General features: G+C 39.8%; 1 protein-coding gene and 1 long non-coding RNA gene across 8 annotated transcripts; one reads left to right on the top strand and one right to left on the bottom strand.

Annotated features, from left to right (window-relative positions):
* Positions 1 to 9: 9 nt before the first annotated feature.
* Positions 10 to 37167, bottom strand: RBBP8 (RB binding protein 8, endonuclease). 7 transcript variants are annotated; one of them, XM_039379063.1, is made up of 21 exons: positions 37128 to 37167; positions 35282 to 35573; positions 34895 to 35179; positions 34042 to 34266; positions 28957 to 28999; positions 25702 to 25797; positions 23700 to 23812; positions 21893 to 21968; positions 18744 to 18907; positions 17215 to 17316; positions 16423 to 16520; positions 15619 to 15746; positions 13791 to 14673; positions 13580 to 13706; positions 10016 to 10116; positions 9113 to 9227; positions 8442 to 8588; positions 7676 to 7745; positions 6610 to 6706; positions 2272 to 2413; positions 10 to 384 (listed from the first exon to the last, which is right to left on the bottom strand). In XM_039379063.1, exons 4-21 carry the CDS (start codon positions 34151 to 34153, stop codon positions 287 to 289), a joined length of 2712 nt encoding a protein of 903 aa, XP_039234997.1. In that variant the 5' UTR covers positions 34154 to 34266; positions 34895 to 35179; positions 35282 to 35573; positions 37128 to 37167; the 3' UTR covers positions 10 to 286. The 7 variants fall into 7 exon arrangements, with proteins under 7 accessions (XP_039234997.1, XP_039234999.1, XP_039234995.1 ...); XM_039379065.1 differs by having other exon boundaries at positions 35452 to 35573; positions 36898 to 37167; XM_039379061.1 differs by having other exon boundaries at positions 36898 to 37167.
* Positions 37168 to 37867: 700 nt separating this feature from the next.
* LOC120322790 lies at positions 37868 to 66887 on the top strand. The gene is made up of 3 exons (XR_005562709.1): positions 37868 to 38198; positions 54798 to 55703; positions 57534 to 66887. It is a non-coding gene; the product is annotated as an uncharacterized LOC120322790 (long non-coding RNA).
* Positions 66888 to 144179: the final 77292 nt, after the last annotated feature.

The raw sequence follows: 144179 nt of genomic DNA on the forward strand, positions 1-144179 counted from the left end.
GCTGTTGACTTCAAAGGAAAAAAAAAAGTGGGAGACTCATTGTCCGACAGGTGCAAAAATTAATACAAAATGTATTAACACAATATGAAACAAACATACATTAAATAGTTTTTGTATCCTGCTAAATCAGACTTTCAAATGAATTCTATAAAATTTACATATTCAATTAAACAATTTATCTATCATTGTGGAAAACATAGTCCTTTATTTCAAGTTTATATTAACTATAAATATCTATGGGCAGGAAAGATACGCTTCAAGTTGGCAGGCCTTACTTCCCCATCCTTTATGTCTTTTGCTCTTTGCCTTTTGGAGAAAACATCACAGCATAAGGCTGCCGTCTTTTTGGACGCTGACAGGGAGCAAGATCCTCTTTAATGTATCCTTAAAAGAATAAGAATAAATCTGAAGTAAGAAATATAATACAAAACTGGGCATAACTTTAGCTTAAATTTGTGTTTACCCTCAAAAAATAACTTGTGATTTTTATTTCCTTTTGTGGCAACTGGTTCTCACTTCACAAAAAGTTATGAGATCTCAGGGTGCAATATCATTCATTAAAACACTTCTCTGCTTTCTAGTAGATGAGTGCATAGTAATGCACTGCAGACAGTCAACACTGAAGAGAATGGTAACTATGAATTGTTCAACTGTCAAAAAACAAAACTGCACTTTTCATTTTCTTTTCTACAGAAGATTTTACGTAAGTAACAAAGTATGCAAGCACTGCTAATTCAGTTGACTAATAAAAACCACTTTCAAAAATGTAAATCCTAGTCAGGCAGAGAAATGGCACTTTAGGCACATGTGCTCTGTGAGTCTAAACAGTACATCCCTCTGTTTTAAGGGCACCCTTATTTATTGAAGACTTATCCACCTGGAAAAAGCCAAACATGAACCTACAGATCAAACACACCTTGAAAGCTTCCTGATAAGAAAAGTGTATAGCAAATTTCTATAACACACTCAACTTAGCTAACACTGACAGTGAGCAGACATTTTATGCAAGTCGATTACAGCACCTGGCTTTTGTCAAACCCTTACTGTTTATCAGGAACAACATCCACCGCAGCGAGAGTAGTAGATTCCTTCTTCACAGTTGAAAAATGCTGTCTATGTAACTCAGTTATTTAAAAAAAACCAACACAAACCACAATTGGTTCAAGATACCAATAAGAAGTAGAAAATACATCTGTACCCCACTACTTTGGAGCAATGGCTGCAATTGCTCATTGTGGGAACTCTGGTGTTTTGGAGTTCTTGATGCACTGTTACATAATTATTTGTTTTTCCAAGGGAGGGCTGATCTTAAGTCTGCCTCTGATATGCTTTTGAGGACCACTAACAACTGAACAGCTCTTATTCTAGCATAACAAGGAGACAGCCAAGAATTTTTAAAGAGTCTGTAAGCAGATTCCGAATGGGTAGTAACAAGTTATGTAAAAATCAAAGCTCCCTGTTCTGAAAGATTAAGGATAATACTGCAACACTACCACACAAGAACACATCTCTGGCTACATTTTCCTATGCCTGACCTGACACTGTTGTTAGAAGATTAATTCTTCACAGCTAATAACAAATGCACAAGTAAAGATATCAGTAACTCAGAGAGTTCATATAGGGCTCCTCACCACTTCTGAAGAAATGTATATAGAGTGTACTACAAACTCACCGTGTTTTAATATAAGTAGAAAAACCTATTTTTTATACCAAGCTCTAGGATTTCGAAAAATTATTTAGGAAAGAACAAACCCCTGTGTAAAGAGAAGTCAAAAAATCCCCAAAACCCAAACAGCACAGTTTTTTATTGTCACTAACAAGCAGGGTATATGTATTAAAAACTATTTAATCACACCCTACCTGCAACATACCCATTATCATGTGGTGTTACGAAGCTCTAAAAATACTGACAAAGGACATCAACAGTGCTGCCTGTCTCTCCTCAGTAAGTAAAATCTCTCAGCCTTTGCCTCTGAAAACCCAGTTCTTGCTTTGATTCAAAGACATGTAGGGTTTTAATTAAGTTCTAGGAAAATCCCAATTATTTTTGCCTTCTCTATCTAGGGTCTAAGAAAGTTTTTATATATTCCTTTCTTAGTAGTACAGGAGCTGCTAAAAATAGACAATATTTATTTAAAATAATGGCTGCTGATAAGTAAACAGACCTCAACAGGACTGGGTGAGAAAGGCTACAGATAATTTCAGGGAACCATTTCTGGTAAACAAAATCAGCTTTGAAAAGTGCTTTGTAAGATTTTTTTTTGCACAAACCTCTTTCCATGCAGGTTTGGGTGGAAGGAAATCCAACCTCCCAGAAATTTTCAGGAGTATTTGGAGGAATGTAGCGAAATCTGTGTCTGGAACAGGAAGCTAGTTTCTTCTCTCTCTCTTCTTCTGGAATGTCTGCATAATACTAAATATTAGGGGAAAAAAGAATCCATGTTAACAAATTCATAAATATACAGCAACTGCTTTACACAATGACATTGTCAATCACTGTGTTTATTAACACAGTTATCTAAAAATAATGGTGAGGATAGCCAAGAGTAGAGATTTATTATCCAAGTGACAAACACCTGGCAATTATCCTAAAAGCTTACTGAACTTACAGATTATTTATGGTGGCAAATTTGTTAGCTTCCTATCTTTTAACATACCATAGGTACGAGGTTTATGCATGTGTATAATTGCTTATGTCAACCATTTTACTGACTGATTTTACAAATATAAGTAGCACAGGTGTTGAAATAGATGGGAATTTTTAAAATTTATTAAGTTTCAGCTTGCATTTACAAATAAAATTAAAAAAATGAAGAAACACACTACGAAAGCCCCACTGCAGAATTATTCCATGTCTACATTTATATCAGCAACAAAACTTAAGTAAAAATTCTTCCTTCTTAATAACCTTCTAATTAGGAGTAAATAAAGAGCTAGTTTAACCAGCTGTCACTGAGACTCCACAAACTGTCTGCCAACCACACATTCTCTACAGTAAATTGGTTACTTTTTTATTCCTGTCAGCTGTACTGGAGGTTGCAAAGACTTCAAACCTTTTTGCTGCATGGTCCCATGAGTAGCATCTAAGAAAGTTAGGGGTTTTTTTTCCATGCAGTTTTGTACTGTTTCAATTTGTAATTCTAGTTGTGTTTCCTAAAAATATGAATCTGGCACTTTGATATCAGAGAGTGCCAAAATATTTTCAAAGCGAATTCACCATGTGATTCAAGTGGTAAGCCAACAGTCACAGCAACACAAGAAACCTGACCCTTGTAGAAGTGGTAATACAATTCTACTGAAATGACAGTGTTACAATTCAAAAAGGCAAACTAAAGTTTAAAGCTCATTCAAACAACTGCAAAGTGATCTAGACTGGTGAAATCAGAAAAGGAAAAGGAGCCAACAGAGATTACTTCCTTTCCCCAACTACTAGTAGGATATTGCATAAAAATCCTCCTTCAAAAAATCATGAGATATAAATATTGATGATTGTATAGAAAAGAGTAATCACAGCTCTGAATATGTCAGTGTCAAAACTGCATGAAATAGGAAAAGCAGACTTGTTTCATTTTGTGATTCTGTAGTCCATGGGAACTGCAACCTAAAACAGGTACATTTCTCCCCTCCCCAAATCAATTCAGACTTTGTGCCATTTTACAAAGTGTGAGACCAGAACATACTCTGCTCTCTCCCTTATTAGTACATGCATCTGTAACATGTGGATCTCCCAGTCAAGAACACAGATTTAGGTTGTTAGCAGGTTGTAACCAAAATTCAGGTTATGGTCTGTCTACTATGAAGTCCGGGAATGTGGGACAGAATAAACAGCCCATTCCATAGATAATATTCAGGAATTGTTATGAGCCACTAGTAGAAAGTTCTTCAAAACTTTTTGAGTCTAAGTCCAGGATCAGTCACTGAATTTGTAGACACTTCATTTGACAATGTTTGCCACTGTCTTATAAAACGTTCCCTTAAAGCAGAACTTAAGTGGGTATCATCAGTATCTTGGGGATTGAGTCAGATAGATTAAGGTTACTTTTCCAGCTAGACTTCAGAGATCCATCTGGAAAGATGTTTGTGTCACTCAGTTAAATATCTAGAAACTAATGAAAGAGGAGGAACAAGTAATTGTCATCTGGAACACATCAATTTTCCCTGCAAAAGGTAAGAACATGGTGTAAAGTCAGCAAAATTAATATAAGAATTCTACAATATCTGTATAAGCCAAATAATACTAAGTCTTATTTAGGGATAATTAGCAGTGCTCCATATTTTTGTCCTGTAAATAGCCTAAAAATTTAGAAATTGACCTACTAAAAGTTTGTAATGTGCTGCATTTTTTTTAATTAAAACATTTAGATTGGTAAGGAATATTTATAGATCCAACAATGAAAAATACAGTACAGTTCAGTGGCAACAGAAAATAAAACGACCAATAAAAATTAAGACAAGTATGTTTTAAATAGAAATTAGAAAGTAACTTTTTTTCTTTGGCTTGTTTAGAAATCTATTAGGGTTGACAGAGAATGAGAGAGTTATGTATGTCAGCTAAACAGCAATAAGAACTCTCAGCAGTTTTCTAGATTGATTTCCCTGTCCACAGCGTTTTCAGTCCGCACAAAACATTCGAGCTAGGGTTTTCCATGGTGAAGATAGGTAATATCTCATCCTACAGTGTCTTCTCTGTAAAATAACTGTTTACAGAACTCTACAATTTCAAGTCTCAGAAAGGGAACTCCCATTGTTTAACATAAAGTTACTTACAGAATCATTTCTGTAATCTAAATGCACATAAAAACATCTGACTGATTCTCCTACTCATCCAAAGTGTAGCTAGACTTTATAGTCACACTAACAAATGTTACTTTTACAAGCTACCAGTAACTCCTGCCTACAATCTTCTCTGATAGCATTGCAAAGTCATAACAATACAAGATGTCTTATCAAAAGTTCTACACTGTAAAGTGAATGAGATGCTTCCACAATTTTAAGATAAGCACTTATAAAGGACTGTAATATCAGTCTGCTGCGGCATGTGCAGAAATTAAATCTGTCAGGTCTTCTCAGTGACAGGTAACTCACCCTACTCACATCACTTGCAGCACACAGCCAGAAACAACTGACTGATATCTACCCACTCCCAAAATATTTCCTTAGACTTTGGCGACTTTTCAAACCCACATGGCTAATCAGTAAACCAAAACTTTTTAAAAGCATCATTTATGCTTTATCCAATACTCCCTTCTTCCATAGGCATTTAATTCAAAGCTAGTTTTATTACTGTGCAATGACAGAGCCAAGCATTCCCTACATTTCAAGACATTCATCTTGAATGGTGTAGACTAAAAAAAAAAACCTCAGAAAACCAAAATCAACAACAAAACCACACTTTCCTGACACTTAATGTAAAAACCTACTATTACGAAAGTGGAGCTGTGAATGTTTTCAGACACCACAGTTACCACTCTAACTTGACAGAAAGTAATAAGAACTGCATTTGCAGAGAGAAGATCTGCAGGTTACAGAAACAGGAAATTAAAACACTAACCACATGGCTCTTGGACCAAGAAATAGACGGAAGGTTTGGGGGTTTTTTTGGTTTTGTTATTTTCCAATATCTTGTTTTCTTTCAAACTCTTTAAATTAAACATATTTTTGAAAATGGTGTTTATAGGTATAAAACTTAAATATTTGTATTTAATGAGTTTCATCAAAACTATTTTTCAGGAATGTGTTTTAATTAAAAATATAGTCTTATAAATTTCTTCAACTAAGTAAATGGGACTTGACTGCAAACTGAATAGCAGAAGATTCAATGAAAAATGTTGATTCTATATGGGTGTGGAAATTAGGTCAAAATATTCCAGAAAATCCATCATTATTCAGTCACCAATCCACATTTCTAGTGAGTCATAATTTATTAGATAATCACCAATGATTAAGTTCAGCCTGAAAGCCAAATTAAATATGTCCTTATTACACATGTAATTACTTCAATATTTTATCTCTACACCAAGTATGTGAAAGCAGTTTACTAAATTGAAAGGGAGGAAAAAATGTGATCATGAAACCTGAAATGTAATACCTTTTATCCTGCTAATGTAAACATTTTTGCATGCATTTGCACATATAAAAACATTGCCACCTATGCTGGTGCAATTATTTGAAAAACTTATCACAGAAAACAAGGGAAAAAAACAAGCAAATCAAACAGAGATAGATATATCTATTTATAAACAGGAACAACAGGACATAGAACTTACTGAATCCAGTACCTGTAAATTTCAGTAGAGCTTTTGAGCTGAAATTTAAAACTTTTAATAGTTCTTTGACTTACTGATCTTACTGGAAAACCATGATGTTAGAAGCTTCTATAATACATATACACAAAAAACCCCCAAGACTTTATATGCAGTTACTACAGCTGAAAACAAACAAACCAACCGCAAACTTGGTAAAACAGCTTTGGTAAATACTTACTCCTCTGCTACTGTAGGTAATGACAATGATGCAACCAGATTCATGATTTCAACAGCACTTTAGCACTTAAATACTGTCAGAGTTAGGGGAATGGAAGACTGACCAAACTTTTAAAGCATTACTTACTATTTCACATTCCTTACAAGTATGGCCAAGTAATTTTCTTCTTTCTTCTTTTTTTCGAATAACCTCAATATGAGGAAAATCTAACACAGTATTCTTTCTGAAAAATAGAAACATTTTCACATATGATAGTACTTTCATTTCTTCTACATAACCGGAAATTTCTGTTTTTTAGAACATAATGATGGAGAATCAAGGGAAAAAAAATATCAGATAATGCCTGCAAAACCCAAATCAGACTGTATTTCATAGCTGAATAGGACTATTTTTATAAATAAAAGTTTTTAAATGTAATATGATCTTTTACATAACCAGAGATGTATGTCTCATTATTATGGCTTTTCATTGAGTGAAAGTAATTATTAGATAGAAATTGTTCAAATATAAATCTTCTGTAGAGTATTTATTTTTGTCTGAGTTGTGCTTGCACTGATTTCCATGAGAGGAACATATGTGGGGGTTCAAGACCAGAACAGATTCTTTTCAACTTCTCTGCTCACAAAACACTAAACAAGTTTTCCTCTACAAAGAAAACATACACCAAAATGAAAAAAAAAAACCAACAAGCTAACTGAAGGGCTTGGTATCATTATAAAATAAAGATACAGACTTCCAGTGATGATTATAGAGACAGCAAATAGAGGAGGCACTAAGAGGCACAGTTGTTGAACATTATTCATTTATTGCGTAGAGCAAGGGGCGAAAATATCAGAGAAGGAAAGATTTTTATTTGTACAAGCAACCTATAGGTTCTTGGCTCTTAAACTCATACATGACCACATGCCTGTAAGAAATCACATGGATTACAAAACACTGCGTTCCATAAATTATAAAAAGCAGAACAGGCAATACCTTCTCTTCAGCAAATATGATAGGCATCTCAACATGGTTACTTTTTTTCCCCTACCCCAACTTTTATCTAAGGTTTTTATCTAATTTAGTAGATCCTTTGCCTGTGGATCTTCAACTGCTAATATATAACAAACATGTTGATTTTATGGAGGAACAAGCTCCCTACAGGGAGAATATAAAGAGCCTTAGAATGTCTATACAGAACAAATTAAATTACCTTTCATCACTTTTGAAATATGGCTCCACAAAAGCTTTCTGTTTGGCTTTATCTTGTTTATCCTCATGCTCTGTACATATACATGCAAAACAAAAAGTTACATATCATATAAGGTGAACAGACTGCCTGGGAAAACTTCTGTAAAATTATTAACCAACTAAAACCAATAAAAACCCGTCATGTACATTCAGTCTGAGATAACATATTCAAGTATGTACTAAAAACAATATAGAATTGATTGAACTGACAATCAAAAAGCATTCCTGGAGTAGCAGGAAAACAGTAGCAAGACAAGTAAAAAAGACAAGCAGAATATTAAAGGAAAGGTTGCTTAAAATACAAAATACTGTAAAATCTTTGATAGAACCTAGGATAGGGAGAAGAAAGGAAGTAATTAATCTGTAGCCAAAAACTAGTATGACTCTTGGGGATGATCTTGTGCAGGGCTAATTTGGATTGATGATCCTTGTGGGTCCCTTCCAACTCAGCATATTCTGTGATTGTTTGCTCTAAGAGTCACTTTGCTGTTCTGCCAACTTCCATTACACATCCCACATTTGGGTGGTGACTGTATAAATGAACTAGTAAAATAATTATCATATTGGTTTATGTTATGTCCTTACAATTAATCAATTTTCACATGAATTTATGAAAAAAGAACCGATGGTTTACTTGGCATATTTGTTCCTAGAGAACAGAGACTGATTTCAAATCAACTTTTGCAGTTTAACCTGTCTAATAAAGACAAATTCGAATCATATCGCACTCTTTAGTTTCTTGCTTGTTATTCCCTTATCCCGCTCTTCATCATGAAGAGTTTCTTTTTCATCACATGCAGAAGGACTATCTTCTGGTAGGCAGGATTCATATTCTTCATGGGTTGTCCGATCAAACATCTCTGTTATTTCTCCTCCTATTATAAAAAGTACAATGAACATCCAAATCAGCCTCTCCCCGATTTTAGTCAAGAAAGTGCATTTTGATTGAATGTGTATCAAAAGAAGTAACATTTAGTCTTTCCATAGAAAGTCTAGTATGATGACATAGTAAACTTTCAAAGCTGCTTCTTACAAGAGTGATTGTTGCAGGTGAGATCAGAGCTGTCACATGGCTAAGTATTTAACTCTTTGAGCACTACAAATGAACTGGCTCTCTTGGCATAAATTCTATCATTTTCTTAATCTTAAAAAAACCCCACTCAAAATCCACAACCAGACTGATCTGTGCAACCTATAAAAATACATCAGCAGCTTTTTACTGTAAAACATTTTTTATGATATAGTCATACAGGGAAAAAATGCCATTCACTCTTCCCTTCTCAAAAAAACCCTCCAAACAACAACCCAACAAAAGCACCCCAAAACCCAACCAAAAAAAAAATCAACTCCCCACACACCACAAAAAGCAGCAAACCAAAGGGGAAGAAAAAAGTCTTACTTGGACTGCTTTCCTGATTTTGCTCTTGATTTTTCATTTTTAATAGCACACTATCACTAACATATGTGTAATCCATATCAACAACTTCCCCTCCGACTTTGCTCTGAGAATCACCCTAAAAAAAGCAAAAATGACAATTGCCCTCAGATGCAACTGGTGTAGTCAGTGTCACTTCTGTGTATTCTGAAACACTTTCATAGCAATTACTGGCTTCTTTTTGGACACTCTTTTTTTCCCCCCACAGTAATGTCTGCATGATAAAGATAGAAAATCTACATAAAGAATAGCATGTTTTGAAATTCAAGTGTGAAGCATTTATTTGATGGGCAAGAAATGCCTTAAAAAAATTTCACGTTAAACTCTCCAAAGATAAAAAGTAACAATGAAACATACAGAAATGAAAGACTGGACAAATTAATAGATTTTAAGACAGTCTTTAAGTGAGAGAGACAAAACAAGCAGACTTCATGAAAATTCTCAGAGATCTTAATAACCAAGCTGCACCCAACTCAGAGAAAGATAACAGTCATTATTGGCACATTTTCTATCACTTAACATAAAGAGATATCACAGATGTATCACACTGAACATTTTCACAGGAAAAATAATGAGATTTAGAATATTTTTTGTCTTAAAAGAAACTCAAAACCACCTCCAAAAGCATCAGTTTCATATGGAGTATATGTCTGCTGAGTTTATCAACTAGACAGTGGAAATGTTTTAGGATAACTGTAGTGTACTACACAAAACCAAACATTTCAGGTGTGCAAACAAATATTAAATGAGATGAATTTAGAACTTTGTTAGAAAATGGGTTTGGTCTACCCAGAACAATGTTCGTGATAGTAGTTTTTCAGGCTTTTTCAACATCACAGAACATGCAGGCTTGTTATAAAAGTTTACCTTTGTATCAATCACAGTAATGTCCATTTTGTACTGTGAAAGGTCAGCTCCTGGGTCTACGCTCCACTGTAGGTTTTCTAAAGAGGGTTTATCTTTCAGGTCTGGATGCAGAGAATATGAGGGAAAAAAAAAGACAATCAGAATCAAACTCTGCCAGCAGCACCCTACAGTGTGTAATTTACATCAGTTTCCCTTTCATCAATTTATCTATGGGTTTAGGGATTATTTTTCTCCAACAGGCTCATTTGGTGTAAATCGTATTTTGTCTGAAGAGTTAGAAATAGATCTTTTTTTTGTTGTATTCAGGAAGCACACTACACCTTTGGGTTTGTATGAGGCATATAATACATAAAATACACTTGCAGGTAAATCCTCTGTCAGGTAGTATTGATAATGCATAGAAAACATTCATAGGCTCATGGAATTGTTTAGGTTGGAAAAGACCTTGAAGATCATTGAGTCCAACCATTAAGCCAGCACTGCCAAGTCCACCAGTAAACCAAGTTCTTAAGTACCAAATCCACAAGTTTTTTGAACACTTCCAGAGATGGTGAATTCACCAATTCCCCGGGCAACCCATTGCAATGCCTGACAACCCTTTCAGTGAAGAAATTACTCCTAATATCCAATTCAAACCACCCCTCGTACAAATTGAGGTCATTTCCTCTTGTCCTATCTGGTTACATGGGAGAAGCGGGTGACCTCCACCTGTCTACAACCTCCTTACAAGTAGTTGTAGAGAGCGACAAGGTCTGTCCAAAGCCTCCTTTTCTCCAGGTCAAACAATCCCTGTTCCCTCAGCTGCTCCTCATAAGACTTGTGCTCCATCCCCTTCACCAGCTCCACTGCCTTCTCTGGACATGCTCCAGCACCTCAATGTCTTTCTTTTAGTGAGTGGTCCAAAACTGAATACAGGATTCGAGGTGCAGCTTCATCAGTGCAGAGTGACAGAGTGATAGCCACCAGTGCAGAGTGACAGCCCTGGTCCTGCTGGCCACCGTATTTCTGACAAAGACCTTTTTGGCCACCTGGGCACACTGCCACCTCATTGTTCAGATGGCTGTTGACCAGCACCCCAGGTCCTTTTCCACTAGGCAGCTTTCCAGCCACCCTTCCCCCAGCCTGTAGCAATGTTACATGGGGCTGTTGTGACCCAAGTGGAGAACCTGGCACTTGGCCTTCACAGAATCACAGAATATGCTGAGTTGGAAGGGACCCACAAGGATCATCGAGTCTAGCTCCTGGCCCTGCGCAGGACCATCCCCAAGAGTCACAACATGTGTCTGAGAGTATCATCCAAATGCTTCTTGAACTCTGTCAGGCTTGGTGCTGTGACCACTTCCTGGGGAGCCCAACCACCCTCTAGGCTAATATCCAACCTAAACCTCCCATGACACAACTTCAGGCCATTCCCTCAGGTCTTGTCACTGGTCACCACAGAGAAGAGATCAGTGCCTGCCCCTCCTCCTCCTCTCATGAAGAAGTTGTAGACTACGATGAGGTCTCCCCTCAGTCTCCTCTTCTCCAGGTTGAACAGACCAAGCGGCTTATACCATTGGCCTCAGCCCATCCATCCAGATCCCTCTGCAGATCCTTCCTACTCTCCAGCAGATCAACACTTCCACACAATTCGAGCTGTCTGTAAACTGACTCAGGCTGCACTTGATCCCCTCATCCAGGCCATTGATAAAGACATTAAACAGGACTGGCCCCAACACTGAGTCCTGGGGAACATCACTGGTGACCGGCCACCAGCTGGATGTAACTCCATTTGCCACCACCCTCTGGGCCTGGCTATCCAGAGTTTTTTATGCAGTTAAGAGTACACCTGTCCAAGCCATAAGCACTCAGTTTCTCTAGGAGAATGCTGTGGGAAACAACATCAAAGGCTTTGCTGAAGTCCAGGTAAACATCCTCAGTCTTTCCCTCATCCACTAAGCAGATGTGGATCCTTCAGTGGATCCCCACCCAGCCTCATAGACTTGTGTGTCTAAGTAATGCAGCAGGTTGCTGACCATTTCTCCTTGGATTATGGGGGCTTCATTCTGCTCCCTTTCCCTGTCTTCCAATGCAGGGGACTGGGTACCCTGAGAACAACTCATCTTACTATTAAAGACAGAGGCAAAGATGGCATTAAGTAACTCAGACCCCCTTCTTCAACCTTTGCCACTATGATTCCCCCTGCATCCAATAAAGAATGGAGATTCTCCTTAGCCCTCCTTTTGTTGCTGATGGATTTCTAGAAACATTTTTTATTGTCTTTTACGGCAGTAGCCAGATTAAGCTCTAGCTGGCTTTGGTCATTCTAATTTTCTTCCTGTGTAACCTCACAACATCCTTGTAGTCCTCCTGTGTCCTCCTGAGTTGCCTGCCCCTTCTTCCAAAGGCTCATAAACTCTCTTTTTTGGATCCCTGAGTTCCAGGCAATGTTCAGTCCGGTTGGTCTTCCTTCCCACCAGCTCATCTTTCAGCACATCGGGACAGCCTGCTCCTTAAAGATTTCCTTCTTGAAGAATGTCCAGACTTCCTGGGCTACTCTGCCCTTCAGGACTCCCTCCCAAGGGAAAACTGTCAACCAGTATCCTAAACAGGCCAAAGTCTCCCCTCCAAAAGTCAAAGGTGGCAGTTCTGCTACCCCCTCACTCTTTACTTCTCTGAGAATTGAAAACTCTTATCATTTTGTGACTGTTGTGCTCAAGATGGCCCCAACCATCACTTCACCCACCAGTCCTTCTGTCCACAAACAACACGTCCAGGGGGTGCCTTCCCTAATTGGCTTGTTATTTACATTAGATCAATGAGTCAGGTCTAAGAAAAGAGCATAGAAGTGTAAGAAAAGAGTACAGAAGTGTCTGGGCATTGTTCCAAAGATGTCTCTTGATTTGTCTGTGAAGAGAATATTTAGATTCCAAGCTACTGAGCCACACCAACTAGTGACAGATATGTTTTAAACTCATAATACAAGTATTTCTAAATAAAATGTAATAGTTCACCTAGGGAGTACAGAAGCCTTGATTTTACAATCCTAGTTCAAAAAATTAGTTTTCAGACTGAGAACACTTAATAGGAAAGAAGATACAAGGAAGAGTATATATACAGGAAGAGTATATGGCAGCCTATGTTTATTATCACTAAAGGCAAAAATTTCCTTAAGAAATCATTAGGAATAATGAAAAATATTAACTAAATAGCTTATCCTTACACTTAAGTACAGTTTTCAAGCATTTGAAAAAAGTTTAAACTCAAACTTGCTGAGATTTTTATTATTACACTGCTAAACAATAGCAATGCTAAACAAACAAGAAAGAACAAGATTCCTAGCCTGTTGAGTATACACCTGAATACCAACAATATATTTATTAAACAGTGGCAAAAGAATGCCAGGAAGATACAGATTGTAAATGTGGGGGGTGATCTTAAGAAGTCCTGAGTAGAATGAGTCTGAGTTAGAAGCACAACGAAGTGATTAAAGTGGAAGAAAGTAACATATGAAACATTCTATTCAACCATAGCGCAGGCTGAGGCGGTAGAGCAGCAATAAAAGGAACATTTTCATCAAGTTACCTTGCTCATTTTGCAGTGCTTTACTTTTTGATACTCTGCAAGGGTTTGGTTGAAGCACAGATGCTGGTTCAGACTCTCCATGTCCTGTCCTTGTTTTCCTTCTATTTGGTACATGGCCACCGGCAACCTAACAACATATTGCAATTTTACTATTTCCCAAAACTTAAATATAGTATTTCAAAGGAGCAGAAAAGAAGTCAGAAAAGTGTACCTGTACATCACCAAAAAGTTCCTCTGTCTCTGCAGAACTTGGCAATGGTGCAAATTTGAAGGGAGGAACTTCTTCTTTCATTTGGATCTGTTTTTTCTTATCTGGAAATGTTTTTCCCAGCATTGCCTCCTGTACATACGATTCCTCTTGTAAATCTCTACCAAACAAACAGCTCTCGTTGGCATTTTGAATGGACGATAAACCTTCAGGAATGGGCTTCCCCAGGTGTGAAAAAATGTCATTCAGAGTCACCTGTTTCAGTCTATTTTTACATGTCTCCTCACTTCCTTGTTTTTTCTCTTGACAACGGACTCCAGAGAAGCGATCGGACAGATCCAAGGGCTTATCAACTGTATGTTCCCCATTAATATGCTGAACATCTGATCGAAAGGGCACAGAGTTCTCTTTGTTGAAAGATGTTTTTTCACAGTTAACTGCATGATCGTCTTCAGTTTTCTTTCTCTTAGCACACCTGCCTTCTAGCTGCTTCTGGTGCATGAGAAGGAAATCGCTCTTGATCACCTCATTTTTAGCTGTGCAAGTGTTTCCAACACAGGTTACAGCCTCACTAGTATTCTTTTTCACAACCATTTGCCTACTGATAGACGCCTGGCTGATAACTGAGTTGATTTCTGTTCCAAGATTCAGTGGTGAAACAAAAGCAACATCTTCAGATTTTGATTTACTTTTATGAGATCTGGAACTGGATGGATTGTTGAAGAGGTTGGTTTTGAGACTAGCCTTCAATCCTGAATCTAAAATACAAGGAGCATGACCTATACTTGAGTTGTTCTTCATACTGCTAGAAGCTCCAAAAACAGGAGAAGCTACCTGAGAATCCCAGTCAACATGTGGTGGAGTGTTCTGAGATGGATCTGAAATACTGAATACAATGTGAGATGAGAGATTTTTCTGGTGTACACAGGCTGGGAGGAGAGAAAGGGATATACAGAAATTCTAAGTTTCCTGTTACTGATCTGCTATAAAGCTGTGCAGATTGCTAGTATTAACTGAAAACAGAAAGAAAAACCAAAGGGAACTTATTCTAGGAGTAAGTACTGTTGCAATTAAAGAGCTGGAAAAGGCAAACAAAACACAGATCTTGCCCTTCATTTTGGTATGGTGTGAAAATCTGTTCCACATTCAACTGAAAACAGTGGACAGACCTAAGCCTGCCTAAGAATCTCTTCTATCCAAGGACTCCCTACCTTTCAGTGCAGTGAAAAGGAAGAAAAAGAGAAAGACTGCTATTGCAACCAATCTAGGATCTTGTATAGATCTTAAAACCAAGACAACATATTCTCAAAGCTTCTCCAAGTGAAGGAAAAAAGTGCAAGCTTCTTTCAGGTACTCTGTTTCTTACCCGTCATCAATAAAACATACATTTGAGATGACAAATAGGGCCAAAAAATTTCAGTTTAGACCACAACACCCTTAGGAGAATGGGAAGGGCAACATTAAATCAGTATGACACCTAATCAGCAGAAAAGTTTAATGATCATTTTCCTATTCCAGCTTTAGGCCCATTATCCCCAGGGTTATGAGCCTCACACGATGCCTTGCAATAATGAGAAGCTGGGAAGGCAGGGACTGTGTACACAAAAAGCCCAAATCAGAAGTTTGTGAATGAAGTAAAAGTCCTCAGTTTTGCATTCTATCAGTTTCTTTGCTTCCAATGTTATTTACTTGAAAGAAACACCTATGATATGAAAACACTTATTTCCATGTGTTTAAAGCAAAATGCTGTTAAGGTTTTAAATTCTACTAAAACCAGAACTTCATATAAGCCTGCTTAAAACAGTATTATTATAACTGTGTGGAAACACACCCTAAATTGCTGTCATCATTTCTTGATTCAGAAGCTGGATGCTTTCTTGAGTCTTCAGTCTGCATGCTCTCTGGGGCCTGGCTCATAACTGTATTAGTGTGGGGAAGATTCAGTACACTCTGGGATTCCTATAGATGGTGAAGGAAAACAAAGAAAGGAAGCGTGAGAAGGTATTGGAATTAAAAATTAGAAATATCAGAATTAAAAATTAGAAATGTGCTAGATTTGCACACAAATACTCAGAGGACCAATTCAAATTGAAACATTCAAAACTTCATGAAAAATAATAAAAGCTAGGAGATGAACTTTTGGCCAGCAACTTTAAAGAAATCTTATGGAAACTGAAAATAATTCATCATTCAAATGCTCACACAGAGAAATAGTCTGCATACTATAATTTTCATGGTAGTTTCCAAGCAAAAACATCAAGTAATCTGACCTGGAATCACCAAACAGTCTCATCACCTAATACTCTATTTCAGTGTCTTAGACTTGATTACTGCACAAAGAGAGTTTGGCAGCAGACCCAAGGGTTTAGATCACTGTATTAATAAAACTTGCAAGTTCTATACAAAGTGGGAACCATGTCCCAACCCTTCTCTCCAGCCCCCAGATAGGTCAGCTGAGTTGTATCTCCTCTTGCTAGAGCCATTCAGTAATGAGTAAGCAAAAGCAAACCAAAGTGAGTTTACTGGAACTCAGAATACCTTTGCAGAATCTTAATGCAAAAGAGGAAAAACACTGGTTTTGAAAACAACTGGCCCAAAAAGCTGGTTATGTAAGAAATTTGGGAATACTACTTACAGATTCCTCTTGAACACCAAGTCCAATAGTTTCTGCGACAACTGCAGCCAAGTTAAAAGATGGCTTTGGAATGGGATAGCCTCCTACTCTTGGTTTATCTTTGTGAGAAGATCACAGTAAGTTACATATATATTATAGTCTCTTACTCCACTCACACAGATGGTACAAACACAGAACTAAAAAGTACACAAATTAAAACTGGCATTTATGGAAATAGTTTGACCTGTATCAGATAAAAATCATATCTGAAAGTGCTAAGTGGAAGAGGGGGGCAGAAGAAGAATTTCTGATGAGAGTAAACTGCTGTATCAGCATAGAGAAATATGCTTCCAATCTGAATATAGCTTCCAAAAATGAGCATACAAAGACAAGTCAGTGTAAAAGTTGCTTTTCAATCTCCCAGTCCAGGGCAGGAATAGTCTGAGAAAAGCACATAGAACAGTGGTAACGTATATTTATAGTAAAATGCTTCTCTTGCATATTTCCTTGGTGACAGTCACCATTATTTTTCCTATGTTTTTATTAGAAAAACAAATAGATGAGTTTCCCTTTGAGGGGTTTAACATTACACAGTTCATTAAGCTGGTGCAAGTTAATAAGATTGGAAAGTACAAGAACTACAACCACCACAACCATGACCTGCACGAATGATTCCATGCTAATTCTCACAGTCATTAGTTAAAAAGGTTTGCACCTTTTTACATTTCTTTGTTAAAGAGATGAACCCTCAGTTTTACAATATTTTTGCCTTATTTTGAATGGAATTAGAACTAAATCTATTAACACACTTACTTGGTACAGGGGACAGTTGTGGATCACAGGTGTCTGCCACTAGTATCTCTTCTCTGTGGTTACTGCTCACTTGTGTGGAAAAGAGTGGAATTTTTCCAAACTCTAGGAGATGTAGAAACATTTTCACTCGGTGAAATTAGGTATCCTGTTGTGATAATTTTGTGTAGATACAGACAATGATCCTGACCTTAAAAGGTCCTGAATATGAGTTTTGATATGTCAGTAGATCCAGTAATCTAAGCACACCTGATAATTTGTCATAATGATACCTCAGAATAAAGCCACAAATATTTCATATTAATCCTTTTTCTCACAAATATGATCCCAGCCGGTCAGCCCTAAAACAATAACTAACAAAGAATTACACCACTGTCTATACTGACCACATAAATATATGTATTCAAGCTCTATTTTACCTGTTAATATGGCAACAAAACAATTAGAGAGTAAACCATCCAAGGGACTAATGTTCTGCATCAGCTAACGTAATAAAGTGAAAAGGTGAAAACCTGAGATCTGAATTATGGTCAACTCTGCCCCGTAGTCTTTTCCGTCCAGATGACCAACAGCTTTCCATAGGCATTAACTGTGACAGGTATTTACACCATTTCTTACATATTATACTTTGGATTCATTTAGTAGCTCCATTTTTTTATTCAGAAAGTGGAGAGGTATAGCTATGCTTAGAAAGGAGAAATTATTCACAGTACTAAAAATTTCAAATGCAAACTAAAGGCCACGAATAACCAGCTCACCCTTTTTACCCCACTGTTGTCCTATTTTTCTTCTTCGAAAGAGGCTTTTACTCAAGACTCCTATTTAAATATACTCATATATTATTTAAAATATCTTTTTTTATGCCAGAAGATAGATTAACAAAATAAGAGCACCTGGATTATCGTATTTCCTGTGTATCATTAAAACACAAGCACAAAGACCCTTATTTCACAAAAATATTTCTCATAGTTAAAATACATTAGAACTTACAGAACAAAGTCAGGAAATAAACTGTGGACAATACTCCTAGACTTAAGACAGAAAAAAAATGCAAATGGTGTATCAGTACTAGAAGAAGAAAGATCATGTAGGTATCTACCAGTTTCAGTAAAATTACTTTAATTTGCATATTCTGCAGAAGAATTGCAGAATGTGGCAAAACATTTGTTTCCCTCTCCGCTAGGTGGTGGCATCGCTGCATGCACAAGGCAAACCAGAACAGATTTTTTTTAGCTAATTTGTACTTACGGAAGGAATACAGGTTGAAAAACTGTTACATTTGCACATGGATGAAGAGAAGGTTGAGATAAGTTCTGAGCATACTGCTGACATAACAGTTACTGTCAAAGACATTTTCCCCTGAGTCACGTATTATTGCACAAAAAGGAAAAAGGCAAACCAAAAAAAGGCATAAGATTATTTTTTTTTTTTAGTTTTTGCCCTTTGCAATCAAATTTATACATCATCTTTCTCTATAGCCCTTAAGATAATTTTTAAGTTAATAAAAAAAAAATCAAAAACAGTACTCTTACCACTGTTGCTAAGTTCCAAATCTGAGTGTGCATGTTCTGTGTATCGAATATGCCTATTCTCTTTTTTTCTCCTCATACGATTAACCACAGAAAATGAAGAGGTCAGAACTGGAGAATCTGGAATGATTCCTTCTTCTAATTCCACTGCTTGCTGCTTTTGCTCCCTGGAGACCAAATCAAGTGGTCAAATAAAAATCCCAAGTCAGCAAGAAGAGTTTACATTTCAGCAAGCAGGACAATTATATGGTCCAAGAAAGCAACAATTAGGAAATGCAGCCACCTCAATAGCATCACAGTGTAAAAAAGTAATACTACAAGCCAGGTTTTAGATATATCGAAAACCAAATTCACCATTGCTTCTTCAAGCCAAGGAACAGCATAAAACCCTAGCTCTTCACACTTGAAGTCAACATATAACTACTGCACGGTGGAAGACTTTTTCCCTGGAAGAACCTAGGCATTGGAGAGTTTACAGTTTGCTCTCTGAAGCATGTGCTACTTTAACAAAAGAATGCTGAAACAGATGGATTAGTGTCTCTTCCAGTACATCCCAAGAATACTAACTGTCTTAAATACAAAACATCTGATGTTACCTCCAATTCACAAGGTCTTCAGAGATTAATGTAAAAAGCATGTAAAGCAGGTAATTTAAAACAGAAAATGAGTTGCAGCGTTTATCTTCTCTCACACTGTCAGCTCTAACAGCCTGTTGCAGAGTCAGTATATAAAAATTAGCATTAAAAATAGCTGTATTTTCTTTCATAAAACTGTATCTAGACATAACAAGGAAATAACAACAAAAAAAGCGTTAATTTTGGATCTTCTAACTTAAATACACTTTGTTTAGTACTTAATAAGAGGCTACCTGCTCTGTGGTGGTGGCAGTGAGAAATGGAAGAGGCAGTAAAAGAAAACTACACAGAAATCTAACTCGGCCTGCTTGGTCATCTTTCTGCAGTTGCACTTTTCTTTATGATTCTCAAGAGAAAACACAGGCCAAAAGATCATTTCCTAACTATAAAAAGAGAAGGATATAAGGTTTTGATCTAAGGGAAGAAGAGGAAATGCAGATATATTTCTGCTTAGATTGAAGTGAACCACAAGATCTTATATAAAATAAGGTAATGAAAAACCGTAAAAAGCTGTCTGGCTTAAGACAAAAAGCATTTTTGCACTTAGGCTTTTTACTATGATTAACTCTGAACACTTAATAACAAACATTGACGCACTTGATGCTCCGAAGCCTTGACGAATCCTATTGTGTGATTTTGTAATTCCTCTTTTCTAGCAGATTTACAAAAAAAAAAAGCACTGGAAAACTGTATCATCTACTAGCAATATCTTAAGAAACAAATCAAAACAAACAGCAAAACAATACATTCATCTATTTACTTTGCAAATTTAAGTTGGCTGTTAAAGTTCTCTTCAAATTTACTGGCGTGTGTGGCCTTGTATTACAAATTAACCTACTATAAATGTATTTTTCAGTATGTTAGTTCTGTGGAAACTAAGAGGTAGTTCCTACATACCATCACATAACAATGCCACCAACTGAAGAAGCTGCTACATACATAACTACAATAAATTCTGAACCATGGAATTATCTGACACCTCAGAAAAGGTTTTCACAGAAATTTCCTTGCTGTTTCCATCCACACATAATGAAATCCTAATCTGTTAAAGGATCAGATAATACAATTCTTCTACAATTTCATTGATTTCACTTTTATGGAGAATTCTTAGATTTTTTTCCCTAATATTGCACCTTGGTAACAAAATACAGAAGACTTCAAAAATCTGATTTCATGTCATGGACCAGAAACGACTTGCTATTTTACACCTACACATTGATAGTATATTGATCTAAGTTATTAATTCTAAATAAAGTAACGACTATAGTTAAACCAAAACATCCAAATGCAGTGACTATATTAAAAACAGAAGGGCCATCCTTGTTAATTACTGTTTATTCACTCAACTCTGCACTCATTTACATGACCACCTAACACGAAGAGTAAGTAACTTAGTGTTACATTGGTCATTCTCAACTTTCCCACGTTGGCTGGAGATTTTTACAGGAAGCTAAACCACAAGATTGGAGATCAAACTAAATGAATTAGGATGGATCTGCCTGGTGCTAATTTTTTTCAAGTCATCTCCTCACTGCATAGAAGAACTGCTGCTGAGCAGCAATTACACATTGCGAAGGATATAGAAATTTGTTCCTACTTGGTACTAAAAGGTAATACTCCTATGGTCATGAAGTACGTTACTCCAAGAAGATTAAATGCATACAGAAAAAGAAATTACAATTAAGGTGCAAAAGGATGGGAGACAAACCAAGAAATACAAAGTAATAGGACCACAGTAACTCTGAATAGAAATCTAGTTGTTTTACTTCTCTATCGAAGCTATCTTCTGACAAAGACAAGAAAAAATTAGGTGCATAAAAAGGCTGACATATCACGTCCACACATCCTGCCCCACTTCCCCCGTGCATGTACACAACTTATTCACAGATATGCAAAAGTGAGATAAGTTTCAGATGATGTCAAACCATAACAAGAACGGAACACTACCTCTGACTTGCACAGTGCAGCATATCTGCATATTAGCCACATTACATGGCACATTCTTGCTATTTCAAATTAAAATTTGACGGTCACTTCGTAGCTTCCCATTTTCATGGTTTTCTTTCAAAATTTACTATGGTCTTTTTTCTTTTAAAATTGTAACATTATCGTAAGTTTATTTTAAAAATTTATTGTAAGATCCTGGGATTTTCTAAGAAACTACTATTCTAAAGTTTTAACCTAGAAGGAAAGAATTGATAAAGAGTCGACTGAGGAATAAAAGTATGAGACATAAGGCTTTGCTATATACCATGACCAGAGGTCAAAAAAATTCCTATGACAGATTTACCTCTCTCGGTTTAAAAAAAGACGTGCTCATTTAAAAGAAAACAAAAAATCTGCACAACAGAAAGAGGCTAGGCTTATGTTGCTATAGTGGCAGTATGCTATCTTTTCACAATCTATCAAAATAAGGAAACAAGTTTTAAACACTTAAAAGCTGATGTTTATATTCCCAGGCATTTCTACTGGGGAATAGGGGAAAGGGGGAAATATCTAAAACAACTCAAAACTTACTCCAGCTCCTTCTGTAATTGCTGGAACTGTTCGGTTATCTTTTTATTTTCATCCTGTAAGTTGTTTTTTTCATTCACTGCAGTTTATACAAAAAAAGAGAAAAAGAAAACCAAACATATGTTAATATCATAATTTTGCCAGGTCCTTTAATTGTAATTGTAACTAATTACAAAATGTAAAATTGTAAAATGTGAAACCCTCTCTATGGTTTACAAAAATGAAGTTTCAAGCTAATCATTAAAAAGGTTGCAAATGATGTGTTAGAAAAGGGAAAGGTGTCACAATTACTGGATCATAGTATTTGTTTTACACATTCATTAATTACTTTTCTCCATGTAGATACAAGCGAGACTGTGCTGTAAATATGAATGAATTGCTCACTTGAATTCTTGGACGAAATTGCTTCCTTAGACTGAGGATAACCCATGAAGTATAAAACAATTAGAATTTGGTTTTAGCCACTGAAGCAACCAGATAGTTGAAGAGAATGAAAAAAATCCTCCACCAAGAATTTCTTTAAAATCAGTTAAATATTTTGGAAATTAAGAGAGACTAATCAGAACTTTTTGATTTTACTTTTCTTAATTTCCAATTCATTCTGTCTGTGCTTCACGCAAGCTTATGGCATCACCCTTCAGCCTTTTTTCCATGCTGTCTCAAACTAACATAGTGATTAGCTCCCAACTTCTCTGTTTGCTTTAATTTTTGTATTCTTGTTCTTATTTTGTTGTTGTTGTATATTTTACCACTGGATTACTTTTGACTGACCTTTTCCACTGGTTGTCATATAGATCTCAACCCAAATCCACAGAATCCTACTGTTCTGTCAGACAGTGTTCCAGAAGGTTTGCACCTAATAGGTCTCACCTCGATTTTTAAGGTTCAGAGCTTTATTTAAAGATTAACAGGGTTCAGCCAATCATTAAACACAGAATTCAGAATATTTTTACACAAATGTCCAATAATAAAAATCCTTCAAAAATTGATGTATTTTGTATTAGCGTGGAACATAATATTTCCATAACTTAATTAAGCATTGAAAAGCTACTTTTTGTATTTGGAATTTCTCATGTTTTAAATCTCATTGAAAGTCTGCTTGCTCTTGATCAAGTAAGACAACTAAATAATACAAAATAATTAATGGTAAAGATACAACTAACATTTTAGTATCCTGTCCTGTATTATTTAGCACTTCATACAACCAATCTTTCCAAACTCTCTTTATGAATGCATTTGTGTCCTGCTTGAATGTCACCTAGAAGAGTTTATTTTGCCCCACATGTACTACTTCCTGATTTCAAAGTGTGCTGCCTACAAGCTGCCTGGTGTAGATTCTTTTGTGGTTTCCGTGGGTCATGTGAAAGTTATGGGTTTACTGCAGTTAAAGTTCAAGTTCAGCTAACTACAGGACACAAGCTGGACCCAGGGCACTTAGTCTGAACCTGCTACTTTGCGATCACCAGTTCCTTTGAAGTCATGGTTTCTTTAGGAAAGCTGGCAATCAGTCATTCTAGCTGCAGGAATAAACAGAAGCAGCCACATTTTATCTAAAGTAGCTACTTTACACAGTAAGATTTTCCACGTCAGTTCACTTTCAGTATCAGCACTTCAATCTAAGAAGGTGGGTCAAATGACTAGTAATTGGTATGTTACATATTTTCAGACTGTAAAGTTAAAGTATCCCCCGACTGAACTTTTTGGGCTTACTAAGCACACCACATATAAATTATATCAAGTTACAGGAATTCATGAAGAGCTAGTCTACAAAATAGTATGTTTTGCCTTCAGACTTGTGGATAAAACTCACTAAGCTCAGTAATAAGTTTGAGATTCTGCTGCCGGATGTTTTCAAACTCTTGCTGCTTCTTTCTCATGTGTTCTTCGGTTACAGCACATCGATCACATAATCCTGCTCTTAATCTACAATAAAATTGAGAAAAAAATGCCCTCTGTTAAGAAAATATTGCCATACATGAAGCAGATATCCACGTTAACAGATCTTTTGAACAATGAATACCAGAAAACTGTGCAGAATGCCACTAAGTACTGTGGGTTTATATGTTGACATAGCAATATTTTAAGATTTCCAAATGACCTAATACTACATGAACTAACATTTGCATAAATGATTGTAAATATTTGATACTTCTAAAGTAACATGCATTACTTTATTAAATAAAGTAGAGCATGCTACACTTTGCCACTGAAAGCCTTTGTGAGATGTTCTACTAAGGATAATGTCAGACATAAATTACCAGTCATTGTAGGTAAAGTTCATTCAAGAAAATACAAATAAGCAAACAATTTCAGTAAGTATTTAGTAAGTGTTTCAGAAAGTATTCAGTATTATTACTTTATCTAAGAAGGATATATTACTGTCATTAAGTAAAACAATCAAATAAAAAGGACAAAGTTCACTCCATAACAAATGCCATGCAAATGTGAAATCTTTTATGTAGACACCAATAACTAAAGTGGATCCAAAAGTTTGTCATGTGAGGCATTGACTTCACTGTCTCTAATGGTTTAGATCAGCTGTTTAAAGCACATCTGCGACCAGAAAGTACTTGTTACAATCACTCCACCTTACCTGGTACATTCATTCATGCAGTGAAATATATGTTCATTTTATAGGTGATAACTGAAGTATATTTCTTTCTGGTACACAATAAAAAGCTAACAGTATTACCAAAGCGAAAAGCAGACTCTCTTTTGCCTGCTAAATAAGAAACCAGTCAGTCAACAGTTCTGCACTGCTGCTGCTACCACATGAAGTATTTAAAAAACCCAAACAAATGAAGTTTCCAATTTTAATTTCCAATTTCCAAACAGTTGAATATTGGAAGTAAAAGCCATACTGGTTTATTGGTACTCTAATATTGTGGAATTATGGAAAGAATAAATACCGAAATGCCTCTTCATATTATCTAATTGTATAATAGACAATATATTATAATCTCGTTGTATTAAATCATTTTAAGTACTCTTTTAGTTTTCCGCAATGTAAACTCTTCATCTGCTAAAGGATTAGAAAAGTCCGTCCACACTATGAGTGTCTCTTTACTTACATGGTATGAAAGTTTATTACCTGCATGGTTACAAGTTTATTCCTAAAGCCTTTCACAGAGAAACAGAGTTGAAATCAAAATTTGAGTATCACAGTTCTAAAATTTGAAGTAACAGGGAATGTTGGAAAATAATTTACTATGTAATCATGTCCTGTTCCCAGAAAGCTTCTGAGAGCCTATTAACAGCAAATTTAACATACATGTTCCAAAACAGGTATAACTTTTAAAGATGAAAAAATGCACTGTAATTTCATGTCTGTTGGTTTTGTTCTGCTATACCAGATTAAACAGGAACAAATAAGGGAAAGGCAGAACGGGTCAAAAGGCAATGAGAACAACTAAGTCCAAAAGAAAGCAAAGGACAGAACCTGTAATTAAATTTAGGTAAAACAGACAACTGGCAAAAAAGATTTCCTCAAATTTGAAAGATTTCCTAATGAGTTATTTAATGAGCTTCACAATATATTATAGCCTTTGGGTTTTGTACTTGTATTATGTCTTGGTTGATATGTAAATTTACCTCTACAAAACTGGATGTAAGAGAATGCACCCAAAAATGTCTGTTTGCCTCCCAAGCTGCTCTATTTTATTTATCTTAACTGAACTAAGCAAACTAAGCACTTCAAAAATAACAATATAACAAACCCACCAAAACATAATAAATTCAACTGGCAAAGTATCCAGAGCTACTCTGTAAGAGCAAAACACAGCAAACTCAAAAGCTAGAAAACACTACTTCACCTGTCCTCTAAAACCTTGATGGTGTCATGAAGTGCTTTTTGCTGTTCTCTGAGCTGTTGGTTCTTGGTATAGAACTCTTCAAGCCTCTCTGCATCCCTGAAAACAAACAGAGAAAAATTAGTTCTACCTTTAAATTACAGTTATTAATTTTTCAATAGAGAATTCTCTCTGGGATGTTTCTTTCATATTCTTGGGAAAATCTTATTATTTTCAGCACAAATATTAAGTTGAAGACAAATGAAGCAAGTGTTTGTGATGAACGATAATTTAGAAATGACTGAATTAGGAAATATGCAGCTAGTTTCTAATTTGTATTACAGTTGATCTTCTGTTGATAAATCTAATTTTTGCTCAGGTAAAAGTTAAGAGTTGACAGTCAAAGCACAAAAGCTAATAACATTCAAGCAACAATCTCAGAGAATATAAGCACAAACACTTCTCTTACACTTCACTGTGTTGTGGAGCTGTTGGGAATCTAATGGGGGCTTTCACAATCAGGTCATTTTGGTCTTTTCTTAGCAGGCAGTGAATCTTGCAGTGTGGCAAACCACATTAGGTTTAGAAATGTCTGAAAGATCTTTAGGTCCATTAGAGGTTTACTTTCTCAAGAAACAATTTGCAGAGTCTATAAAGCATGTATTCCTGTAATATGAATACAGCGAAAAGAACTCTCTTTCCAAACCCCTCAGAAACAGAAGATCTTGAGAAAAATACCTTCCCTAAAAGCCAGAGTTAATTAATTAGCAAAGAGTATCTCCTCCTTAAAAGAGGTAAGGAAAAGCAGTAACATTAACTTCCCAGTTTTAGCTCCCCTTCACTTTTATTATAGGATCACCCCACCTCCTCAAGATGTAAAGTACAAGGTAGAAGAACAATTTTTTTTCTACAAGGCAATTAACATTCAGTAAAAGCTAAGCAACTGAATCTATGTAACATGACAATGACTAACTTCAAAGAATTCATTTCCAGCTCTTCTTTTTACCACGGAATCCTTTGTATATATCCATGAAAGTGGTTGTTTGTTTTCAGTGTGCCTGAGATGGATTATTTGAGGAAGCCATGAAATTGGCTCATGAAAAGCTGTTAAGCTCACACACAACAGGAAATGAAAACATATTTACTAACTTGTTGATACAGCTCTTTTACACAAACATACTTTTATATTGGCACTATCCCTTTAACACATGTTTAGTCAAACACATTTTCATATTGCTGGCATTCCAGTAATACAAGAAATTAGAAATCATGGGGCACAGAGTGGGACTGCTAGAAGCTTCTACAGTGTACAATCACAGACATGTTTTATTAATCCTGAATTTTAAATACAGACGCTTTATCTTTCTGTACTACCATTGAGACCAATTTAGGCCTTTTCAATTGCATATTCAACCTACAAAACAGTTACATGCAAACAGCACGAGGGACCGTTTAAGACTTGTACTTCCACTTGGGGAGGACAATGCGTATAAGTTCTGTTACATCAGTTCATTAACCAAGTACAGCCAGGTCATGGCAAAATTTGAATTGAGAAAAGCAATCTGTATTTTTCTGGTGTTTAGGCATTAAAAAAACCAAAAATCTATTTTTTTTCAATTTATGCAACTTACAGGAGGACTAAAGTAGCAAATTTTAAAATCATTTCTCTAGCTAACTTTAAGTCATTCTATGGCCTTAAGTTATTTTTAATAAATAAATAAGACAATAACATACACTAATATACATGCTTTCCACCTAAACCCTATAAAATGTTCCATGAAGGTAATAATATGACAGAAGGAACTAGGTTGTTGTTTTGTTTTTTTTTTTTTCCCTTAAAATTCCAGTGCAGCTGATAAACGTCACAGACATTTTTGGCTATGAAGGTACCCTGCATAATGGCTGGTCTCTGACCTAGAGTTTACAAGTCATTAGCCTCAATGCTGGAGTGGGATACAAAATAAGGCACTCATTGTCAGCTGATTACCAAGTCTGAAATACTAAACCTCAGGTATTCAGATGCACTAAGGAGAACAAGACCTCCTATGTAACAGTACTGTATCTACACTGTGGGAGTTGAAGAGAGATTCCAACAAATAATGATTAAACCATTTGGTATGTGTCACTCCACTGATAATATTCATCATCTAGAAAACTGACTGATCATTTAAGATTTTAGAACATGAAAGCAACTTATGATACACCAGACTAACAATATCAGCAAGAGATAATTTCATTCTTTTAGACTAAAAAATTAATAACTACTTAATTTATAAATTATACTTAAGAAATAACAAGATGTTAAATTGATTTTTTCCAGGAGCGTAAGTGTAGTCTCTAAGAATAATACATAGCACCACATATTGGCTAATTGAAAGCTGTATAATAACCTAATATAATATTATGTACTAACATAAATATATTCCTTGTGATTCTTCAGTATATGTCTTTGACTGCAGATGGCAATTCAAATCTGGAGCATTTTTGCTACTTCTCAGAAGAGTTTAATTTCTTTAATATATCTAATATAATTATATTGTTTTCCACAATGGAAAAAGATCAAGTAATTTATTCCTATTCCTCCTACACAGCCACTTTATAAAGTGCAACTCATAATACAGATCATATGTAATAATACCATAATATTAATGTAATCAAATCTGAAGTGAAAATTTAAATAAACAGTCACATATGCATAACTGTTATCATTTAATTAAATATGGCTGTAGTCAGCAGAAGGAAAAGAAATGCTAATTTAATGCTGTAAATACATATTATAATATTAAAATATAAGAATTGAGTGAAAATTAGCAAGACTATTAGCAGAATCTTTACTGAATTGACTGAAAGCTGAGTTGATGCACAATACCTGGTATTAAAGGCAAACGTAGCCAAAAAGAAAAAATCTAAATAAAGTTGGCTTCTTGTCTTGTCCCTTACTTCGCTTTACAGATTTGACCTCAACTTTAAAATGTCTCCTTAATTATCTTTTGTATTAGCAATGCCAACATCTTGACTGGCATCCTAGAAATACTATAGATAAGAATACTGTAGGAGTCACTTTTTCAAAGAAGGCAAATGCAGTGTTCAGGGTACATACCCTATAAACAGTTACGTACATCTTCAGATGACTTCAGCTGAATTACTGAAGTGAGTAGAGTTTTGTACACAACTGAAGGAAGATTCCATGAAATCTGAATTGATCTTACAAAAATTACAGCTCATTAATGGCAGTCTGACTCTCCTTTAATAAATTAGATCATTGGGATGAGTACTTACAAGCATCTTTCCTTTTTTAACTTAGATATTTTCAGCTGTAAGCCTGAAAAGTAGAAAGAAGAAAATACATGTTATAGAATTCTGATTTTAAAAAATTAGTGAAACAATAAATTAACTTTCCTTTTGCCAATGACATCTGCAAAGAGACAAAAAAAATGTCACTAATCTGGAGAGAAGATCACAGAAATCACAGAATATTCTGAGTTGGAAGGGACCCAAAAGTATCATCGAGTCCAACTCGTAAGTGAATGGCCCCTATGGGGATCAAACCGACAACCTTGGCATTATTAGGACTGTGCTCTAACCAGCTAAGTTAATGGTTCATTCTGGACTTTTCAAGTATGTTCTACAGGATCTTGGAAACAAATATAGTTATTATAATCTCTAGGAAAGAGGGACTTAAACAAACACTCAGATTCCCACTTAAACAGGTATAAAACACTTTTGTAAAAAAACCACACATGAATAGGCAGCACCATCAATATATTTTCATTGACTATGTCCACCTAAGTAGCATAAATTATGTTCTGTGTGCACATAAATGCATAATACTACACTGGAAATGAAGCATCCAACCACTGAACTGTGAAATGCATTACAGTGTATATGCAGAAAGGAAACACTAAAAATATGTGATCCAAGGCTTTAAAGCACAAAAGGACAACGCACTCCATTGGAGATGAAGTACCAGACCCTCTCAGCCAAAGCTTCTTTGGAAGATCTTAAGGTGAATTGAGGAATGATATTTCATCTGTGGCCTTTCTCCCAGTAAGACTCCCACACTCCTAAACATGTATTCTGTGCAGAAGTAAAAAGGTCTGCAAATACAACTAATGTTCTCGGCAGGAGTGGCCTGCTGACAGCCCAGGGGACAGAACACTGTCCAACCAATCTCCTTGCAAGGCTTTGGGTGCATTTGTATGTGCACAGGGGCAGGAAGACAAAGGTGCTCCAAGTACAGCACAGCTTAACAAGCTGGATGCAGTGCTATGGAAGTGTATGTGATTACCCACACACAGGCTGGCCATTCCTGTTCAAATAAATGGTCAAATAATCAGACCACAATGATAGAACATTTTCTTAAACACAAATCCAACAGAAATTTTTGTGTGACATCAGAAAACAACATAATTTTTTCCTAGTGCCATTATTTTCTTCTAACTAGGAAAGGCTGCTACCAACTTCAAGTTGAGATTTAGGTGTCTTGTAAGCTCTCTTGCAAAAGCATTATGCATTTTGGATAATAGGATAAACTTATGAAACCAGAACACTTTTAAGAAAACTTTCAACAAGTTTGAATTTAAGCCAAAACACAGAGTTGATACTACTATAGAAAATGTAGGTTAAGGTAGCTAACAGACTTTTTTTTTCTCCCCTACCACACTCAACTGGGAACAAAGGGGAAAACTATTTGCTTGAGAAGGTTCACTCTTCAGGCCACTTACAACATCAGGCCAGCCACAGCCTCAGTGACCCCATGCTTGCTTCAAGATGCCAGTGAGACAATGAGACAAAAATGCAGAAAGACCATTTAAAAAAATAGTTAGGAAATGCAGCAAGATTTCTTTTATCTCCAAGTGTTCAGCACCTGTGAGATGTTATGTTCTATCATGCAGATCAGCACAGAAAGAGGGTTTATTTTTTTAAGTAGTTGCTATTCATCAAGTCAATTAGGCATCTGCAATTAGAACCCCTATAAAGCGTGCTTTAATGCTGCTCCACACCCGTCGGAAGGAATGAAGCTGCACAACAATGCATCTCCTGTATGAACAGGTAGTCTGTTCAGCAAGTATTTAGGATTGTAACTTTGGCAACCTGAGCCACCAATTGAAGAGGCAGGGCTCAAAAGGCCCACTACTGTGCTACAGGTAACACTATCTCCCCTCTCACCTGAATTCAGGAGGAACTAAACTAGTTACTTAAAGGTTGCATTTTTTCTTAGTTCAATGACTGCAGTGAGAAGGCAGGAAACCAGTCTGTTACATTTATCCAAGAGCATTGAATTACTACATCTGGTATAATCGCTTCCTTTTGCTTTTCCAGGGCATTGCGAGTTTTTAAGCATACTCATTTAAGGAGCTTTGCTTTTTTGGGTTTCCTTATTTAACACTCTAGTGAGTATATAAACCTGTGTGAAATTGCACTATGTAACTTCCCAATTCAATTTTATCTTTCACACAATATTCCTATGGAATAGACAAGCTGCAGACTATATAAATCTACATTGCCTGAAGCTCCTATGAGCATTAGTAAAAGGCACACTATCCCCATTAAGGTGATGGAGATCTTGTTTAAACTGTCATTAGGCAGATTAATAAAACACACAACACTATTTTATGAACCTTGCTACTTGATTAGACTACATACCAGTAACATTCCCATTAATGGCTATGGCAATTTCTGTTGTGATGAATTTTCAAATGCATTAAATGCATTTTCCAGAACAGTGTCTGGGAAAACTGCAGAATTTTTATCACTAATGTTTTCTTGAAACAGGTTGGACAAGCTTCTGTCAGCAATGACACAGACATAATCCTAACTTAAGGGTATAGAGATGGACTAGATGACCTTCTAAAATCCCTTCCAGCTTCATTTTCTGTAATTATTTACTTTTGAGGACCTTCCAGCTATTTCCTTTCCTACAGCAATCTATCAACAGGATTGCTTTCCTCATAGTTTTCTCTGCATCTCTGACTACAGTTTTTTCCTCTATTGATATGTTCTGCTTAAAAAAGGTAAGGAATAATTGAAAAAAAGCTAGGCTATTTCTTGTACATGAAACTCTGCTTACACTTCTGTGTTGAAACATATATATATAAAACATATTTTTTTTTAGTACAGAGCTTTAGACTTGAATTAATCCTCAGAAACCATCTTGATAAGATCCATATGCACCAAGTATCTATATAATTATTTCAAGCCAGAGGTAAGAATTAACACCTGTAGAAATAAGTAACTTTACAAAAAGCATTAGTAAATTCCTTTCAATTTTGTGAGCACTGTGCAAGTATCCCACACATTCTACAGATAGGAAATAAAAGCAAATATAATCACCATTATTCTGAGCTGCTGAGCACTTCTGAACTCTATGAAAAGTCAACTGACACTGACCATGCCCAGCATCTTTGGAAACTAGGTTGTAGGTGTTCTACCAATTGTCTCATAATGAATTTGAGCTAAATGATAGCTGTTTTGTCTGAAGAGGGCCAAAATTTGGAATTTTTTGCAAGTCATCAGTTTAAAAGAGTAAGAAGCTGGATTTTTCTTTAGATAACAACAGAAAAACACACCCTTTACAATAAAGTAATATCAAAATTCAATAAAATCCATTTCAAACTGTGAGTTTAAAGTATTCTCTAGTCTATATTCTATAGATATAACTTACACAATATGTCCAACCATTTCAAGTTCCTGTGTCATAAATTCTACTTGTCATGGATTGTTAACAAATAATAAGAATTCCACCCTTTCAGGGTTCAGTATGCTGTGCATTGTACACACCAAAAGATTTTTCTCCAACTACTAACTTTCCCTTAATCCACCTTCCACCACCTTTAAAATAATTTTTTGCTGACATTTAGATTGGAAACTCATGAGTCAATTTTAATTCTTATTTATAGACTTCAGGAACAAGCAAAGTCCAGGCAAGCCTGTGTTTGATGTTTCTAAAATATCTTCCAGTAGCATTTTCTATAAGAGGATCCCCACCTTCTGAAAAAATTAACTATCCTTCAGGCATGTCTTTGATGTTATCATGGAAGACCTAATTTTACCTAACACAGTGCGGTGCGGGACATACTGACAAAGGGCTAGGCATGAAAAAGTCTGCCTGGTGGCAAAATTACCTGGCCACACCCAGCATGCATTCTAAAGAGTATCTTGCTTGCATAAAGAGAACCAAAACTTTAAAATCACGTGCTGCACATCCCAAGAAACTAGAGAAAGGGTCACTTAACACAGCTTTCTACATCGGAGCTTTTTGTTTGTACAGTTTTTGTTGTTCAGACATGCCACGGATTGCCAGAGCCCATTCTGACAGTACTTCCGCATTTACCTGTGGTTGATATCACACCCACTCCGAAAAGAACCATCAACAATTAAAAAAAAAAAGTCATTTAGAAAAAGTAAATTTTTGGTGTGTTTTGTAACACAATATAAAATTATATTTCATATGGTTAACATATACTTTTCTTTAGTGTAACAAAATGCTACTTTCTGGTACGTCTTTCCTTTCAGGTATCAAAATTATAAATTTTTTTTTGATTGGTTGTTGGGGTTTTTTGTTTGTTTGTAATAATTAATAACACGAAGTGTCACAGCCCAGTGCTGCAAACTATTGAATCTATACATTGGACATTAGATTAGCAGAACAAAACGTTAACTTCTTATGAAAAGTTTCTAGCAAAAAAATTTATGAGTACTACCTGTAAAACGATATTACAATTGCAACACATACAGTGCAATAATTCATCTTTCCTGAACTACTGAAGAATGAACAGACACTAACAGTCAATCTGTAGTAAAATTGTTATCACACGTCACAAAATATAAAGTAAGAATAAACATTTATAAAAATATTATAAATTTTGCTGAGAAAATTTAGAACACTACAAAGCGAAGGAATACTTTTCATTTCAGTAACATTAATCTACAGTGGTATTTCACACAAGTTAGGGAAAATAAACAATGCAAATCATTTTAATGTATCTAAAGTAACTAAAGCCAAAGAAAGAAGAAAAAAAATTCATTGAATAACATGGTTTGGAAACTTTGAATCATAATCCATTAAAGGTAAAGTACCATTTAAATATTTTCTAAGCAAGCACAAATTCCATGTAATATTGTGTTACTTTTTCTTCATTGACCTAGCAAATCATTTATACTTGTTGATAGCTTAATCCTGTTATACTAGGCTTAGGTGGTCAATCTGTAAGGATCATTTGTAATCATCCAATCAACTTTCTGCATAACTTAGGACACTAAAAATCTATTTAGTTCCATGCAAAGTATTTAGGTTCAAAGTCTTCCTGTGGCAATTGACAAATCCAAACTTTAACCTGACAAGCCCAAACTTAAACGATTTACCTTGTACTTCTTTATCATGACATTCTTTCAGTTTGGACCACAATTCCTTGAAGAAATCTCCTGAAGGTTCTGCAGAACTAGGGCTCCCACAGCTTCCTCCAGATGCATTCATCTTGCTTTTTTCTGCTCCCAGCTTCCTTGACTTATTTGCAGAACTGGCTCACTCTCAAACTTTGTATTTTAAATTACATAGTTATGAAGCTGTTTCTGAAGACAGGTGTATACCTGTAACAACAGAATGACAACACTTATGTTTGCATGTATCAGAGTATAACTTGTAGCCATGGATGAACTACAAAATTTACTGTCTATCCTTGTTGAAGATATATATGTTATATATACTTATATACTTTTATACTCACAGTCACCCTGAAGGCCCTGATGATCCTAAGTATTTTGCTGCAAAGAATTACAAACTAACAGAATTTCCCTCCCCTTAAAAAGGTATCAGGTTAAAATTAGGTTAAGATACTTAGGAGTCTTTATGCTTTTCCTATGTAAAGATACAGTTAAACAGAATTCCTGTTTTCCAAAAGTAACCCAAATCCGTGAGCCAAAATCTGGCTGCCAGCAAAAGCATTTGTCAAAGTTTTATCACAGATTTATTTGTGTATATACATCCTTTACATAAACATGGATTTGAATGACATCCTTTTGCAAAGAAAAGCTCACATCCCCTTGAAATCTTCCTAATTCTACAGTGAAATGATTCCCACTCCCTGATGAAAAGAAAATTGGAGAGTAATCTCAAAATTAATAAATCTCCAAAACATTAATATTTGAGGAGAACTACCAAAGTCAGATAGCTCTGTCTTAAAAGCTTGACTGCCTACACAGCTCAGGATAGTCTTACCCACAATTCTATCTGTTTTGAAGGGTTTCTTAGCAAAGATGATGCTCTCAGGTAAACTTCAGGGGGAGCACAGTACTCAAATCTGGATCTGAGCCAAGGTAAGATTCAATTTTATCGGCACTGGGTGTCCAATACTGAAATACTTCTATAATTTTTATCCTTCAGTTCCCTGTGTGTAAAACTGGCCATTCTAAGTTTTCACCATTTTTATGCAGTCAATTTTAAACAAACACTTTTGAACAGGCACTGTGTCATTACCAGCTGGACATGGCTATCTCTATGATTCTGTAATACAAAATACAAGAAATAAAAAAAAAAAAAATCTTAGGTTTTTTGTACTCTTCCTAAATTAGCAGCCTGAGCAAGCAAACCACTATGTCTACATACACAAATAAAAGGAGCAATTTGCTCCCAAATTTTTGAGGCACAAGTTACAGTTGTAGTTCAAAAGATACAAGGTCTACAATTAGCCAAGCTGCATTTCCTTCCCTGAGAGTCTTCAAGCAACTTAGAATATCTGGGTGCAGCTACTGGTTCAGCTGGTCCCCTAGATTCACCAGGATAAAATCTTCAGTCCAGTGGTCAGTAACCAAGTGTAGGGCCTGGAGGCTTTGGTTCCACTCTCCTTTCTCATATCTCTGTGCACAGTTTTAAGTCACTTTTCTTTCAGTCTGGCTGTCTTTAAAATGGAATAAAAATAATGGAACAAAACATTATTCTCAATAACACAGAAACACTTGAACTGTACATTTTCTATAGTAGAAGGATACTTAGACGTCAAAGTAATGCTTTAACATGCTCTGTCCATAGAAAATTCAGAGCCTATTTCAGTATTTGGTTTCAACCTAGTAAATGTTATCTTCAAAGAAGTCCTTCATAGAAAATAAAATTAACTTTTCAAATTAGCAATGACTACAATTCCTCAGTGGAAGTAACAGTAATCTGCTTGCACCTTTGCAGCTGAAATGCTCCACTTTGTGTGCAGCCACATTAAGCCATCTCACAATGCTTCTTTGTGGGACCAATTGCCTAGTGACATTAGGAATGTCTTTTAAACTCTTGTTTTTCCACCTTCAACAACAGATATTTCAATCTTTTTCCTCTGTCAAGTGCTAGGGCAGTGAAAACCACAAACCTGCTTTCACTTACTGTTTTAGATTTGAGTGTGTCAGATTAAGCATTTCCTAGGATAAGTCGTCTGACTCTAGACAGTAAATGCCGTCCCTAGTGTTTGTTTTGGTTTTGTTTTTTTTCCTCAATATGACTTTGAGATAAAAAACGCACAAAACTTGCTCGGAGTTTCTGCAAATGATTAGCACGTCGACTAAATACAAACAGAGAAAAAAAAAAAGCAACTAATTTTCCCAAGCTTAACCTGTTTCAAGATCCCAAAACGATACATTGCTTCCTACAGCTGTTCAACCTGCCTTAAACTACAGGAACCCTAACAACTGTTTAGATCGAGCCTCTGACAGGCCTGGGCAGATGCACAGGTGTAAAAGTGATGGTTTATTCTCCAGTCCTAAGAAAGGGCTTTCCAGTCCTTCGGGAAAATAAAACGAAACACCTGAGCTGGATGTACAGACACTTGCAAGCAGGGACAGGACTGGAAGCTGCCTGAGGGGGGCTGGAAGCACCATGCCAACCCCTCTCCCGGATATCCTGCCGACTGACGCTCTCATAGAACCACTTAAATACGTCCATTTCCCTCTTCTTCCACACGGCATCTCCCTCCGGCGCCGTAAGGCTCTGCAGGGCTACACGAGTGATTGCCTCCAGCAATGCCGCAGCACCGACAGCGCGCCGAGGCTGCTTATCCGAGTTTACACCTCTCCGCCGGGAACACGCCGCCTCTCCGGGACTCTGGGGAGCACACGGAGCCCCGATCCCCACCAGAAACCCTAGGCACCAGGCTGCTCCTACAAACTCAACTCTCCTCTACCTCCCGGCGGTGAACTTTATTCTCCTTTCCCTCCTGCACGAACACCGCACAGAAAACTCACTCGAGAGACACGCCGGGATGCTCTGGGAAATCCTGCCATGGGAACTTCCCGCCAGGCTTGGGTCACGCCCAGCAGCCGGGACGGCCGGGGAGGGGTCGGGCATGTCCAACACGCCCCTTCCTGGGTCAGGCGGGGCAATGCCGGCAGCGCACCCGGCGGGGGCCCAGGCCTGGCGGGGCTGTGGCGCGCCTGTCCCTCGGGCGGAGCGGGAGCGGCGCGCGCGCCGTTACCTGGTTGGCTCCGGCGGCTCCGCCCGCGAACGGCGGGAAAATAGGAAAAGCTGGAGCGAGCACCTTCCCTGCCCGGGGGGGGGGAGGGGCGCGGGCAGCTCTCGCGATGCGTCCGCGCTACTCTCGCGAGAGAGCAGGGCGTGAGGGTCTGCCTTCCCTCCCCGCCGCCCGGCGGCGGTACGGCAAGCGCGGTGTTCGTGTGCCAGCAGTGACGCAGGATCACGGGATCAGTTGGCTTGGAAGAGATCTCGGAGATCAGCGAGTCCAACCTGTGACCCAGCACCACCATGTCAATTAGACCATGGCACTAAGTGCCACGTTCAGTCTTTCCTTACACAGTTCCAGGGACAGTGACTTTACCACCTCCCTGGGCAGTCCATTCCAGTGTGTAATCACACTTTCTGTGAAGAAATTCCTCCTGATGTCCTAACCTAAACTTCTGCTGCCACAACCTGAGGCCATTTCTTCTCATTCTGTCACTTGCTACTTGGGAGAAGAGCCTGACCCCCACCTGGCTACACCTTCCTTTCAGGCAGTTGTAGAGAGGGATAAAGTCACCCCTGAGCCTCCTTTTCTCCACGCTAAACAACCTCAGCTCCCTCAGCCACTCCTCACAAGACTTGTGCTCCAGACCCTTCACCAACTCTGTTGCCCTTCTGTGGACGTGCTCCAGCACCTCAATGTTCTTACTGGCCCAGAACTGAACATAGTACTCGAGGTGTGGCCTCACCAGTGCCTGGTGATCCAGATGGCCAGACTATTTCTGGTACAAGCCAGGATGCCATTGGCCTTTCTGGCCACCTGGGCACACTGCTGGCTCATGTTCATCCATCAGTGTCATCAGGCATTGTCCTAACCCTCTCCTCCTCTGCCCCAGTGCTTGAGGTTTCCACAGAGAGCTGCCAGGAGAAAGCCAAGGGGACAAACCAGGATTTTTAATCTGCTGATTACTGGGATTTACACACAGATGCATTTGCAGTGCTTCCCCTCGCCTTCTTGATCGGAACGGTTTCCATGGTCTGTCATTTTAGCGCACAGCAGAACAACCTGGAGCACATTTTGATGTTTTATGTGAGTATGAAAACAGGTAGGCTCGTATAATTATTATAGCATAAGGCAGATGAACTTTGGTGTCACTTTTGAGACTTCTTGCAACACAATTTTTTCCCCCAAATTGTGGATCAATGTTCCTTCATTCCTTGGGACCAACCCTGCTGTCTGCAATGAGATAAACCCCTTGATTTTAAGTTTGTAGTTCTTAGTGGTGAAATAGAAACAAAACACATCTTTTCACTATTACTGCTCTGCCTTCACATGATTCCACTGGACCATTTGGATGTGTATAGGGACACCTACAGAGACAGCTTAGTGGCATGACTAGAAGACACAGTGGTGATCAGTTTGCAAGGGCCAGTGCTGCAAACCCATACTTTCTAGATCGTTAATAGCAGTGTCTAAAAAGTTATGTTTTCAGGTATTTAATAATTGTTAGTAGCTGTTCCATCTTACTCTCGTTACATATTCAGATCACTCAGATCTGCAGAAGGTGTCATAAATATGGAACTACAGCGTAAATAAGACTGGATCTGAAATATGTTTTCAGCAATTTTGAAGTATTTTGAAATACTGTCAGACAGAAGTCCAAGATGACCTGTGATTAAGCAGACATCAAATCTGTTGTTAACCTTTGTTGAAAATACTCTTGGTTTCCCATCAAATACTTACCATGAATTCAGAAGTATTTTGAAAAAATCTTGTAGTTAACTTTTCTGCTTCTTCCTCACAGCTGTTTAACCACTTAGTTTTCAACTAAGATAAAATAAATGCGGTATTCAGGAGCTCAGCAGGAGATTGCTTATATTGTAAGTCTGATCCATTATCATATCAGTACACATATGGTGAACTAAAATAATAGGTTGTGATAGACACTCCAGTCCTCCTAAATAATGCTTGTTGACAGCTTTTCATTCTACTTTTCAAGCTCCTATAATCTAAAAGTTTGCGATGTAGGCAAGTAATCATTTCCTCAGAGTTAAGAGAAACGGATGTCTTAAATATACACATAGATCTGATAAGTAGCAATAAAATAGCCCTGTTACTGATTGATGAGATATTTTACCATAAACTGTACCTTTCTTTCTATTTATAGGAGGCACTCTGGAAAATAATTATGTCATCCCTTTTATTTCCCAATAAACTGTGTGAGCAGTTTGTTCTCATATTCTCTCATGTTGAACTTTACAACAACATAAATCCACTGACTTCTACAGTGTTATTCTTATCTACTCAACAGTAAGTGATAATGGATTAAGACTAATGGTTGAACTTTACTCTTATCTCCCTTCCAGATTTATTTGATTTTATGTATTCCATAATCACATGGCGACTGAATAGATCCCTGGCTCATTGAACATATTAGAAAATTACTGGAGAGTCTGATGTTCCACATTCATTTATACTGGATGTTTTAAGCTGACTTGTCTGACTGGAACTGCATCTCGTTTGCCACATAAGAGTAAACACACACCTAGACAATAAAACTGTGGGAAAAATGCTTCACCGTTGTTGAGCTTGAACAGATACAACACTTCCTGTGGTGTCATGGCTCATGTCCAGATTTCAAAATAACCCTTAATATGGCACATTAAATTAGGTGACAGAATACTTATCCACGAGTAGCTCTGATAAAAAGGGAATCTAATTTTATCCTGGCCCATTTTAGACCTGTCTGGTCTGAAATGTTTAATCTTATAATAGTATGTGGAGCTGTTGATTTTCAGGTACGCTTTAGTGGTAATACCTTTCTTCTTGATGACTGGACAATTTACCAGCAAATCAACTAATGACTGAATTTCTATTGTAAGAGTAGTGCAACGTTGCATCACAGATAAAATAAAAAATCGCCCTTTATTCTCTCACATGCACCCCTGTTTTCAAGTGTAGTGCAGAGGCTGCACCAGTGTTTCAAACCATTCAGGTAGCAGCAGGTGACCTAGCTCACTGCATATGCATACAGAATAGGGCTAAAAGAGGTTAGCAGAAGGCTTACTTTTTTTTTTGCTTCTATTACTTTAAATTTAGATGTAAAGGTTAAAACCAGCTTTAAATTAAAATGGGAAGTCCAATTTAAATATTTCATATGCTGTAAGCACAATGGTAACTATTTCACTCTTTGCCTATATGTGTATATACACATACATATATATATATAAAATAGTGAGGTCCTTATTTATTTGCATGAGATTGAATGGATTGCACATACACATACATGGCCAGTGTGTTCTTGAATTGCAGATCTGTAACTGAGGGATAAATATAATGTTTAACTCTCTAGTCATATTCATTCAACGAACTTCATGTTGCAGTTGCCAATGAGGACATCAAAGGAGACCAACTTCAGATGCAGCATATAAGAGCGTGTGGCACAGTTCAGCTGCTGCCTAAATGGGATTTAAACTGGGAGTGTAGGAGGCGACAGTCCTCTGAATGGCATGATTTCTTACAGCTGGGAGGGCACACAGAGAACACCACTGCTGTCTGGCACAGGTAGTTGCTTTCTCTGGAAAAATAGGGAGGAGCCACTCCACCACCCCCACTAGTTGAATTTGATTCTTCTCAAGCTGCTTGCGTAGCCACTTTTGAAATCAAGCCGAGATCAAATTCCCTGATGCCAGTAACACTGTTCACTTTAAGAAACCCTCTTCTTTGAAGTGCTTTCACTGCTCCTCATCTGTAGTCAGAAAAAGCCAGGGCTTATTCGACTGAAACTCTCAGGTCTCTTAGAGAGTCTTGATGGAGGGAAATAAAAAAAGCAACCTGAGGGATGCTGTTGCAGGACCCCAGACCAGTGTTGCTGGTCTTCCGGCTCTAAGCAGCAGCACCTATTTGTGTTAGCTGCATGCGGAAATGTTTTGCTCCTACTGATGTTTCTCAGGGTAGCACGAGTAGTTTGAGTAGTTATGCGTGTTTATCTCAGCTGAAGTAAAAGTTTACAGATCTGTGCACAAAATCATGCCACCTACCTTTTACTGTAGTGAACGACATAAATTCAGGGCCAGAAAACAAGCAAACTGAAACAACATATAGGAAATAATATTTTACTTACCATTTGAGAGAAAAAAAAAAGTCCCCAAACAATGGCCCCTGCTCTTCCAGCCCCCTAAAAAAAAGCAGCTGAGGAAAACCCGAATAAAACAGAACACATAAACAGGAGAGAGAGAGAGAGGGTGGCAAGCAGTATTTTGAAAAAGTGGTTTATTTAGTTTGAATTTTAAAAATGTGCTGTGTAAAAATCCTAAAGCTTTAGAAATCAAAGCTCTCTTGTAGCATTTTATAGTCTCTACAGAGACTTCCTGCAGAGACTTCCTGTGCAAACCATACAGTTCAACCAGCTATAATTTTTTCTTTGGAAAATGGTTTATTCCTTATAATTTTTCCTTACATATTTGATAGCAGAATCAACAGAGTTGATAAGAAAATTAGACTTTTTTCTTGATAAATGTTATTACCTTCTGTGAGAATACAAAAGTTTCCCTATGCTTTTTTTCTGTTTACCCACACTTGGAAGAAAAAATTTTACACACAGATACAATGCTACTAATTAGAAGGTAATTTCAATTCATTGATTTTTTTTTTTTAAGTACTCAGGAGGCCTTTTTCTTGGCACTCTACAAATGAATAATATTCATTTTAACATCAACCTCGAAACAGCTGGCAAGTAAACACCTTTATAATTAAAGCTTCCTGTTGTGTGCCTACCATAAAGTCTTACATAATCCTGTGTAGATATATTTGTATCTAATGGTTTATATCCACTGATTCTGAGTATTTTTTTTTCACATCATCAAAGAGAATGGTGATTGTTTCCTGTAAAGATGGACAAAATTAAGATTTCCCAGGAGTCGGAAGTAGTTATGTGAAGGTTTTCAAAAATGTAGCTACACAGATGGAAGATTCACATTTACTTAAGTTAAAGAGTTATTTTGTCCTAACAGGCATGACAAAACCTGTCTTCATTCCTTTCTATTCAGCTCAGCAAGTACCTCTGTGCTCCAGTAGTTAATCAGTTACCAGATTCCACAGCTTTTGTTTTCACACTGTTTAATTTTTCTTATTTGACACAGAACCTGTGAATGGATTCAGTCACAGATACAGGTAGAACTTTCAGGTCAGCCTACTCTTTATGATTAGGACTGCTTTTTATTACCATTGCCACCACCATTACTCATTCCAAAGAGGTAAATTTCTAATGAATATGTAGAAAGCAAGCAGTAACAATGTACATTTCCTGTCTTACTATGAAGCTAATTCTGAATATGTAAATCTAGACTTAATTAATTTACTTTATAAAATTGAACAATTAAAAAAGTTAGTCTGGCAAGAATTAATAACTGCACACCTTACTGTAATGGCACTATGCCTTGTCACAGCAGTGCTGTTATGAGACAGGGATTATAAAAACACTGTATAAAAGAGAAGATCAATAGGCAATACTTAAATGACTTGCTCAAAATACTAAGTCATTGGCAGTGGAGTTTCTATCTCTCACTCCCATGCTAGGTTCATTGAATTGTCTGTCCAGTAAATACTCTTGCAGAGGAGATGATGTTGAGCTGCACACAGAAGGGTCAAAAAGCTGCAATCACAAAAATCCTGTCAACAAACACCATTGAGACGGGCAGTACTCAGACACATTAAGGAGATAGCCATTATACCACTTCAAGCATCAGAGAAATTTTTTGCTTAAGGTTATCTTAAATTAATTTTAAAGAAAGATTTTCAAAACTCACCCTTCTGTTTGAATTGTGAAAAGTTCTGTTCTTGATCGGGGTGATAAATATTTACTATTGACTTCCCCTCCAGCTATAAACCTCAAGTGTAAGTAAGATGAGGAAGCCACTGTGGACCACACTAGAGAATGCCGAGAGGAGATCTGCTGCACCTAAGATATATACAATGTGCAATGGATAACCTAATATGCCTTTCATTTAACTGGCTGGGCAGGTTTCTGCATTCTGGAGAGCATGGAATCATACCAGAATTTGTTGGCATAACAGACCCATCAGACCGGTTCCCGGGGCGCCCAGGAACCTGCCCAACCAGTCTGCATCAAAGGCTGGCCCAACATGCTGCAGCTCAGCTCGGGGAGGCTTCATAGTGGTGAATTATTCACGCCTCTGTCAACTCCCAACATACTACTCAGAGAGAATGATGTAGCCTCTAGCAAAATAATTTACCGAGGGGTGGGGGAGTGATACATCCTTTTTAAGTGTAGCAAGATCTTATTGTTATAAATTTTCTTTCATTTCATATGCAGATGGACTGGGCTAGAGGTCTTGCCCAGCATAAGTGCAAGGAGAAACAGGAAAGAAAATACCTTTTTTTTATAACACAAACCATACAGACTTATTACAACCAAATAACACCAAAATTTTAGTGTGACCAGCTAAAAACCCCTGAAATTATGCACCAAGACTTATTTATATATATATACCTATTGTATGCCTAGGATTCAGCATAACTTTGTTACCACATGAGAAACGGGACACTGGGAGCTTGCATGTGGAATATCCACCTTGTGACTTTGGTGGAGACCTAGGTCAGTGCAAGCCCACCCGGAATTACTGCATAGCACATTTCAAGGTGAAACAGGTCAGAGAACATGTCGTGTATGCGACATGCTTCCATAACTGTGGGGAACTACAGCAGCTGCCCTGTTACAATATCACATGGGCTACCACAGCAGCTGTGCTGCTTCTTGTTCATGGCTGCAGGGCAAGAATACTTGCACAGCAGTCCTGCATATTGCATAGTTTTTCAGGCTGTAGGCAGAGATCAGGATATGCCCCGACAGAAGCCTGCATCTGTGTAAACTTACTACTTTTTTTTTTTTCCCCAGATACAAATGTAGTCCATAACTTTCAGATCTCCTGCTGTGATTGTCAGAGATGTTGAGTAAAATCAGTAAGAGCTGTAAGTCTAACACTTCTGGAAATGTGATCATGAGTACATACAGTCAGCCTGCTAAACCTTTGCCTATTTTTTATTTAGGCACCTGAATTTAAACACTCAGACTTGAAAAAATTTGCTGCATTACATGTTGTCAAAGGCTCTGAATAACTGCAGAAAGCTGTGTTTGTTCATAAAATGATCCCACAGTGGTATCATTTATAATTTTTTAGATTGTGTATTCTTACCCATTTTAATAATACTTACAAGACAACTAGTGATCAGAACTGGAAGCTACCATCAAATTCAACCAGCGTTCTGCAGCACGGGCAGTATTTTCATCATTAACCAGAATATGAAAAAGTAGACATGCTGATATTTGAATATACTCAGATTATTTTAGTACAGGAAAGTAACCCTTCCTAAAAGACCACATCTTATGACAGACTTGAAAGGAAGGCTCTTTTCTGAAGAGGGCAACTAACTGGGCTGAAATGACAGATGTAAGCTGTTTGTGCTTGTAGTCACACAACCTTAGGCTATGATTTCATACAGCTAAGCAGGGCTGGGCTTGGTCAGTACTTGGATAAATGATTTACAGAAAGTGCTGCAGGAAGTGGTTTTGGTGATTCAGTAGGTTTTACGGAATTATTGGGCACTAGTGCCAACTGTGATGGAGACATTGAGTTCTGGATATGCCACAATATTGATGCTCTATATTGAAGTTTTTAAGCACTCCAAAGCCCTTTCCACAAGCACTACATCTTGAGGTGTAAATCCCTGTCCAATGTGAATGAACTGTGTTTGCCTACAGTTTGTTTTCATGAGTGTCACATATTTGGATAAACTGTGTAACTGATTAACACAGGTAAATTACCATCCAAAATAACTGTAAGACTGTATAATGTGGAAAAGGTTCTGCTTGCATAACAGACTTAAGGAGGGCTGATGTGCTTCAAAGTTGGTCTACTGCCAATAGTGTCAGCTGGTCTCATAAAAGATACTGTCTGAAATTTTACTTCCTTCATTCTGAGTGCATTATTAAAACTGGAGTCTTATAGTGAACCTGATGGTAGGCCTTTAAAAAAACACTGTGCTTGCCATTTAACTTTTTACTGGAGTCTGAAAAATATAGGAATAAAAGGGACTTGGGAGCTTAAAGGAGACTCTTGCTCCCCCCAAACCAAAACCACCATGTACACACCTTAGAGATACAGCAGGGGCTTCTCACCAGTTGAGACTTCTCATACAGATTTGCTGGGAGGGTTGATTCATTAAGTTAGGCTTTTATATTCACTTCCACAAATAACAGGAATTTAATTTTTCATAAGTCAAAAGGTGAAGGTATAGGACAGAGAAGTTATTGTATATATCATTACATTCTTGGATAAACATGACTTGACTCTTGTTCTCAGCCTTGTAACTCATGGCAGTTCTATTAGTACATTTACTGCAGATATAAATATTGTAGTATCAGGCTGGCTTGGAGTTCTCTGTGAGAGAGATTGCTTTTCTTCCTGAAGAAGGCAGTATTATTGTCTGAAGTACCAAATCCTCTGTTATTTCAAATATAATTTACAATAAACGAATGTCACAGATGAATTCTCTTTCAAATCAAACCTATTATTAAATGCTTTTACAATTGAGAATAAATTATATGTAAATTATATATGATATATAGATCATCTCCAGCTTCCATGAAGAAAAGTCGCATAATGCTTATGTGTGAACTCTACCGATTTATGCAGTGATCATATAAAATCTTCTCCAGAAGAGTCTGAGAGGTGCAATTCTGAAAAGTAAGACAATATAAATGGTGCAGGCTTCAACTTGTTCTTATACTGAAGGTATGCACAAACATTCATGTCTACAAGTATTCATTACAGAGAGTTTACAACATACCTCCCCGTAGCTATCAAAAGCTGTTCAGTTCTTTCACAAGCAAATTCAGATAACACACATGCCCCCACCCCCTATCAGAGTTAGGTAATATTTCTCTCCCCTTGACTAGTTGTGTAGCAGTGTAAGGACAGTGTTGGTTCATAAAGGGACATTGAAAAATAGGCCAAGTCCTACTTTGGATAACAAAGAGAGGTAGCAGCAGTTAATTTCTGACCTAAAGGCTAACTAGAGAAAAATTACTTCAAGGGAACCAAAGGATGCAATCTAAAGCATTTTCTGAAGCTTCTCTGAGCAAGAACAGGTTTAGAACTTGTTGCAACCAATTTGTTGATGACAATAGTGTCTCACCTACCTTGGCTGAGACAGCAGGACTGGACATTGGCAGGATATAAAAAACAAATTACAAGAGAACTATCATTATTCTCACTACAAGAGTAAGGCTGATATAAAAACTTGGCTATTTTCCTCTGAGAGGAAAAAACCTTAAAATGTTATTATTTTTGGTGTCAGTCTAACTCTTTCTCCACAGTTCTCAAGACTGTCTTTAACAGTTGGTCCAATTTAGTAATTCAAGAAGGGTAATTAGTTTTGTGAAGTTTTGAGTGTAGAGCGGTCTCACTATGGGCTGTAATACTACAGGAATGTTGTGAGGAAATGTAAGAGAAGAACTAATTCCTAGGAAATTCCAGCATTCTCTTTCATTCTTGGAAAGGAGGAGGGGAAAAAAGGAGATACAATCAGAAAGTAACTGAAGCACCTGAGACCATTACACTGGAATGATTATTCTGGAATGAGATTGCACAAATGGCTGGAACCTCCATTTTTACCAAATTCAATGTGTAGGGGTACAAATTTCCAGCACTTTCTCATATAAAGAGTGATTTATTGTTACTTTTTTCAGAAAAGGCTGCCACAGATTAAAGTATCCCTTGTCACTGGATTTTCTTCTTGTCTATTTGTTTGTATTTGACCAGGTTTGAATTATTATTATAAAGCAGATACAGATATTTAGGAATATTTTGCTTTTGTTTAAAATGAAGATTGATCTTTACAGAAGAGTTAGCATTTGCTATAAAGAGAGTTACAAAGCAGGAACCAGAAGTGGCATTGCTGTAATTGCTTGGAGGTCTGAATAATAAATATTTTTCTGTTATTTGTCTTCTTTTCAGATGATATTGTATTAAGCAACAGGCTTCCTACATGGAAGCACAGGATATCATGGGAACCACAGTTATCTTTTCACATGCTGAAATTAGATATTTTATTTCTCTATTTTGTTATCTGCACCTTTAGTTATTTTAAATGTGAGAACTACTTTCTCACCCCTTAGCTTGTACTTATGGCCTCTTCTGCAGTCCTTGGTCGAAGACCTTGGAAAATCAAAGTAGACTGTCTGCTACTCATTTATCTGCTGTTTTACTAATACACTTCATAGTTTTATTAAGAAGCTACAGTTTTCTATTGCAAGGCACTTCCTGAAATGTTCTTAGCATCAGGTTTCTCTTTGTGTTTCATAATGCAAAATGTAGTAATAGTTTAAATCAAGCTGTTACTGAAGAAAGAATGACTAAAATTTTCACTAGATCGATTTTTTAAAAAAAAAGAATATGTATTTGTTGCTTTCTGATTCTTTGAGAATTAGTGCTTCTACAGCTAAATGACAGTAATTTGTCAAGGGCTACTGATGTGTATCTAGAATATATAGAATAAGACCAGTCTTTCTTCATCAAAAATATCTACAAAATAGCTTTTTAATCAATTTTACTAGCTACAACATATTGAAATTACAAGGTGCGATGAGAAGGGGTCTAAATCTGAAGTTAATTGCTGTTGTTTCAAAAGCCACCTCTTTCAAAACAATCAAGAAACCTATAGAAAACCTAAGGAAACTGATGTTTATATAGCTCCTATACCTGATTCCTCAACAATGTTCTGTGTGTCTTGGGGATATCCATAACTAAAAAGAAATTGGTATTGTCTCATATTTCTTCTATTTGCTTTTTGTGTAGAATTATTGCATAGTTCGGGTTGGAAGGGACTTTAAAGTTCATCTTGTTCCAACTGCTCTGCCATAGGCAGGGACACTTTCCACTAGACCAGGTTAATCAGAGCCCCATCCAACCTGGCCTTCAACATCTCTAGGGATAGGAAGTCCGCAACCTCTCTGGGTAACCTGTTCCAGTGCCTCACCCTCAGTAAAGAATTTCTCCCTAATATCTAATCTAAACCTACCCTCCTTCAGCTTAATGCCATTCCCTCTTGTCCTATCACTGCATGCCCTTGTGAAAAGTCTCTCTCCAGCCTTCTTGTAAGCTACCTTTAGGTACTGGAAGGATGAAGCGAAAAGAACTCCTGACTTTTGAGAGTGCTTTTCTTTGGTCTTATTTGTCATTGATTCTCAAATTTAATTTTTTGACCTCTGACACCTACCCACTGTCCCCACTTAAGTGTCTGAGCAGTTATTTATGTCTTGGCTTAATCATACTGAACTAAATTATGTTCTGTTAAAATTAATGTAACTAACAGGGAGATTAATTTGTCCTATTTCTTTCATCTGACCTCCTCCTCTCCCTCTCTCATAAGATTAGCTCAGTTGGTCAGAGCATGGTGCTAATAACACCAAAGTTATAGGTTTGATCCCCATATGGACCATTCACTTAAGAGTTGGACTCAGTGATCCTTGTGGGTCCATTCCAACTCAGAATACTCTGTGATTTCTTCAAATTCTGTCATGTATGATCATTGTTCATATTCAGCAGCTACCAAAGTACTATCTTCATTGCTTAACCTCTTGTTAACTCTCTTAGGACTTTAAAAGGAATAGTTCACACCAGTCTGGTAGCATTATTAAAATTGTATAAGAAGAGTGGTTTGTTTCTATGCCTCATCCACTATTTCTTCTTTATCTCATTTAAAATATAGATTATCTACCTTCTTGTCAATCTCAGGAGGAGGTATCTTCTGGCAGAGGGAGGGGAAGAGCAGTGGGAGGTGGAGAAGGTGTGGGAGTGCCATCCTCCAGCACAAGCTTCTGCAGAGCTTCTGTCCACCTTCCTCTGAGACACACAGCTGGAGCCCGGCCATTCACGAATGTTAAAGAGGCCGTCACTCACCTCCTTGATTTATCCAGAAGCCAACTTTGCCATTGTCTTCAAACAGTGCCAATGAAAGTGTTTCTGGATTTTCTTAGTGGAGGGCGTCAGTGAAATAGTCTGCCTTAAAAATTCTATACTTAAGCAAAAGGAACTTTTAAACCAAAATTGTTAAATTAATGTAATGGCAAAGCCCGACAAACCCTGTATGAGGATAGTTGAAGTACTGGCAAACCTTGGCAGGGTAGACAAAACTGATGAGCCCACAGGATTTTTTTCTTTAAACAAAACATATGTTTCACTTTGAAACACCACAGAGGTAGCATGTCTGAGGGGAGACATGCTCAGGCCTTTTTAATACATGAACGGGATCAAACTTTTGAGAAACTAGCACATGCACAGTGACCAAGACCTTATTTAATACAATATGAATGTTCTTAGAGGCCTTAATTTCATGAAGAAACTATATAATGAACTGACAGCTAGACGGCAAGTACATTACTGGACTAATTCTAGAAACAACACAACACATTTTCCTTATTCCAAACTGTTTATGACTGAAGAGACGGGATCTACAGAAAAAACCCCAAACAAACAAACACAGAAAAGGTAATTGTGATTAACGGTATCTTTTGTGTTAGATTTATCTTCCTCCCTCAGGAAAGCTGTATAGCTAAAACATGAACTCTTCACCTGCACAGGAAAGATGTAAACTTTGAAGTGATTCTTTGTTACAGTGATGCTGGTCAAATTTCGTTTTGCACTGTGTTTACTGTGCTGTGCATAACAACACAGCTTTTTCAGTGCTCTAGTGATCAAAAGAAGAAGTACAATACAGACACAATGTAAGTATTATTGTTTCCATAAGTACTTATGAACTTCTGAAAATTCCAAGGGAAGTGGTAATTTGCCTTAAGGAAAGCGTAGTTTTTGTGGTACTTCCATGAGCTCCTGACAGAAGGCAGGGTTGTCAGGACTGATGGCTCAGGCCACCTTTATTCCAAGCCTCCACCTGAGGCAAGGCCAGCATCTAGCAGATAGGTCATGACTGAGTCATGCTGTCTGAGAAAACAGATACTACAGGATTTCAGTGTAGTGGAGTTTTTTGGATGATTCATTTAAGCTAGACCAAATTAATCTGCAGCCACTTATACTGACTATATCAGCTAAGCTAAGTCAGGAAGTCTGGTTTGGACTGTGGATTTCAGTGATTAGACAACTTTTTGGATTTGCTCAGTGCAATCAGTTTAAAATCTCATCTTTCATCAGTGTGTCTGACATGGGAAGATTAGAGAAAAGTAAGCTAAGGCATGAATTTACAGCACTCTGGCTACTTTGCCCTGTTCCCTTCCAAACAAACCCTTCTATTAAGTTTAAGTATATCCTACTGTCAAAGTGGACCAACTAGTGAACCCTGATGGCATTCCCTAGACTTCTTGGCAGTGGTTACCTTGTACAGCTGGGACTTAAGTTAATCTGCTGAAGCTTGCTCTATCCCACATGTGAGATTCATTTGTATTCTTCCATGACTAGCACAAAGTGGGCAGAAATGTCAGTAAGCCTGACCTGGAGCATCTCGTCTAAACTGGCGCTTGTACCAGTAAAGTGTGTAGATTAATCGGGTGCTATGTAATTCAGGTATCCACCCTTCTTGCAAGTTCTCACAGTATGTTCTTCTTTAGGAAATAAATCACATTTTAAGAGATGTGTTTTTGAAAGTAAAATAATTGGAATTTGATCTAGAGTTAAAAAAACCTCTACTTGTTCAGTGTAAAGGACTTGAGTATCTCTGTTTGTAAATCAGCAATGTGATTTTCTTCTCACCTAAGCATCTAAAAATGCAAAATCAGAACACAGTGGTGAAACCATTCTTTTTTTGGCCCAACACTGAGAAAAATGCACCCTCTAGAATTAACACAACCACATTTATGAGCTGTGTCCCCCCCACCCCTGTGTGCACCCTAATAATCTGTTTCTAACTAAAACTAACTGGGTAACAACAATCACTCTCAGCTGGCCCAAATACAGACTGTCCACCTACCTCCTTATAACTGGGCTGACTCATACACAATTGAGACCAGACAGTATGCTGTGTAAAATGGCAGCAAATAGGAACCTAAAAGGCAGCAAAAGAATACTGACTAACAAACCCTGTTTGAATTAAGTGAATGAAAATGTGTGAGCTAAATGCAAATCTGAGAGAACACTTTCCCCCACCCAGGCAATTTAAAGTACATATGGAATAGTGAACAAACAGTGTATATGTACCTTCAATCGTATTTTTTTCTGACACTCATGTTTATAGTTCACTCCTGGCTCCTATTCAAGAAAGTACAGGAATAATTAGTTCTAAGAACAAATATCAGGGACTCATATTTGAGTTATGCTTTAAAAGGCACCGAAACAAAAACATAAAGTGTTAAACGACATCTAAGGTGTTGAACTAGGCTCTGCTACCATTTAAGCAGGCTTCCTTTTATAAATTGAGGGATTGTTATTTCATTAAGGAAGTGCACAAAATTATTTTTCATCCTGAAATGGATGATCTCAGTGTAGGTGCATGAAAAATTTGTTCTTTTGTGCTTTCTCCTTTTATTGATTTGCTGCTCTTTAGGTTTTGTGTTCTAGGATTCTTCAGAGGCTTCTCTCCATTTATTCTGTGGGGTCACACAGAACCAAGGCATGAAATGGGTTCCCCTGTTTCATAAACTGGGCTAGCAAGGATCCTGCTGCCTAGATGTCTGTGCTGGAAGGGACATGGAGTGCTTGTTGTCCATGCAGACAATTGCTGCATCCCCTGTGCAGCCAGCTATCCAGTTCTTCCACAGTAAAAGGCCAGCAAAATAGATAAATGGTGACTATTTTGGGGTGAGAGCAGAGGGGAAGGAGGGAATATATCTCCTTGCAGGAGTAATCTGCTGCTTCCGCTTTCTTCACTGCAACAGCAGGGATTAAACCCTCAGTTCCCCCATTTTGTCAGCACATGAGTTACTTTATCCTCCTTTTTAGGGTGCCAAGATCCAATATTTCTTACATGCTGAGAAGGACTGGGACAGCTGTTTTCTAAGAATTCTGCACCCTTATATACTTACTGCTGAGATGATATCTTTGCTGTTTTTCCAATCATGTCTGCCTTTGATATTTTAAACACAAAGTAGTACAAGGATTAATGCATACTGGAATGTGCATACTGGAACAAGGCCTATTTGTTACAGGAAACTATTGTCACGCGTTACTGACAATCTGACATAGGCTCAATTGTCTGCATTGCAGCATAAAACTTACCTTTGAGGAAATACAAACCATTTATCAATGGCTAATCTCCAGGTTGTTTTCTTAACATCAGTGAGAAACAATAATTCAGTGACAGAGAAGTTGTTTTCTGGTCATAGGTACTCTACCTGAGTCACCAACAACACCAGGGGTATTTTCTTTAGTAAATATTTTTTTTCTTTTTCACATTATTGCAGTGCTAAGCCAGAGGAATAGCACCACCAAAAAACATTCTGGTCTCAGCCAATTTCCTGGTACATAGGTTGATTTCAGCTAGTACTGGAACTGGTTTAAAAACTGAAAACAGCTACTTCGGTTTCCCCTTCTTTATTTAAAGTTTCTAGACCATGTTTTGCCCATTGCTGTGAAAAAACATGAAAGCTCAAGTGTACCCTGGCCACGCACCACCTTGTGCGCTTAAAAACTAGGCAGGATCTGGCCCTACCTCTGTCACTGAGATCAAAATACCTTTTTTAACATAAAAAGGAATTTATTGGTAGAACAAAAATCAAGTTATTGAATTGTCTTGCAAGTTTCTTTTAAGGGACACCAGAATTACTGAGAATCCAAATAATATTTATCTTCAGTAAAACTGTTTCTGTCTGCCATAGGCATGACATAAAGTTTAGACTCAGCCTCTGGGGGTGAGTAATATCAGGAGTGATCAAGGGCAGGAAAGCTGGACAGGGTGCTAAGTTTTGTTTTGCTTCAGGCTTACAACAGCCCTATTGCACTGGAACAGCATCTTCTCTTTTTCAGCTGGCCTAATGAAATATCCCACCTCTTCTGGAGGTGTGGGTTGTAGGGACAGAGGGAATATATACAGCACTGAAAATCCCATTTGGAATTGCAGACCACACTCCAAAGCACTTGGCTGGTGGGCTGCAGCCTGTACAGCAGCACCCTGTGCTGTGGTTGTTGACAAGTCTTGCTAAGGCCAAGGTTGGAGAAGGCAGCAGCTGACACCAGTGGTGATATTCAGGTTGTGATTAAGGGAAGAAGAGCATGGGAACAGAAAGGATGACAGCTGACATAGCAACAGAAGTATGAATTGGAGTACAGGCAGGGGGAAGGGATTTGGACTAGAACAAAATTTGGATTTGAGTTTGAAAGTTTTCTTCTTGTGAAAGTAAATGCCTGCTGCTACTTACTCTGAATATACTCATTCTCAGGAGTTTATGCTGTTACCCAACTGCTTATGAAGCAGTTCACAAGTACTTGTCAGAGGCAACCTGCATATTCATTTTCCAAAGAGAATTTAATCTTGTTTATGTGGAGGAAGTGATTAGCACCTTTGCTAAGCATATTGTAATCTAGAAACCAGACAATTCCAACATCTGAAAAACAGTAACGTGAGTGTTTCAAATCATCAGCATAATTTTCAGCAGTATCAATCAAGCAACATGCTTAAGAAATCAAGAAAACATCTTTATCCAAGCCACTTTCTCCCATTTCTATTCTGGTTCAAATTTTCCTCTGATTCAACTTCAGAATAACCACCTTATGGCAATTGTTAGGAAGGTTGGAAGAGTTAAATCAGGGTGAATACGGCCCTTTTGTTTGTGCTATCTGTACTTTTTGTACTCTAAAGCCCAGGGTGACACTTGATATTGTACTTAGTCAAAGCTTTTCAAAGGGCGCTCACTGTATCAGATTAATGATGCTCTGAGTTACACAGGCAGCAAATCAACCAAATCAATACACATAGAATAGTTCAGGTGGACTTTTTTTCCTTTCTTTTTTTTTCTAAAGAATGAAGGACTTGCTGTGGCAACACCACCGGAAAGATAGAAATATGTGGGCAGATGGCAGTAGGGTCTCGTTTGGACAAGTGAACAGCCTGAACTAGTGTCATCTCACCTGGCATGTGACCTGAGAGAATTTGCCTCTGAGTTCTTTCCTCCCTTTTGCATGGCCCTTTGTTCATTGTCTTTCAGCAGTGACTGATGTTTGAAATACATATGCTACTGCTGCTTACAGAGCTCTAGGACCAGAGGAAAAAACAACCTGAACTTTGGGGACATTTCAAAAGCAAAAGGACATATCTATCTTGGGACAACCATTTAGTCTGCTGTCTTTATAAAGTTTTGCCCCTGAAAACACAACAGTTGCCTAATTTTGAGCAGCCATGACCTTACTTTTACTTTGAGGGGATGGACACTCAGGTCAGCTGGGACTTCTGCCCTTCCATCAGGACAGCCAGCCATCTCAATAGTAAGTGCAAATTGATGTGTGAAATACTTTAAAAAAATCCCGGTGCTAGGAGAAAAAAAAAGATAAACCTGCCCATTTTTATGCAAATGTTTGGGTCAGAACATTAAGAAGGTCTCAGCCTGAGGAGTTTGCCTCTGCAAGACCAGACTACAAGACTTCCAGAGAAATTCCAATGAGATTGTTGTTACAAATGCTAAATTGGCTTTTCTGTTTCTTTTCTTCTTTTTTTTTTTTTAATTAGGTTACCTGGTTTTATCATGAAGGAAGATCAAAAGACACACAAGCACCATAAAAAAAGCTAGGCGAAGATACGAGTGCAGAGAACCTGGCAAAAGACTGCCAGATGAGTGACCCTGGGGAGGCTGAGCTGGCTTCTGGCTGCGTCTGAGATTCCAGAATCAAACTGAGCAAGTTACGCACACTGACCACTTAGGAAAGGCAGATGCATCACAACTGGAGTTTTATTTCTGTACTTCTTGTTCATGTGTAACTGGAAGACTCATAATAGCAGGAATGCTGTTCCCTCAGATCCCTACTGGAGGAGATGATTACTTACGGCAGAGCGTATGTGAGGAAAGATGTTGGCTTCCTCTTCACTAGTACTGTCCCCAATTTGTTACACAGCATGACAAATAGAACAACACTTCCATGATGTTTATATGTTTTATAACACAAGTTAGCAGTAGAATCAAGACCAAGTGCCAAGATAGTTAATTAATTCCACTTTCCTGAATTAACCATAAGGTTTGAGTTATGTATGGCAATTATCTCCTTTAAACTGTTAAGCACGCAGAAAGTGGTTATTGCCCGCTGTCTTTCTACCTCCACCATGTCAGGGACAGTGAATCTTGCTGTGTGTGTGCTCGTGTGGTGACACAGTAGTGCCACACACCTTCCTGCTGCTGTTAGAGCCATGACAAGCTGCTCTGGCTGCCCTGCGGTGCTGGGCTGTGCTCCTGCGTGAAGCTGCCAGCAACTCACTGCCTGAGGAGTTCCCATTCCAGGAGGTGAGGCAGAAAAGGGTAAGGCACTGGTGTATCATCATCATGGCTGCAATATGGAGGAGGAGAAAAGATACAGAGAAGTGGTGACAGGTCCATGGTTGCCCTGAGAAGCTGGAGTCACTGTAAGGAACTGAATTCCCCAGGTAATCTATGTCTCCATCCCAGGACTTACCCACAGAGCTACCTGTTAAATCATAAAAAACCTTAGAGGTTTATTTTAGAGTTTAGTTTCCTCATATTGCTAAAACAATGCCAGTCCCTGGCCATGCTTGCTCCATGTAAGTTCAAGGGCTCTGGCACCTTGAGCAAACAAGGAAAACCACAATCAAAGGGCAAAACATGCTGCTCCTTGCTTGGACTTCTAGTTTTGTTCTTTCTGCTGAAGGTGCCTGGTTTCATTTTAATTGTCTTAATCTGATTAGTCTTCACTGGACCTGTTTTTTGGTAATGATCCTAAACTTAACAGTCTGAGGCTGCTGTGTGATTCTGTAGAGTGATATAGGACCTCCAAACCTGCTTGCAGGGCCCATTACAGACCCTCTGTACAGAAGATGGTGAATTAAGTGTTTCTGGTGCATTTGGTGTTTTATGGCAACAAATTACCAATGTCCTGTGGTGGGTCCCGTGGCCCTGATGGAGCTCCCTAAGCCACATGTGAGGCTTCACTGCATAGAACCAATGTACTTGAGTCTGCTTTGAGATGCATGGTTTGCTTCAGTGGTTCTTCTGTGGACTTCTGGCATACTCTGAGATACAGCTCTCTGTCGGTTTACAGGATAAAAATGATGTAGCTGATCCATATTTAAAAGCTAGACCACCATCTGTCCTAGCAATCTGTAGTGAGAAGGCAAAACCAGAGGACAGTGTATGAGCAAATGATGAATTTCAGCTCCTTCCCAGAGAGCTGGGCAGGGAGGAGGAGGTGTTCTCCAGACCACAGCTTTTCCTGCTGGTCTGGGGAGTCACAGCAAATGGAGGTGGTAGGAATCCAGCTCAAAGCTTATAAAGCTGGGGTCCCTGGAGAGGGACATTGCTATAAAAATGCCTGCTCTTAGCCTACTAGGAAAAGAAAACAGTTAATGGTGAAAAATTAGAGTGTTTTTACGATTGCATTTAAAACCCAAGGGAAGCCTGTAATGGGCTAAATGGACTACTTAGAGAAAAGCCTACATGTTTTCCTCTTTTTTGTGTGTGTTTTAATTTACTGTGTGTAGCTGCCATTATCCATAAACCAGAACTTACTACTCTGTTACAACAGGAGAAAAGAACACTTTATTGTCTGCTGTTGGCAGATCACCCAAAGTCCCCTCCCAATTTAACAAGCCTTAAGCTTCAATAAGACACAAGACACTTCAGAAAAAAAACATCGCCACAAGGCTAATGATGACAACAGCTGCCAGCAAACTTTCCATTGCAAGCAAGTAAAGACTTGAAACAAATTTTAGCTCAAGTTTTGTTTTAGTAGCATCAGTGACATGTCTGTACCGGCAACAGCTCAAATTGCATTCCTTAACACTAGGACTGTAGACCTATCTCCTGGAGTCATTACATTGCAACAGCCTGGTAGTCATGAGTAGGGTTGTGAAGTCTTTAATGAATCTGACCTTTTTCTTCTTTTAAGAAGAGGTATTTATGCCCTAAATGGCCAGTGAGACAAGTCACTGGAGTCTCATACAGATGAGAATTTCTTCATGCAAAAGAAAGTTAAAGTACCTTTCATGTTTGGAAGAGGGCACAAGAAGGAGGTTGTAGATCTCAACAAAGCTGAAGAGAAAATAAATTTGTAATTTTGTTTACTTTTCTGATACTAATTTTCATCTTATCAAGTCATTTAAAGCCTGGTCTACATCAGTGACCTTACCTACATGAATAAGAGCTTTGTACAACATGAGTTGGTGTGGTCTGACCTCCATTCATTTTTACAGTCTATAGTGCAGTGCAAATTTTACTTGTACACTTCTTTCTCTCAACAGGGTGGATTATGAAGTTGCTCTACATGAAGTTGCTCTATACAGAAGGCTTTGAAGATAATTAGACAAGAATGACAGAAACATCTTGGTAACAGTCTGAACAATGTAAATACAAGATGGTAGAGCACAGGTAGCGAGTACAGATTGGTAGGAAGAAGAGTTCATGCTGTCTGTCAGTTATGGATGCCCTCTCCCTTCTCGGAACAAGTGTTGCCATTTTGTTCAGCATCCTTAAGACCTGTAAAGAAATAATGAACAAAGGCAGGCTGGAAGACCCTTCTGACATCCTGTCTTTTCCATCTTGTGAAAAGAGTGATCTTAAAATGGGGGACTATCTTGCAGAGGTGGAGTCAGCCATTGGCTAAAAGTGGAACTTACTCAGCAAATCTGCTCCCTGTGCTGCAATCAGGAACATTTACATGTCAGTTTTCTGACAAAAGTACATTTTTTTTTTTTGCTCTGTGTAACCTAAGACAGAGGCAGAAAGTGTGGTTGTTCTAAGAAGAATCAGGTAATTTTGGGTCACATAAGCTGCATCTCCCTTACTTGGTGGAGCACAAGCCAGAAAGCTGCCTGAAACTAAGTGCACTCATCTCTGTGTCTGCAGTTCTGGTCCTAAAGTACAGTTCATGAGCCTAAAGTGTCTTGCTGAAGACACCAGCCTTTTTAGAAGGCTCCTACGCTGACTTGTCTGCATTGTACTGACCATGTAATTTTGCTACATGGTGATAAAAGCATACAATAATAACATCAGTTAACGTGGCCTATGGGTTGGCATATGTTTGAATGTGGACTAAAGAATACTATGGCTCTAAATCTCTGCTTGTTTGAAATTCCTGCATTTTGGGCATTAGTATTGAAATTATTTGGACATGAAACAAATTTGAGCTAAGCATGTGCTGGGACACAAGCTTGAAATACACTCTAAATGTAACCATGGTGGTGTCCACACCCATGCAGACTATAGTGCAAATCCCATTACTGAAGCTGCATATAGGTGCACACTGATGTGACCTTCTGCTTTTGTTTAGTTATGGTGCAAATACACCAAGTAAAGCATGCACTTACCCAACAAAAATACAAACCTTCTAAGGTGCTTCTACAAAAATGTTTTATATTTGTGGTCCTACTGTCAGCAGAATAGTAGAGGCAAAAGGATTGTGCTATTAAGGAGTTACACTGACTAAAGAAAAAAAAAAGCTAATCTAAAAAGGAAAGAATAATATTGGATTTGAGAATTTATGCTCAGTATTTTGTATAGAAAACCTGATATTAAAGCTGCAAAGAATCCTCATCTGTATTTCAGGGATGTAATCCTGGTTACTTATATACAAAATGCTTGCCTGTCTTGATTATTTAGGATATATTTCTTAATTTCTTTTAGAACAGAACAACACCAAATTGCTATATTCTTACTTCAAGGCAAAACTCACATGTTTAGCCTAAATGAAACTAACTTGACTTGATTTATCTTTTCGTTATTTTCTATGGGACATATTGTGTTATTAATTTAGGCAGGACACTCCTCATTGTTTTCACTAGAGAGTCCTGCTTAAAACATGAACCCACATTACACTGTCCTAATGATGAACTTGGAATAAGTATTTGGATCTGAAGGGAGAGACAATCTGATTTTATAAATCTATTAATTTTTATGCAGCTTGACTTAAAAAAAAAAACAACATGGAGATAAAGTTCAGTTTGAATTCTGACACTCAGAATTCATTTTTCCAAATGAAGCTCTCTTTCCTGAGAAGTGAGCTTCATTTTGGAAAAAAAGAAAAAGAAAAAAAGCAAGGAAAAAAAAACCCCTTGAATTGCATCCTCCCACGAGGACATTTAATTTAATAAAGCAGCCTCCTCGGGATTGCTCCACTGTTGCTTAGGCGCCTCAGGGGGAGGATTCTTCCTCATGAGGGGGAGGACCTTGGCCAAGCATGAGGGAGACACTAAGGCTGGGTGTTAGGGAGTGGATTTGTCCCTGAGGGCAACATTCCCCTTTCCAAACAGCTGTATGGATTTCTAATGCAAATTCTGTCTTAATTATGTGTGTGAGAGCATTCATTTTTAGGTAGGTCAACCATTTCGCACTCCTCTCTGAATTCCCCTGGCTAGTTTGCAGGGGAGTTTGCAGAAGTGCCCACCCTATGTCCTGGTGTATACCTGCCACCCCCCTCCATCCTCGCCCCCAGGATGTAGGATAATAACTTGTAAATGACTTGTTGGCAAGTTTTACAAAGGTAATCTGAGTTTTGGCTTTAGTGTGCCAGTGTTGGTAATCTCAGGAAGAACAAGTTAGCCCTTTTGCTTTTCAAGGTGGAGCCAGTGGAGTCCCTTGCCCTGTCTGTAGCTAGGGTCTGGAGTCGTTTAGTTGTCTGCTACCCCAGCACCAGCCACCCACCAGCTCCCAGGGCCAGAGCTGCTCCTCTTTGTCACACTGTGTTGGCAATTTCGTGTTCCAGCATCAGTCTCCAAAATAGAAGCAAAAGACAAAATCCTCTCTATGCCCCTAAAGAAGTGAAAAGGTACTTTGTCAGCCTCAACATGAGCAAGACTGAAATGAAGCCTCCCCTTGCACTCCCCGCTGCCCACTGCCTTTACAATAGTGCTAAAGTCTTTCAAAATGTGAAACAGATGCCTGCTTTTGGGAAGCTCAATGTGTACCTGTTGCACACTGCCTTCAACCCAGGAATGGATGCTGTCCAGGAAATGGCAAAGCAGGATGTAGAGTTTTACATACACAAATAATACACTCTTCTATCCAGAAGCAATATTCTAGGGATATAAAATAAGTTGTTATTTGTTACTAAAGCATTTCAGGCCAAACAAACTAAGAATGGGGCCAGGAATGAGCAGATTTGCAACAAATTTGCATGGAAGAAAACTCTTATTAGTTGGTCAGCATTCTCGTGCAGCATCTTGAAGGATGATTAGATACTTTCCTAGCTTTGGGAAATATTGTGAAGGACTAGTCCTTTATTGTTGCTTTTTTTGATTTTTTTTTTTTTTAGGTGGTGGGGTGGAGGGGAGTTGGAAGAACATATGGATGTGTGATTTTTTTTGTTTAATCTTTGTTCTTTTGCCTCCCATGGCAGTCTCTCTGGTTTGTCTTACCTATTTGATTGAGTTTTTAAGAGGAAGCCAAGAAGCTGTGAAGGAAAGGACATTGAAACTCTCTTACATCCAGCAGCAGGAATGCATCTGGCAGCACATTCATGCGTTTAAGCCAAATTTTCTCTGATTAAATGTTTTTGGCAAAAAGTCAGAATTGGTAAATACATTGCATATTGAGCTCCTTTCCAAAAGTAAAATGAGAAAGGAGGGGAAATACTATCCAGTTCAGAAAAACTCCTTGGTACTATGTTTTGATATCTAGTTATGTATATTTAGCTTAAAACGTGAAAAGTGGTGGTTGCCAGTGGTCACATAATCAGACTTTTCAAGAAAAAGTCGGCAATAACGCCAGATGGCGCTTAAAGCCCAGAATAACCGTAAAAATGCCTTAACCGCAGGGCTTCCAGTGCCACCTAGTGCCGCCACCCGCCCTCCTGCTTCGGGCAAGTAACATCTCAGGCAAGGAGAGCCGCCAGAATAGCTAACTTCTGGAGGAGCAAGTTATGCTCTCTATGTTCATCGTGCAACATATGCAATGGTTTGAGATGGAGAGTGTGTCTGGAGGCAATACTACCATCTTTTAATATTCTGACTCTATTCCTGCTCTCCTCCTAAAGCATCCCACCCTCATGGACAGTGTACTGGTTTAGGTGCACTTTTTGCTCTTCTCATGGTATTTTTGACAGCACTGAAATTTGCTGTCAAAAATTATCGGCGCTATCAGAAACCAAAACGTGTAAGTAAAAAGAGGCAGACTGTGAAAAAGTAATTATGTCGTCTTCAGTATCCTTTTCACAGTGATACTTTGTTCACTTACACGCCTCCAACAGAGGTTTTGCAAACATTAATGAATTATTATTATTATAGCTATTGCCATTATACTTTGTTTACTTCCCTTTATCCCATAACAGTGAAGCAAACAGAAGGGAATTATTGTAGTCAGTAGTTTTCAAGGATTCATTTTAAGCAACAAATCCTTGGTTCCTTCTACTTTGCTGCTGAGCTTGCAAATACTTAGTGGCAATCTCTGTTGTTCATCACAGGGGAAAAATTTTAAAGCAAATGAACATCAAAGAAGTAGTGAGAGGAGAAGGATTGTCAGTTTCCACATTAGACTGTCCTATGTAAAAAAAAAAAAAAAAAAAAAAAAGAGTTGTTTTATCTCTGAATGAATGGGATGGGACTTACTCATCTCTCCACATCTGCCTGCTTTTACACAGTCCTTCAGCCTGCCTGAGCATGCATGTTTTCTGAGTGGGATATGTCCTGTCCTGTTATGTCAGCTCCTTTTCTCCCCCAAAAAAAAAAAAAAAAAAGCCAGCAACAATGTTCTTTTCTTGTAGATTTATGATTTTCTGAGCAATGATTTTCTACATTTGGCTGCTTCGTTGCACACTGAACACTTGCCATTGCTAACAGAACGAAAATCTTCCTAGTAGTTGAAACACGTTAATTGCAATTAATGAATACAACAAATGCTTACAGGCATTGCCTATTAAGTCACTATTTTGCATAGCAACCTGTTGCCTTATAATGTTGTTCCCTCATCTGTGCCAGTTCTCTATTCCTCCCATGGATCACAATCGTTTACCCACAAACAATAGGCAAATATGGGTGTTGTTATGTTTTTGGGCATCTTTCCCCCCTTCATCTTAGTGTTTGTGGTGTGCTTTGTCTGTAAAGGTCACCTGAGCCACCTAGAGGGCTGAGGGTAAGGAGCCTTCCCTGGGAGAAGGTCAGTGAAGGAGTGAGAAAGAGCCCCCCAGGGCCTCACTGGTTCTCCCTGGGAGACACAAAAGGGACACACGGAGAACTGACAGCAGTCTGAGTTTTGAGTGTATAACAAAATGAAGAAGAAAACTTCTAATTAGCTCATCTAGAGAAAGCATGGGGGAAATAACAGTCTTTCTTGCCATATATTTTTTTAAAACAGAAATGCTCTATTTGCTGTATAATTAATACGCATTTTTTGGCTGTCAGTGTCATAAGAAAGTGCCATATGCAAGTGTCAGGCCCAAGTTTAGGAGAAGACAGTGATAAACACTGTACTTTTGCTAGCTTCAGTGGAACGAGTTCTCAAAATTAAATGCATGCTAAACAGTCGGGGGGTTAAGCACTTCTGTACTGTGAGATCTCCGCTTGAGTATTTTGCTGAGTCGAAGCCTGGGACACATGTGGACCCCTACTTGCATGTAAGGCAAGGACACCCAGTAGAGTAGAAGCATGACTAAGAATGCATTCCCTCGAAGACACTTGGAACGGATACTTGTGCCTGCAGTAAAGATTGTCTGATGCTTCCCAGTGAGAAAATGGGGCAGAGTAAGTGGGAACAGATGTGGGGATGGAGAGACAAGCCAGGGAGAACAAGAACAGCAGTTTTCCAGAAAGAAAATACATTTTTTTTCTGTGATTGAACTGTGCTTTCCCAACTTTCATCTTTCATTTGCTGTCTAACAAATAGCTTTGAATATACTCATTAAAGTTCTGTCTCATCTCCCTCCCGTGGCTGGGCATAGACAATAGTCTTCTACTGTGTCACCAAATGCTCAAGCAGATTAGGACAATCGTAGGCTGTGCTATGGATCTAAGTTTTTGGGACCTGATGATTACTCATGAAGTTTTCCAGTGCTCTCTCCCTCTTTTTTTTTTCCCTTTAATGGAATTGCATGTAAAAACTACATTATTTAGCTTGCAAGTCAAGCACTGCAAAGTAACAAAATATCAGAAATAAGTTGTCTGCATTACATTAATTTGTCTTTTCCGTGTTCATACCATTTACGTGATTTTTTCCCACAGGGTCCTTAACTGCACAGGATGGGCTGTATTCTCAGATTGAATCAAGCTTCTGTCAGTCTCATCTCTGGGAAAATGCAGAGGATGGACCCAAAGCTACATTCAGGGCCACTGAAAAGTTGCAGTTTGCTATAGTAGTTCTGTTAAAATCCAGCTACAACAGAAATTAATATTTCTGGAAGCAAAAGCAATCAAATGCTTGCTGGTTTTCATCCCCCTCTTTTTGAAACATATAAAACAGTGCGAGTTTGCTTATGCTTTTTGAACAAGGCAGGTGGTGAATTCCCAAGTGAATTGTGTGTTGCCTGAACCCTCTGCTGTTTGGTTTGGCTTGTAATTAAAATCTTGGGTAAATTACATGGAATATTTGTGCTGTCTTATTCCTCTTTGGCTTGAGTAGTCCAAATGGATCAAGCAGGAGAAAAGAGATAGGAGCTTCCTGTCAGATGAGAGCCGTCAAAGCCTATGGAGGTTTGACGCTGGTACTTGCTGGTTCTTTGCAGACAGCACATGAAAAGCAGAGTCCTTGAGGTGTTCCTTTCCAGCAACTGGTTTCAAACCCTCAACAAAAAAGTATGTGAAAGGTTTAAATTTTATTCATGATTTTTCTGGACCACTGGAGTCAAGTAGGTTTAAGTAGGTGCTATTTAAAATGTCCCATTTGGTCTTTCCTAATGAAGATACCAGAAGATGTAGTTGTCTCAGAAAGGATCAAATGCCATAACAGAGATGTTTTTTAGAGATTCCTTAATGGAGATCCAAGTGCCACCTGAGATTCATCGGAGAGAGGACTTGCGTGCCTAAATGTATGCATGAGGAGCATACTCAGGAAGAGTCCAGCATTGGGACTCTGGGTCTCAAACTTGTGGTAGACTTGCCTTAACTCATTAGATTCCTTCTTCTCAAAGAAAGCTGGATGGAAAAGCGTTGTCAACATAGCCGAGCTGATGATTAAAGCTTTTTGTTTCTGATGGGTTACTTCTGCATCGCTGTGTAAGCTAATGCTGACTTAAGGATTCATATTAAGGACTTTCAAATATATCCTTAGCTTCCAGCCTGATGCCATGAGTGAACAGTCCCAGAAGAAATGATCTCCCTAGGAGAAAATGAAGAGAGGGATGTGAAGAATAATTGGTTTTACTGGCTGAGGTAAACCATAGCTGCAATATGCATGACCTCTAGTGCTTTTTCTGGGGAACGTAGCCAAAATCTGTTAGACTCAGTTAATAGTGGAAATTCTTGTGACAAAGAGATATTCTTACAAGTTTGCTAATCCTTCCCTATTGTAGAAGTTTGTCTCACCAGAAGAAATACATGTTTAAATTCATCAGATGACTTTAATTTTAAAAGCATACACTAAGTTATTGTTTGAGTAGGCAAATAAGACCCTGGTGTCACTTTGTCTTGTCATGGAAGGTCTTTGAGGCCTCATCCACACTCAACAGTAAATTCACATTCACCCTCTGGGTGATCTGGCATAGAAGAGAGCAGAAGGGGCAGTGCCACTGCTGCCCTGCAACAGCAGAGGAGCTGCTCAAGATTTCGCTCTACAGCCTTTACTCCTGCTGTAGAGATATTCTTGTAAAGCCCTTTTAGAAGCAAATACAGCTGTTTGTCCTTTTAAATGCTCTTCTCAATAAAGGATGTAACTACATTCTAGGCAAAAGATGAGCAAAGAAAAATTTTTTTTCCAAGACAAAAATGCTGAAGTGATAACTGTCTGCTTGAATATAGACATAATGAAAGGCTGAAGCAGAAGATATGTCCTCCTTTTCCCTTTTTGGCATTGCCCTAGAAACCTTGTTCTTCACTTTAAGTACAAGAGAGCTCCTGAAGAGGGTAGAATTAAGATTTATTTACTCTAGCCCTGTTTTTTGCTGATATAGATTATAGCAGGATATTTAGTTAATAGGAGGCTAGAAACCATGGTACAGTGATGTTTGGCTCAGAGATAGGCCTCAGTGTCCATATAGGGAAAAAAAAAGATTTTCATATTGTGCATAAACCATCAACCCATTACTCCTCTGCTCCTCTCAGAACATTGGTTTCCTGCTGGTAATAAAGCACATCAGAATATCTCATAAAAAATGTTTTCTTAGTCTTGGTATCATAATTGCTTGTACTGAGTAGCAATTTCACAGATATTTTAGTATCCTGTCTTGACCTGGCTGTGCTGGATTCTTTCCCCCCACTATTACTACAGTTTTTTCTTACTTATAGAAAGAACATACACCTTGTCTATATGAAATTGGCATATGAGGGAAAACTTGGTATTTAGAGAGGGAAAACTTGATCTGATACAAAAGCAAGTGCACCCAAGATACTTGCACTTTTAACCTGCTTCATACAGAAATGCATATTACCATCATACTGCCTGTGTGCCTGTATTTCAGTCCTCTGAATTCAACTTTTGAATCTCACAGAATCATCACAGTTGAAAGAGACATTCAAGATCATCTAGTCCAACCATCAAGTTAGCACTCCTATAACCACCCCTAAACCATATCCCCAGAGGCCACCTTGAGATGCCTCTTGAACACTTTCAGAAATGGTGACTTCACCACCTCCCTGGGCAACTTATTCCAATGCCCAACCACTCTTTCAGTGAAAATTTTTTTCCTGATATCTAAACTGAACCTCCTTTAGTGCCATCTTCGAATTTGCTGACTGATTTCAGTTCATTTGATGAAGGAAAGTTAACAATAATTTCTTCTGTGTTTAGTGAAAATTAGTAGCCAAGCAGAGTTGAGGGGTTTGACTCATTTTTCTGCTGAGGGAAAGACTTCATTATGAGCAAAACACTATTACTGGACATCAGAAAATCCTCATGGGAGAGAAAAGGAGCTGATAGATGCCTCAACCTCAGGAAAAGTTTCAATCAGAGTTTGCATCTTATTAGACACAAGATAATCCAACCACAAGAGACAAAGCCACAGGAAACTGGACTTCATTTTCTGTAGCTACTTGTTCTTTAAATCAGAATATTTGGGGTTTTCGTCTCTCTTCACTTCCAGAGGATTATTACTGTGCTATGGTCCTGGTCTTTGAACTTACAACATCTTTATTTTTTAACTACAGCTCCTTTTCCATTAGTTCGTAATACTTCATGGATGTAAAAGTTAATTGTGTAAAATGTGGGTAGTAAGTCTGAGTATTAAAAATGTATTTTTGACTTCTGTCTGCTAATTAACTGTAGAGTTTCAATTTTTGTAAACATAGTAACTAAAAGTACTTTTCCAAGGGCTGATTTAATTTTCCAAACAATAATGTGTGTACAACTTATTTATAGTAGATGCTACGGTTATGATTGCATCAAGACTTCATGATAGCTCTCAGCTTACAATTCCTTGAGGAAAAAACTGTACTTTTGAGTTAAATTGTCTATATTTATTTAAAGCCCTGAGCATTAATTTACTTTTGGGGCATGATTATTGTTTATTAAATTATTTATTTGGGTTTTGTATTATTTATTTAGTGAGGTCCATTTTTACTGTTGGCTTATGTATGGGAGGGAAAGTGTCATTTCAAAAGCAGAACAAGCAAGATTAAATATTATTTATGTATGTTTTTTCATTTCACTGTCTTTTATTTTCTAAAAGAGGGAAAAAGGAAGAGGGTAAGACTTCTTTCCAAGGTATTAACTATGGGAATTACTTAATTTACTCACTCTCTTTTCTTTTTTGAATTCCTTGTAGCCAGTAGATTGGTGCATGACATGCTTCTTTGTATGGTAAATCCAATTCAGTCGAGTTCAAATCACTATCCAGTTCAGTACTGCCATTTAACCCTTAAATAACAAGTTCTTAGTTGTCCCCAAAGGAAGCAATGTAGTTAAATTAAGCTGTCCCCAGCCTGAAGAGTTATTGTGAAATAATGAATATTCCATAATCAGGAAATGGCGGAGTAGAGAAGGCAAATCTTTGAATCCTCATGAAATTTTGGAATTAGCATCTGTATCAAGACCTAATTAATATTTCCTTTCTGAGTTCATTTTCCATCTAATTGGCCAAGCTCTGATTGAGAACTGGAAATGTCATCCAAAAATATTTCCTCTTACAAGGCTACTCTAAACAGAGTGATTGTAGTCTGTCATTATATTCCCTGTTCTGTGTTTTCCTCCTTCAAGGATTTTCAACCGTAGTCACTGTATTAAAATTGTTTAATCTGGGCAAATTTTCAGCCCAAACTAAATTGTAAAGTGGACTTTATTTTAGGTCAATATAACTCATATGAAAAAAGTGGCTCCCTGTGCCCGGTGTCAGTGCTGTGTATCCACAAGGATTTGAATTGGTGGAGTTAGGCTCCTTGCCTACCATGCAGACAAAGCCATGGTTCAACTCCCAGCTTTGGTGAACCATAAACCAGGGACAACCTTGTTTAACATATCACTGAATCTGATTGATATGTTAATATCATCCAAGTTCAAAGCAACACGTCCTGGCAAGATAAATGCTATTTTTTTCTTGTAATTTACCATTTCCTTCTTCCGTAAATCCAGCAGACAAAATAACAATGGAGGGGGGGAAGGGGGCTGAGTCGGACCAATCCTTTTAAAAATTAAGAATGCTTTGGCAAAGTCTCTCTAACCTGTTACTGTAAACATCAGCAGTCCTGTCACTGTCTCGGCCCGTACAAATACGTTCATGGCGCCCCACCTAAATCAGTGAAATATGTACATAGTTCAGACATACAAGTCAAATCCCAGGCAGCAACAATAAGGAGTAGGAACCCGAGGTCTTTTCCCAGGTTTTATCTTTTACAGGCATCAATGCTGAGAGCGTAGTAATGCAGTTACTAAGTCCTTCTCAGCCCGAATCCTGCTTCCTCTGTTTGTGTGGCACTTCCTCCAAGTGTTGTGGCTGGGGCAGCAGAGCTGGGCCAAACACAATAGTACTGGGCTGAGATTGTTGTCACCTGTCCTTTTTTGTCTCTTGGTTTTCAACCTACTGCACCTAATCATGAATAGGAAAGCCCATGGACAACTGCTCCTTTTTTTTTTAAAGAAAAGATGAATTCCACTTACATGATGTTAAAAAACAAAGTCCTGTCCTGTGCAGCCAGGCCAGTGCTCTTTCTCCCATTGCAAACAAACTTCTCCAAAGTTTGTGTTGCCTGAGACACAACCAGCGTACTCAGTGCAGCTCAAGAAATACTGTGGTCATTTGATGCTTATTGTATCAGCGGCTATTTTAGAACTGTGGAAGAGAAGTGTTTAAAATCAAGTCCTCTGTGACTTCAAAGGCATTTAAAGTCTCCTCTTGAACTGTGTTGGCAGCATGAGGGATGAGAACTGGGATGAGAAACCAGGCTGAAGCCCAGTACTCATGGACTGCTTGAGAGGGCTGAAAAACAGCTGTTACTCAGACAGAAGATATTTTGTACTGGTGGATTTCCAGCTGATTAGGCGACAGGAAAAGTTTAGTCAACACTTTGTCAGAGCACTCACTTATGTTTCGTTGTAAGGTGTTACAAATAATTTGGGGCTCCATGGTGCTGCTCAGGTCTCTTGCTGTTCAGAATTCACCTGGATTTTTTGAATTAAGGAGAGAGCATTAGGTGATTGGGATGATGGATTGACAGGTCTGAATAAGTTGTAAAGTGGTGCGAGGTGCCAAAGTGGTACTTAATCACACAGCAGTACGTTCTCTGGTCCCACCTGTGGCCATTCTGCAGGCCACTGCCAGGCAGGGCTGCTCTGTTCTGCACCAGATGAGGCTCTCCCATCGTGATAAAGTGTATTAATTGGTGTGGGAGGTCACAAGAGTGTGGCACCACTCTGTTAACATCTTTCTTTGGGATGGAGTGCAGGTGTCCTGCAGTATTGGCTGGCCAGACTCCCCTGGGCACCGAGAGCCCTGCCATGCCTCAGCTTTCACCCTGACCCAAGCCAAGTGACTGTGTGTGGGATCTTTGTTAGATGGAAAGTTGTGGAGGAGGACCTACATCATTTTGAGCATCTTCTCCTGTCCTGGGCTGGCACCAGGGAAACTGGAAAGGCTACCCATTGAGCTTGGTGCAGGGATGCTGCTAAAGCATTGCTGACAGCTGAGCTGATGGTGTCTCCTGAGCTTTTATGGGGCCTTGTCCCAGTAGCAGAAATGAGTGGGGGCTTTGGATTGACCATCTGTGTCCCAGAATGACCCCAGAGCAGGTACCCAGAGTACTGACTGGTGCCTCACCCTCTTGCTCAGGAGAAGGAGGTTCATTGCAGGGGGACTGACTGGCTGTGCTGCTCAGTGCTCAGCTTATTAATGCTTAGATGATTGTTTGTGTTCCTTACAGTGGGAGGGGGCAGAGTAATTTATACTGCTTGGGGAAAATGTAAATAATTACAAATTTCCATCCAACTGTCCAAGAAAGACAGCATCATTTTATACATTTGTTTTGGCGCATTATAATTATAATCATAATCACTATTCTGGAACATCATTGGAAAAGTTTTTGTTTTTTCTAAGATTTTAAGTCATTTTAATGACTAAAAAGTTAATGCAGGTCTTGTTGTCCTCATTATTCATTTATTATCCAATTACTTCACAAAATTGGTTCTGAAAATGTAAAATGTATTTTTATGAAATAACAAATGCTATAATTAAGTTTTAAAGAGTGGATTGTTTTTAAATTCCTGTGGAGAATATTAAAACCGAATTAAAAATATTAAATATGGAATCTGAAAATGAACAACAACATTAGAAGGGAACGAAAACAAAAAAAAAAGGAATGAAAACAAATTAATAACATTGTTGATAGTATGTGGGCAGGGAAACATTAACCCTTTCACCACCTCACTTAAAAACATTTATTTTCCCCACCTACACAAGGATCTGACCTAGCCCCCTCTGTCTACCTTGCCTTTTGCTCACAGTTACCCACTTTAGGACTCTATGGCACCCTGAAGAATTAAACCATCCCAGGTCTGGTTCAGATCTCATGGAGCTGTAAAACTGAAGCAATTGTTGTCATCAGTGGAGCTCTGCTGGTGAAGATCTGGCTTTAGTGCATGTAATCATTACCTTGAAATTTAATGTACTTTACAGTTACTTGCCTTTCTTGGATGCACACAATGGATTTCTGGTTAATTGGATCCAATTCTGTATACAGACAAAATTTTATTGATTTACCAGTTTGTAAGAAATGAAATAAAATGAGCATACTGATGTTTCCATAATGATGTGGAGTGAGTTCCTTTTCCATGAAGTGACTGGGAACTGAAGTTAAGATCCTGCTGTGAGAGGCTTGGTGTCTTTTACATCTTGCACAACAAGACTGTGCCTTGCTGGGCTTCCTCAGCCACTGTCTTTTGTGTTTGAGGGCTCTGTCATCTTGATAATTAAAGAAGAAAAAGGCAATAAGAAACATGATAATATTCAGTTTTCATAATCTGAAAACTCCCCTGAGGAAACCATTTGAGAAAACTTATTTGTTAAAATTCACATCTCCTTTCTAGGAAATTTGAAATTATTTGTTGGACTTCTTCATGAAACTGCATGCCTAATAGGTAGTTTGCCAACAGTAAATGGTCCATATTCAATAGTGAAACTCTGCATGCAATGAATGTCCCTTAATTATGTAAGTCAGACTGGTAGAAGGGTTAAAAAAAATATAAAAGAAAGCATGGCTTATGGATCATGAATTTTAGCTGGTAGTCTGTGTACGCTGTTTGCCAGTGGCATGTTCAAATTTAATACTCATTTTTCATAGTATTCAGAAAAGGAGAAAAAAGAAGGCAGTATTATTAGAAATGGACAGCAGCTCATAGCTGTGAAAATCTTTGAATTTAAATCTGACTTTGGATTCAAATATCAACATTTTCCTGAGCCTATTCTTGTAATAGGATTTCTAAGATTCCACAAAATAGTTAAAACTAAGAGTTAAACTCACTGATGAGCCTGTTCATGGCCTTACATTCTTTAAATATTTGCACTGAAGGGCAAGGTGATTTCTTTCTACATATGATATTAAATCTTTTAATATTAATGAAAATTCATAGTGACAAAAGGGAGTACCCGGACTTGCTTGTGTATAAATTTGCAAGTCCTTTTTATTACAGATGCGTTACTTTTACAATTAAAATATTTTTTAGTAACATTTTATTTTCTCTTAAATATTACTGGCACAAGAATGAATGCAAAACTGCTTCTAAGCTAAACTTTTATGTGACTAAGTCCGAGTCTGGCTAAAAGTTACTTTGCCATACATAATATATAATAATTCTTTATTGTTTCATGCTCTGGTGGCAGCTGAGTAATTGTATGCCAAAAAAATATGGCCCTATCTTCTGCAGAGGCCACCAGCACTGTAACATTATCCACATGAACAAAAACTTTCCATTGGCATGCTGGTATTTCATTCTCTTAGTATATGGGCATATAAACTTAGACATTTCCTAATAGGACAGGAGATAAACAGTCCCAAGAAAAAAGGACAAGGAACTCAAGTGAAAATCTTTCTCTTTATAGCATCTTTATTACAAGGATGCCTTGCACACTGATTTATTAGAAAACATTGCCAGCTAATAAATTTGGAATAGCATACAATATTGTGACAGAACTAGCTATAAATAGGGTAGGTAGATGTTTTTTGTTCAAAATTCTGAGTTCAATCCAAAGTTAAAACATAATTTATCTGTTCTCTCTACAGCTGTTTTCATATACTTCTGGTAAACTACACAAAAAATGTGCCATTCCATGACCTTTAGCTGCTTTTCCCTGGTATTTCCTCTTGTCTCTTGGTGAAAATGGAGGCTGATGTTTTGCAGTCTGTGTTCAGGACAACTTGCTTCTAGCTCCCCTTGTCCTACTCTCCTTTCTCCTTGATTAAAAAGATTTGGTGAAATAATGATCTAAAAAGCCTGTATGTAAGGGATCACTGAAAGATTATAAAATGCCACAGAAAGGATGGAGAGAACATGAAAGTAAAGGGTTTGAAACTTTTTTTCTCACCCCGTGTGGATCCAGAAACATCACTGTACTACTCATCAAAGAACAACCTCGATTTCCGATAGTGCTAAAGACAAGTTGCTCTCCTTTAGTTATGGGACTTAAAGTTATGTTAGGATCAGGGAGACTAGGTTGCCCACTCTCAACTTATTATATTGAGCTTCCCACATGTCCTTGCTGAGCAAATGCCAAATATCCTCCTAGATAATTCATTCTGTGGCTTTCTTTCAAAAATGATACAAAATATACTGCAATCCCATGGCATCACATGGGAGGAAATATCTTCAAGTTCTCTGATTTCATTAGCACTTCATCAGTTGACTTTGCCGGTTGCTGTAAGTCTATGAAATAGTTGTCAATATGCTAATAAATACCTGTACCTGTAAAAAACTCTTTCCTCGTCTCTTTGTCCATCCTACTAGAAGAGCAGAAATCTGTCAGCAGTACAGGTTGTACTGCCTTGCCCACCAGTAATGGATGTGGAGAGTATACAAACCTCACTGCCTGAAAATAGTCTGTCCTCGTGAACAGAAATAAACTTTCCATTGCTCTGAGGTCCCCAAGAGCCATCTCAAGGACACAGAGCTCTTTTCCAGATTCCTGCTAGCCCTTGTTAGCACAGTTTTCCACCTGCTGATGGTATTTTCTCAGGACAGACAAAATAATTCAGCTTCATACAAACTTATTCAGGCTTCTGCAGAGCCCTCTCAGTTACCACAGCTCAAGTATTTTCCTTAGAAACCTTCTTTCCTTTGATGCTTTCAAAACACACTGAATTTGGACATGATAAAACCTTTCTTCAGCTGGGGTGTCTGACATCCTCAGCCTGACCTCCTGAGTTAGACAGTCCTCTGTAACCTACTAGACTTGCCAATTTTCCTTTCAGTCCTTTCCCACCTCCTAAATTGATTTCCCAATACATAGCACTGCAGCACTATGACCATCAAGATTTTTCTCTCCCAACTGATCTGTAACTCCATACTTGGAAAGGATCTCTCCTCCCGTCCATGTTTCACAAAATGCAAGTGTCTGCTACTCCTTACAGTATCCCTGATGTATGAATTTTCCTCATCTCACCCCTAACTCCAGAGTGCTTGGAAGGACCATGGGCAAAATGACTGGGATGCTCAGAATGCGAGGACGACTAAATACCATGAAAGGGAGTTGCAGTAAGTACCTGGAAGTTTTTTATGGTAACTTTAAATACATTGTATACCTAGTATTATCATAAACTCTACCAACCAGCTACAATAGCTAGTACAACCCCACCTAAAACCAAATTCAGGAAATATAAAATTTGTTGTTGCTTTTCATGCAGAGTCACAAGCTTCTAAATCCTGAAGAAAAGAAATGGCTACAATATAGTCCTTCATATGGTTGGCTTCTTCACTCTGAACTGCTATCAGAAAAAATCCATTTCAAAATAGAAATGGATTCTCAGCTGGAAACATTTTGAGACACTTTTTCATGTCTCCCACCTGTAAACTTAATCCTGACAATCTTTGAGGCTGTACTGCAATTATTTTAACCTTGATAATTCATTGGGAAACTTGTAGCTGGAAACAAGCACCTCAAACTCCTCCATATCACAGTCCTTCAGACAGTCATCACTTTAAGGGGCTTCTGCTCCCACAACAGCAGAGAACTTTGAATTCACAGCAAGACAACACAGAACCTCCCTGCAATCATGTACACACTAGAGACAAATACATATTTGCATGAGAACTGGGATTAAGTAAGCACACTTTCTCCTCAGTTTCATCCTGGAATGAATGCACTTGTTGATTGAAGGCTGGAGTTTGAGCTTAAACAGTAGCACAAGTGTAAGATGTTTTTGTTGGGAAGACCCTCTGGTTTCTAACATGGCTGAGGTCATGGTCTAATCACAGTGGGAACCCTGATTTAGCTGTTTGCACTGCCTCTCCTTGCTCTTCTCCTTGTCATGAAGCTTCTGGGAACTGACTCTGTTAGTCATCTCTAACCTGCTAGTCAACTTATCCAAGATTTATGTGGAAGGGATACAGGCTATGTACAGAGCATGTGAAATTCTCTTGGATATGAGGCTAAACTGCTTATTTTGGGCCACTTTCCTCATGTATCTTGTACATCAGTCATCCTGCATGACATCTGTTGGGTTACGTCTGTGTTAGTAAACAAAAACAGGTTCCGGGCAGAAGAGCAGCACTGGCACATCCCTGCCTGTAGTGATGATCTCTTCCCACAGTCCTTGTGTGGTTTTGGCCATGATAGTTGTGCAGACAATATGCAGGCCTCATTCAGGGGTGTGGGACAAGACTGTTCCCATCAGAGGACGTGTGGGCAAGGCCAAGTTTTCCTGAAATGGGGTAAGAGTGTCAGGAAAAAAGACAGTTTACTGAAATCCCAGGCCAGATGACAGCTGTGGGTCTTCTTTACTGGCTACTAAGGACATAGCTTTAAGTCCTTATCGTGATGGAGATTCAATAAAAAATCGCTCATCACTCACAGCAAAAGGACAATCCATAAGCTCAAAGCTAAGCTTCCTTTTGGCTTTGCACTTCTCCTGCACCTGCTAGGAGTAAAACTGTATTTCTGCCCCTTCTCGAAATCTGTGTGAAGTTCAGGTGACGAAGGATATACCTGCAAACCATGCCACAGACTGAGAAACTCAGTTCCACTGTGTCCATGCTGCAAAATGCTTTATGACACAGCAAGCTTAACCAGTGGGCAGCACAGAACTTCATGTCAACTGCAGCTCTTCTCATCCTAAATCCTCCCCCAGATTCTAGCATCGCCTCAAACTCGGCTTCTTCATTCAAGCTACCTTTCAGTCTGGGGGTTCAAACCAAGAGCAAACTTGTTCCTGCAGTCAATAAAGCAGCTGAGTGCTGTCAGAGGTCCCTCTGTCTTTTCAGAATATCTTTTGTATTACAGTTTAAATAAACTCCCTGGAGGAACTAGGTCTTCTCCAGTCTCGCCATCGGCTTGACAGGAAATAGGAGTGTTTTTTCCCACTCAAATGCTCTCTCTCATACACGAGTTTTTTTTCTATAGTATTAGTCCCTGATGAAACCAATTTCCCATATTGTTAATCAGATCTGTTTCCATCCACAAACAAGAAGGAAGGGGTATAAACACACTCTATTAATCAAACGGGTGAAATTTAAGCAGAACTTAGCTCCAAAGAGCACACTGTGATTCGAGAAAACTCCAGCCCAGACTTGATCAGAACTGTGCTTTTAAAGCAAGCTGGAGGCAGCATATACTCTATTTTGCTATAAAACATATCAGGAAGACACTGACTAAGCAGGATTTACTCTATCTTTCCCTGGCATTGTTTCTCATTAGCACACTGAAGACAGTTCTTGTTCAGACAAACCAGTGAATCTGGACAGCGATCATTTCCTTCATGTAGCATCCCAATTGTTTAACCTTTTTCACTAAAAAATTTTAAAAATCCAGTGCAGACCTCTTTTTGATCCGGGTAACATCTCTAAGAACTATTGGCAATTGTAAGAGGGGCAAAAAAAAATCTGTGTTCATTGTTTGAATATCTTTTGTCCAAACAAATGATTTTGCTGTAGGGAGTAATGTTTATTCTCCCCCACATGTGGATTCAAAGGAAGTTTCAGTAGCAAAGAAGTCACATGAGACAGTAAATAAAAACCTACCAGGAGAGACTAATACACAGAAAAGGTACCCAAGAAACAAAAGAAATCTTTACCTCTGTCATGGTTTAACCCCAGCCAGCAACCAACTCCCATACAACTCAATCACTCCTCTCACAGTGGGATGGAGAAGAGAACTGGAAGGGTGAAAGTGAACAACCTTGTGGCTTGAGATAAAGACAGTTTAATAAGTAAAGCAAAAGCCATGCACAAACAAATAAAACCAAGGAATTCATTCACTACTTCCCATGGGCAGGCAGGTGTTCAGCCATCCTTGGGAAAGCTGGGCTGCATCACATGTAACAACGACTTGGGAAAAAAAAATGCCATCACTCCAAAATGTCCCCCCTTCTTTCTTCTTCCCCCAGGCCTATGTGCTGAGCATGATGCCATATGATATGGAATATTCCTTTGGGCAGTTGGACTCAGCTGTCCTGGCTGTGCCCCACCCAACTTCTTGTGCATCCCCAACCCCTCACTGGTGGGGTTGAATGAGAAGCAGAAAAAGCCTTGATGCTGTGCAAGTGCTGCTCATCAATAACTAAAACATTCCTGTGTTATCAACACTGTTTTCAGTACAAATCCAAAACATAGCCCTTTACCAGCACTGTGAAAAAAAAAAATTCTATCCCAGCCCAAACCATCCCAGCCTCCTTTTAGACTTTTAGAAATACTGTCAACTAAAATGACATTTGACTTTTGTCTGTAGTATCACTAATAATTCTCAGAAACTGATTCAGTGTCAAAGCATTTAGTTTTAAATAAACAAATATGAAGTCGTAGTCCCGGTTCTGTAGGATTTACTGAAAAATAATTACTAATACCCCTGCTTTCCTACCAAAACACTTTTGAAACATGATAAATTGCTGGCCACATAGACTTAAATTGACTTGAGAGGTGCAGCTGTTGAGCAATCAAATACCCAGCATCATCTTTGTCATCCTCTGAGGATACTGCTTTGTCTTATCAATAGGACATACAATACACAGGTTGTCTTGTTTGTGCTTATAGATTTTGTAAGCTATAATGCCTATACTATGATGATGGCAAATGGTGTTTTTTATGCTATTCTAAAGTAGAAGTGTGTTTGCCTCACTATGGCATTGCTGACATTAACTGTACCTGGAGGTGGCCCTAATAATGCAGTTTACTGAGTCTAAATCTATGTGAAGGTCTTACAGAAGTACAGACTGAAAGGCAGAAAAACTAAACGTGAAGAATATGAAGATCGACCAGTGAAATTTCCAAAATGCACAGATATCAGTCAATATATTACATTCTTTGTCCTCGAGGTTCTAGTTCTTCATAGTTATCATAGCAGACAGATGTCCGTTCTCAACAGAAATAGGCCAAGCTGCTTTTAAGTGCTAATATTTTTGGCTATATAGAGCTCAGTTAATTAATTGGCAGGTTTTTCTGGTAATCCAGATAGCAGTCTCTATTTCAGTGACAAAACATCCCTGATGATAAAAAAAACAGCTGCTTTGTACTGAAGTAGAGAAAAGTTGGGGTGAATCACCTTCTTCTTTCTTAACACAGTTAATGGATTTGAATGAATAATAGTACTTTCTTTCCCTCTGGAATATGCTATTACCCAGCTTACTACATTTTGCTTATTCAGCATTTCTGCAGTGAGAGAGGTTGGAGACATCTCTTGTGTATTTCATATAATAATCCTCCCAGGTGGAAATCAGTTATCTGATATTTTAAATTACTGATGCTCCTCAACTACATACATATCAGCCTGCACTAGCACTAAAATTCACCTTGTCTTCCTCAGCAGATAACAGAAGAACAAGAAAGCTTCTTACCTTTGGGTTCTTAGGTAAATGTCCTGCTCCAAAATGCACTGATATAACTGGAAAACTCCCATTAGTTTCAGCAATTTTTATGGAAGCTCTTGGATGGTTGAGATACAGACCCCACACAGTAAATTGACTTGTGTATTGATTGACTTAGAACTTCATCTTTGGCCTCTACATATACGTTTCCAAAATGGACAACTGCATATTTGCCTTGACCTTTCCCTTTGGAAAGACAACTTTGGAGTCTAAAATCCTGACCCAGTGAGAGGATTATTACTAATGGTATCTTCTGCATCTGCAGATATTCTTGTTTTGGAAATCATATTGAAAGACAGACCCTGAGCAATCTGTTTTTTTTCAATCTGTGTCCTGTCAAAGGAGATGGGATGAAGAATCTCCAGAGCCTCTGAGGACAAGAATTCTCTCTTCAAGTTTTCTTCTCTTGGGTGTATTTCAGTTTAGGTGAGACTTACTTAAATATTAACAAAGAAGAACTAGATGCAAATTCTGAGGTCAAAATTTGCAAAATCAAACTGCAGCAAGAAGATGTCCCACTACTCCTAAAATCAGTGAGAATCCATCTAGACACGAGAAGCTACTTCCCACCTGGTGTTGTAGGCAATAAAAGTATATTTTAATTACATAGGCACTTTTCAATCTATCCAATGGAAAGAACACCCTCCTGTCTTCCCTTCTGCCTTAGATAGCTTGTATCACTTTATTAAACTGTGGACCCCTTCACCCCCTCCAACAACCTTAACTTGTACTACTCACGAATGACATTTCAGGAAACATTACATTAAATAGAGCCAAGCAACATGGTTGTGCAATTCACTTGATTGAGTGCACAAGGATAGGAAGCCAAGCCAACCCCCACTGAGGTCTGAAACTCATGGAGCAGACAGAACTCCTTCTTCATGCAGTGTCTCCAGATTTCCAGGCCTGACTGAAAGTCTTCTTCTGATTTATGAATAATGAGCCTGCTGGTGATTTCTAAGCAGCAAACTTTCAAACAGAAGTGCTGATGGGCACTGCACTGTATCACATAAACTAGACAACACCTAGGCAGACTCTCAAAAGATGCATTAATTGAGATGAGAAACTATATGGTGATTGAGTGCTCTCCTGTCACTGTCTTCTCTCGCTTTGCACAGTATTTAACTTTCAGATGTTGTTAAATTTAGATTTTTAAAAGTTTCTGTTTTAAAGAACTTATCTGCAATCACAGCATAGAAATATATGAAGCCTAGTGGTGAAGGTGCCAGTGAGACTGATTGATGCAAAAGTCTGGTTTTGAGGATGGGAGGAGGGAGAGCGGATTCCTTTAGTTGTGCTTAAAAGAAACAAACTTAAAAACAAGACAAGAAAGTTGAGTGGAAGCTGAGAGGTTGAGTGCAAGCTCTGCCAAGATTTTAAAAGTTACAAGCTAATGCTGGTACTGCATGTTTTCTTAATGATTGAGGAATCAATCATTTTTGTACATGGAACTCCTAGCACAGAGACATTGTAAGTGAACAGTGTATTACAAAGTCAGGGAAGCGATTAAAAAATGATTTGCTATTGGTATTTTGACTGAAGAAGTAGAGAAAAAAAAGTCTTAAGACATGTCTTTACTGCAACATTCTTTGTCAAAAGTCTTCCTTGCTTTAACTCCGGAAAATATCTGGCCAAGTTCTGCCTATTATACTCTGATTTTTTTTTCTGAGTAAGACTGAGATGTGGATTTTGACTCTGCATCCTGCACTTATATGTACATGTGTGCATCTCTTGGACATCTAAGAAAACCTTCTAGGACAGACACTCTTAGAACTTGTTCCTGTAAAATTTGTTTGTCTCAATGGACTTTCATGTTTTTCCCCATTTGGATGTTAAAGTAGCTCTCCCAAAATCCTGCTCATATAGGAAGCAAGAGACTTAAGGTTAAATAGTCACCAGTCTGCCTCTTAATGTGAAGTAAGTTTAGGCCAAAACCTACTTTTTTAAAAGAGTGGAAACTTCGTCCAGATCTTGAGTAAGACTTGAAGGCAGTTTTGCCCTATCTTTTAGAAGTAACAAGTATAAAATGTACACAGGAAACTGCAAATGGGACTGTTTGTTATCCTTGTGGAAAAGGGGGAAAAGAAAAAAAATCCCCCAGGATTTTGGAAAAAAGGAACATCTGTGAAGTAGGGAAATAAAAAACTACTTCCCAAAAAGACATCCAGAAACTGAGATCTTCTTGGAGGCCTTCAGGGCTGTGCCTAGCCTCCCATGACCACTCTGGAAATCCCACTGTTGCTTTAACCCAAATTGCTGTGGCCAGTTTGGAGGAAGAGATGTTAGACTCATTCCCCCCCCCCCCCCCTTTAATCTGGTGAAGCTGTAGCTCTGTTGTCTGCACACTTTCTGATTGCGAGCCTCTGATCACTGAAGCCATGACTCACATTTCCTTGGGGTCACCAGAGGGATCCTGCTGGTTTAAAGGTCATGGCTTTGTCTTTGGACTAGGAGATGGAAAGATGGACAAAATTAAGACAAAGAAAATTCTTTCTCTCTTCCCATGGCCCACGTGGCCAGATGATGTGATGTGTACCTCACAGGGTATCACTGCTCAGAGACAGCCAGGTGGCTCTGACAAGGCTGAGGTGTCCCAGTTTGGAGATGCTAGCTGATGGTCAGGATTATTCAGGTCAGGCAGAAGAAGTGTGATGCAGGCTGGTGTCCTCTGCCTGCACCTCAGGGCTCAGAACAGGGTCTGACCTGAGCCCCATTCACAACCATTTCAGATACCTGTGAAGTGCCCTTTATTTTTTGGTGCAGAGTAGTGTGCTATCCTGAGCCATGCTTGTCCTAGCAGCACTAGAGCAGTTAACTTGAGATGTCAAAACAGCTATTTTTTTAAGGAAAAGGAATTCATATTTATGCCAGACGCGGGGACAGTTCCATTTTTATGCTGCTAATGGAGTATCAGAGTTGCCTTTTTGTATGCTTTATTCACAAACTGGTCTGAAGACAATTTTTTTCTTCAAAGTGGTTTTTTTTTTTAATGAATTATTTGTAGTTCAAATGAAGTTGTCCCTCCTCCAGGCTACACATCAGTGCCTCACTATGCACCAGTTACTCCCTTAATTTACAAGCTGTGGTAGTCATTGTGTTTTACTATGTTTTTAATTTATTTATCTGGGAAAGATCCACCCAGAGTCAGTGTCTTTTGTCCTCTTAATTCTCACTAAGATCCTGCTTTTTATACGGATTATGACTGGAGTATAAAGCAATTAAAGTGAGATTCCCAATTTTTTGAAGCACTTGTCTTCTAATGAAAATTCACCTAGAAGAGGAACCAAAGGAGTGACATGACACATCATGCTACTGAACACCCTTTGCAGCTAGCACTTTTAAAGGAGCACTCTGTATTAACTTCACATTGGCTGATCTGCATTAACCCTGTGATTTCTATGGAATTTCATAGTTTCCATCTAACTGCTTCTGAATATGTCTTACCTCCTTTTATACTGATCCTATAGAAACATTTTAACTTCATATTTAGTGCTTGCTTCTCACAGCCATGTTATAAATTGAGCATAATTTCTAAGGAAGATCTACTGCTGTCTGTTCTAAGATCAAAACCAGGTTTCAAACAACTTTGAGAAATCTACTGTCTTAGTGCTAACCCAAACCCTGGCTCCCTCTGAACCTTCCACTGGCTGATTAATTCTGGCAGATTTTTTAAAAAACTGTTAGGGGTTTTCTTTGTGCCCAAGGAAAGCAACATTTCTGTATGAAGTTGGAGACCCATGTCAGGACTCCTCATTCTCATTCCAGGAACACAATATGCCCTTTGATGTGCATTTACTCAGCAGCACACGAGGTAAAGCTGACTGACCTCTTGTTTTGTGCATAGGTAATTTATGCACTGCCTCTGGGAGCACACAAATGACAGGACTTACATGTGTGAACCCTGATTGTGCATGAAATCAAGTGTAAATTTAGAGCAGATGGGGTTTTGACTCATAAGTGATAGAATTTATGGCCAAGATTAATAAAAAAAAAAAAAAAGACAAAAAAAAAAAAAGCCTGAAGTTACTTTTCCAAATATATTCTTAGGTACCCAAGGACCTGTTTTGCAAAAGTGAGGAGCAACCTATAGCTCCCTTGAAATTAAACAGGATATATATGGGGGATATATATACATGTATATTTGTATGTTCTGGATCTATACAAGACATATACATGGTACTTAGTAGTTCTTGAAAAGCTGGCTGCCTGTTTGGATGCTAGTTTTGTGCCTAACTCAGTGGCTTTCTTTAAAAAAATTACTAAGCTACTTCCTAATACAAGCCATTTGGTTTGATTATCCTGTCAGAGAACTGTTGCTCTTTATGTGAGAGGAGGGATCAGCTGTAGAGAGAGGTGGGTACAGACACTTACCCAAAGGGAATAGTGGGGAGCCTACAGGGGCAAAGCGTGGAGGCAGCTGGAGGAAGAGACTTCCACAATCCACTTGAAAAGGCTGTTGTATGTGGCAAGTCAGGCTTTGTGCTTCAAGGCTGCCCATTTCCACCTTAATTTTAGCCCACAGAGAGGCACAGCTCCTCTCTTCTTTTGAGAGTTGTCTTTGCCAGAATCCTCTTGTCTGAGCACAGTTGTTTTCCCAGCCACAAAACAATTCTGGGCTATTTATACATTATCTATCTATCTATCTATTGTCTATCTATCTACCTATCTGCCCACACTTATATATACACACATATATAAGTGAATCCTCTCTACTTTCAAAATCAGAGAGGCAAACTCTTTAAACCTATGGCTGCCCCAGTCTAGATGAGTTCTTTTGTTGTACTCCTTTGTCAAGCTCTTGGACAAATTTTGGCATGTGTCACTGCTGATGGTGGGCTGCAATAACTAATGCAGCATAGCAGTACCTGTAAAAGATGTTAACCGCCCTTAACTGGTGCAGCTCCCCAGCAAAGGCTCCTCAGAGCTGCAGGTTTGTCCTTTTTTTGAAATTCCCTTCAATTTATTCAGTGACTGCCTCTGTAAGCTTTGGACACAAGTATTGTTGTATTGTAAGCAATATGTATACATAGAGTGTATTCCCAAAGTCAGTGTTTAGAGAGCATGAGAAGTTTTAACTTCCCCACTCTTCCTTTTTATCTTCTGATTGCTCCTCTCCCTTTCCCACCTGTTCACAACTGGACAAGGTTTCTTCCTGCTGACTTTCCTTGATGGACTCTTGAGTCATTAGTTGTCCTCCAGGAACTTCTCACAAGCAGTGATGCAGCTGGCTGGGAGAGCTTTGTGAATCTCATTCCTTCTAAATAGTTTATGATTTCCCTCAAGCCTCTGGAAATGCTTCTCTGGAGAGACAACTTCATGGTGTGCTGGGATGTCTGTCCACTGAGGGAACCCTGTCAGGGTTATTGATGATTCTTTATTTTGAAAAATCCATCATAAGGGTGGAAAAAAGATCTATTGGAATGAGGCAGCCCCACTTGTTTTGCTGACTCAGGAACATTTGGTATGTATGAATTTAAATTGGTACATAATAAAGTCTTCATAACTGAGCGCTGTGTGAACAATGTTTGGTATTCCCAAAGGCTGATTTTTCCTTCGAGCTCCAACCCATCAGTCGTTTTGTTTGACTGTGGCCTCTCTCTATCAGCAACTAAGAAGACTTTATACTATTTTGAAACACAACCACATGTCTTAAAAACAAGCTGGCTTTTTTTTTGCAGCACATAACACGACTCCTTGTTGGAATCTGCAGTCATGGATGTGAGTAAAGAGTTTTGAAGGTTATGGATATTGTACAAATGCTAAGGGAAAAACAAGGTAATACCCTTTTCCTTGTTAGTTCATCCTTTGGTAAGTCCAACTACCTAAGGCTGTTTGAAAATCCCACCTTGAAGGATTCATAGCCATAAAGCTTAAGACATAAGTATCCAAAGTGTGATCCTGTTATCTCTGCTGCTCCCTCCCTTTGCCTGTAACACCAATTTGTTATATCTTGCATTAAATTACAAGTGCTTTGGGCCAAGGCTGTGTGCTACTATGCACTGCTCTAGAACAATTTTTTGTTTTAACAAAAGCACTACTGGCCCTTATATCACTCTACAAGTACTTTGGAAAGAGAGCAGTCACCAGAAAGGATCCCCTTCCCAGAACTGACGTGTGGTTTGTACCTTTCTCCTGAGCACTTGGTTGACTCAGTGTTGTAAATGATGTAGTTCCCTGCCATGGCTGCTAAGGCTGCTTCACATTCTCCTCGCTTGCTGTGTGCTGTGCTTAAATGAACCCCACTGAACACATAGGAAATTCATGATGAGGTAGGACACTGCATTCACCATGTATAGGCAGGGAAAGCACAGCCTGCCTACCCACTGCATGGCCTTGGCAGGAACACCCTGGTGTAGGCCAACTCCTAGTGAGAGTGAGGAAGGGAAAGGTGGTAATGGGATCCACTCCTCTTTTGCTGGCTAAATGCAAAGATATCTTCCCCATTAGGGCATTTGTTTGAGTAGACCTGGGAACTCAACAAGGGCAAAGAGTGAGCCCTCCCACTGTGCTTTAAGTGCTGCAGCATGGCCATTGCTCATAGTTTCCTACCTGTGTCCCTGTGTGTCAGGAGACAGTCTTTGGCTCTGGTGTGATTGACACCCAGCACAGTGCTGTCTTGGTGAGATGAGGGCAATAGCCCATGTGGTAGACTTCCTGGTACTGCCCTGGACCACAGTACTCTGTGGCTTGGGTGCAACCATCTTTTTCAAACTATGGAAAAAATTTCTACCTTAATCCCAAGACTTGTTATCACTTGGCTATGGCTGCTCTGGCAGCCACCAGGGGCGAGGAGTCCCATGTGATGCACTGCAGTGAGGGCAGAGCAGCTCTCTGCTGACACCAGAGTAGCTGACTCTGCTGACACCTGCCTCTGCAGGCTGGATAGGACTGAGTCTAAAAGGAAAAAATTAGGCCAGACTTGCTGACCACTCCCTGATTTCAGCTAGTGTGCTAAGATGGCTTGAGGCTATTGCAAATAGAAGGACAAAGAGCTGTAAATATCTTCTTGTCCCTCTGCTCTGTTTTCCATCCCCCATACAGCTCAGAGGTTCAGAAATCAAAAACCAAAATCAGTGGCATAAAAATGTCCCCAAACTTAAATACAAGATCTAGCTTTCCTTTGCCATCTGGCTTCTTAGTAGCTTTATAATTGATATTTTGTGTCTGTTCTTCACAGTTGCAAGGGAGGGAGTTGTGTTTTGGTTTCTTCATAAAACTCAGGTTCTCGGGTAGACAAACCAAGTGACATTATGGAAAGTGCCAAATACTGGTGAAGCTTGTGATAAAATTGCAAGATCAGGAAGTCTCACAGAGTCTCAACCCTTGACAGAGTTTGACTTAAAAACCAAATGAATTACAAAGGCTTACATTACCTAACGCATATGAGAAAGCGTAATAAAATTGTGAGCCATTTCTGTTCCTTTGTTAGTGACAGAATCCCATAGCAATTTCCGGGACTGTAAAAACATCCTAATAAATTTCCAGTGTTTCCTCAAGTTGAATGAATCACAGAAATACTGCAAGCCTTGAATAGGTTTAGCGTTCACATTAGCTTCTCAATGGAAAAGTCAGCTGAATCATGGTGCAACTAGAAATGGGTTGTAAATCATGGCTACAGGACATACAGTATGGAGGGCTGTTTAACAACATTAGCAATGATAAGATTCCTCCAAGATGGAAGAAAAGACTTCATCCAGAATGGAAAATGAATAGGTAGACAAAAGGACAGATCTCACCATCTGACTAGACCTGTAGCTTGAGTGAAAGAATTTTAGGAAATCCTTAGTGGGACAAGAAATAACCCTAGGGATCTAGCAGGTTGTTGCTCCTTGTTGAATTTAGAAGCAAAACAGGGCAGTGCATAAGGCCATGCATGGGAAGGACATCTGTCTGGTGATCAGCTTTCCTGTAGGATGGTCAGTACACCTCAACTCACTGTTGTACAGTTCCCTGATGGAAGTAGCTGAGCTCGAAAATACTCTTGCTGTCTAAGGGCAGCAAGAGTATTTAATTCGTGAAAATCTTTGCCTTAACCGCTGTGGTATAGGTCAGGAGGACTACAGAACATGAAAGATCAGTCTGTATCACTGGGATGCTCAGGAAGTCTAATTTCGATTGTAGTATTTGAGACCAACCTTGGAGACTCCTCAGGAGAGTCATCCTTTTCTGTATAGTTGGTAAGACGAAGATAAATGCTTTTTGGCAGAACGTCACGTCTTTCCAGTGTTTCCTTTCAGATGCTGTAATGACACAGAGTGGACCTTGGGAGAAGTGATAGGTTAAACCTTTTGCTGTTTCAGCTAAAATGGGACAATTGTGGGACACAAGACTCCTGAGGGTGATGGGAACTAGTGGAGGAAGTTCTTTGCCGGGTAAGAGGCAGCCCTTTCCTCTGAGGCCAAAGCAGGAGCACAAGCTACAAGGCAGGAAGCAACACCAGCAGTTGCCTACTTTCCTGAGCGACCTGTCAGACCCAGGTCAAGGCAGGGTGACCCAGGGGAGCAGAAGTGGACTGGCTACTATGAGGTGATCCAGAAAGAAAACGCAGGAGTAGGGAACCACCTGTAGGCATCCCAACTTCTATGAAGTAGGCTTGGCATGGTGAAGGCTTTCAGGCAAGAGGGATATGATCCTCAACAGGAGGCTCACATCAGCATATCTACCGGACAGAGGGGGAAGGCTGTGAGAGCAGCAGTGCACAGGAAGCCTGCTAAAAGTGTGCTAATCCGGAAGGGCTTTCGAAGAACCAGGATAAAAAAAAGTGTCCTAGGCATTTGGTGGGGTGAGCGTGCCTATCGGCACAGCCTGCCCTCTCCATCTGCCCATCACCCGTGCGCTCCCCACTAGGTGCCAGTATAGGAGCACATCACTGCACGTATGCTTCAGGGAGGGAGGAAAAGGCATAGTTAAGACTTTTCAAACATACATGTGTTTGAACATGTGTTGTCAAATATATATGTGTTTCTAGTGTTCTCAGTTTATACTTAATTCTGAATATGCAATAAGCATGCAGTCGCCAGTAGTGTCTAAAGGCATCCCCCGGGCAATATTGCTATTAAATTGTCAGATGCAGCAGGACAGAGGGCACCTGGTTGCCTTAGTCTTAGGGTGGTCCCCAGTGCCTCTGGGCAATGTGAGCCCCAAACGGGTTGACACAGACATAGCCTGTCCACTTCCATCCAGCTGGAAAGCAGCCTCATGACCAGACAGTACTTGCTGCTGGAGGAATATTTAATTGTCAGATAGTGGGTTTTATCAAAAAACAACAAACAGGTTTGGGATCCCTTTTTTTTTCCTTTTTGAATCCACCTGGCAACAGACATACATAAACTCCTACCAAGTATAAATGATTTTATAAACTTGTGTGTACCTGACTGAGTCTGAGAACTGAGCCACAAGATCACAAAACACCCACATTTCAGGTACTTTTCAAGTCTTTCTGGAAGAAAGGTATTGCTGCATAAACTGTACACCACCTCTGCCTGTACTCTGCACTGCAGAATTAGTTATAAAATTAAGTGAATGAACAGTGAATAAAGTAATAAACAGGATAATACTCTGTTACAGACCACCATGGGAACAAACAGTTTGTCGAAGTTCTGATGCCTGTCAAGTCTTAAATCTTTCTGAAAAGAGGTTAAATTGCTTTGGTTTCTCTGTTACCTGTGCCAAAATAAATAGAATGTGCTCAACTCAGGGAAAACAAATACTTGAAAATAACGAAAAATCAATAGTACCCTTGTTATTCGGTAGCAGGTATACAGATCTGATCTGACAGGCTGTATTGAAAGTGTAAACTGAATGCTCACACACATATATTAGCAATGTCAAGATGAAATGCTAACTTAAATCTTATCAATTTTGTTTATAGGACAGGGAGGAATTAATGAAGTAATTTTACCTGAATACCCTTCCCTGCTCCTCTCCTCCCCATTTTGGAAAGGGTGGCTCTCAATAGAGTGTGTATTTGTGTGTGTTTGAAAACATTTGGATTTCAGGTACCCTTCTTCTTTACCATGAAGGTTTTAGTATTGCCTCAACCTGTCAGACTCTCCAGTCAGGAAGAAATATTAACAGCAAACTTATTTGCACCGAGAAATTTAAAGGAGTCTTTCATTCTTGGCCTGATAGCATTATTCCCATGGGCAGAGGACAAAGAAATATACAGCTAAGGAACAATTTCACATAAAAAACACATCCCTTCATCCAAAAGCCCTGCTATGTGTCATGCTGTTATGGAGCGCCTACAGGAACTGCCTCTGCCCTTTTGTACAGAGCTGGCCTCTAGGCTCCATGCAGTCTGCAGCCACCGGCCCCACTCATCTGAGGGAACTATGAATTTAAAGAGATTCCAAGCTTTCATTTTCCAAATGTGTGTATTTCTAGTCTTTTTCTGCAGCAAATGGAAATATATTAGCTATGGCATTTTTTTTTCTTTAGCTAGATTTAAAAAAAGAAGATCAAAGTGCAGTCCTCCATGGCTAGAACATGGGCAAGGAGGGATGTAGTGACAGAAGAATGGAGACAAGATTTTCTTTGGTAGGTCTGATCTGCCCTCCAGCAGCCCAGGAGGCCTCCAGCAGCGGTCAGTACAAGCTGCTTTGGGGGAAAGTACAAGAGGAACACATTTTTACCGGTCCACTGTTTAAACTGAGAAAATGGCTTGCAAGACTGCAAATATTCAAAGAATAATCTGTCCTGTTATTTTTGGAGCAGCATTCTCTCTGACGTGTGTAAGTCATCAGAACAGAATGAATCCAGTGATGATTATTTTCAGCAATGAAAAAAAATCACCAGGAGATTTGGTTTGGGAGGAGTCACAAGGAGAGACAGAGGGACAGGGTCTTATTTTTGAAAATGTAGGCTGTGTCATGCACTCTCTGCTGGTAGTCATGGCAGAGGCTGGATTGTCACCTGGAAAGAGATTCTGCAGTATGGTGTGCCAATGGAGAGAGAGAGACAGAGAGACTTGAATGTATCATCTCCATTTACAAAACACTGCTCTGAGTCGTTCAAAACGACCCAGTGGACCTCATATTTTCTCTGTGGGACACAGAGTTGATGAAGTTCTGGATGTTGCTGAGGGCGGTGTTGATGAGCAGCTGAGCTCCCCCAGGGTCTCTCTGGTGTGTAGGGAATATGGAAATGGCTGCACCCTCCCTTGGCTTCGTACAGGACATCTCTTCTCCTGTGCCTCTTGGGAAAGGGTGACCCAGGCCCATCATTGCTTTGATCATCTTGTAGCCAGCACTGGCAAAACTTCAGAGAGCCCTGGGTTACCTGGGTGCAGATGACAGGCATGCATATTGCATAACTGCAGACAGTAATTTGGGTGACTAATTTAGGAGAACTATTGTCTCTGTTTAAGGAGTGCTTTTCTGCTAATGTTCACTATCTCATCATGTTAGAGATGTAAGTTATATGAACGCTTTCTCTCTTGAGTACTCAGAAAGCATAAGGAGTGTCACCACATAGTTATCTTCTCTTCCAGGTCTCCACTAAAGTGGGAACTTACAAGGAATATTTCCCACTTTATTAACAGTGCAGGAAATTTTCTGAACTTTGTGTATCCAGGCTTACCTGATTTGGAGCCCTTTGTCTTTGTTTCAGTGAAGCTTAGCAAACTACTGTTCTTACTTGTAGCAATTATTTCCTAATAGGGAACTGCTTTGAGTGCCAGGGAGTCATCCTGTTTGCAAAGAGGCTGAGTAGGATACTGTAGGCTTTTGAACTCTCTAGCCTCACTAGAAACAAAAAGTGCTGTGGGTGCAGCTTAGCTCGAGGTACCTATAACTAGCTGTTGATGCATGAAAGCACCTAAGTGAGATATGAATATTAACACTATCATATCTATTGCTGTTTATAATAAATAGCACTGCCTTTGCCATTTTTTCCATGTCCTTTAGTGTTTCCTGCCCTCCTTGGGAACATGCTCTGCTATTTGTGGTTGACTCAACCCTGCACTCCTGTAGTGGGTCAGGCACAGGCTGCACCTCTAATCCACTCTTGGGAAATGGCATTACCCTTTTTGTGTGTGTGTGATCACCCCACCCTGGAATTTTCATAGAATAGAAAATGGGCTAAATCAATTAGAGCAACACAAACTGCAATTGGTTTTGCATGAATCTATTTGCGAGATAAGAATTATCTTCACTCCTCCCTCATGAACAATAACTGACAACATTACAGTCCTTCTCAAATGCTTTTTGATAGGTTAATGGGCCCATTTTGAGAGCATATAATTGCAGCAGTTTTGGTTCAAGAGCTGATGTGATGGATTACATCCCTCTTGATGCTTGGGGTTGGGATACAATACAGAGAGACTGCCCTGGACCCTCTGGTGCCAGAGGGCTTAACACGGTATTGACAGGGCTGTGCATATTAAATCCAGATCAACCTTCTGAATGAACACAGGCATATCTGAACTTTCATGGCTGGAAATCTCCTTCCATAGTCTTAAGGGAGCTATTTTTAGTAAAAGTTGTTAAAAAAAAAAAAAAAGCCTATACCCTTACTGCTGAGATATGAGCTGAAGGAAACTCTCCTGTCAGATCTGTTTCATATATGTTACAAGAACAGCAAAACAGAAAAGTTCATCAGGGTATTATTTTATTTTCCTTTTTTTTTTTTTTTAATTTCTTTTAAATTTATGGGATCTGACAAACCAGCCTGGAGGGTGCCAAGTCCAAAGGACTTGGAGTCTAGAGGTACCCTTAACATCGGGTGATAGCTGCTGATTAGTTTTGGCAGGAATGGTTTCCTGATGCTCTGCAAATGAAAATTAAGAAACTCTAGGACTTCTTGGAAAAAAAATGCAGCAGTGTTTCTTGCTTTAGAAGTTCATGCTGGGCAGTGCTGTTTTCCCAGGCTTAGCCTGGGTAGCTCTGCTAGGAAATGCCATGCTCACTGACTCTTTCCTTTGGAATGAACCTGGATCTTCCCAGAGCCAGGTACGAAGCAATGCAAGGTGGGGTGGATAATGCTTTCTCCTACTTGCACAGCTGCCAATTTCAAAAGAAATTATCTTTTTTTTTTTTTAATTTCCAGAAGTTGTAAACTGTGATTTTAAAATGCACTGTAAGGTTAAAAGCAATTGAAAGCACATAAATGAGAGAGTACCTAAGACAGTCTTTCATCTTGCAGGTCCACATGGCCCTGAGGAATTTTGTCATTTAAAAGACCTTATACCACATCCTACTGCTCCTGGTACAAAGCTCCCCAAATCTGTCAGCAAATCTTTCATTCCTGCCTGACACTTTCCTATATGGCCCTTCATGAACACACTGGAGAGTTTGATTCAAGTCCAGCTTATGTAAAGGGAATGGTTTTGAAGGTTTTTCAATAGGTATTGAGCGATATTCTCCCATTTCATTAATTCACCAAGAAACTTGGCTCGCTTGTCTTTTTGTTTCAAAGAGATTCCTACTGGAACCAAGTTAATTTTCTAATGATACCCTTCCTTATTGAATAAAAGCCTTGATTCAGATAACCTGGTGTGTTTTGAAGACTTGTGTCCATTTCAATAACTTTTTTTGTTGAGTACATACAGATCACATCTTCCTTAGGGCCCTCTCCTAGGAGCTGACAGAAACAGGTTCAAGACTTCAAGAAATCCGTTGCATGTAAGGTTTTTCGAATATGGTTCTTTCCTACACCACAGTCCAGTTTCACTGACTCTTTAGGGTAGGTGACTGTCTCTTGACACATCTTCAAGGCCCTCCTTGTACTCCATGCCAGAAGCTCAAAATTATGAATTTCATAATTATTTGTAAAATTCAATTGGTGTTTTTCAGTTATTCCTAATGTGCAAAATTAATAAGTATTGAGATGGAAAATGTGTTGAGGCCTTGCAGTGTGCTAGCCCACAGAATCACAGAATCAACTAGATTGGAAAAGATCTCTGAGATCATCAAGTCCAACCTTTGACCTAACACCACTTTACCTACTAGACCATGGTGCTAAGTGCCACATCCAGTCTCTTCTTAAATACACCCAGGGACGGTGAATCCACTACTTCCCTGGGCAGCCCATTCCAATGTCTGATCACTCTCTCTGTGAAGAATTTCTTCCTAATGTCTAACCTAAACCTCCCCTGGCACAGCTTAAGACCATGCCCTCTTGTCCTACTGCTGGTTGCCTGGGGGAAGAGACCAACCCCCACCTGCCTACAACCTCCTTTCAGGGAGTTGTAGAGAGTGAGGAGGTCTCCCCTGAGCCTCCTCTTCTCCAGGCTGAACAACCCCAGCTCCCTCAGCTGCTTCTCACAGGACTTGTGTTCGAGTCCCTTCACCAGTCTCGTTGCCCTTCTTTAGACACGTGCCAGCACTTCAATATCCTTTCTAAATTGAGGGACCCAGAACAGGACACAGCACTCAAGGTGCGGCCTCACCAGCGCTGAGGGCAAGAGGCCCAAACCATGATGCTGTCCATGATCCATGATTTTTCTGTGTCAAATACACGAGTGTCTCAGGAGAAAAGAAAGGCCAATTTCCAGAAGAGGAAAACACTGAGACCAGTTGTTTCTGGGCTCAAAACCCCAAATGGTCAACAATTCTGCTAAAAATTTATTTTTAGAAGCTGTGAATCAGTTTTTCATATAAAACATATAAAATAGTACAAGACAATCTCTCCCCCTCCCCCAGATTTCCTGTTCACCTAGTGAGACTTTCCTACTTAAAAAATCCTGGATAATACATACCAGAAGGACTCATGTCACTTCTTGTTCTCTAATATTTCTGTGAGTAGTCAAAAGTAGGAAATTCTGAAAATGTTTATGAGAAGTTTTATTTCAGTTCTGTGCAGTCATTCTCCATCCAGACCTTCTGATACTAACACCCATTTCCCTTCTCTCTAGCCTGTTCTGCTGCTTGCAATCTCCAAAGTCATACTTAAAGAAATTATTCATGCTGCAGTTATGTCAGGTGTGTGAATTAAGATAGTGTAGAGGTTTGTTTGACTATTTGCCCTGACATTTAGGGATGCAAGTCCTCTCTGGAGGACATGGTAAATGTCCATGGGAAATAATCCTTTGCAATAGAAAATCCTCGATCTTGCTCAGATGCAATAAGATAGTCTTACTTTCTGTTTTGTTTGAAGAGATAAAATACTGCTTTTTATTCATAGCGAGTAATAGGCAATAATGGCTTACTTTGGCTTAATGGTTCAGATCTGCAAGATACAGGTGCTTGAGTCTGATGCAGCATATCAACACCCTCCTTAGCAAGTTGTCTGGTTGTCTCCTCACCTTGTGGGGTAGGACAGGTGAGCCTATTCTCATGGACGAAGTACTATATTTTATACAACTAACTAAAAATCAACTTTTTGGGTAAAGACTGCCTTGCTTTCCATATTAAGGCAGGAGCCCCACTCCAGCATCTTGCAGTAGCTCTATTGTGTGTTACTCTATTTTGATTGAAAACTAATGTTGTCACCTAAAATCTTGCTTGATGGTACACTGCTTCTCTTTTGCAGAGTTGTGAAGTTTGCTGACAGATTTTGTGTGTCTTGAGAGACCTCTAATGACTGAGACCTTGCAGGCTCTCCCAGCAGTTTGTTCTCATTGTCACTATCCAGTTGGAATCTTCTTGATGATAATTTAAGCCCATAGCTTGCATATAATAGAGTAATATAACATTCCCTTTCTCTTACAGCTTCTTTTTTATGTATGTATTTGAAGATGGTTGCCCTTTTTTCTCTCCTCCCTGATCTTTTTTCACCCCTCAGTTCACGCAGCTGTCCTTGGCTGATTTGTGTTTTCAGCGTCTCTGACCATTCTCATTCTTGCACTTTCCAGAGTTGTTCCACATTTTTTTTTAATTGTAACACCCCAAACTCAACATATTACTCCTGGCTGGCACTTACTATGTCTTTTAGGTTAAATTCTCTTTATATATCACAAAGTGGTACTTGGACTTTGTTGTGATAGGTCTCCCAAGTTTGTTAGGTGGCCAGGGTAATTCTTTTAAACATATAGCATTTATTTCCTAGCGCGGGTTTTACTAAATACCTAGTATCAAGTTTCACTTCTGATAACCACAAGCTGACAGGACATACTTGCTAAGTCTTTGATTCTAAATCGAGAGAAAGCAGGAGTGAAAAAAGGCCATTGCTCTGGAGATTTTAGTATTTGTTGAGTTAAACGTTACTGAGCAGTTGAGCAAGCATCCCCACCCTTGTCATGAATGAATCTGGAAGGAATGAGTTTGAAGTCTTGCTGTGGTTGACTATAAACCTTTATTATACGTGGGATGTTCCTTGTGGAGGGTGGGGGGCGGTTGCCTCCCAGACAAAATAAGCAGAATTCATCAACTTACTCACTGCCCTGCCAAGCAGGGCGTGATGGGAGTAATTCAGGGTGCCTGGCACCTGCTGGAGCAGGGAGGCTGGCTGGCAACCATAAACCCATGATCAACCTTGATGCCTGCCCTCAGTACAGACTGTAAATAACAAAGGCATTTATTTTATTTTTTTCTATGGGGATGAGAATAGTGGTGAGAGTAAACAGAACGAATTAAAACCACCGTGTTGCTGAAAACATATGGTGACATGCCCTCAGCTGCCACCACTACTAGTCTGTTTCAGAGCTTTTTGTAACAATTTGTACTCTAGGAAAGTTGACTTACATCTTTTCCCCTTACCTCATCCTCACTGCAAGAAGCAATGGGTATATGAGCAAACCTTGCATAGAAAGAAAGGAAGCAGAAAATTGTGAAGACTGAGGGTAACCACTTAAATGGTGTTAACTGCCAAAGGCTACCTCTTGCTCCGTCTCTTTTCATTCTTACCTTCCTTTCACAGCTGTATCAAGGGATACAACCATGGATGTCTTCACAAGGTCACTGAAATTTTTCTCTTTTTTTTTTTTTATGGCATGTTCCTCTAACTGTTTTGTTCCCAGTTAAATCCATTAGCCAGGGCACAATAGTGCCTTTTTTTTTATCCTTACGGGGTGTGTATTTGAGCTATGGGCTATAATCCTCAGTCAGGTTGTTACTAACTACAAAGGCTATCATAAAATGCTCACCAAAGTCACCCATCCAACGTCATCACTGCAGTTGGAAATTCCTGGTCCTTACGGAAATTGCTGGAGTCTCACAGCTACAGGGGAGAGAGCAAGAGGGGCTGTGACTGTGTTGCCGCACCCTAGTATTGTGGGAGATTTGGTCACCTAGTCACTCTGGGCTGAATCTCCTCATCTTTTCTAAACTTGGAAAGTAAGTTGAGTGATCCTTTTTGGTCCTTGCATGGACAATGATTAGATATCCCAGCTGCTACGGATGCAGCTAAGGAGCCAAGGTCACTGATTCTGGAAGTGCTGGAAACTAAGAGGCCATAGGCTCAGATTCTGCTGGGTCTACAGACCAAGTGAAGATTGCAAACTGGTTTTGAACTTTATTTTCCAGGACGCTAGAATATTTCCACTGCTGATTTTAGTTCAAAGCTATTGGACAGATAACGAAGAAAAGCCTTTATCTGGCTGCTAATTTTACATTTTTATGTGTATTACGTTATATGTATTATATAATTTATATAATAATAATTTATATTATATAATAATTTATATTATATAATTTATATAATTTGGAAATTGTTTCTCAGTGGACAGACACAGAACTGTAAATCATCACATACAACTGTCTAGGTCCCAACAGCTCAATGACACATGAGATCGGGAGAACAGTACCCCAGGGCAGAAAATTAAGCCTTCAATTAACTTGAGTTACCTTCCAGTGATTAGATTTTGAAAAGCTGTGATTTGCATCCTGCTGCTTACTTGCCTGGGTGTGCCCTGCACTGCAAACTCAGCTCTTCAGCTCAAATGTTTTTGCTCCTACAGTGTTTGGAGTTTGTACCATCGAATGCAGTAAAAGGCATGATTCATGTTACAATCAAAAAAAACCCCAAACATCAAGGAAACAAATATAAAACGTGCATGTTCATAATGGTAGAATTCACTTTTACAAGTACTTTTATGAAGAAGTGTTTATCCTGCCATAAAAGGGAGGTGCTAGGTGGGTGTACAATGAATTCTCAATTATTCACAAGCAGCTTATCCAGGTCGTGGATTAACTGTGCTGCAAAGGCCCTGACACTTTGCTGGCACTGTGCAAGGAGGTCCATCTGCACTCATGTGCTCAAGCACAGTGTTCCAGGATTCAGTCCAAAGCTTTATAGTGAACTCTGTGTGGCAACACCTCAGTATGCCCTGGCTCCAGAAAAATTTATCCTTGTGGTTGCAGGGTTGCAAACATACCTTGGGTTGCACATTAGCTAATACACCCTCTTGGAGCAGAGTGCAGAAATACCTAAGAGATTGCAAAAACAGCAGGTTGCATCTGGCAAAGCCCAGGGCCGAATTAGAGCTAATAAGTCTGGCTAAACTTATATTGACTCTGCCTGGAGTCAATCACAAAGTTGACCAGTATTCACTTTCAATACATTCAGCATGCTAAAAGATAATACAGGCTGTGCCTAAACTATGTTCTTGGGAGTGACTCTGCGCTTCAAGACTGGATGCCTCCCAGAGTCTGTCCCAAGCCCCTTTTGAGTTGAAACCTCGAAACGTAGCAGTCCCCTTCTCCCTCTCTTTCTCTGTACAGGAGAATGGCCCTGCTCCCCAGTTGAGGTCCAGCAACAACCCAAAATACTAGCGTTGCCCTGACTGTGATGCCACAGCAATTAAAACTGTGCTATATACACAGCTGATGACATGGTGCATTTGAAGTGTGCTTGTTACAGATACATAGTTGTTGGGAAATGACCATCTAGAGCAAGCATCATCCATTTTAGCAGCACAGTCCAGCATATACCACCATGAAGTTCATGACATTGGAGAAGTCCCTGAGTGTGGGAGGATTTGACCCAGCAGTTTGCAAAAGCTAAAAACATTTATGTTTATTTAACTGCCTTACTTTTTCACCTTTTCTGCTTAAATTCCCCCTCTTTATATGGTAATGAAGGAAATGAATACATCATAAAAACCTCAGAGGGGAAAAAGTCATAGATGAGTCACTGAAATTGATAAAGTCACTGAATGAAGCTGATCCATGGCTTCCAACCTTCCTGTTTTTCTATGCCCACTCCTCTTGCAGCTTCACAGACCCAGTTATGCCCCTCCTTGGTGTTCAGAGGGGGACCAGAGGGATTTCTTCACCTCCCTGTAGCGAGGACATATGCCAGAGTCACAGAGTCCCTTCCTCACCATGCCAGGGTGTCATAAAGTCTTTAGCACCTACAACAACCCCTGAAAATTCTCGGAGCTACTTATAGCAGCAACCAAAATGTCTTATCACACCCCTGTCTTGGTGACAAATTAAAACTGCAATTTGATTATTAACGTCTTTCCAAATAAAGGGCTGGATCTCACTTCCCCTGCTGCTGATTGCAAAACTGGACTTGACTTTAGTGGAAGTAGATCTGACCTCAGGGTATGTTTAGAGAAAGCAAGTAGCAGCTATTTTCCTAGTGTTTATTTTACATTTCAGGTTGAGGCATTTGCAAGCGTGGTTTCTGCTGGACTTTGTATAGCTGGGGTTGTGACTAACAGTAATAACAGGCAAAGCTGTGACTTTGCCCCAGCCCCGGAACAAGAGGCCATCCTGTCCCCAGAGTCATGGAAAAGGCACATGGTGACTCATGCCCTCGTAATCCCTCTGCTGGGTTTCCCCTTGCTCCACAGGAAAGGAGCTTTTTTCCCCTTCTATACTTTGCACTGCACATGATCCCAGACATGCTGGTCCCATAACTGTGAAGTGTGTTGAGAGTGTGACACAGGTCAGGGTTTTAGCACCTAAGGGGTGGTAAGCACTGGTATTTAGTGGGAAACTATGCTCCATTTTATTTTGCCTTGAGCATAAACCAAACATGGGTCCTGGTGGAAGGCAGCACTTTGGGGTAAGAGCTCCATAATGCAACATCCTTTGGCGCAGCTCCCCACAAAACCCACAGTCTGAGCAGTGAGTTCAAGGTGCACTGTGATTTCCATCTACTCCCTCAGTGTTCATGTGACTGCAGGTTCTGTTCATTAGTCAACTGGCTACACAATGTGTCTCTGGGCCTTTTTTCAGTGGCAGTCTCATGCATCAGTTTAATTAATTAATTAATTAGTCTATCTCCTTCCTTGCAGATGGGATCGTCCTCAGGTGATGCTGTCCAACAGATCCTAGCACATACATGTGTTGGCTTCCTGTGATATTATGGCTCCAGAGCATTCATGCAGGGGCAATCTGGAAAGTATCTGTGTGACTAGTGATGATCATGAGAGGCTTGGAAAACGGGATATTTTGAAAGCTTCTGTCAAGAGAGCCTGGCTGTGTCATTCCTTTGTGTCACGTTCAGAGAATCTGAATTTAGTTATGGTTGTTTGGACAACAGATAAAATGGAGTTTCTTGGACACTGTTTTCTTCAAAGCAAGTGCTTTCCCTTCCTCCTTACCTTCCACTACTTATCAACTCCACTTTTGTCTCTGACGGATTCATATTTTTTTGCAGTTGAACTGGATTGCTTCCAAAGCTCCAGGACAAATGTGCTAATGGATAGCTAGATTTGGGGGACATCTGCATTTTGCTTACATTAAAGTTCCTTGTTTTCTCACCAACATGTTCTTGAGCTTATTGAGTGACACAGCCTCAAAGACCACATGCAGGTCTTTCACCAGACAAACCTGGCACAGCACTTCAAGGAGATCAGCGTCTCTCAAGACTGAAGACCAATCAAGATGGGAGCTAATTCTATCAAAGAAGATACGTTTTTTTTTGAAAATATTGAGCTGTTGTGCCCTGAGATAAAAATTTTGACTGTTTAGAACATTTAGGTTTAGATTCTTAGAATTCTTACTTATGCTAAGCTCTTACCATTGCATCATTCAGAAGTTATGCATCTACTATTGCTGGTCAGCTTGGAGACCTAACCTGTGGGACAGAGGATATTTCTACCCTGCAATCACAGCAGTGACTGCTGTGGCATCTGCATACCAGAGATAGCTGCATAGCCCTGAAGCTACAGTGTCTTTGGCAAATGCACCTGCATGCAAATGGCAAAAATAGCCCTTATGTGTCTAGTGAATCCCTCACTGCCTGCTTACACTATTCCCCTGTCTCAAGCTAGCAAAACGATCTTGGGTAGCCCTTTTATTTGCCTTACTGACTAGGTATCTGCATGGTTCCTGTATTGTTGGACTGTGCTACAATACAGCAGCAGGTATGTGATGAACATGCTTTCAGCACAAAAGATTCACCTGCTAGTGCAGGACATGGTCATCTCTTCTCAGTCATGTGACAAGGCCAAACTTCTTTCTCTCCAGAAAAGGTAACAATACACATATTTGGGAAAATACCTATAATCTAAACCTCTGGGGCTAACTAATTCAGTGTAGTGGATCATACAGATACACTTTGAAAGTCCTTAAACACCACACATGTGGGAATTGACTGGGGGATTTCTTCTTGTTTTGGCACCCTGAGTAGGTGTATGCTTTTTTTTCCACCCAAAAAATTTGACTGTGTGACCTGTCAGAAGTGAGATTACATTGCAAGTAAGAAAATTCCCAAGGTTTGTGATCAACCCTCACAGGAAACCAATGGTGCCATGTACTTAATTGATTTTTGAGGGAAAAAAAAAATCCCAAATAAATGTCCCCAAAGTCCACAAATTCAAAGTGACTTTGTGTGAAACCATTTCTCCCTTCAGACGTCCTTGGTTGCCTGTTTTGTGCTCAGTCACCTCTTCCTCGGTGCACAAGCAGTCCCCTCTGCCCGACAGGAGCTCAGGGGGCTGGCTGTGGTGGGGGCAGCTGATGGAGGGGCTGCAACTCGACAACAGTGCTGGCACTGTGAGAGCCGCCCCAGCTCTGCTGCTGAGGGCAGTGTAGGCTCATGGCATGTGTTATCTTCTTGCAGAGCTCCTTCTCCCAGCACATAAACAATTTTGTTTTTGTTTAAAGACTTTCCCACACGAGTGTCTGCCAAGTTCAGAGGACTGCTCTTTGAGATTGATCTTGAATTTTTTGGAAAGGGAGATGAGATTATATAATAAATTCAGTTAGTCTCAGTGAGACAGTTGGGAGGTGCTGTTTCAGACTACAATTCAACAGCCAGTGGAATTAAGAAAAAGAAAAAAATCCACAGAGAATAAGTGGGGAAGGAACTCGATTTTCAATTTAGTAAGTCTAGTTTGGAAGCAGATTCACAAACGAATCTACACACCAGGTGATGGTTGAAACATTCTCAAACCAGTAAACCTGAATAGATTTATTTATCTTAGAATAATCGGCATGCCTTTTTTTAATACATAGCTTGTTGTACACTTCATTGTGTATCTATGGACTTGATGATCTCAGAGATCTTTTCTAATCTAAAGAATTCTATGATTCTAAGATACAGTGGTTTTCACATAACAGTCAGCTGGTGATTTAAAGAATTATCCCTAGTCTTACTGCTGTGACAATGTTGCAAATCCAGTTTTTTGCCAAGTGGCTAGGCCTCTTGATACTTGTTGTCCAGTTCAAGTCTTGGTCTTCTAAATAACTAAACACTCCAATTGCAATGTTTAGAAATAAAAACGCAAGAGAAACATTCCTTTTTCCTGCTTAAAATTTTGTATTTCCACATGGTGGAAGACCTTCTGAATTTTAGTTCAGTAATGTAACATTTCCAGAGAAACTGAAATTTAAAAGCACTGTGAAGCCAAGGAGCTGGTCTGACACTGGGACTGCGTGGAGGCAGGCAGGCTGCGCACCGTCAGGGCTGGACATCCACCGTGGGTTCTCTCAGTGTTTTTGGTGGAATTGAAGCAGTTGGCCAAACTAGCATTTTCTCATGGAAATGCTGCTGGCAGTGAGACTGAAATGGGAGGGAGAGCTGTCAGAGCAGCATCCCTCAGAGAGAGGGAACTGCTGACGTACTTGTCATCTCTACCTCTCCTGAGTAATGTCTCTCATGGCCAGTGAGGGCAGGTATTGTTCTGCAGTGGGAGAAACTGTGACAAAATGTACAGACCATACCAAATCTGCAACACTGCTTGGGTATCCTCCTGTCTCCTTTGAGTTGTCCTAGTGTTTCTGCTGTAATCAGTTCACCATCTGTAGATGTCCTAGTTAGGACAACTGAGACCAGTTCATCAGGGTATGGGTGTAACCCAAAACTGTGTATTCTATAGCCTTCCATGCCATTTCCCAGAAACTGTTATCAATGAACCATTTACACCATCTGCCCATAGAGCCTGACTCCTCAGGCTACAAACTAGGTGTTAAGAGGCCTGTGAGATAGGAGGATGCTCCTGTCCTCACACCCTTTGTGGAACTCCCCGCCCTGAGGGAAGTGCTGAGCATTCCTGCCTGAACTGCAGGATATATAATCTTGGAGTCTTGGAACATTTTGAACCACTCTGTGGGATCCAGAGAAGGACTGCGGCTCATCGCTCTCAAACAGACGTGGACCACCACCCTATACTGGACTCCAATCACCACTTTTGACCAGACTGCAACAGCTCTCCCACCAGCAGGTTCTTCCCCTCTCCCTTTACTTTGGACTCAAGCGGGGCCCAAGGAACACCACGTTGTTCATGCCCCAGGGTACTGGGTTATACATTTGGGTTTTGTGGGTTAAGACCAATTGTTTGTTTGTATGATTGTACTTACTGTATTATTTTAGTAAATTGTTATTCTGACTTATAATCTCTCCTTTGAGTTGAGTTCATTTCCCCTGCTGGTTAACTCTTAAACCAGCACAGTAGAGAACACAGAGAATTAGTGAAGCAGCAGAAGTGGTGTGAGGGGGTTTCAGTCTTAGGAACTAGTCCTCTATAAATAAATACAATTAAAAAATGTAGTGATCATTATAGGACCATCTAAGATGTCCACAGGAAGAGAAATTCATCTTATATATTGAGAATTGAATAAACTCTATTTGTAAACTGAACAGGAAAATACATCAGTTTTACAGTTGTCTCATAGTTAATTGTTTCTTAAAATAGGACTTGATTCTAACTACAGAAACTGTAGGGATTCTTGGGAGCTAAAAGATCTTAAAAGATCTAAGTCATGGACCATATAACAAATGGTCTTTGTCGAATGCATAATTCAAGATTTTAGAGAAATTATTTCAAGTTTTCTCCTCTTTCTGCACTACTGAGTTTGTTTTCTTTTATGTGAGGTCTTTAATTCATACTGCTGGTACAGGCTGCAAACTGTTCAGAGCATGTTTCTTTAGTTATTTAGCATTTTTTTCCATTATATTACAATTTTTCCATATAAATCTAAAAAAAAAGCTGCTGTATTCTGAAGATAAAAATGAAGACCTGTTTAGTAACATAGAATAATAGAATCGTAGAATATGCTGAGATGGAAGGGACCTACAAGGATCATTGAGTCCAACTCTTTGCTCTGTGCAGGACACCCCAAGAATCACACCACGTGCCTGAGAGCATTGTCTAAATGCTTTTTGAATTCAGACAGGCTTGGTGCTGTGACCACCTCCCTGGGGAGCCTGTTCCAGTACTAAACCACAGTCTAGGTGAAAAACCTTTTCCTGATATCTGACCTAAACCTCCCCTGACTCAACTTCATGCTGTTTCCCTGAGTCCTGTCACCGGTCACAAGAGTGAAGGGATCAGTACTTGATCATCTGCTTCCATTTGTGAGGATGTTGAAGACCACAGTGAAGTCTCCCCTCAGTATATGAAACTTCCATTTACTATTGTTTCCCTTAGTGGAATAATTGGTTTGGCATGAATGTGACAGCGATACCTACCCCTTTTATCTACCAAAAAAAAAAAAAAGATATTTAGTGTGCAAGGTGGATGGAAAGGTGTTTGGTGTTTTCTGGCCACCATGTACATGAATAGCAATGAGATGACTGGAGAGGCAGGAAGCAAGGAAGCAGGACAAGGAAGGCAATCCAAATAAGAAGAATATGCCAAAAGCCATGCCATCCATGTAGCAAATTGTCTCTCCTCTGACCTCCTTCCCCCCACGGTCATGTCGGGTCTCACCTCTCACAGATAAATATCCCAACTTCAGAGCATGCCAGCTCTGACACCTCGGGACTTACTAAAGCATAAAGAAACTTTACATTCTCCTTCAAGCATCTGCAGTCCCATCTGTAGGCCAGGGGCTTTCAGCCACTCCACCTGCCTCTTCTGACTCACCGCTGGACTCCCACCGAGGCAATGGGGTTTGCTGCCCAGGCTGGGGCCAAGGCAGAGCCTATCACATCCTGCGGATGCTGCTGCAGGATGGCTCCAAGTCCTTGTGCTCTTTCATTGCCTTGCCTGCAGGCCACCTCCCAGTCTCAGACACACCATTCCTCAGGTAGGGACACCTTCTCACATCTGAAAAGTGAGAAAAAAATGTTCCTAGGAAACCTCAGAGGATTTATACACCTACATCCTTCAGGATGTGGGGTTGCCTACTCAGGAGGTGATTTTTACTTTTTTTTCTGAGTCAGTGCTGAACAAGTGCCTGGTCTGGCACATCATTCAGAGAGACTGCGGTACTCTGGTGCTGCCATTTGCATGAGCCTTAAATCAGACCTGCATTTTCTTGGGAACCAATCTCGTCCCAAGAAATGAACTGAGCAGCAAATGCAACCAGTCGTGCTTATCTTCCACAGCTTCACCTGGTTATGTTAGTCACACCCTCTTTTCTTCAGTGGCTCTGTGGTGTCACCAAGCATTTTAAACAGGAGTGACAAAGTTAATTCAGGAGAACAGTGTCCCTGTGGTATATAGTCTAGAGCTACCTCTTATGGATGGTCCCATTCTATTAAAAACTGAGGCACAACTTCTGCTCTGTCATTACATAGAAGAAGAGAAAAATACTTTCTCTGCTTATTAGATATGGTTTACACCAAGGCAGGTAACCCTGTGACTGTCTTTTTCTATTTAGGCGCTTCTGCATCCTTTAGATGCATTAATTTAATTGAAGACTTCTAGCAAATGCATAGAAAATCTGAAAAGCAAGACAGGCAATGAACTCCTTTCCTCTTTTGCCCTTTTTTCGTGTGGTTTGAGTAAAATAATTTTGGAGTATCTGTTTCCCAAATTCCAAGCCAATCTACTCCAGTTGTAAAAATTTACGGCGTAATGCATCATCTGGAATCAGAGCTAATGAAACTTCCCACAGTAATATGATCAAATGCAGTCCCAATGAATAAAACTGTTGCCTTTTTCAGAATGGTTGCTCCAAGAAAATAAACACTTAATGTTCATGCCTGAGTTTTCTTCTGGACTCTATACAACAGGAATGTTCAGAAAAGGCTTTTAAAGCCTTTTAAAGACTGTTCTTGCTTCCTGACCAGCACTCCTACTGCAGACACCCACAGACAGGACCAGACGATACTGCAGTGTCATCAAAAGGCACCTCCAGAGGAATTTACATCCTCATGGTTTTAGCTGATCCCAGAATTTATTAGCTAACAGATCACCACTTCCTGCCATCGTTTCTGGAAGTCTTGGTCTTTTGATCATGCCATCATGTTCATGAAATGTGCAAAAAAAATGGAGGCTCTGCATACGTGTTCTCTTTGATGAGCACAACATCCTGAAGCAATCCAAATTATCCATCATTTTGGCCTGCTAACAGTGAAACAGGCTTGTTGATCAATTCTTACTTGTACAAGATATCAGGACACCAGGTCTACCTCTGAGAGCCCAGCAATTTATCTCAGAAGTGATATGATGGAAATTGATAAGGGTGATCCTCCTGTTCCACTGACATCCTGCTCCCCAGGGTCCCCGGAATAATTTGTAGTTACTTGTGATCAGTATGAATGAAAAACATCTTTGCTTTGACTTGGGGCTATTAGTTAAGCAAAACTGGAACTACACTTAGGCTAGTAATGGTGCCACAACTGGGTATCTTACAAAAAAACAGTTCTGAGAAACAAAGATTTAGGTATCAACAAGTATTCATTGATTAAAATATTTGTTTGTTTGACTGATGGATTGATTGATTGATTGATTAGAAAATTGATTTGAGAGCAGCCCTGCAGGGAAGGACTTGGGGATACCGGTGGATGAAAAACTGGACATGAGCCAACAACATGCACTCACAACCCAGAAGGCCAACCACGTCCTCAGCTACATCAAAAGCAGCATGGCCAGCAGGTCAAGGGAGGTGACTCTGCCCTGGGCAGAGGAGTTGGACTAGATAATATCCAAAGGTTCCTCCCAAAGCAAGCCATTTTGTGATTCCATGATTCTAAGTATCCTGCTTCCCCAGATGTGGCTTGCTTAGTTGTTGGAGATGCAGTTCATGGCCCTATGGGACAGAAAAGTAGGTGTTAGAGATATGGTTGCTGAAGAGTTCTCCAGATGATTCTCTGAGTCCTTGAAATATTGAGAAGAATCAAGATTGAAAAGAAAAACTTGTTTCTCTTGAAGACTTCTAAAGTTCTTGTGAATTGCCAAAAAAAGAGAGAAAAGTTGCCAGTGCAACAAATGTCTTTCTAATATGTTGTGATCCAGCCAGTGCTCTTGCATCACAATCCCTGTCGGAGTGTATAAATCTGCAGTTCCTCCTAAAAACCTACCACTGCCACAATGTTATCAACCAGATTTCTCCTCAGCACCAGGCTTAATATAAAAAAAATTGCTGGGGGAGCCTGAAGATGGAGTGAAAGGCAGAGAAATTTTTCTTCTTTTTTTTGAATCAGCGTTATTGTATTTTGATAGTTGGAGCTTTTTGTATTAGGAACACAAAATACAATTTGTATGTCAAAATGTATTCCTGGGTTCTATAGTGATGGCCAGATATTTTCAGTATAGTTTCCTAGATTTTTTCACGTGCAGTATAACTTTTTATTTGCTTTTCTATGCAATTCCCACTGAATGGAAGAATTTCACATACTGTTGCCCCTCCTCCACTCCACTCCTCCAGTTCATGAGCAAGTTTACTGAACTCCCCAGCAGCTCATGTTTATTTTCTTATCTTAAGTTAGAGTGTGAAATTAAAACACTTGATTTGTCCTTGGCAAGTTAAAATGCATATTATTTATATAGCACTGTAGGGGTCTTTAGCTCTTTGCGAGCAAAGAGAAACTGAAATACCATAGCATGGGGCAATACACTGCCAAGGATAAGATCTTACAGGCACTCAGACTGGGCATGATGAAGCACACAGAGCCATAACTTGTTTAGCTAACTTCATGGTACGCTTTGTGGATGTGTGCTCTGCCTCTCACACCCAGTGTGTCTCACCAGGACATTTCATTGGAAAGACATTAGTACCATTGTTCTACTTGGGCACAGCCCTTGGGGAGACTTTTACAGAGCACCTTGGTGCCAGGCATATTTCCGGCACCAGGTCATGCAAATATCATCAGCCGTGTTTTATGACACCTCATTTGGGCATTGCTAGCAGTCAGCTTACAGCGTCATTGACCTCCTGGTGGAAAAACTGCCTTTATTCACCTTTGCAGGTTGGTTTTTACGGCCTCCACGGAACTCCAGGTAGCTCTACCCATATTCGTAGCTGAGGCAAATAGCACCAGGGTGCTATTGATTCATAGTGATTATCATAAACCTGCTGTTATATAATTTTTAAAATTTCCATATAGCTTGGTTATTAGTTAAGATCTAAATCAATTAGAAAAATTCTTTACCTATACAACTGTAATTAGTTTTAACCTTAAGTTCAGGTTAAAAGCACACATTCAACAGGCTTCTGCAGTCTCTCCTGTTAACAGAGATAAAAATTTCTTGTCACTGCTCAATTTAAGATGGGAATGGTATAAAAAATTGTGTAAGTTTTAAGAATCTGAAAGTAGTAGTAAGTAAAAATAGAACATTTCACCACATCTTTATGCACAACTCTTTGGAGTATGTACACACATACTTGTGAATGTCTCAATACAAAGTGTTTCTCACAAAAATAATCAGGACCCAGCCTCTTGTCAAGTGTTACCCTTTTATCAATGCCTGCAGTTTTCTCAAAAATCAGCAGTGTTTCCAAAGAATCAAGTCTAAATCAAGATAAATCAATTTCATGAAGGTGGAGAGTAAAGTCAGGCATTTCAGAGACCTGAAGTACTATCATGGATGAAATTATTTTCCATTTTTTCTCCTTTGCAATGATATCAGATGAGGGTTATATTTATGAACAAGTAATTTGCCATCAATTGTTGCAGTTTCCCCTGTAGCTGTATGCCATAAACTTTAGCACATCCAAAATCAGATTGTTCCAGTTTTAAGCCCATCATAAAAGCATTAAGCCTGTTTTGTATGAGACATGGAAGAAGTATTCAGTCACTTAAATGTCTCTCCATTCCCTTCAAACATAAAAAAGTGCAAGTGGGAAATGCTCACCTAATAGCTGGAAAAGGTCTGAAGATCCTTTCAACTGCAGGTTATAGAGATGGTTATCCGTGGGAGGACACTCCTCATTTTTTCCATATGTTCAAAATAAACTGTCTTCTGTGATTCTGAAGCTCTCTTGGCAGGAGAGGAAAAGTGTTGAAATACTGTGTTTCACAATTTTCCAGACCAAATGGTAACTTATCTAAACGATACATTACTGTATTATGCAGTACGTAAGCTCACTAGTGCTCTGCAAGTCAATAATCCTTTTCATTTTTCATTACTTTACAGTTAGAGAGTATCTTGCAGAGTTATCATAAGCATTATCAGTGCAAAGAGTGATATGCAGCCAAGGACCTTTGTGATTATACCATGTTTTTCGCTTGTATGGGATATTTTAGTGCAGTTGCAGTACCTCATTGAAAGCAGTCCAGCAGACGACAGATAATTTCCCCTCTCTCTGTTTAGTGAGCAACAGCTATTTGAAACATTTTGATATTACAATGGTGGAGGAGTCAATGGCCACGAACTAAAATCTATTCTTTTTATCAAAGCTTTAACTTTTATATTATTTGAAAAAAAATGATACAATTGGCAGCATTTGGTGTTGGCAACACACAGAAGCGTTTGTCCTACAAAGATATGTATGTGATTTTAGCTCTGAGTGAATCTTGGGAAATCACATCATCTCATTTTCACCATTTCTTTGTGCAGAAGTCTTACGGTATGTACACAGATGCCCACGAATTACTCAGTACAAAATATTCCTCAAAAGAATAAACTGTACACAATCAATTCACCTCCTGAAATAAGCACAAGTAGCATTTTGTTATAAATTTGTTGTTTCCTTAGCAGCCAACTGGTTGTTTTCTGTGATTTCATGTGTTTTAACAATGAAAAACATTTCAAGAGCTTTTTTCTTACAAGCTGTATTAGATCTTTTTAATGATTCACACTCTTTGCATGCTGTCTTATCACGAGCAATTCAGAAACTTCTGCATGAGTGACCATGAGCTGTCTGACACTTATTGCCTTCTTTCTTTCTGCTCCAAACCAGATCGTTTCTACACTTATTTGGAAAATCTGACAACCCCTCTTTTTCATTTTATTTAATTTTTTTCTTTGAGGGAAGGCTTTTCTTGACATTTTAATGCAACAGTATCAGTTTAGTTGTTGTCACAGTCCTGATCCATGGAGGGGTGTAACTTGAGCAAATAAAAGTATGTGAGTAAAACTTATACTAGCCTTTAAATCACAATGATTTTGTCAGCTTTGAAAACCTTGTGTACTAGGCTGACTGATCCCACAGTCTGCATACAGTACAGACTGTATTTGGTCCATGACATATACTCAAGATAAAATCACTATACATACCAAAACTTTTTCCTATGCAGATTCACTGTAGCAGTAGCTCTTTTGGTAGGTAGATGACTTTGGAAATTATTTTTGCATCCCTTCTTGCTTTTCGGTCACAATGGAATTTATTGTTTTGCAAATTTAAAAAAACAACTTAGGAGCCTTTGTTGTTGAAACTGTTGCACAAGTGTAGTATGTTATTTAAGATCAGAAATGCAAGACTTCATCTGAAAAAGAAGGTGTGGAAAGATCTGGGGAGGTTCCTACAATGGGATCTTAATTTATGAGGGAGTCATCAGAGGACCTGTCTCTACGAGAAGTGCCGGTGGAAGAGGTTATGGGCTCCATATGCATAATGAACAATGCCCAGTCATCAGGACCAGATGGTATTTACCCAACGGCTGTAGAGGAATCAAAGGATGAAATAACTGAACAGCACCATTTAAACTCACACTGAAAACTAGTGTGGTAGCTGAAGACTGGTAGCTGGTAAACTAATACCAAATTTTTATTGTGTTAGCTATAAAAGAACTTTGTTCAAGGGAATTTCAGGGGAACTACAGGCCAGTAATCCTGACGTCTGTGCTTGGGCAAAGCAGTAGAAACCATAATGAGTACCATAATTAATAAATATGGATAAATATGCTGTACTGTAGAAACGCCAATATGATGTTTGCAAAGGGAGGTCTATTATTGAAATTCCATTAAAATCTTACTTATTGAATACTACTTCTTTGAAGGAGTCAGCAAATATGTAGAGATATTCCATTGATTCAATCTTTTGAATTCTTAAAAATCTTCCTGCAAGACCACAAAAGTCACTCTTAGAGAAACTGAAAAACTATGGGATAGAAGTTCCTTGTATGCATAAATAATTGCTTAGAAGATGGGAAGGAGAGAGCAGAAAACATGGTCTATTTTCATCATGTGTTATTATCAGTGGAGTTCCAGAAGATCTGTGCTAAAACCCTTGATCAAAATGTTTATGTGGGATCTGGAAAGGGGCTTAATAGTCAGATAACATTCGGGACATTATTAGATAATTCAGGATAGCAAGATGATGGCTGGCTGTGAACAATTGCAGGGGGTTTTACGAGGCTGTGTGACCAGATGGTAAAATGGTAGATGAAGTTCCATGTAAATAAAGATAAAGTGGTGCACACTGGAGAAAATTGTCTGGAAATTAAATGTAAAATGCTAAAGACCAGGTTGCTATCACCTGTGAACAAGATCTTGGGGCTATAATAGTTGCATGAAAAAGTCAGTCCTGTGCTCTGTAGCAATGAAAAAAGCAAATTAGATGTTAGGGAGTATTAGGAAAAACGTACGAAACAAAACAGTGACTATGATGGTGCTGCACTGTATAGACCTATGATTTCTGTGAGCCTGGAGTAACATGCAGGTCTGAATCCCTCCTCCATCTCTACTGTAGAAGAGAAACAGGTCCCAACAAGTGCAGTGAAGGTGGCTAAAGGAGTGGAAGAGGTTTCCACATATTCCACGAATGTGTGAGCAAGGCTTTTCAACTTGTGAAGGAAACCACCAAGGGAGAGCTGGAGCCAGAGCCTAAACAGGCCTTGGCAACAGGGCAAGGGGAAACAGATTGATTATTGCCCCTCCCAGCTTGAGACCTCGCATCCAACCAATCTATCAAGTACTAGCTTCAAACAAAAGATGGTGTTTTTTAGTACACTGTCTTCAAATAATTTCCTTTCTTAGTCCTAGTTCTTGGCCTGAAACCCTGTTATCCTGAAACCCAGTTGCTCTGAAACCCAGCATAGCACCTCAGAGGACAGCAGTGGCATGGTACAGTGATGCCACTCAGGTCCCAGCTCCTTATGTAACAACAGGCTGTTGAGCCTGGATAAAAATTCCCAGCATGATATTTCCACTTAAAAACTTCTAAGCTATGCCAGAAAAATATGGCTTGGTACAAAGCTTCAAAACAGTATCACTCACAAAGCGCCTACTGAACCTTTTCCAAAACCATGTTATGTCCTATATGTAGGAAGCCTTTTCTGTTTACACAACTGCTAGTTAACATTTTCTGATCATGCCATATTTATTTACCAGGGTTAAAAATGCAAGAAACAAAGGTCTGAGGCAATTTCATGCTTAATACATAAAGTCTCAAGAAAAAAGACATTATCATGCCCTTTTTTTTTTTATTTCAGATGTGTGAAACCTTTTCTTCCTGACATCGGTTTTAGTATTTACTTAAGATAAGGAGGAAACCCATGAGGAAAAAAGGTGATTACCTGATTAACAGACTTATTCACTCATTCATTGAATCTTGCACTTCCTCATGCGACCAGTGAATGAAATAAGTGGAGCTGGGGCACCCCAAGCCAACAAGCAAAGAAAAAGTAGCTGAGGGTACAGACAGGACAAAGAGGAGATAGTTCTCCTGGATAAAAATACAGGAAGTAGTTCATGGGAAGAAAAACCCTCTGACAGTACTAGCGCAGGAGAACATGGCAATAGTTTTCTTTCTATACAATATGCTCATCTGGGTCTCAGGTATGATTCATACCAGGACACTGGACTCTAATGTTGCACTAATTGTAGTTTCTCTCTTTTTTTTTTTTTTTCTTTTGTTTTTATTCCCCTTCCCAAAACAGACATTGTGAACCTTCTGGGGCAAAGACTTTATGCTCTGCTGTTTAAACAGTTCCTAGCACAGAGTGTCCCTGATCCCATCACCAGGATGTGCTTTGGCAAATAAAAACCAATAGGAGAGGGTAGTTGGAGACGAAATGCTGAAATCGGGCCTTGATACTCAGAAAAGATGTTTCTTTGGTATTTGTTTCTGTTATTATTATCATTCCTTTAAGTAAACAAACACATTAGTTCACCTCATTAAAATCAAAGAGAAAAATCTGAGAAATGTAGTTCAGCAGCCAAAGTCTCAAAATCCACCTTGAAATCTTATTGGCTATCTTCTCGAGGGAAGTGTAAATCTTCCTTTCCTTGGCTTTTATTTCTGAATTTGGCTCTGCTCCTGGAAATCTTTCCTGAGAGGCCTCCACTTGCTATAAATGTTGCAAAAGAAGCCTCGCTATTTGCAATGCCGTTCTAATTATTTTTCTGATGGGCCAAGAGTTGCCTTGTGGCCATCTTGGTTCTGTACTTCTAAAGCATCATTTGGAATCATTCTGAACATCAGCCAAAACAACTGTATATCTCAGGGTTGGGCCTTTAGTCTGTACGTGTCCCTGCAAACTCAACTGAAGATTTCCATCTCATGGTTGTGATGCAATGCAGCAGATTCCTTGCTGGGAAGACAACAGGAAAAGGAGATTAAAAAAACAAATAGAAGTGGAGATGAAGGGAGGCTTGGCCATAGGGACCCAGGAAGAGGGGCTGTATCTGATCTTTTCCTTGTACTCTTCTTCTGGGATCCTGCTCTAAGAGGGGTCTGTACCCTAATTTTGGAAGAAAACCCAGATGTCCACTGCACTTTTTTCCAAACAACAACAGAAGGGTTCTGGAAGAAATGCAGTGACTTTTTAATGGGTATCTAACTTTGCTTGGATAAGCGGATGGCCTGGGGTGCTTTTAAGAAAGAAATGCTGTCAGGAAAACACACCGGGGGCTTGGTGTCTCACAGCGGATCAGATCGTTTTGCAGTAACAAGGCAGGAAGTTCAAGCTAGACAGCTAGAAGTAGTCATCCAGAAAAAAAAAAAAAAGAAAGAAAAAGAAGCACTGTGGAGCTCAAATATGACCATTACAACCATTTGTTTCACTCTGAGGTTTGTGCTGAGCAGAATCCAGCTTGCAAGCTCCACAGAGGTGCTCATAGAAAGGAGGCTGATAAATGAATGAATTTCAGGAGGCAGGAAACACTGATGCTAACTTTACTGGGTGCAGCTATAATACTGCACTGTAACCTTTGAGCTTTGACTGCAAAGAAATGTTGTGCAGCCCCGCACAACACTATCACAAAGCTTACGAGCTGGGGGCAAAGAGGAGGGAAGGGGAGAGAAAGGGGGCAAATAACATCATTACTTACTTTGGTTTTAGTTCAACATTTATCTTTAAACATTTTTTTCCCTCTGAATTAGTTTCAATAAAACGTGCATCGCTCGTGGAGCTCCTTCAATAAAAAAGTCACTGTTTGTTATACGATAACACTGAACAGACTCCAGGCACTCCATTTTCTTATCTTAGATATACAGTGGAGCATAACTCAAGCAAAGGGGAGAAGTTAATGCATCTGTAACACTAGGTAACAGAAGCAACAGTAGCATGTTAGTGTAGTAATAACTCTCACATGTGAAATATCTGAAGATGGGTTTTATTGAATTCAGTTTATTTAACCAGGATAAACCCTTGAGATATGGATCTCATTTACAAGATGGTGTTGGCAAGAAGGCAGATTATTACAAGCACATGTGGAAGATAAGTATAAAACAAAAAGTGAAAGACCTATTTATATTTTTAATTAGAATCCTTTTATCACCAAAAATGTTAAGTGAAAAGGAAGGCATTAGATATAACTATTACTTGTTGATACTAACTGCAATGATCCTTCCTACATCCTTACTTCCCACTTTTTTTTCCTGGATATCTTAACAATGGAAAAAAAAAATAAAGGTGAAATGTCCTCCCTTGTTGTACATCAGGCCTGGATAAGCCTGTTTCGTTCAGGGACTTTTCACAGGTCCGGGTGAAATGGTCCACAAGGACCCAGTAATTGTGTCAGAAGAGGGAAAAGGAGCAGTGCAGAGCTGCACAGCAGCGAGCGGGCTGGAGTGGAGAGCCCCTTGACTGGGCACGCTACTGAAATGCAGTCATACCTAGGTAATGCTGACACGCTGGGGTAAAAGCCAAGGAGAACACAACGTACAGTGGAAATTTCAGAATTAAAGTAGCCGAGTAAGTATTCAAAGTGGAATTTGACCAGGATTAACCCCTTTAATCTTGCTAAAAATACTACATGATCTTTCACGAGCACTGGCATTCAAGACTCAACTTATGCATTTCACACAAAAGGCATTAAAACTTATGTTTATATGAATGCATTTTTTGAAACAGTTACCTTTTAAGTGACCTCTGAACAGGTACGGACCACATTAAAGTTATATGTGGTATGCTGGCACTCAAGGCTGCGAGGTGATGGAGTGCTTTGCTTTTCATAAGGCAATTTTGCTTGATAATCAAATGTCTCTGGTAGGTAAATAAAAAACCTCTCTCCTCTGTTAGAGGAGTTATTATGTTGTGTTTACAATGTATTCTTTTGGTCTGTAGTTAACATACTTTAAATACTCTTAAAGGTAAATGGCTGCCTTCCAGCCAATGACATTTTCAGGCTATCAAATTGCATATTTTGCTCAGAAGTGTGATACTGAGTCTGGTGCTCTGCTTTCCCTCTGCACTGCAGGTCTCCCCCTCCTTGTGCAGAGAGATCCAAACAGCACAGTCCAGTGTCTTTTTCATCTCTGGGACAGAAAGACCAGGCTTGTCCAGCCATGCTTGGGTATGGCAACTGCTGGGATAAATATAACAGGACATGACAGTATTATGAAAGAATGTGGACCAATGAAAAACAAACAAACAAACAAACAAAGCCTCATCTGAATGGGAGCCTTCAAGATTTGCTGATGAATATTCACCTAAGCAGTAGGATGCTCTGCTGGGGCCTCCATAGCAAAACGGGGCCTTTTTAGTTTGTAGGATGATCACGATGGAAACTACCTCTTGGGTTACCACTGCAAAAGCCTTTGTAGGATACAAGGGTTTCATAGGCCATACTTTGATAATTAATTTTATGCAGCAGCAGCAGTAGAAACTCAGACCCCTGACTTCTCTGTTGAGATTTGCCCTGGTTTTCTCTCACTTGCAGGAGGGATACTTGTGGGTGGCAAATGTATAAGGTATGCTGGTTGCCTCCACAGGCATCCTCTGTAGTCTCCCTTTTATTTGAGTTTTTCTGTCTGCTTGAATTCTGGAGAGGTCAAGTTTCATGTCTTGACAGTGGTGGAGTGGTTGTGAAGAGCTTCCCAGTGCTCCCATCTCCTCAGTATTTAGAAATTTTCTTGCCATTAACTTGCACATCAGGCTCCCTTCCAGTCACTGCCTTCATTTGATGGCAGAGCAAATGTTACCCAGGGGTATATGCTTGAATTAATTTGCTTTGGCTGTATTTGCACCTTTGTGTATTTGTTTACAATTTGAGCAGTGACATTTATTGGCATAAATGTGCTATGGAATGCCAGTTCGGGGAGAAATGTCAATATTTGCTCTGAAGAACAACCAAACCCAATTCAAAAACATACTTACTAACTTTAAGTACGTGAATGTGTCTCTGACTTTGTTGAATGAAATCTGGAAGCAGAAGCAATGCCATGAGCTTTCACTCACCAATTAAGACAAATTGGTTGTTACCCACCCTGAGTTAAGATTGTTCAGGATCTATCCTCACTGTACTGTATTTGAAGAGATAAAACACATGCCAGGGATTTGCACACATTTGGGAAAAACCTAGCTCTATCATGTCAGCATAGAAAAAGAAGGAGGCAACGTGGTTGGTATGAGTAGCTGTTGCAGTGTTAAGTCTCTACAAAGGCTGCAGTAAAAAGAGAGTCTGAAAAGAACATGACTGTCAGGAATACACTAAAAATAATGCTGAAAAGTCGTGCTTGAGGAGTCATATAACACACTAGGTCTTTACAGATGTATGGGTAAAACAGACCAGAACTGTCAGGACAAACCCATGGCATTTTTATAATCTGTAGTTTTCTAAACATTTCCACTTCAGTGGATTTTGGTTGCAGAAGTCATGGGGACCTTGCAGTCCTTGCTATAAGTAGCTTATGTTTTTTTTCTGATACTTACTATGATATTTTTTTCTGATACATTTTTCTGATACTTACTATGTGAATGATAACATCTGAGGGGAAATATGCTTGATTGAGGCTCCTGTCCTGTAAGAACAGCTCTAAGGAAATAATATGAGGCTCAGTACTGAGACCATGATGTCAAATTAAGCCACAACAAAAAAGAGTTAGTATAGGAGTACCACAGGTTCCTACATTAATGTTGCCTAACTTTTCCCATTAAAAGAAACTCCAATAATTTTTATTTTACAGAGATTTGGCAAGGGTCAGATCTACAGCTAGGAAGGAGCTGCTTGCTGTCTCTGAAAAAAAATAAAATTGTTCAGAATTGCCTGGGTGGGCCTTGTAATGTAAAAAACCAAACCCATTCTTTGTATTTTATTATAACCTATAGAGTTTGTCTGAATGTAATACTGAGCATGCAACACTGGCTGAGCACACCCAGCCCCTTCAAGGACTCTGACAAGGGAATGAGCTGGCCAGGCCTCTTTACTGAGGACAAATCCTGAAGAAACTGGGTAGGGAGACTGATATATCTGCCACCAGAAACACCAGTGTAATTTCCTAAGTGTGATGAATTGGGTGGTAATTTAAATTATTCATGGAGACTGAGAAGATTCTGATCCAACCCACTGACATCCTTTGCTGAATTCACCCTCAAATACTGACTATCCCTAAACTCTGTCTCTGGCAAGGTTTTACAGCCACGTTGCTAGAATCAGGCACTGCATCTCAAAAGAGCACATTAAGTGGCTGCAGTGACTTCAAACCATGGTTTGGTTACATGGAATTCCACTCCTGTAGAGGCTCCTCCAAGGAGGACAACCTGCCCAAACTCAGTTTGCCTCTTGTTTTAGACATGGCTGAATCATATCCTCCATCTTGATTTTCAGCTGAAAAGTAACTTGCTTGCTGCTCCATGAAATATGACACCACCCCTCTCTTCTCCCCCTACAGATAAGCATGTAGCATTGAATATCAAGTAATTCAAATTTACCCTTATGTCCAAGTTCAACAAATTAGTGGCCAGAAATTTTAATCAGATATTTAATCTTTCGACCATGTAAGTGAGATTTTGTGTTTACAGTGGCAGTAGGCCAGCTTAACCTCAGAGAAAAAAGATTGCTAGTAGTGTCCTCGAAGCTGGGGAACCAGAAAGCAGAGACTCCACTGAGCAGGTCTGTCTGACCTGCGACTGAAAGGCAGCTGTAATCACCACATCAATACCGACAGCACCGTGTGCTTTTTAAGCATTAGAGAGCCAAGGAAGTTATTACTGTCTTTGGAATATGGCTAGTAACTGCTATGTATGTTCAAAATTTTTTTAGTTAGTATAGTAAAGAACCAAGCCTTGGCGACAGGAGGACACAGCAGATGAAATTCTGACACTGAGCTCCTGAATTTGCCAAATCCCAGAGCAATGGGCAGCATCTTCACAGGTCAAATTCTAGTAGTGAATTAATAAATCTTCCTGTTTCAATAGCGACTTGTGCAGATGCCTTGCACAGATGCATGCCTAAGTGTAGCCAAATGCACATGATTCATTCCCCTATTTGTAAGGATTTCACCTGTTGCCCAAAAGAGTACATGAACAAGTTGGTTCTCATAGTGTTATCCCTGGAAAGGATGTTGCAAAGTAGAATATGTGAAGTACTTTTCAGTCATATTTGGTGATCCCCTTTACGACTGGAAGTTAGAGGTCCAGTATTCTGACAATGACTTTGCTGTGTATAGTCACTGAAGGTTTATTCTCAAAATATTCTTATTTTATGTCCAAGGACTGAATGCTTTAGAAGTCTGGGAGCATTTGGTTGTCACCAGGATCTAGGTGGGGTGGCATAGTACCATTTTCTGATTTGCCCTAAGTACAAACCTGAGCTCTCTGGAGCTCCTAAGAAATCCCACATTAGCATAGGAACCTTGACTTCACTGTTCAGACTTCTAACGTAGAAATGCAAAACCCTTTGGGGGAAAAAACCCCCTAATTCCTCAGTGCAGATGTGTTTACAATCAGTGATTCGTGTCAGCCCATCAGTATTCCCAGTGGTGAAATAGCAGTTTGGAGGCATTATAGTTCTGTACAAAGAGTCTAAAAATTATTTACCTTGGCTATTTGCTGGGCATTTTTTTGGTAGCCATATGAGAAGGGGATGATAGGAGATACAACTGGATTGTTTATACTTCATTAGAGTCTGAAGAGGCTATACCACTGTGTACCAGGGCCAAGTTTTCAGTTCCTTGTTGAACTCTCTGAGTCTTCATTGGAAATGCAGACAAATTCTGCCCAAGACAGGGATAGTTTTCAGGAAGGGTGTGTATATAGTTCCTGTCTTACAGATTGACACAACCTTTTTGATTTCTAAGTAAAACATACCACTTTATTTTCTTCCAAAATGTAAATGCTTCCTATGACTTTGATTGCAGTTGTTGTTCATATGAATTGTTTAATATGATTAATGTCAGAACAAGTCTGCGGACATTCCTCAGTTCTTTACCTTGACAGTGGAACAACACTGGTGACAAAGTGCAGGTTAGGGCATAATGGATCTACCTTTTTTTACAGCCTTGGCATTCACTTATTGGATGGTCTGCTGATAGTCTTATTGGATAACTTTATTCATCTTTATTTCCAATGGGATATCTCAATTTCATTCTAGAACTGTGAGAAATGTGGCTTCTGAAATAAGCTGTGTTAGCACATCTGTTGTATAAAAAACTAGACATCCGAAGGGGACAAAGAAGTATAAAACATATAATGACTGTAGGCACACTGTAGATCAGAATAGACATCTTTTTGCTCAGGCCAGTATCTGAGGGAAGATGAAATGCAACCTGTATGGAATACGTAACAGGAATATTAATTAGCATTAGAGCTGGCACAATTTGGGTTGAGGCCAAGACACTGAAGTGAAGCCACTTTAGTGGCATTGATGGACAATCTCTTCTTGTCAATAGAAAAGAGACATCCATTTTCATCCTCCTGGATCTTTCTTCAATATTTTACACTATTGACCTGAAGATATTCCTATTTCACTTGAGAGTGTTGACAGGGGACCAGTGTAATGTACTAAATGGCCAGGTTCCACTTGAAGGGATGCCAGGGACTACTACAGGTAGAAAGCTATGTTTCTGCTTTTGGAAGACAACAGTACTTATCAAGTCCCCGAAGGATCAATTTTCTCTTTTCTCCTGTTCACTATCCCCTGCCAGTCTGATAATGTGCACTCTGAGCACACTCAGATGGTTCTGACCCACCTTCTTGTTGTACAGTCCGGCTGTTTGGCTAATGTGACCAAAGTGACTTTATCTGGATGAGAGCAATACATTAAAGCTATTTGCTGAAAGTTATGACCCAGAATATACTGACAGAAGAAAGTTTTTTTGAAGAGTTGGCATGAGATGTGCTCCTCTTGATGGGAGGCATTAACCAGAGTTGGTCAGCCACTCACAAGGACTAAGGGTGCTCTTGTGTTCCTCACTCTTTTCAGAATCATAGGGACCGCTAAATTGAAAGATATCAACTTGATTTGACTGCAAGAGAGAAGCACACGACATTCTTGACCATTACAGTAGTTTTAGCTACCTCTGCCAGCATTTAACTGCCCTTGCAATTTGAAAGTTTTCATCTTATCTTTGAAAAATATCACACACTGCAGTTTCAGTTCACATTTTCTCATTCTATCTTCAATGGACAAAAAGGACTTTTTTTCTTTGCAGCTACATTTTATGTATTTGAAAAGTATTATCAATCTTCCCTCTGGATAAACATGCCCATCTTTTTGTCATTCTTTCCCTATAAGTCATGTTGTCCAAACCTCTGGTTATTCATTACTTTTCTCAGTTTGTTCAAGTCTTTTATGAAATGTCTGTTCAATATGGGCACGGTTCCTTAGCAGATGCTTTCTAGGTGCTGAGTAGAGTGGAAGGACTTCTTTGAGTCTTAAATAAAACCTTCTCTTTTAAAAATTCCCATAATTTGGAGGATTTTTTTGCATTACTATCATAAAATTGACTCACCCTTAATGTGTGGTCCCCACATTCTCTAGTTCATTTTTGGAAGAACTGTTGCCTATTCAGTTCTTCCCTGCACTTGCATTTTGACAGCTGAGAATGTCTTTCTAGCTGTAGTACTTTACTCTAGTCCTTACTGATAATATTATTTTAAATACTGTTTCTTCAATGTTTCTTCAAATCTTTTGAATTCTAATCTAGCCTCCCAAATGTTTCCAGCCTCTTCCAAACAGTGAGAAATCCTCTCTGATATTTTCCAAGTTTTTAATAAAAATGTTGACACAAGATGGACCCCCTGTGGAACTGCAGTCAAAAAAACTTTCCAGTCTAGCAATAATCTATTTCCAGCTACTTGCAATGACCTATTTTCCAGCTACAGCTTCCAAGTGGCTTAGCACCTGCCTTACAATAGTTTTGACTACATCACATTTTCTTACAGTTTCCTTAGGAAACTGTCAAATGAGACAGTGTCAAAAGCCTTGCTAGCACCCAGATATGCGACATCAACTCACAAAGATCCACATCCTACTAGAGAGGAAAATTCAGTTAGGCTTAAGAGAGCTAGTGTTTTACAATCCCTTGTTCCTGTGCAGCTATTATCTCCCAAGTAGTTTGACTGTCATCTGATCTTCTCGCTATATATATGGCTATACTATACTAGATATGCATAGTATTACATTCTGTTATTTTTCTGGAAATAAAAATAAAGAAGACAAGACATGGTTCATGGACTTCTCCTTATTAAAAAAAAAAGAAAGACAAAAAAGTACTATATTTACTCTTTGCTAGTACTCTAAAACTTCTTTCATCTATCTGGAGTTTTCAGGTCACTGAGGCTGACTCTAAATTTTTTTTAATGAATCTCATCAGATGAAACCTATTTGACAATATCTAACTCCATAACAGGTAACAATCTGACATTTCCCTCTTTACCCCTGACTAATGGTGTACTAAAAACCTTTGACCAATGAGTTTTAGGCTGGTGGTGTTAGCTGCAGTCAGCATTTGTTCACAGTTCTTTGTAGTGAAGATTGAAATAAAAAAAAAAAAACAAAAAACAAAACAACAAATTGGATCAATGTACTTGCAGAATAATGTCTCATTAGTATTTTACATCCCTTGGAAGTCATGCTTTGCCTTAACATTTTTAATTTTCTCTTTGTGGCAGGTGATGCTCCTTATAGATATCCTCAGTAATGTGCCATGTAATTTACCTTCTTTTTTCTTCTTGTATATAGGGTTATTGAAGAGGTTTAGTAAGAGTAATGACCAGTTCTGTCTGGAGCTGGTCAAGATATTTTCTCCCACTGACAATTGTTGGTCTGGCTCCAGTAATTCATGGCTGTGCCATTTCCTGGCCAGTCTACAGAAATGTAGAAAGCCTTCAGTGAATCAGAAACTGGTCCTGCGTGTGCAGAAACTGGTCCTGCATTTTCTCAACAGCTGAGGCTATTCCAGATTTGTTTGTCCTCTACTCCTTTGAATGTCATCCCATCAGGATTTGAATCAAGTCTATAACCTTGTTAACTCCATCTCCTCTTGGCCTGCGTGAAGAATCTAAAAGGCTTGCATTTAAGCTTGGGGACAAGAGCTGTGGTCAAATGTCCTTTGCTCTAACAGAACCCTTGATAAGAAAGGGAAAACTGTCTGTACAGAAGGCAGGGACTTTTCAGGCCTTGAGCAGTAGCAGGGAATTAAATGACCTCTTCAAAATATGATCTTAGTGCTCTACACTTTGGTACCAGTGACACTTTCTGTGTTGCTTCTGTGTTTGTGTCTTTTTCTCTGTTACCTTCCCCTGAATATTTTCTGCTGCTAGAAAAGGAAGATGCATCACTGGAAGAAGCTCAGATACTCCCATGACAAATGTAACCTTGGAGCCCATACAGAAACAAATAGGATAAATAAATCTTAACCCCAGCATTTTAGTATGAGTATGACTTTGTTTTGTTACTTACAGCAATTATCACATTGTGAATAATTTCGGGAAAGTGGAAAAATTCTCAGATTATTAGTTTGATCTTGGTACTTTGCCACAAGACTGATGGGAATTCAGGGGGCTTGTTCTGGGAATAGGAATGGTGGCAGGCGTAGGAGGACATTACAAGGAATCAAGGCCTTATTGGGTGAAAAGACAGAGATTAAGATTAGAGGTTTAAGACACATAATGAATCTCAGACATGTTTCAGATTCTCTATTTTTCTTTTTTGTCATTATCAAAATGACAAGAGCACCTAGACCTTCATTATGTGACTGTCAAAATCTTCAGACTTTTGCAACAGGGCTTGTGCAGAGGGCTACTGCAGACCCTTACTGGCTTTTGTGCCTGCAAGGATCCAGCTGCCTGAGATGCTGAGGGAAAGCATATAGCATCACTGTCATTCTCAAATGTGCATTAGCAGCTATAAAACCCAGCTAGAAGCCTGGACAGCCAGCTCCCTGTGGTGACAACCCTGCAGACCACTGGCACCTTGGGGAGTGCACTGAACTCACAGTGTCAGATCAAGACAAACTGCACACCATGTTGCTGAGATCTTGCATAGTGTCCTCCAAGCTGGCACTTCTACCTGAAGACCTCCCCAGAAAAAAGGGACGACTAATTGTAAGGAGGATGAGCAAACATCGTAGGGAACTTTTCCCTAGCACAATGCCTGTCATTTGATTCAGTTGCTCTGTGACTAGTAACATCTTCCTTGTTTTCATTGCTGACAGACAAAAGACCAGCAGCTTCAAAGATTTTTCAGGGCATTTTTTTTGAGACTAACCCGGACACAGGACCCAAGTAATCATCCTTAGAGGTTTACGTCACCCTCTGGTGTTTTGCCCATCAAAATAGAGCCTGCTTCAAAGAAATGACATAGCCCCCTCGATGGCAAAGTGCACGCACTGGGAGAGAGCTCTTGGATTTCTGACTGCTTCACAGCACAAGTCCTTGCCTCAAAGAAATTCAAGTTTACCAGAAGCCCTTCAATTATGCTTTTGTTTCATTTTCCCAGTGCCCACCAGATTAGAACACAGCTTGGCAATGTCACTAGAAGAAGGAGAGAGAGAAAAGAAAACAACAAAAAAACAGCTGCCAATGTTTCAAGAACAAACGCTATTGGAAGGGTTTGTGAAACTTGCCATAAAAGTACTTCAGACAGAAATGTTCTTTTCTTTGTATGATTTTTGGAAAGTTTCAAATTTCAACTAGTGCTGCACAAAATCAACAGGTCTATGCAAATACATCTGGGTTAAGATTGACAGGTGGGGAAAGCTTACAAGACCCCATCAGAGCCAAGAGATCTCTGCTGCGTGTGTGCAAATGGAAGAACTCCTGCTCTTGCTTGACAAAGATAAGGGTCTTTTATAGTAAAATGAAAACAAGGAATCAGTCTTCTAGTATCTCATCCTGTGTGGGACTTGATCAAGGCATAGTCATGACTCCCAGCTTCATTGACAGGATGAGAAGGGAACGTGTGGGTTGCTCAGTTTATTCCCTTGCTGCTGGCTGTAGGCATGAGATGAACTTTCACAGACGCTTACAATTAACAGAATACGGCGCTAGGCATCATGATATTTCTAACCTCAAATTGTGACATCCTCTTAAAAATTTGGAGATTTTAAAGTACTGTTACAATGGGCATGTGCCCATGCATCCTGATGCAGTAGCCCACAGGCACGTATTTTCAGGATTTCCATTGCAAACATGAAGATGGAAAAGTTGAGATTGTCATATAATCACATGTTTCTGTGAGGCACAGCTGTAAGAACTAAACCCAGGAGTTTTAGTTTTAACTAGAGTTTTGATTTAACTGGAAGAATAGACAGCATTGGCACTTCATGTTTGCAGTAATGTTTATACTTGCCCTATCTTGAACACAAAGATATCTAAACTTACATATTTCTATATATTTCTTACTGATTGCTCTTCTTCTAAAGCTCATTGTAAAACTGAAATGCATGGAAATGTTTATGTCAAACAGGCAAGGTTGTTGCTCTTTTCTGTTGCTCTTTCTTAACAACAAGTATTTGCTTCAAGTGGCTGTAAAATTATGTCCTATGCATATGTGGCCATGTGCCCATGGCTTGGCAGTGCCCATGGCTTGGCAGTGATTTTTGGCTTATGAAAGACCAGCAGAAGGACTGTGTGAGGTTGTTTCAAAATCTTTTCTGGAGTTTCAGGAGAGGAACATCCAAGTGACACTTGTTCAAACTCAGTTGTACGTGATTAAATCTGTTCTTTAATGTGTTCTAGCACTTTCCAGAGAGAAACATGTATCTATGTGTGCTTGGGCTGCGAGCTGATCATTTCCTTCTATTTGTGTTCTGGCTCTGGGTCTCCATCATCCCCCACCCCTTGTTCCTGCCCATCTGTAAAACTCATAAAGCCAGATTTAAACACGGCAATGTACGTAGACAAACGATGATTTGGAATTGCTTGAAGGAAGGGATGTGCTTCATGACTCAAGTGTTTGTGTTGTCCTCAGCAGAAAACACTGACAAAAAGAGTCCTACACATGGAAAAAAAGCTGTCAGCTTTTCCACAGAAAATCCCAGTCTCTTGTGTTATCGCCTTTAGAACAAATTGTGGAAAACCCTAGGGAGGTTTTGCCTCAGTGTGTTGACTGAGCCATATTTAAAAATGAAAGTCTATAAGCAAAGCCTGAATTTGTAAGAGATTAGTGAGTTTTCAGTCAAAATGGGGCAAACAGCGCAGTCTGCAGTACAGTGAACCTCACAAATATCACATCAAGCCCTAGGATATTCACTAAACACTAAGTAGTTCTGCTGAACAGAACCCGCTACAGTCCAGTCTTTTTTCTTTTTCATTTTTCCCATGGGAATTCCATGAAGTTACAGAAAAAAAAAATCACAAAGAATATCCTCGGTGAGTGCTTGTTCTCCTGTGCAGGTACCTATTTCAAAGTTGGGTGCCTTGGACAGGTGCTACCCTACACTGCAAATGAAAATACAGCACCTGAAGGAAGACCCTTGTGAGGAAAAACAGTCAACTAGGAATGCAGGGCTAAGCAAGTCACTTAGCTTTCCAATTCAAATTTCTTCACACTTATACCTGGGAAGATAGAGGTGGATGAATTCCATCCTAATTTATTCATCTATACTTACAGTATTTCTTACCAATGTGAAATCTGAGGGGTAATGCAGCTTTTCTGGGAATATCCAAAGGAATTATTCCCTATCTATGCAGATGATTGAGTTACTTGTTCACTCCAGCAAGACTGAGACCATGGGAGGTGAAAGAAAATTATTGTCAGGAGAAAAAGGCTGTAGATGGAGAAATGGAAACATGATAAACTTTCATTTGATATTTAATGAAACATCTGTTGGTGAATATTTTAATAATCTTTTTTTTGTAAAACCAGTGAGGGACCTAAAATAAAAGGAATATTTTGCTACTTTCACAGTATAGAGGTGAAGAGAAAAAAGGGATCCTTGCTCAGTGGTTATGGAGTTGGCCTGAGGAAGCAAAATCAAGGTTCAGGGCTTGATACAAGAAATATTCAACATAAAAATGCCTAAATATCCAGAGTGATGGCTCAAAAAATGGTTCTACTGCTATTGCCACTGCCATCACAATTTCCAAAAACAGACTGTCTTCAGAAAATGGCCCTCATCTTTCAGACTAACAGGATCTTCCCTTTTAAACCATGGCTTAAAGTTTCTAAATGCATAGAGCTTAAATCAAAGTAATCGTCTGAGTATTTTTCCTAACTAGCTGAGGTAGCTTCAGAACTGAGGTGCTTAAGTCTCTACTTGCCTTATACAGATGCTATAGATGCTTAACTTTGGGCAGTAGATCCTCCCAGGATATATCTATTCTGTTTTGTGTAGCTTAATCCTCACCAAGAGCTTTGGAAACATAACACAATTACCCATCATCTTCTTCAGAGTCAGTGTAGTACCTACTAGCTACACCAGGCATCGCTAGGCTGTGATGTACGTGTAAAGCATACGGTGGGAGGATCGAGCCAATAGCTACTAAGACGCAGTTTTAAATCCTTGTGAAGAAGAAAGTAGTGGTTGTTCACATTCCTGTGACACTTTGAGAGTTTGTAGGTGGCTTTCTGATAACACCTGATACAAGAGCAGCTCTTTGCATATAATTAAGCAAGCCATTTGATGGGAGTCATTCAGGAGATCTTGAAAGACTGTGCAAGGGGCACATTTTTTGATACTGTTACAAATATCAACTCTTTTTCCCCTCTTTCCTACTAGCGATTAGGTTGGCAGATCAACTCTTTCTGGGTGAACTGGTGTGGGTTCAGGCTGCAGGACCATGTAGTCTCTGCCACTGCTGATTTCTGCTCTCAATGTTTTTGTGAGCTTCATAATGGAGATGGACAACCTTGCCTAACCTAGTCAGGTAGAGTTTGTTTCATCTTTTATGGTTTCCAACAAGATCTCAGTGATTCACGAGGGAATAACCACACAAAAAGTGAGTCTGAAGGCAGTGGCGTCCCATAATTTCCAAATCAGGGAAACCTCCTTAGCATTAGTGGATGATGAAATGCGTTCAGTTGTGCGTGTTGGGATGACAGAGAAACTAATTATGTGGATCTGAGAGGATAGCCTGCTGTATGGGAAAAAGCGTTGCCCAGAGGAAAGCTCAAATGGTGCCTTCATGCCTGCCACTGGCGGCTACTCGTCTCCTCAGGCTAAGAGCGAACTTGCCGTTGACAGCAGTGTACCTGGATGTTAACATTCGTCCTAGCCAAAGCCTAAGGATATAGTCGCCCCGGCCAGGACACCAAAATTTGCAGCCCAGTGGGAAGTATCTGCCTCCTGCATGAGAAGGCTGCTTGCTTCCACAGGGGGCAGGGGAGGAGGGATGGGAAAAGAGCCTCGGGGGAGCTGAAAATAATAAATAACCATTTGAGCTGTTGCAGCAACAGCAGAACAGAACCGGGGAGGGGAGTCGGGGCGGGAGGGCTTACAACCAAGTGCCTGGTTACCAGCGGCCGCCTGTCTCCCCTGTCCCCAGGGCGCACGGGGAACACGGTGTCCGTGGGGGCGCGGGCGATGCCGGGGGGTCTGGGCGAGCGGCCGCCGGCTCCGCGCCGCTCCTTGTTGTTGTTGGTCCGGGGCAGGAACTTGGCAGGGGCGCGCAGCCGGTCCCCGCTCGGGTCCCACAGGCAGGAAAAGTCTCCCAGCCTGCGGAGGAGACAGCCTGGCTGAAAGAGCCCCGCCAGCTCTGCTGCAGATAAGTTAATGTACACAGAAGGGACGTAAATTACCACGACCCTCCGCAGCAGGACATTGGCCAGGGCCTGTCAGGAGGAGGACAAGCGCCGGCAAGCTCCGCGCCTCGCTGACATTTACCTCCAGATAGAGCCGCCGCTGCCCGCCGAGGAAGGACCTGGTGGAGCCAGGGCTTCCTTGAAAACAGCTGCCTGTCCCTGACACCTACAAACTAATGCTGTTTTAATCAGGGGAATTAACGGAGGGCGGTGCACTGTTTTCCCAAACGATTTGCATGGGGACGGCAGCCTTTTTCCCGCTCTCCCCTCCGCCGCCTCCTCTGTGGCTCCACTGCCATTTCCCTTATGTTTCTTTATCTAAGCTGATTTTTTTTCCTGCTCCCCCCTCCGGGGAGCCAGACGTGCCTTCATCTCCACCCCCTGAGCCCTGACGACACTCACCTCCCTGTTTACACACTGACATCACACTGCAGCCTCCCTCCAGCCCAGAAATAACTCCTGGGAATAAAGAAAACAGGAAAAGGCCACTGCTGTTCCCTCCTTTACAGCTATGACCACATCACCTCCTTCAAGGACTGTACCCATACGGAGCAATTCATGGGGCAGTGGGATCCTGGAGGATCCTTTCTCCCACGCCACGTCACTGTTCCGACATGAAGTCACACAAGGTGCCCAACTGAGAGGCTCTGTTTGGCAGATGTGTCGAACTGCGATAGGATGACTGCATCCATATGCCTGAAGCAATCAGTGGCAGGGCCAAGGCCGGACACCAACTCTTCCAGGCTTCTACTTCAGCTATTGCACCATGCTTCTCCATATAAATATGCTTCTCTCTCTCCTTCCTTATGTTTTGTGTCCTTCACGAAGAGACACAGTTAAACTTAAAGCCAGGTATACTGAATGGACAATGGGAACAGCAATGGGAAAATGTCTGAGGGGTCACCCTCAGTTATTCCAAATAGCATCTTTTAATCCACACACAGCCCATTAATTTCAGCAGGACTCCTTGTGTGGTAAGCTCCTACTTGAGATGTGTGTGGGAGGCTCATTTGGGCCCATGGAGATTTCATTATTATTGTAAGCAACAGCATTAGAAGGCTCTAGGGGACAGCGCTTTGCTTTCCTCCTAGGGAAAAGCCAGGCTTCATCAGGCTAACTTCTGTGTCTTAACACACTGCTTGCCCTTGCTTCCATGAGCTCTGCTCTCTTGTGTTTGCTATTTACTCTGTCTGGACACCTGGCAGCAGCCCATTACCACAGCTGAGCTCACTAGAATTATGCTGGATTGTTTATATTTCATAAGTGTGCCTAAACACATAAGTTGTTTTCCCTAGCTTTGGAAAGGCAATTGTATTTCAGCAAGGAATGGGTAACTTTATGGGGGCCAGAGAGCAGTTACTGTGCCCAGAAGGACCTTTTTGCTCTTTAGTTTTCCCCCAGAGATGCTGGGTACAGTGCGATGCTCTGGGACCAGATCTGTCTAAATCCATTATGATTTTATGCAGCTGGTTTCACAAGCATGTCTGCATATGGAGTAGGAGAGAGCAAGCACAGAGGGCTCTTGCCCAAAGCCTTTATAACCTTAGAGACAAGAAGTATGTACAAAGGTCACACAAAACCATCGTTATTCAGAAAACTAGATTTTTTTTTAAACATATCTTTACTGAGGATGGGATTTTGAGTGGTTGTCCATAAGTACTACCATTCCTATCCACCTTTTGAAAGGCAGTCTGTCAGTGATCATGGCTGTGTCCTAAGGGGTGACCTGGGAACATTGCTGGGACATCCAGTACTCCACAGCACGAGAAGGTGCAATCTCTCCCACTCTGCCACCACAGTCCTGCTAGCACAGCACAACATCTCAATGACACAGTGTGGGACACAGACTCTCCAAGCTAAAGCGGTACCCTTTGTTGTGGCCCTATGCCATTGCCTTTTCCCTTCTGGCAAGGAGTGACAGGAGAGCTGCAGCCCTCCGAAAGAACTATGCTTCTGCTTCCCTTCCAAAAGAACTATGCAGAACAACAAAAATTGTCTGAGGAAGGCTAATGGCAAATAATACATGGACAGTGGAACTCACGTTGCTAGCACTTTACTATATGACTAGCTTTGGAATACTCTGGGAAGAAAGAAGCTGTGTAAGTAGCATTGAGAGTAAAGGATGCAGGTGATGTGCCTACCATTCTGAGTGAAAATACCCTCTAAACTGGTTACTACCTGCTGTGTGTATCTTCATGGATTGAGAAAAGTTATGGTTTTTAAGGAAGGAACGAGTCAGAGGACTGATTCCTTTTCCTATAAGTGTGGTGCCCTGTGAACCTCTTGGAAAAGAAGAGTCCTTCATTAACAAAGTGGACATGCACTTCCTTTTTTTGTTTGGGCATTTTTTTATTTTGGGGTTTTTTTTTGTTTTGGTGTGGGGTTTTGTTTTGTTTATTTGTTTTTTCTGCATTGTAAATAAACGGAAAACTATCAATAAGACAAAGAAGTGGGTTGATAATCAAGTATACATTTAACAGAGAGCAATGACCTCTCTTCCCTTCCAACCTACACATTCTGGGCAAGGGATAGAATTTCATCCTCGGCCTTGATAAAATTATTCCAGCATCACATGTTATAATGGCTTTTCTATGGTTGTTACAAGGTCAAAGTGTGACCAATATGTAAGGATTTGGTTATGGCAACACCCTTTTCGCTCAGGAGAAGATGAAGGTAGGTGCCCATGGGAGTCCAGGAGTGCAACATGGTTGGATGGCCAAATCCTCTCCTACCTCCAGGAACTGTTCAACATCCATCCCTGCTAAAGAGAAGGGGCTAGGATCTGTCTTCTGATGCATTCTTTCATCTCCTAGAGGGCAGAGGAGTACCTACTGCCCTGCTGCAAGACAAGGAAACAAATAATAGCAGCAGCCATTCTGTGTGTGTGTGTGCCAAGGACAGGACTCTCCAGTGCCTCCTTCTCTCCATCTGAAGATGTGGCTTCCCCAGAGCACCGGCATGTGTCTGCTGTGGCACTGGCAGGCTCTGCAGGCTGATGCATGTTTTCATCTCTTCCTGAGCAGAATGCCCCCCGTGTTTTCTTCCAAAACACATCCATGTTCCTGGCACTGCAAATCTTTTATCTTTATGTGTTGTTTTGAGCACACCCACTGCTTCCTGACTAAAAGCAGTTATAGCATAGACAGAGATTTACTGACAATAGATAGTGGTTTTCTTAAAGCTGCTTTAAGCCAGATTGTTTTTTGGTGGACATGACACAACTGGGCTTCATTTGGATGGAAAATAAAGATCAGTTTTGCCAAAGTGAACATGTTTGGAGCAGGAAACTAAACTATGAATGAATGTATCTTGAATGCTGAGAGGCTAATGGGAAGGACTGGAGTAATTGTGGTTCTAGCAAACACTGGTTTTGATTCCATAGGGACTAAAATCTAATTCTAATTTGGTTGAAAATACCTAGCTTCATGGCAGATGCTGGCGACTTCAAACCAGGACCATAGCCACACAAAACACATGCAGAAATATCTCCAAATGGCACTTTCTCAGTCCATTTGAAACACCAGAAGCAAGGAGGAGGACAGATAGTACAGAATAGGTCTCTTTTTGGGCCCAGCTCCTGCAACTGCTTCACCCTTTCTCCCATGCTCCGTCAGTGGCTGGCCGCAGCAGAGGACCATCCCCCTCCGTGCTGCAGCCCAGCAGGACTCCTGCAGGCTGGAGAATCCAGCCTCACATTTTTTTGTGATCTGTTGTTGTGTTCATACCTTTTCAGTGCACTTAATTTCAAAACTCTGATCTTTCTTGGTTTCAAATGGGACTTCTGTAGTGAGTCACCATTAAAATACCCAGTGGTATGTAAACATGCCCAAGCTCTCCTGAAAGAAGGAATCCTAGTTTTTAATGCTGCAACAGACACCCTGACGAGATGCTGGCCCATCTGTATGTCTAAATGTCCAGGCATGCAGCTTCAGGATGCACAGGCCAGGGTTTGTTTTTTCACTAATGTAAATGCAGATCTTCACACACAGGTGTTGAGGGATTTGGGGAGGTATCTCTGATTCAGAAAAAAAAAAGTTGCTTGACTGCACATAGATGGCCTCTGGCTTCCTTCAGGGATGCTCCCCCTTTCCCCCAGCCTTGCACTTTGAATAAGCATCCAGAGGCTTGGAAGCTTATCCAGACTTATCCAAATCTCTTTGAAGCGATGGATTAAGGCAGGAACTCTGGGACCCAGGCCAAGAAACCTTAACAGCACAAGTCAGTGAGAAACCAAGAGTCTGTCCAGGGGAGCTGGCTACGGCAAAATGAAGAAGTCCATCCCAGGGAGATGACAGGAAGGGATCATCTGTCTGGGGAAGAAGGGCTCCATGCGGAGCTGAGTGAGGGGGATGAACGAGGGGGAAGGGTGCAAGGCAGACTGAGAGGGCTGGGAGAAGGCACGGTGTGGTAGGCTCAGGCCCCAGTTGCCTTTCGCCAAGCCCGCCTTATGGGTCTGTGACCCTGGCTGCAAATCTTCTGCAAAGGAATTATGACAGGAGGCTTCTGGTACTCTCTGGCAATGGCTGCAATCAGGAACACTGGTGGAGCAGACTGTTATTCCAGCACAGATTACCTTGGGGGAGACAAAAGTAAGGGGTACAAATCTTATAAATGACATGACAAAATCTTACGAAATAATAAATGGTCCCAAGAAAGAAAACCAGAAGGTTTCTATTCACCTTGTTGTTTCATGGCAAAGTACAAGAGGACATTTAATAAAATACTGAAATATGGCAAAGTAAGAACTGATGAAAGGAAATCCTTATTCATAGAGCATAGTCTAACCTGGTGTCATTCTTTGGTACAAGCCATTGCTTTGTCTACACGTCTTGAGGGACTGAACAGAGAGCGAGATATATGGACAAGTAGCAAGATTTTATCAATCTGTTGTATTAAATGTCAGTAAAGGGGATGGGATTGTCTGAAGGTTTGATGTATTTATTTTTGTTCTGCACAGATCTGCACAGATCAAAACATTGTCAGTAGAGCAATGTTTACACTGAGAAAGGGAGATGGAACAACCCCAAACCATGTCATGAGGCATCAGTTGTTCAGGAAGGGCAGAGAAGGTAGCAGCGAAAGGGGATGGTGGTTGCCTCCACTGTCCCGCAGTCCAGCAGTCCCATGCCCTGGAACTCCTGTCCTGCTGAGGGCTGAGACAGAGCCTCAACCCCCCAGAATGACTCCTGGAACAGGAGTTACCCTTTTCCAGATACCTAGTTTGTTGTTGATGATGTTTGTTTGACCTTGGTTTTATCTTAGCTGTTTCATTTATCTTTACTTTGGTGGTTTGTTTTTGCTACCCAAATTAACCAAACAACATGCAATTAGGCAGTTTTAGTAAGTAAAATGAAGACCATGTTCTGGTCTTCGAAAAATGAGTGGGACCAGAAGTAACATTATTGATTTATAGATTTTTTTTTTAACAATTGATGTTGTGACTGAGGTTGGTGACTGCCTTGGAGCAGAAAAGCTGAAGTAATTTCAGAGCAGAGTTGCAGCTCACAAGTGTGTCTCCACATGAAAAAGATAGATACACAGGTAAATAGGCACTCAGCTTTGAAGGCAAAGACTATTTTTCATTTTTCAGTCCTTTCTTAACTGAAGACTTTAGTGAAAATTTTTCAACAACCAAAGCTGCACAAAACCATCCTCCACTCAGCTGACTCACACTGTAGAATAAATTTCAAATTCTTAGGGGCAGTGGTTGTGCCTGAGTGAAGTTTGTGGGTCATGGATGAAAAAGATATCTGCTAAAATCTGTGCTTCAAACTCATACAGTGTTTCTTGAAGCTCAGGCAATCCCTCACACCATTCCCCTGTTCATCTATTGTTTTTTTCTTTTTCTTCCTCCCCAGGTGCAACAAGGAGTAAAAGAGAGAGCATGGAGATGATCCCCTGTCTTGGAACATAGTGATGAGGGCTCTTCTCTGCGGTGCACTTCTTGGGAGATGAGAAAGCCTAGAACTTGTTAGTGAAAAGTTCTCTCAGGCAAGAGCTAGCAGCCAGCTCAAAGACCCATGTGATTTGTTGTAGGTGAAGAGAAGTCCATCACGTGGTGGTACAGTGCTTACTGCATCTACCAAGTATCAGGAACAGCAGCACAACAGCAATATGGGAGGAGGGAAGGGAGGGTGGTATGAGGGGAAGTGACAAGTTATTTCCAAATATGAAGGAAAAAACATTCAAAATGTTTGTCTTAGAACTATTTTTCTGGTTAATGTTTAACCTTTCACTTTTCCAAAGTAATGTTCTTGTTATCAGTTCCATTGCTGAAGGTCACATATAGAATAAAAGTCATATCTTAGACGTGAATAAATAACACAAGCAGAAATTAATTGAGTGCAAGTGACTCATGCGACATTTAAAGTTTTCTTTACCTACCAATGTAAGCAAATGGTGTAAGCGTGTCCCTTTTTGTCCCATGAGCTGAAAAGAAAGCAAGTGAGCCAGAAATGACCTATTGTGCCACAAATGCACTCGAACTCCATTAGGAAGGCTCTCATCTCAAACCTAGCCGTTCTAGGAAGCAAACAACTGCAGGACAAGGGGGATATCAGTGCCCTGGCAGAGAATGTGCTTGGAGGGTAGGGGAAGGCTCTCTGCTAACAGAGAGCACTGGGAAGGCCTTTGAGTTGCACTGTGTGGTAGTGAATGACAGCCGTGATTTTGATGGATGCTCAGAGCTCTCTGATAAGAATCCAGGGGATAAAAACAAATGGTTTTGAGGAATCTGTGACCAATAAATCAAACACAACGCATATGGTCTACCTCTTGTGTTTGGGAGTTTCAAGAGCTTTAGGTGCATGGGGGTTCATCCACTAAGGGGATTTGTTCATGTGAAAGGGAAGTTAACTGGAATCAGCAAAGAGTTTCTTTCAAATTTCTTTTATGGTAAATCCCTAACAATGTCTATTTATGGTTTAAAGTAGCCATACTGTTTCATAAGGTGGAAACAGGCATAGAAAAGAAGCAAATGCTGCTACATAAGGATTTACAATAAAGTCACCTGGCTCACTGATGTGGTTCATAAATATATGTTTGTATTCCACAGTTCGAAAGCATCAAATATTGAGAAACATTTCTTTCATTGCAAAGAAAATAATTTCTCATCCAAGATCCATACACTAGGGAGGAAAGGCCCTGCTTTATAAAGCCTGAGGTGTAGTTCTCTTGATTTTATGAAATATTTCTAAATTCCAGAGCAAAAAATGGAGCAAGTCCTCTGTTGCTAAGCAGTCATTTCCTGTAGAAGGCATAGAAGCAGCAACCACTTGTCTTGTAGATTTCAGTGGATCCAAACCGTTTCTAAGATTACTTCCGAGACAATTCCGGAGATGACTGTAAATATTTAGATAGGATTAATTTGCCCAGGTGCTTTGATACTATTTATTGTGCTCTATCTACTCTGTTGATAAAACCAGACAGTTTTAAGGAAAAAAATAATGGAGAAAGAAGTATTATCAAACAATCTGCTTTCTAGATAATTTGTAAACTACTGCCTTCATAGTGCAGTAGAATCATAGCATCATTTAGGTTGGAAAAGACCTCTAAGATCATTAAGTCCAACCATTAACCCAGCACTGCCAAGCCCACCATTAAACCATGTCCTCAAGCACCACATCTACATGACTTTTAAATACCTCCAGGGATGGTGACTCCACCATTTCTCTGGGCAGCCTGTTCCAATGTTAGGTTTTGATGGTCTCACTCTGTCTTAGGCTGGCTTGCAGGGATCTATGGCTGATGCAGCTTTTGCCTGAATCAGACGAAAATTCTTGTGCGTTGTGTGTTGGGGGTCCTGGGTCATGGAGAGTCAGCAGAGCAAAATGTCAGTGGGTAGAAGAGAGATCATTCTGGGCTCATCTCTAATGTCAGGGCCCACGGGTGTTTTTACCACATCTGGAAAACAGGAGCATAACTTGTTTGCTGCTGGGGTGAAGACTTTTCCCACTGGCACATTGCAGTTATGGCCCAGTCTGCACATCTCCCAAAGGCTACAATTGGCTGAGCCTTAAGAGTTTCTAAAAGCCTTTCTAAGGGGCTTGGAAATAAAGTGTCAGAGCATTCAAATGACCAATATGCTTCTTAATAGCAATTATCATTTTTCTAAAGGACTCTCATTTTACTTGACCTTTTGCTCTGTGCACTACAAAGTTAAGTCAATAAATTAAAATCCAGCTTCAATGTTGAAGAATTGTGGTATACTCTTGAAAAGGAAAGCAGCTGTCACAAACAGAATTTTTTTTTTTTTTAGTAAATAAACACTGGCAAAGAGACAAATAAATTGTTCTATTTCTCCTAATCTGAGTCAAGTTTAATTTCTAATCTGATAATAGCAGTACTGGTGCAAAGTTTCAGAAACACAAACTCCAAAGAAACAAGAGCACTTTCTTCAAACATTTGGACCCTTGCAATAAACTTGTAAGTTGGAAGAGTGGAGATATGGGCTTCTTTGCATTTCTGAGCCCACTACCAAGCCTGTGCTAATGCACACCACAGAGAATCTCCCTCACCAGCATAGAGGTATTTGTCCTTCTGAACAGGAAATTTGGTATTTTTCTTGACTACCCCAACTCTCAGACAAGTTTTATTTCCCCCCCTCCTTCCAAGAAGTATGTCTCTGTTTTCTAGACCAATATCTAGAAGCACAAGTTCTTTTGGCATAGCCTCTGATTTCTGAAGAGAAAGGGGCTGTTCAGAGCTGATGTTGTGGTCCAAGTCACTGTCTATCACACTTGCCTGCTTTATTTTCACTTTTCTCATGTAGCATCACATCATCTCACTTAATACATTTGTTTCTGATTACAGGCTGTGTATAATGGCCCAGCACAATGCCTTACAGTATGCTATGGCTTCATGCCATGGGAAAACATATTCGTAATTTTTATGACCCCAGTGCAGCAATGATGCATTTTTTAAAAAACAGAAGAACATATAAAGGAATTATTTTGCAGCAGGATTAAGCCTCATTACTCACAGCAGACATACACATTGGAACTCATTAAGCCTGTGCTTTGTTATTCTTGGTATTTCAGAACATTTGCTCTAAGTGTCTCTTGGTTCTTTCCAATTCTGCTGTATAAAATCCCTTAAAATTAGGCAGGACTAGACCATAAAGCTCTTGATCTCAGATGCTGGGGCCAGATTTTTCCCTCCCTGTCAATTTAGAGTGAATCTGCAGGCAAGGGATTTGATTTTTTTCAGCTTCAGATGGTCCAAAAAAATGCTGAAGGAATGCTAAGAAAGGTGGCAGCTAAGAAAGGGCAGCAGAATGGGTGGGTTACAGCAAGTAAGAACACACAACTTACAGTTCCCATTCACCATTCCATACTATTAAAAAAAACAAAACCAAAACTGAGAAGGACTGGGTGGACAGAAGGATGGGGTGGGGAAGAAAATGTCAGAGCAAGCCCCTGGCTATTTCTCATTTCATTTCACTCAGTGGCAATGTGTCAAAAACAGGGAGAAGAGAAGAAAAGGGAACATTGAAATCTGAGGGAGAGAGAGGATGTGTGTGAAAAATTCCACAAAATACGGTTCCATTTTAAACTCTTCTGTGCAGAAAAAAATACAACATTTTTTGTGTGTTCTTCCCCTTATTTTTCAATCCTTTTCTGTGCTCTCAGAGGAAAAAAACCGAGACCTAAACAGTGCAAATGCCTCTCAGAGTTGTGCTACCCACTGTCTAACTCCAGAAGACCTGCTGGCAATGATTCACAGGGATCAACATCAGCCTTGATGTAACTCCACTGACATCACTAGGACTGCACTACAGCCGGCAGGTCAAAGGAAGTGATTCTTCCCCTGTACTCAGAGCTGGTGAGGTCACACCTGGAGTACTGTGTCCAGTTCTGGGCCCCTCAGTTCAGGAAGGATATTGAGGTCCTGGAGCAGGTCCAGAGGAGAGCAACAAGGCTGGTGAAGGGACTCGAGCACAGGTCCTATGAGGAGAAGCTGAGGGAGTTGGGGCTGTTCAGCCTGGAAAAGAGGAGGCTCAGGGGAGACCTCATCATTCTCTACAACTCCCTGAAAGGAGGTCGTAGCCAGGTGGGGGTTGGTCTCTTTTCCCAGGCAACTATCAGCAAGACAAGAGGGCATGGTCTCAAGTTGTGCCAGGGGAGGTTTAGGTTAGATAGAATTTCTTAGGTTAGAAAGAATTTCTTTACAGAGAGAGTGATCAGCCATTGGAATGGGCTGCCCAGGGAAGTAGTGGATTCTCCGTCCCTGGAGATTTTTGAAAAGAGACTGGATGTGGCACTTAATGCCATGGTCTACCGCAGTGGTAGTGGATCAAGGGTTGGACTTGATGATCTCAGAGGTCCCTTCCAACCCAGCTGATTCTATGATTCTATGATTATTCCTCTGAGAGGAAGTTCTCTATTTTAAGATGAAAAAAGACAAAAATGGGAAGCAGAATCCAGTGAATGGCTCCATTCATGAGGATGGGAAGATTTGGTAGGGTAGACTGAACCCTGAATGTCATTGCTGCTTTTTCTCCTTGGTCGCTCTTGTTGGAGAGGTTTTGGAAGAAGAGGTCATTCCACACACACAACTAATTCCCTACTCAACATACCAGTGGCATTACCCGCCTCTGGCCTCCCACATGCTGTCATACCCTTATCAGGACACTCACACACATGCTAGTGCCAGGACCCTTTAGTAGCTTCATAAAAAACCAAAGCCAGTCTTATGAGTCAGGATCTGGTAACGTTAAGTGCTGGAGAAAATGTGCACAGATAGATAAGCATGAGGCTAAGGATAGTGCCTGCCTTCTGGAACTGCCTCTGCTTTAATGTCATCCAGAAGACAAGTTGAGAACACGAAGATCTCTGTGGGGTCCTATTACTGGTCTGGAAGTCTCTAGGGCTTTATAGGATGACTGGGGTGGAAGCTTTAAACCCAATCTGTCCAGCAGATCTCCCCCATATTTCTTGAAACACCTCCATATTAAGAGTGTCAAAGCTTTTTTACATATGAATTGACTTTTGGTTGCTCAAAAACCCACTCAGTGAAAGCCATGATTCCCATGTTGTGAGGGGAAATCAGATGTGCTCAACCACATTTCTGTTCCATCAGCCTTCTACTGATCCTCACCTTACCATGTTAACCGCTTCATACATAACTCAGCTGTTCCAGCACTCAGTTTTTTCACATATCCCAGATCCTAATTGCTCTGTGGGTAGGGGTTTTCAGGTAAAAACTATAAGAGCAAATTTAAAAGTTAGCTCTGGAAATTTATCCTGGGAAAAGAGATGCTATCCTGACTGAGGTGGCTTAACCAGAATGAGGAGTGTTTCTTCTACAGTCTTGTCTGACAGAGCAGCTTTTCCTGAGAATGGAAGTCCTCTGCAGAGGTTCACACAGTGAATGTGATTTGGGCAGACAAATAATATTCTGATACAATCATTGCCTCTTGTGGCCTAAAAAATGAAAATACTGGATAAAAGCCCACCTCCTGGCTTTGCGCTTGTCAAGAATAGGATCTATTACTCTTTAAAAGAAATTATAATAATACATAGTAGCCAAAGAGAGCTATGTGAACTGGCATCTAATCAGTGTTTCATGGAGGGGTTTTGGTTTTTTTCCACTTCACTTTTTTTTTAAATTCTCAGAACTGTCATTACCAAACAAGATTTTACTGTTCCAAGCTTTCCTCGCCTTCTCATGCAGGGACGCTCCATGTTCTGGATGGATTTTCTTTCTTACTTTTAGGATAACAGTCTGTATTCTACTGAAAACAGACTCCCAGAGCAGCAGTGTGCAAGAATTTCTTGCCACCCCTAGAGAGCTGGGACAGTCAGAGTTCCTCTGATTTTTTGTCTTTAAAATCAGCTCTCTGCATTCTCCAGCTGCTCTTACAAATATGTGACCAGCCCCACCTTCTTCAGCAACACCAGGTACTACCCCTGAGTGAGACACAAGTTGTCTCACAGCTTGTGCAGTCATTTTAAAATAGTGTCAGATGTTTTACATCTGTTTTACCCTGTTTGCAGCAAAGTTCTACATGAGGTGATGAGCAAGTTCTGATTTCTATGATTTTCAGTGATGGCTTGAACGGCTTTAGACTATTCCTGAACTTTACAACTTAAGTCTCAGCAAATCACATTCCCCAGGTTCATTTATTGGCAGCCCAAATTTGGGTTATAAGGCGCTTCTGCATGGCACATCTGTAATATAATTTAAATAATTTCGTTTAACTAGTGTAACATGGTAGCAAAGAGGCTGCTGTGTGTCTCAGGGAAGCAGCAGCTACATAGACAGTGTTGTTGTCATGAGCTGGTCCTAAGAGCCTGGTCAACTCTATCGTACTGTGGGAACAGATATAGCTGATACATCACCCTGTTCTCTGGGTCCTCTGGCATTTCCCACGTGGGGACAGGAAGTTTGCTATGAGTGCAGTCTCTTGCACCAGGGCTGGCCTGATGTCCTTCCAGCCTAACATACCTGCAGTCAAACCCTGAAGACTTACTGTAGTTCAGAAAGCCACTTAGTGTTATCGTGTGTGAACTGACAGTCTCACCATCAGTGCATAACTCCTGAAAGAAGCAGAAATCAGTTGTCTCCTGGATGAGAGCCAGGTTTCTGACTGTTTTTATTTGCACGTGCCTAATTTCCTTGCTGTTGCTGATGATAATTTTTAGGTTTTTGATAGAAAATACTTTACCTGAACTCCACGAAAAAGTATGTTCCTTCAAGAGCCTGGAATGCCACCTATGGCACAACACGTATTCCAAGGAAAACATTACATTATAGCCACAAAACCCTTTTTTGTTTGTCCAGAAGCAGCTGATGCAGCTATTTACCCTCCTCATGATCCAAGGGCGTCTGCTGGATTATTGGAAATGAAAGCACAAAAAACTACAGCAGAGAAACAAACTCCCCTTTCAAGTCTTCACACATATCGGCTCCAGAAAAGAGTATGAGGATTCATTTGTCTGCCTATATATCCGTATCATATATGTATATGTGAGTGTTCTATATATATGGGTGTGTTGCATCTATGCATAACAGACATATAGGCATGTTAATATGTATACGTATGTGGGAGAGGGAAGAGGAAAGAACAGAGGAGCTCCACTGTTTGTCCTCTATTAACCAGATCATCTTTCAGACAAGAAAAAATGCTAAGACCAAGCCAAGGCTCCTGCTCAATGAATTAATGCAAAGCCAGAAAATTATGGCATTAACTGCTGTCTGATCATGACCAGAATTTGAACTGCTTAATATGTGTGTATTGCTGTACACTCTATTTCAAAATAAGCTGCATTTATAGTTGTGGGTATTGCTGTGGGGAAGGGGATTGCTTGAAGTCCTGAGCTGTCAAGTTCCTTTTTTTTTTCCCCCTTAACCAGTGATAAGTATCTGGAAGATAAAAACAGCAACCCAAAAATGCCTTCATATTTTTTCAATGCAGAAAAATATCGTATGACATCATGTGGTTCACATGGTGAAGAGTAATAAGAAAGAAAGAAACCAGTAAGAAGATGGTAAAATGTCACAGTCAATGATTTTAAAAGGTTAGAATACAAATTATTAAATCCTAAGAAGAGAGTCCTTTAATTGGTTGCTTGGAGGCAGCAGTTGGCTCTGGAGACAGCAGACTGAGATGATTCCAAACTTTGCATGTCCAGTCGCTGAACCCATATCTGGTCTCCATGCAAGAAGACCCCTTTGCAGGGGTCCTTCTGCAATAATAATTATAGGCATAACAATAATCATCATCATCATCAAGTTGTCTACACTGGGCAGCTGAAGTCTTGTACATCTGACTCTCCCATCACATTTCCCTAAAGCCTGTATCTCCTTCAGCAGCAGCAGATGTGGCATCGACTTTTTTCTGCTCCATGATCCCTAAGTAACCTTCTGCTGAGGTTATGCCTGATGTGTCCTCCCAAAAGTGCCATCCAAAAGGTCTTTCTCCATGCTCGGAGGAGGATGGTTAGATGGCTCAGACCTGGATGCAGAATGCTCATATAGCCTAGCTGTGTTATTCCCCATTAGCACAACTTGCTTCATGGGGCCTTCCACATTGTGATACCAGGGAATGGAAGCAATTCATGGTGTGGAAGCAAAGACCTTTTTCCCCTGATGTGCTGCCATACCTCTCTTAGAGTCTTCCTGAGCTGTTTTCCAGCTTCTTTGTTAACCGTTAAGCTTCCATCTTCAACATTTGTTGATGAACTTAGCTACTTCCCTTTGATACATCATACCTAGCACCCACATCACCCCTCAGAATTGATCTTCAATAATCTTCAATCTTCAATACACATACTGAAAATATAGTTTGTAATTCTTTTGATATCCTTCACCCAGTCCTTTACCTCATTGCCTGACTGTTTATCTTCACTATCAGCTGGTTAGTACTGGTGCTATTGTTTGTTAGTCATGCCCAAGTTAACCACTGTTACTTTTAAGGGCTTAAAAAATTTCCAAGTAGGCTGGTCAGAAAATAACCACTCGGTCCCAGGTTGAATATTAAATGTTCAAATATATTGTCCCAAACAAGGAAGAATGAGATGGAAACTCCATCAGAGAACTTCTGAGGGAGTTGTCATGTTATGCCATGTCACACTCCTTGCTCAGATCCTGTGGTAGCAAATTGTCAGAAAGTGCTTTTGAAAGAAGATTGTGAGGTTACAGCATCGAAGATATGACTTAAGCATTAAAAAGACACCTGGAAGGAAACAGAAACATTGGACACTAAAATGACAGCTGCAGACACTGAAATACATAATTCTCAAGCATCAGTGTCCTACCAATGGAAAAGAGAAACTGTTCCCTGTCATCCTTTATGAAGAACATCTTTTCTTGTTAGCTAAAACCAACTTTACTTCAGAGCAGTTTCAGTGGAAAAATATTTGCCAGTGCTGCAAAAAAAGTGATGCTTCTCTCCAAAATATTTTTAAGAAGGGAGATATGTGTAAACTCAAGTACCAAGTATAATAGAAAGCAACAAACGGCCTGTAAGAGGTCCAGGACTTTTTGTTGACTTTGTAGACATGAAGTGTATACAGCAGGGTCTGGAAAGGATGAAGGAAAGACAGAAAAGAGAGGCACAGATTTGGATGTGTTTTTTTTTTTTTTTTTTTAATTTCTGGGTCAAACCAAGAGTGTGGAGATCTCAAGGCCAAATTCTTGATTGATATTAAAGCAGCGTAAGCCTCATGTCAAGCTTGAGTAGATCAGAGAGTTGGCCTGACTTCACTTTCCTTTCGCTGATACGAAGCAGGACTAACTACCCTGTAGCCAGTTAATAGGTTTTAGAAGAGTGTCAGAACAGCGCCTGCAGATTTGATAGTGTTTAGGGGATAATGAGTCTTGAAGCAATTTCAGCTCTGGTAGCTATGCAGCATGATGGTAGCCTGTGTCAAAAGGACAGAAGCAATGGTGTACTAAGAAAGCAATTAACAGCAGGGAATAAAATAAAGTAATCAGAGGATCAACTTCATTCTGTACTCTCCTTTTGTCCATGTTCTGGACAAATTACACTTGCCTTTCCTTTCCAGTGACTGCTGTGTTAATGTACGCAACATCAGCAGCAGTACATGAACTTGTAACATCAGTAGTGGCGTAAGCACTGTTTGCTTTGGCCCAAATTACAGGACATTGAAAAGCAAAGTGAAAAAGAAGGACCATTCTTTTCTTCTAATGCAGTATTAATTGTTCCCCCCCCCCCCCCCCCCCCCCCCCTAGAGAGTCCCTCTTGCAAAGCCCAGGATTAAATTTCACGTTCATAGTTGTCCTAAACCAAGATACTACCCTTCGACTTTTTTATTTTTTATTCTTGCTGGACATATCAAAGCATTTTGATCAGGCCAAGTCACTGAACTGAGGACTGCCAAAGTAAATAGAAAAGTTTAAATTACTGCAGCAAAGGGACGAAAATTTCAGCCAGGACCCGACTTATGGGGATTTCCAAGCTATTCTATAGGGCTCCAGTATATAAATTTTCTAGATTTGACTTACCCATCAGTTTTGATTATCCTGCTGATTTATTGCTGATTACCAAGGTCATCTCCACATTCAAAATGCAATTTATCTTGTCATAAATGTTACTGATGGGGTTTCTCAGAGACTCGGGCCAGCCTCCAGCTCTCAACATTTTGAAGCTGCTGGCAAGGAGCCCACTGGCCCCTGCCGCACCAAGCAAATACCCAGGGGTCCGCTGGGACCCGTGGATGCCAGTGAAAACTTTGCTCTCTCAAGCCACCTCACAGGCTGGTGGCTGAGAGAAATTGGTGGCTGCAGCCCCTGCTATGTACCCTGTAACTCCCTAAAACGAACCCGGGGGTGAAAGCAAAACCGAATCCATCCTGAGGGATGGCAACGCCTCTCCCATCACACCCCCAGCATCCAAAGCTGTGTGACACAGACTTGCACATTATTCCCTCCTGACTGGTCAAGAGGTTCTGGTTTTACACCAAAACATTCATTAAATTATGTAAAATAGTCAAAGTTTAGCTTATTTGTTGCCTCACACTTCAGGCAACGGGCTCTTTATCTGAATGTGTCCATTTCTCGAGCTAATAAATATTTTTAACATAAAGTATTACCTCCTTCGGATTTTTGGAAACCAACCAAAAACTAAACACATCCGTTTCCTATTGTTGGTTTGGAGATATTTTAGGGCCCCATCTTTATTTTTAACCATGACTTTTTTTCCCCTTATCCAATGGTGGAAAAAAATTAGGAGTCAACAAGAAAGCATAGGCAACAGCATACTTCACTTTTCTCTAGGTGGAAACTTGTAAACAAACAAATAAAAAAAAACAAAACCCAGGCCAAAGCTGGAAAACAAAGCATTTACTTGTTAAAGAAAAAATAAATGTCAAACAGCAAAGGAAAAAGATCACATGAACATTTCAAAATCAAAGTGTTTTCTAAAAAATGTCAAAAATAAAGACTGAAAATCTTGGGGTCAGAAAGGTTTAGAAAAAAAGATGCCCCAAGAATCAGGAAAAAAAAACGGGTTTGTGAGTGTTTCCTGCCTTCATATGAGCAACCAGAGTTTTGCCAGCACATAGAAGTCTTGGAGACACTTCATCTGGCACAACATCTTCAGTTCATAACTGCACCTGCACTGATTGTAAAGATGGAATTGTGCTCTCCACAAAACCCAGTCACTCTCTGAAGAGTCAAGGTCATTCCCATGGGACAGAAGAGGGATGTCTGAACTGGGCAAACCAGGACATTGCCAGCTGCTGTGACAGGGAAAACTCCCATGTGCAATATCAGTCCAAGTCTTACGAGGCACACTACCAACAAGCTGAACTGCAGGTGGGCATGAAGAGCAAGCACTTGTGAGTAAGTGGTTGTTACTGGCCAGACACTGAGGAACAGTTGTCCTGAAAGAAGAAGAAAATGAAACAGGAGCCATAGCCGCTGATGTCATCCTCAACTCTTGCACTGGGAGTGCAGCAGAACCAGCAAACTTTGATCAAACACTGCCCGCCGCAGTTAAATGAGGGGAGGACTTTGTATCCCTTTCTCACTTCTCAGGAGCAACATTCAGAGAAATGCGAAACACCTACTTGGCTGCAGAGATGGCTCACAACAAGCTTGAAAACACTCTT

Source organism: Pipra filicauda, unplaced genomic scaffold (assembly GCF_003945595.2).
Source record: "Pipra filicauda isolate LSUMZ 115617 unplaced genomic scaffold, ASM394559v2 scaffold154_size2910363_pilon, whole genome shotgun sequence".
NCBI lineage: Eukaryota > Metazoa > Chordata > Aves > Passeriformes > Pipridae > Pipra > Pipra filicauda.

Bases quoted from the DNA above. Each gene is read 5' to 3' on its own strand.
- RBBP8 (XM_039379063.1), bottom strand. From the start codon at position 34,153: ATGAATGCATCTGGAGGAAGCTGTGGGAGCCCTAGTTCTGCAGAACCT. The intron at 21,969-23,699 runs GTGAGTTTTATC...TATAAACTGCAG, and splicing joins CAAACTTATTACTGAGCTTA to TGAATGAAAAAAACAACTTA. The intron at 16,521-17,214 runs GTAAGTGTGTTA...CTTCTCACAAAG, and splicing joins ACAACTGTCCCCTGTACCAA to ATAAACCAAGAGTAGGAGGC.